This window comes from Notamacropus eugenii, chromosome 5 (genome assembly GCF_028372415.1).
Source record: "Notamacropus eugenii isolate mMacEug1 chromosome 5, mMacEug1.pri_v2, whole genome shotgun sequence".
Lineage (NCBI taxonomy): Eukaryota > Metazoa > Chordata > Mammalia > Diprotodontia > Macropodidae > Notamacropus > Notamacropus eugenii.
Window position 1 is genome coordinate 231,026,647 of NC_092876.1, and position 132,381 is coordinate 231,159,027.

The 132,381-nt window shown below is 36.3% G+C and overlaps 2 protein-coding genes and 1 pseudogene across 5 annotated transcripts in view; 1 reads left to right on the forward strand and 2 right to left on the reverse strand.

Annotated features, from left to right (window-relative positions):
• Window positions 1-5,795: 5,795 nt before the first annotated feature.
• PPIG (peptidylprolyl isomerase G) lies at window positions 5,796-81,102 on the forward strand. 4 transcript variants are annotated; one of them, XM_072612247.1, is made up of 15 exons: window positions 5,796-5,953; window positions 33,922-33,994; window positions 44,676-44,736; window positions 45,467-45,622; window positions 46,369-46,443; window positions 49,153-49,260; window positions 52,532-52,576; window positions 55,359-55,446; window positions 66,162-66,191; window positions 66,291-66,430; window positions 74,600-74,798; window positions 76,312-76,479; window positions 78,672-78,759; window positions 79,436-79,572; window positions 79,777-81,102. In XM_072612247.1, exons 4-15 carry the CDS (start codon window positions 45,562-45,564, stop codon window positions 80,879-80,881), a joined length of 2,244 nt encoding a protein of 747 aa, XP_072468348.1. In that variant the 5' UTR covers window positions 5,796-5,953; window positions 33,922-33,994; window positions 44,676-44,736; window positions 45,467-45,561; the 3' UTR covers window positions 80,882-81,102. The 4 variants fall into 4 exon arrangements, with proteins under 4 accessions (XP_072468348.1, XP_072468350.1, XP_072468351.1 ...); XM_072612249.1 differs by having other exon boundaries at window positions 5,804-5,953; window positions 33,906-33,994; XM_072612248.1 differs by lacking the exon at window positions 5,796-5,953 and adding an exon at window positions 6,313-6,477.
• LOC140505839 (kinetochore protein Spc24 pseudogene) lies at window positions 24,003-24,582 on the reverse strand (annotated as a pseudogene).
• A 22,424-nt stretch (window positions 81,103-103,526) lies between the features above and the next one.
• The window catches only part of CFAP210 (cilia and flagella associated protein 210), a 30,698-nt gene continuing 1,843 nt past the window's right edge, over window positions 103,527-132,381 (reverse strand). The window contains exons 2-9 of the mRNA XM_072612252.1: window positions 129,524-129,753; window positions 126,565-126,738; window positions 126,272-126,465; window positions 124,221-124,377; window positions 119,375-119,514; window positions 113,506-113,698; window positions 111,153-111,317; window positions 103,527-104,029 (exon numbers count right to left, since the gene is read on the reverse strand). Coding sequence (XP_072468353.1) covers window positions 103,685-104,029; window positions 111,153-111,317; window positions 113,506-113,698; window positions 119,375-119,514; window positions 124,221-124,377; window positions 126,272-126,465; window positions 126,565-126,738; window positions 129,524-129,753 — 1,598 coding nt within the window. The 3' untranslated portion in view covers window positions 103,527-103,684. The remainder of the gene's footprint in view (window positions 104,030-111,152; window positions 111,318-113,505; window positions 113,699-119,374; window positions 119,515-124,220; window positions 124,378-126,271; window positions 126,466-126,564; window positions 126,739-129,523; window positions 129,754-132,381) is intronic.

Below are 132,381 nucleotides of genomic sequence, written 5' to 3' on the forward strand. Positions count from 1 at the left end.
TAAAGAGGAGTTAGAACTAATAGGAGGAAAAAAGAAACAAAACAAAGCAAAAAAAGAAAAGGAGAGCAAATACATGCTTTCATCTGCATTCAGACTCCAACATTCTTTCTCTGGATGTGGATAGCATTTTCCATCATTAGTCTATTGGAGTTATCTTAGATCCCTGCACTGCTGAGAAGGGCTAAGTCTGTCAAGGTCAGTCATCAAACAATGTGGCTGTTACTGTGTACAATGTTCTCCTGGTTCTGCTCATTTCACTCTGCATCAGTTCATGTCTTTCCAGGTTTTTCTGAAGTCTACATGTTCATCATTTCATCACAATAGCATTCCTTTACATTCATATACCACAACTTCTTCAGCCATTCCCCTACTGATGGACATCCCCTCAATTTCCAATTCTTTGCCACCACAAAAAGAGCTGCTATAAATATTTTTGTATATATGGGTCCTTTTCTGACTTTTATGATCTCTTTGGGATACAGTCCTAGAAGTGGTATTGCTGGGTCAAAGGGTATGCACAATTTTATAGCCCTTTGGGCATAGTTCCAAATTGCTCTCCAGAATGGTTCAATCAGTTCACAACTCTACCAACAATGTATTAGTGTTCCAATTTTCCCACATCTCCAATATTTACCATTTTCCTGTTTTGTCATGTCAACCAATCTGATCAGAGTCATTTTGATTTACATTTATCTAATCAATAGTTATTGAGAGCATTTTTTCACATGACTACAGATAGTTTTAACTTCTTCCTCTGAAAACTACTTGTTCATATCCTTTTACCATTTATCAATTGAGAAAGCAACCTCTTTTTTAAAAAATTAAATTTTACTTTTACATCCCTGTTCTCTGACTCTCATTCCCTTTCTCCTCCAACACAATTAAGAAAGCAAGAAAAATGAAACACCTTCTATATACATGTATACTTAAGCAAAACAAATTCTAGCCCTATATTTGTCTTTACAATACTGCTGTTATCATATGAACTACTCTCCCGATCCATTTACTTTGTAGTGTATGGAGAGCTAGCTCTTTTGTTTTTGAGGGCCTCTATATGTAGGTAAAACAAAGGCTGTCCCTCATCCAAAGGGAAACTCTCCAAAGTTTCTATTGTAGGAAGTTGGGGATGGGAACATGAGCTCCTATAATGTCTTCCCAGAGTCTTTTCCTTTAGTAACCTGAAGTGGGGTTGGCATCTTCCATCCTCCCTCTCAAAGCTAGAAACCAGAACTGCCATAATCAGCTCAAAAGTCCCACAGAAAACAAAAGAAGGCTAGAGATCTATCCATCTTACCTACTCTGCCTTGACCCTCACCAGGGCTGGGCATTCATCTCCATCAATCAAGAGAGAGTCCCATACCAATGGGCTCTGGGACAGGGGTTACCATTAGTAACTTCTTAATTGGTCTCCTTAAGTCTATTCTAACCCCATTCAATTCATCTTACAGTAACCAAAATAATCACTCCTCTGATCAAAAAAAACATTATGACATTAAAGTAGTTGAGTTTGAATTACTGAAATAAGTTCAGTGAGCTTGACATCTAAAGTGTTCATATTCCTTCTCCAATCTCCTTTCCAGCATGTCTGGTACTATTTCTGTTCACATACCCTACACTCTATTCAAATTGGACCTACTGGCTATTTCTCAAGCTTATCTTGAACCTTTAGACCCCAAATCTTTGCATGTGCCATTGCCTTTTCCAGGAATATTATCATTTTCTCCCCTGCTGCACCTATCAAGGTCCTACAAATACTTTAAGGTCCAACTCAAATGTTATTCCCTCATAAAACCTTCGAGGATGCCCTGAACAAAATGTGATACCTCTTTCTTCTCATAACTTTGATATGTACTGTCTTTGGCTTTTGCTATATTCTGTTCTCCCCCCTCTTGACCTCCTAAGTTATTTCTTCTTGAAGGAGTCAGTTGTAATGCTATACTTGCTCCAGTCATTGGAATGACTGGTTTTTAAAGGCATTTGATGATTTTCAGATGACCCCTAGGATTGAAGACCAAGTTTCCTCAGCCTATTATTCTATGTAACTTCCCTCTAAAAGTACTTCTCTAATTACCTTTCTCACTTACTCTAAAGCTTATAGTTGAGGTGGTTGCCTCAGTCAAACAAATTGAGACCTATTAAAGACCTTAGCTTAAAAAGGCCAAGGTCTCCCACTGCATCCAGGGCCATCTCCAATCATCCTGGTCTACATATATCTTGCCACTGGATCCACATGGCCCCAGAAGAGAGAGTGAGGCTGGTGACTTTATTTTTCCCCCAAAATTTATTAATTTGTTTTCAATTTTCAACATTCACTTCCATAAGTTTTAAATTTTCTCCCCCTCCCCAAGACTGCATGCAATCTTATATGGGCTCTACATATACATTCCCATTAAACACATTTTCACATTAATAATGTTGCATAGAAGAATTATAGCAAATGGGAGAAATCATGAGAAAAACAAAACAAAACAGAACAAAAGAGAAAACAGTCTGCTTTTTTCTGTGTTCTGATTCTATAGTTCTTTCTCTGCATGTGGATGGTATTTTGCATCATGAGTCCTTTGAAAGTGGTTCTTACATTGCTGTGAAGGGCTAAATCTATTATAAACAATCCTTGAACACTGTGACTCTTACTGTGTATAATGCCCTCCTGGTTCTGCTCATTCCACTCAGCAGCAGTTCATATAGATCTTTCCAGGTTTTTCTGAAACCCTCCTGTTTGTCATTTCTTATAGCACAATAGTATTCCATTACATTCATATACTACAACTTGTTCTGCCATTCCCCAATTGATGGGCATCCCCTAAATTTCCAGTTTTTGGCCACCACAAAAAGAGCCGCTATAGATATTTTTGTACATATGTGTCCTTTTCTCATTTTTATGATCTCTTTGGGATACAATCCAAATGATATTGCTGGGTCAAAGGGTATCCACATTTTTATAGCCCTTTGAGCATAGTTCCAAACTGCTCTCCAGAATGGTTGGCTCAGCTCACAGCTCCACCAACAATGAATCAGTGTTCCAATTCTCCCACATCTTCTCCAACATTTATCATTTTCTTGTTTTGTCATGTTAGAGGCCGGTGACTTTGAACAATCCTCCCTCACTTAAATCCAATTTACTTGCATGTCATGGCATCATCTCCATGATGTCAAGGTCCTTTTCCAGCATGAAGGATAAACAACAATACTTGAGGTATTAAGGCATGTCACCACTCACTTTAAGTGGAGAGAAGTGACTTGAGTAAATCAACCAACCCCATCCTTAAAAGTATCAGGTAAGACACTAGGTACAGGGTGTAGAAAGATAAAAACTCAACAAACCTTGCTCCCAAGATATTCATTCATTCTGTCTGAGGAGAAAATATTTAATCTTGAAAAAGTTGGTACTTGGGCTGAGCTTTGAAGGACACTGGATTAAGAAATTGAGATAGGGAGAGATTACATTCCATGAACTGGGTACAGCAAATGCAAAGGTATGGAGCTAAGAGACAATGTCACAACTTCTATTTCTTTCATGGTGAGTGTCCTTTAAAGTGCAGTGAAGAGGACTTATTTAGTAACTAACAGTACACAACTCCTAATTTCATACCATTTCCACATAAAACTGCAGTTTGAAAGGTCAAAGAATATCAAAATACCAGAAAACACAAATTCAGAAATACTGACTTGGGGATATATTTAGTCATTAGTTATATATATGTTCACAGAAGAGCAAAATGTTTTTTAAAATTATGTTTTATAACACACATAAAATAACCTTATAGCTTGCAAATCTGTATTTCATTTGTTGTTTGCATATGGTCTCCCCATTATAAAGTGAGTCACTTGAGGGCAAGGACTGTGTTTTGCCTTTCTTCGTATTAAATAATATGCATTTATTAAGCACCTATCATGTGCCAGGTTCCCTGCTAAGTGCTAGGAATACAAAAAGAGGCAAAGGATAGTCCTGGCCCTCAAGGAGCTTACTATCCTGTGGGAGACACAAAATGCTTATACAAAGCAAGCAGCTTATAGGATAGATAGGAAATAATTAACAAATGGAAAGAACTAGAATTAAGAGAGGTTATAGAAGGCTTCCAGTAGAAGGTAGTTTTGTTTTTTTTTCTGGTGGGGGGGCTTAAAGGTAGCCATTTTGGGGGAGAGGAGAAAAAAAGTTGCATGATAATTTTGGCTGTTGTCTTTTGTTCTTGAAGAGGACCAAAATGACATCACTATAGTAAAGTCAAGTTTCAGTGTGTCCGACTGTGTCTGATCAGACCAATATGAGCTGGAAATGCTCTAACACAGGTCAGGCACAAATAGTCCATGTGAACATTTAGGGTAGATATTCTAAATTTGCACATCCTTCGTTTCCTTTGAGCTGTTTCAATTCTACTTTGCTCAAAGAACTCAAAACCTTCTCTGATATGGACATGCCATGCTGAGCAGTCCTGTGCCATTGTCTCCCATGTCACACAATCAGTTCCAAAGTTCCTGAGAGAGACTTTCAAAGTGTCCTTGTATCGCTTCTTCTGAGTACCATGTGATCGCCTGCCTCATGGGAGTTCTCCATAAAATAGTCTTTTTTGGCAAGTGCATGTTTTGCATCCAAACAAGTGTTGCTCTCTCTGAAGCATAGTTTGAATACTTGGCAGTTCAGCTCGAGAAAGGATGTCAGTGTCTGGTACCTTATCCTGCCAGGTGATCCTCAGAATCTTCCTAAGACAGTTCAAATGGAAGTAATTCAGTTTCCTGGCATGTTGCTGTCAGACTATCCGGGTTTCACAGGCATACAACAATGAAGTCAGCACAACGGCTCTGCAGACCTTCAGTTTGGTAGTCAGTCTAATACCTCTTCTCTCCCAACTTTTCCTTGGAGCCTCCCAAACACGGAGCTAGCTCTGGCAATGCCTGCATCAACCTCATCTCAGTGTGTACATCCCTAGAAAGTACGCTGCCAAGGTAAGTGAACTTATCCACAGCACTCCAAACTTCTCCATTTGCTGTCACCGATGGTTCCACGTATGCATGGTGTGGTGGTGGCTGAGGGAGCACCTGCATTTTCTTGATGTTATTAAGCCAAAATTAGCCCAGGCAGCAGAGAATCGATCCACACTATCATTGGCAAACAGAAAGTCCCACACCAGCACTCCCTCCGCTGTGGTCGTGGCTGGTAGCCTTTCATTGAAGACCTTACCATCGGTGGGGGAGCTGACCTTGACCCCGGGTTCATCCCCATGGAAGGCGTTTGTCATCATGGCTGGAAACACCATGCTGCAAGGCTGGGAGCAGGCGCGCAGCCCCGCTTCACTGAGCGCTGCGTGGTAACTTTACCAGACAGCCAAAAGGAATCGCTAATTGTACAGAACAGATGAACATTTCATGTACAATCTTCTTTTTCCCCTCTTCTACCACGTTACAGAAATGCTTGTTTTATTTAAGTTCACAGTACACTACATTTTTATAAAGGGACCGAGCTGGGGATCGAGGATCGAAGAAAACCAGTCTTTCTTGAGACAATTAACGTCAGTAAACTTAAAAGCAGACCGCGGTCAGGAATGTCACTCAGTCCAGACTCCCTTCATTTAACAAATGAGGAAGCTGAGTCTCCGTTCAAGGGCCGCAGGAAGTTAAGGCCATAGGAACCATCGCCTCTTCACTGCGCGCCCGCCGCTCCCTCCGCCGCAGCAGCCCGGGACTCTCCGCCAAGCAGATCGCAGGTTTCCCGACCCAGCCGGGGGTGGGCTGGAGAGGGTGGGAGGGGGGCTGGGGGAGGGGGAGGCGGCCAGGCCCGGAGGTTACCTCAACTTGCCGCTGACGCACTTCCGGCGCGACGGCTCTCCTCCACGCCGCGAAGGGGCTTACAGGGGAGGCGGTTAGGAAGTTTGGGCGCCTTTTCTGGCGGCGGTAGATTTGAAGCTCCGCCCCGGGAGCTGCCGCGCGGGGACCCGAGAGCCGCGCACCGGAGCAGGTAGGCCGCCCCAGGCTCCGGGTGCTGCGGCGGTAGAGCCTGTGGCTGCGGCTCCGGGAGACGAGGGGAGGGAGAGGCCAGGGCCCCGGGGGCGGAGCAGTGCCGGGCCCAGCCCCCAGTTAACCGTCTTGTTCCCCCTCCCCCCGCGGGGCTCTCTGCGCTCGCCCGGACTGACGGACCCCCGGTGGGACGGTGCGGGCGTCGTCTGCCCGACCCTCGGGAGCGGAGCGAGGGGGAGGAGGAAGGCGGGGCCGCGCGTTGCGGAGGCTGTTTGGAGCCGAAGCGCGGGGCCGGCGGCCCTCCCCCCGCACGCTCTTCGCTCGCCCCCTCGCCCGCCTCCCGCCCTGACGCATTTTGCCGCACAGGCTGTAACATGGCGGCGGCCGAGTGAGCGGCGGAGAGCCCTGCTGCTTCCGAGCGCTTCCGAGCGGCGGCCGGCGCGGCGCGCGGGAGGCGGAGGCCTCCGGCCGGGGCAGGGGCCGGGGCCGCGGCGTCCTGGGGGAGCGCTCGCTCGCAGGGCTGAGGTTTGTTTCCTTTGGTTGGGGGCTGATTTAAAGCTCTCTCCCCGCCCGATCTGCCCTTCTCTGGGCTCGTACCCCCTTCTCCCCTCCCTCCGCCCGAGGCGGCAGCTGCCACATGTGCCCGCTGAGTTGTGTGCTTGCTTTCTTTTCTCTTTTTTTAAAGGCTCGTCCTGATCTTTCCAAACTGTTGAGAGGTTCCCCCGGCTCGGAGGCGTGCGTCCTGCAGGCCCCGAGAGCACGGACTCCTTCGCACCCCCGCGGTGCCCGGCCCTGGCTCCTGACGCCGGGCCCATCCTTGCCTTGGAGCGAGCGTGTTCATTCCTCCCTTGTCTCGCTTGTCCCTGCAGAGCTAGGTCAGCTTCTTGGGGAGGCGCTTTTGGAAGCCGGGTATTTTGTGCAGTCATTTTCATCGGTTTCCAGAACTGTCCCAAGTGAAATACCAACTCCCTGGCTGAGTTAAAAACTCAGAATGATTAAAAAATTTACGTAGTGTGTTGGAAATTTCAAAGGTGGTGCTTGGTTTATCACCACAACTTGACACCTCGAGTTAAAAAACAGGGGGGAAATAACCAAACCGAAGTAAAAGAAGGGGCCCAATGAACTGCATGTTCTCCTTAGGTACTGATTTTTTTCAACTTCAGAGAACAGTAAAGTGTCCAGAGTCCAGAACCTCGAGGCTTGGATTATTCTGAATAGTTAAATTTTCCAGCTTACTACGCTAGATAAAAAAAAAAAGTTTTGGGTTGAAGTCCGGAACCTATTGAAGTAATTTAACTTTTGCTTGTTGTGAGTGATACAGGTATCTCAGGGTATGATGAGTTATGTTGGCTGGTTGTCCTGACACGAAATGGCCCTGGACTGCTGTGCTTTTAAAATTTTTGCCCCTTTTTTATTTACCTGACTCCCTCTTAAACTCAGCTCAAGTCTGATTTTCTGCAGGAGTCCTTTATCAATCCCTGTAGAAGGCATTAAAAGAATTTTGCAGTTTTTCAAAAGTAATCCATTCTCATCTCTTGTTCAGTGCTTTCTCTCACATGCACTGTATGTCTGTATCCATGTGTATGCATGTGTGAATATACGTGCATGCATAAACATGTATGTGCATTTCTGTACAGCTATAAAAATTTATTTTTTAAGTTTAAGGAAAGTTTTACTAATGCAGTAGTATTTCAGCAGAGTTAATTGTAATGCACATAAGAGACAGACACAGGTTATAGAAAAACAAAGAGATTATATACAGTTAAAATAACTATATGTCTCTCTACCCCCAAAACGTATGCTTCTCAAGAGTACTGTTTTTGCTTTTCTCAGTATTCTCAGCGATCCTTACAGCATGCCTAGCACATAGTAGTCATTTAATAAATATTTGTTGACCAGCTAATTTACGGTTTTCATCCCTTGGCACTTCTCACTGCTGTTAGTGTTCAGGCATGTAGCAGTCACCTCTCTCCTTATTTCCTTTTTGGAGTCTGTTGTTGGCTAAGGAACTATGTCACCATATGTGTATTAAGAACCATTTTATTCTGAATGAGCAAGTCACTTAACCCCAATTGCCTCATCCTGGGTCATCTCCAGTCATCCTGATGAATATCTGGTCACTGGATTCAGATGGCTCTGGAGGAGAAGTGAGGCTGGTGACCTTGCACAGCTCTCCCTCACTCAAAACAAAGTCAAGTGCGAGTCATGTCATCATTTCTCTGATGGCATGGTCTTCTTCAGCAACGAAGGACGAACACACATTCTGAATGAAGGTTATATGGAATCTCTCTTAAAATCAAAATACTTGTACTTTGTCACATCTATTTTGTGTCCCTAGAAGTTATTTTTATTTTCTAATTCTTAGCAGTATTCTTTTTCAGTGGTAGGATCTTTGGATAGCCAAGTTTCTGATAGGATAGATATTACTGTGATTTGGAGATGTAGATGCTCAGCTGTAATTTCATTTCCTCTTGTGACTATAATGATAGATCAAGGGAATTGCTCTAGACATATGAATTTCATCAGGGTATCTTATAACATTTCCTATGATATCCTTGTGGACAGGAGAGAGAATTAGTTGGATAGTAGTACAGTTTGGTGGGTGCATAACTGGTTGAATGACCATACCCAAAGACTAGATGAAATAATGTCCATAAGTAATCTGCTGGCCATAGGACTTGACCTGTGTCTCTCTTTCAGGGTTTTTTATCACTGAGTTAGATAATAATATAGAGGCATGAAGCATGGAGGCAAAGCTGATCTAAAATTCTGGATGGCAGAATTTAGATCTAGTACTACATAGATTTAGGTCTGTTAGTACACAGTATTTAAATTTTTAAGAGTTAAATATATAAAGGGTGGGGCTGGGCTGTGCAACATTTTATGTGAGAAAACTTGGGTTTTTAGTCGATGGTAAGTTGAATATGAATCTACAACTAATCTGCCTGCCAAAGTGTCTGATACTTATATAGGCAGTATTAATTGCTATATGCTATACAGAAAAAAAGCATATAATAATAATCCACTGCTTTCTGAGTTGGTAACTTCATTTTGGGTGCAGGATTTTAAGTGAGACATTGAGAAGCTATTGTGTAAATCAAAATGAACTGATTATAAACCACACCTATGATGAATGACTAAAGGAACAAGATGAAATATGCTTGTTTGTGCCATCCTTAAGAAACTCTAATTCGACCTTGTCATCCCCTCAGTCGCCCTGTTATCTGTTCTTTTCCTTGCTGGACTCTTTGAAAAGTCTATTCTCCCTCTCTTCACTTAATCTCTCTCTTTATTTCTCTCTCTCAATTCTTAATCCCCTGCAATCAGAATTCCTATCCCTGACTCCCTCCAATTGAAAATGCTGTCTTCAAAGTTATAAATGATTGGTGAACTGTTTGTTCTGACAGCCCTTTTTCAGCCCTCATTCTCCTTGACTGCAGTTTTTGATACTGTTTAGTAGCCCATACTCCTGAGCACTTATTCCTCCATTAGTTTCTGTGACACTGGCCTCTCCTAGTTGTCTGACAGTGGTCAGTTTTCATCTACCCACTGCCATGTTAGTATGGGTGTCCCCTAGTGGTCTGCAACTGAGTCTCCTTTCTGTAATCTTTTAACCATCAGATCCACTCCTGTGGTTTAAAGTTATCTTTTCAGTGCAGTAACACCCAAATCCATACTATCCAAACTTAAAACTTTCTCCTGAATTCCAGTAACACATTGTCATCTGCCTGCTGAATTTAGATGTCCCTTGAAAATATTAGATGTTACATGTCTAAAGCAGAACTCACCTTTTCCTCTAAACTTCCCTTTTTTATGTTGAGGCTACCACTATCTGATTGCTTAGGTTTGTTAGCTCAGTCATCCTTGATTTTTCCCTCAGTCTCAATCACTTCCTTCAATCAGTTACCTAACTGTTCTACTTGTGAGTCAGGCCTTGATTAACGTCCATCTGAACTGCTGTAACAGTCTCAGTTGTTCTCTGTATTTCTAGTTTCTCTCCTCTCCAATTCTTCTTCCATATAGCTATCAAAATAACTTTTAAAAAATCACAAGTCTGATCGTTCCTCTGCTCAAACATCTGTGGCTCTCCGTTGCCTGTAAGATAAAACTCTGTAACTTGGTGTTCAAGGTTCTTTACAATTTAACTCTCATTTTTCTAATTTTATTTCACGGTATTACCCTTTATTAACCTGTGTATTCCAACCAAATTGGGCAGCCAGTTGTTCACATAACAGTATTCTATATCTTCTCTCTGAATTTTCACGTAAGCTATTCAGAGGTCCCAAAACTATTTCTAATCCTTCCTTATCCCCTCCTCTGTACACCTAAGAATCCTTGTTTCCTTGAAATTAAATTCAGGTGCCACCTCCTAATTCAAGACTTTCCTGGGCTTATGCCTCCCGTGGGTGTTAATAAATGTTCTCTCCTTTCTTTGGTCTGTACTTACTTGTGAACCTGTAGAATCCCTAGTCTCTTATAGAAGTAAGCTCCTTGAGGGGAATCACTTGGAATGTATGACCAGTGCTTAGGTTCATTGCACAAGTAGGCATTTAGTACGTATTTATTAAACTTATTGAAATGAGCAAGGGAAGATGTACACAAGAGTTTTGAAATATGTAGTTGTCTTTTTTTCTTCCTCTCTGGCTGTAGAGAACAGAACTGCAACTCCTGGGTGGAATTGACAGGGAGGAGAGGCAAGTTTTAACACAGCATAAGGAGGACCTTCCTAAACGATTGAGATTGTAGATAAATGGAATGAACTACCACATGAGGTATTGAGTTGTCCATCTTGGTAGTGTTCAAGCAGAGATTTAACTTAAGATTTTATAGGAGTGGATTCACGTATCAGTACACAATTGCTCTAAATGTCTGAGTTTCCTTTCAATTAGAGCTATCCATAAGTAGAAAATTGGCTTCCTTGGGAGGTAATGGTTTTCCTTTCATTGGAAGTCTTCACGTAGAAGTTGAACAGCTACTTTATAAGGATGTTCATAGTGAGAATTTTGGATATAGGTTGAACTGGATGACTGCTGAGGTGCCTTTTCACTCTAAAATTCTTTTTTTTTTTTTTTTTTTTTTTTTTCCCTTTTTTTTTTTTTTTATTTTTTTATTTTTTTAATGTTTAACAATCACTGCCATACAATTGCGATTTTATCCCTCCCCACCCACCCCCCACTACCTCCCTCCCTCCCCACGACTGCATACAATTCTGTATAGATTCTACATATACTTTCCTATTGAGTATATTTTCACTATAGTCATGCTATGTAGTCAGACTAAGATAAATGAAAGAATCCATATAACAAATCAGAACATGATACACAAACAGATACACATACACAAACATGATCTGCTACATTATGTGAGTGACTTCCATATTTCTCTCTCTGAGTGTGGAAGGCATTTTGCCTTGAGGTCCACCATTGGGATTTTTTTTTTTTTCAGAAGTTCTTGTGTTATTACAAAAATCTAAGTCTACCAGAAAAAGCTCTCACACACTGTGGTTGTTGCTGTGCATAGAGTTCTCCTGGTTCTGCTCCTTTCACTCAGCATCAGGTCATATAAGTCCTTCCAGGCCTCTCTGAAGTCTTCTTGTTCATCATTTCTTATGGCACAATAGTACTCCATTACATTCATATACCATAATTTATTCAGCCATTCCCCAATTGATGGACATCCCCTTGACTTCCAGTTTTTGGCAACTACATAGTCACTCTAAAATTCTAAGAACCTTTGTTATTTAAAATTTTACTTTTAGTGAGAAGTAGCATGGAGAACCATAAATACTTGAGTGCAAGGCTCATCTCTAAAACATGTGCTTGTCTTATATGACTTAAGACAAGCTTCAATCTCTTAGTATTCTAGGAAACTATTAGACTAGAAGTTTTAGAAAAGGTGCCAAACTGTATTGGTTGAAGTAATGTCCTCACTTGGGAGTTGACCTGAAACCAGAGATTCAGTCCCTGAATTCCTTTACTTTCTGACAAATCAATATTCGATTTCATCTCTAAGGGTAATTTGGGAGGAGGGAGAGAAGAGATGGCAGAACTTATCACTGAAGTGTAAGCTTTCACAGGTTCCCTATTCCCTTTGGTTACCATGACAACATCTGTAATTTACTCTCAGCACTAATTCCTTGCTTTGAAGAACGCACGTCACACACACATACCTTATTTAAAAAAAAAACAAAAACTTCCTTTTTGGCATATTTCCACAATTATTCACATACTCATGTCTCTGTGATCTCAGAGATGTGGGCTGTCCATCCTGTGAAATTCTTGTTCATGCCCTCTCGTAAATTTGCCATGGAGAATACACCTAGTATACTTTTCCTATCATCTAGAGTAGTGGATGTTGTTCAGTTGTGTCTAACAATTCATGACTCCATTTGGGTTGGTTTTTTGGGGTTTTTTGGTTTTTTGTTTGGCAAAGATAGAGGAGGGGTTTGCATTTTCCTTTAGCTCATTTTACAGATGAGGAAACTGAGGCAAATAAGGTTAAGTGATTTGCCCAGAGTCAAACAGGTAGGAAATACCTTGAACTCAGGAAGATGAAGGCCCTAAACTCTATCCACTTTGCCACCTAGCTGCCAGAGTAGTGAGGTCAAACTCAAATAGAAATGGATCCCTGCAGGCTGCATTTTGACTTAGGCAACCATAAATTAATATCTGTTTTGCATTTTATTTTTAATTATTTTGTTAAATATTTCCCAATTATATTTCACTCTTGTTCGCACTTACTTTGCAGGTGGAGTTTGACACCTTTGATCTAGAGGATGCTAATTGAACTGTCCTTTGGTCATCTATTGAGCTAGCCACATGACCAACATATCTTTTTTGATCCTATATTTCTTCAGTGACAATCCTTTCTAATGCTTCCTTTCTAATTCCTTGTTGTAATAGTTAGAACGCACTCAAACCCATTGAATATCTTTGCTTTTTGGGTCAGATGTTGATATATTCCGTGACTAACAAACTGTACAATATCTATGGAAGAACGTTGGTTTGAAAAAGAAAAAAACAGGCCTTTGTTGCCAGAGAAGCTTGGGGTCATTAAGATAACTTTATCATTTTCAAAAAAGAACCCATCTTCATCTGTTGTTCAATTCTGGACCCAACTTAAACATTTGCATTATCTGTTGAAGGTATATAGAATAATAGGTATATAGGGGAATGTAAAAAAATATATATATAATAATAGGTGAGCAACTGTATTTGGATGTAACAGGCATTCTTCATTTTTTTTCCTGTGTGGGTAGTTAAACTAATACCTATAGTATCCAAGTAAAATTTCCTGATCATTGTTGCCTTTGTAGACAATAGTCTAAATGATTTTTAAGAATTTCTTACAAAATAACATTTTTTTTAACTCAAGTTACTGTGATTTCTTTCTATGCCTCTTATTCTTGTATTCTGTTAGTAAACTTAACTCCTAGTAGGCCCTATTATTTTCTTATTACCTTTAATATTGGTACTGGGATTTGTTCTTTAATAGTATAATATAGAGTTAAAGCTGGAAGGGACTTAAAAAGTCATATAGTCCAACTCCTTCCTTTTACAGGTACAGAAACAGGCATAGAGAAAGGATAAATTACTTGCTCAGAGTTAAACAGAAAGTGGTAGAGGTAGACTTTGAACCCAGATCTTCTGACTCCAGCACTGCATATTTCTGTTGTATCACACATTGCCTCGTAGAAATGTAAGCCTAATATGTCTTGAAATTATTTTGTGCCACTCATATTTCATTGAAAATGACTGTAGGTTTAGCTTTGTAGACATTTTCATGGGAACAAACAGAAATAGTTGAGCTAAATTTCAGTTTTACTTATGACTCAAATAATGGGCTTATCTCTGTTTATTTTGTTTTGTTTTTGTCTATACCTGTGATTTCATAGATTAGGGAAGTCATAGAATTATGGATGTAGACATGAATAAACCTATATCAAATGGCTTACCTTCACAGTGAAGAGGGGAGGGAAGGAAGAGAGAGAATTTGGTACTCGGAATTTGAAAAGAGAATTTAAAATTGTTTTTACATGTAACTGGGAAAAAATAAATTATTAATTTTTTAAAAGACAGAATTATAGATGCAGAACTAGAAGGGACCTCAAAGACCATCTAGTCCAGGTTTTTCAAAGTATCGTGTACTACGTCTGGTCCCCTTCTCAGAATGTTTTAAATGCAAAAATGAAAAACATAAAAATTATTTAAAAATTAATTACATTAAAATATTTTTATCAAAATATTTTTTAAAAATTCTTGAACTCATGACCTAGTCCAACACCCTCATTTTTTGACTTTTATTCTGAACTTTAGTCACTGCATAAAATTAACATTTCCATGATACCTTGTAGAAAAGAGAGTATTGATGAAGTTGAGAATCACTGTTATATAGAGAGCTTGCTTTTTAAAGGTATGTAATAAATTGAGAATTTGACTTTTAAAGCTGTCCTGCTCATTTGTGACTTATTCTTTTTGGGAGGAGTCAGAGGATAGTATCCCTAACTGCCTTCTCTCTCCTACCTCCCCACTTTCTAAATTGAGGGGAGGGGCATTTAACAAAATTGCATGGTCATACAAAACAAATTTCCCACATTGGGTATGCCAAAAATGTATATCTCATTTTTTATCTTCAATGCGTCACCTTTCTCTCCAGATGTGGTAGTATCTTTGGTATTCTAGTGACTCTTCTTAATACTTTTAAAGTATTGTTTGTCTTTACAATGTTGTTAATGTATAAATTGTTTTTCAGATTCTGTAAACCTCACTACATCAGTTCAGATAAATTTTCCTAGGCTTCTCTAAAACTGTTCCTTTTATAATTGCTAAATTTAGGGCACAATAATATTGCATTCATATAGTGTAATTTATTAAGCTATTTCTCAAATGATGGGCATTTCCTCAATTTCCAATTCTTTACTTCTACAAAAAGAACTTGCAGTAAATATTTGCATATGGGTCATTTCCTGTTTCTTTAATTTCTTTGATATTTTAAACCTAGTAGTGGCTTCTCTTCATCAAAAGGAATGGTGATGTTTTGAGCTTAATTTCAAATTGCTTTATTTTAAGAAAAATTATGGTTTATTATTTACTTTATTTCTATGTGCTAATCATGCTTGAAATTAAGATGAAATCAGTCATCAATTGAAAAATTTATTAATAGATTCAGTCATATGTCATGTATATGTGTGTGTGTATGTGTCTAGAAAGAGACACATGAGATAAAAGGCCATGAATAGTTTAGTGTGAAAGTAGATGGATAGATGAATAGCCTCCAGAGGTTCCTACAGCTCTTAAAAACCAAATTAAACAGGATTATGACTTTTCCCAGATATTGTGTGTTAAAAATAGGCATTATTATAGATATATTTTATCTTTATATCCTAGATTTGGTGAACATAATTGTTTACTCGCCATACCTGTCATGACAACTCTCTTAAATGTTCTTTTTAGAGGAAATAGTTCCAGTTTGAACATATTTCTCTTGTAACTTATTGCATGTATTTAACAATTAATGTGTGACTTGATTTTGATTTACTACATAGTAGATACTGTTCTGTGCTTAATATGTAATAGGACTAGGCGATTATTTTGAGCAGCTTCTATTCCAAGCTGTTGTAACAAATTTTATAAAAATTATACCAAAGTTCATCATGCTGACATTCAAATTCTTAGAAACTTGGGATGCCTCAGTACCATAATGGCTTCATTGCAGAAGGCCTGAGTATTTTAGGACACAGCTATTGAACTCCTACATTAGTTGCTCAGTCCTGTTGTTTCTATCCTCTTAATTTCTGTCATATACACCTTCTGCCACTCCTGATCCTGGTCCTTATCATCTCATACCTGCACTATTAAAATAGCCCTTTGGTTGGGCTCCCTGTTTCAAGGTTCTCCTCACTCCAGTCAGTCCTCCATTCAGCTCTTAGGTTGATTTTCTTAAATCAAAGTTTCAGCCATGTCACTTATTCTACCTGTGGCCCTCCTCTCCCTTTATATAAATTCATGTGGCTCCCTATTTGCTCCAGGCTCAAATAAAATCCTGTTAAAACCCTTCTTTACCTGACTTCTTCCAACCTTTTACTTCCCTCTGTAACATCATCTTTAGTTCTTCATTCTCTCTTACCCCAGATATTCAGTTGCTAGACCTTGTCTTTTGTATTTCCATAAGACTGTTACTGCATATGTGTCTGCTTCATTCATACAACTACCACCTTTGTTTAGGCTCTTATCATCTTTTTCCTGGACTATTGTAATAGCTTTCTAATGAATCTTCCTGCCTTAAGTTTCTCTTTGCTTTAATCCATTTTCCACACAGCTACCAAAGTGATTTTCTAAAGGTGCTGGTTTGACCCTTTCATCCCCCTACTCAGTAAATCCCAGTAACCCACAAACAACTGAGAATTAAATATAAACTCTTTGGAATTTAAGGATGTGTGTAACTTAGCCCCAACCTACCTTTCCAGTTTTTTCCCCTCAATTACATGAAAAAAAGCAGTTTTTAGTATTCATTTAAATTGTTTTGAGTTCCAATTCTTTCCCTCCTTTCCTTTCCTCTCCCATCACAAAGAAGGCAAACAATTTGACATAGATTATACAGTCATATAAAACATGTTTCCTTATTAGTCATATTGTTAAAGAAATATAGGATCCCCCTGCACTCCCCCAAAAAACCAGAAAAATAAAGTAAAAAATGTGTGATTGGATCTGTATTCAACTCCATCAGTTCTTTCTTTGGAGATGAATAGCATTTTTTGTAAGCCCTTCAGAATTTTCTTGGATCATTGTATTGCTGAGAATACCTAAGACATTCATAGTTCTTCATTGTACAGTATTACTGTTACTGTGTAGAATATTCTTCTGGTTCTGCTCACTTTACTTTATATCAGAAAACGTAAGTCTTTCCAGGTTTTTGAGAACATCCAGCTCATCATTTCTGATAGCACAAAAGTTAGTATTTCACCACAATCATACCACAATTTGTTCAGGCATTCATTTCCAATTCTTTGCTGCTACAAAAAAAAAGAGCTGCTATGAAAATTTTGTGAAAATAAGTCCTTTTCTCTTTTTTTAAAAAAAATTCTTTTGAGATACAAACCTAGTAATGGTATTGCTAGATCAGATCTTTGCACAGTTTTATAGCCCTTTGGGCAATTTCAAGTTGCTCTCCAGAATGGTTGAATCATTTTATATAATTCCAGTTTTCCCATATCCCCTCCAGCATTTGTTATTTTCCCTGTCGTATTAGCCAATCTAATAGATGTGAGGTGGTAGCTCAGAGTTGTTTTAATTTGGATTTCTCTAATCAAGTGTTTTTGAGCACGTTTTCATGACTATGGATAGCTTTGATTTCTTCATTTGAAGACTGCCTGTTCATTATTAATTGGGAATGCCTTGTATTCTTGGAAATTTGACTTAGTTCTCTATATATTTGAGAAAAGAGGCCTTTTTTGGAGAAACTTGGTGTAAAAATTTTTCCACGGTTATAATTACTAACTATATTAACCTCTATCCTGTTTTCCCTGTTTATCCTCTTTTTTTGCTTCTGACCACTGCCTGCCCCAGTCTGTCTTCTCTTCTGTCAGTCTCCCCTTTTCTTATCCCTTTCATCTCCTACTTCCCTATAGTTTAAGATAGATTTTTATATCCAACTGAGTGTGCATATTATTCCGTTAGAAACACTTGATACTAATAAAGTATCAAGGAAAATTTATCGCAGCAGAGTTCAGGGGAATTGAACACTTGGGCCAAAGCGGGCCCCCACCCTCTTTTCAGGAGGAGGCAGCCCTAAGTACAGAAGAGAGATTAGCTATGTATTGTTAATTCAAGAGGTGGATTGGTCCAGCCTCCATTAGGTCACCATCTTCTCTACATGCCCTTTATGTAACCCCCTTTAGTATATTCCCCCCTCCCAAACATGCTCTAACATAGGACCCATGATCAGAAAATGGAGGAATAATTTTATGCAGGGTGTGTCTGCTTATATATATGAGGTTTATTAAGCAAGTGCAGTGAAGGAAAGCTTTCTTCAGGTAACTCTAGGTGATTTTTCTTGGCTTGTTCCAGTTAGCTGTAGATTTGGTTCCTTTATCAAAAACTTTGTAATTTTCTGAAGGCCACTGTCTTTTGATTGGTTGAGTCCACCTGCAGTCTTCTGGCCTTGTTATTATCTAACTTACTCTCAGTGACTTCAATTAACAATTACATTGTTGAAGCTTAACTTTTACTCTCTCTCACACCTTTGAGCCAGTTTCAATGAGAATAAGATTCAAGCTCTTTTCACCATCACCCTTTTCCCACCCCATCTTTCCCTCCACTGTAAAAACTCTTTCACACCTCTTTTAGAATTTACCCCATTCTACTTTTCCCTTCCTCCTTTTTCCAGTGGATCTCTCTCACCCCTTGATTTTATTTTCTTTAGCTATCATCCCATCATATATAACTCAGATCCATGCTCTCTGTCTATGTCTAACTGCCCTAAAAATGATAAAAGTTCTTAGGAGTTACAAGTATCATGTAGGAATGTAAACTTTTTAACCTTATTGAATCTCTTTCCTCTTTGCATTTTTATGCTTTTCTTCAGTCTTGTATTTGAAAGTCAGATTTTCTGTTTAGCTCCGGTCTTTTCATCAGGAATGTTTGAAAGTCCTCTATTTCATTAAATATTCATTTTTCCCTGTGAAGGAGTATATTCAGTTTTGCTGTATAGGTCAGAATATCATATTCCAAACCCTCCAATCTTTTAACGTAGAAGCTGCTGACTTATCCTGATTGTGGCTATATAGGGCTATATATATTTCTTTCTGGCTACTTGGAATATTGTTTTCCTTGACTTAGGAGCTCTGCAATTTAACTATAATATTCCTGGGAGTACTCCTTTTGGAATCTTTTTTTTTCCACTTTCTATTTTACTCTCTAGTTCTAGGATAGGCAGTTTTCATTGATCATTTCTTGAAATGGGATGTCTAGACTTATTTTTATTTTTAAAAAATTTATTCTTTATTTCTTTTTAATATTCTTTTCTTTTTGAATTCTCCCTCTCTTTCCTACCCCTTCTACACCCACTGAGGCAGCAAGCAACATGATATCAGTTATACATGTGAAATCATGCAAAATATATTTCTCTATATAAATATTCTCTCATATTTGCTGTATTACAAAAAAAAAGCAAATAAGAAAATTATACTTCAAGTTGTATTTAGAATTCATCAGTTCTCTCTCTGGCAGAAGACAACATTTTTTCATCATGAGTTCTTTGGAATTGTCTTGGATCATTGCATTGGTGAGAGTAGCCAAATCTTTCACAAATGTTCATCTTTACAACATTGCTGTTACTATGCACAATGGTCTCCTGGTTCTTCTCACTTCACTTTGCATCAGTTCATATAGGTCTTGCCATGGTTTTTTTTGAAACGATGCCCCTCATTATTTCTTGTAGCACAATAGTACTTCATCACCAATCATATGCTTTAACTTGTTAAACCTTTACCCAATTGAAGAGCATCCCTTCAATTTCCAGTTCTTTGCCAACCCACCCAGAAAACTATTATAAATATTTTTGTGCATATACATCTTTTTCCTTTTCCTTTGATATCTTTTGAGTATAGACCCAGTAGTGGTATTGCTGGATCACAGGGTATGTACAATTTGATAGCCTTTTGTGTATAAATAGTTCCAAATTGTTCTCCAGAATGTTGAGACCAGTACACAACTCCACCAGTAGTCCATCAGCATACCTATTTTCTCTCATTCCCTCCCATAGGAGGAGAGTAATTTCTGAGAGGTGTGAGGTGGTACCTCAGAGTTGTTTTAATGTGCATTTATCTAATCAATACGGATTCCATGTAGGAATGTAAACAGTTCAACTTTAGTAAGTCCCTTATGATTCTTCTTTACATGCTTCTCTTGATTTTTGTGTTTGAAAGTCAGATTTTCTATTCAGCTCTGGTCTTTTTATCAAAAATGCTTGAAAGTCCTCTATTTCATTGTATATATATTTCACTAAATGACCATTTTTTTCCCCTGAAATATTATACTCAGTTTTGCTGGGTAGGTGATTCTTGGTTTTAATCCTAGTTCTTTTGACTTCTGGAAAATCATATTCCAAGCCCTTCGATGGCTCAGTGTAGAAGCTGCTAGATCTTGTGTTATCCTGATTGTATTTCCACAATACTCAAATTCTTTTTTTCTGGCTGCTTTTCTCCTTGACCTGGGAGCTCTGGAATCTGGCTATAATATTCCTAGGAGTTTTTCTTTTCAGATCTCTTTCAGGAGGTGATTGGTGAATTCTTTCAGTGTTTATTTTGTTCTCTGGTTCTAGAATATCAGGGTAGTTTTCCTTGATAATTTAATGAAAAATGATGTCTAGGCTCTTTTTTTCATCTTGGCTTTCAGGTAGTCCCATAATTTTTAAATTGTCACTCCTGGATCTATTTTCCAGGTCAGTTGTTTTTCCAATGAGATATTTCATGTTGACTTCTATTTTTTCATTCTTTTGGTTTTGTTTTGTAATTTCTTGGTTTCTCATAAAGTCATTAGCTTCCATCTGCTCCATTCTAATTTTTAAAGAACTATTTTCTTCAATAAGCTTTTGAACCTTCTTTTTCATTTGGCTAATTCTACTTTTTAAAGCATTTTTCTCCTCATTGACTTTTTGGGCCTCTTTTGCCATTTAGGTTAGTCTGTTTTTAAAGGTGTTATTTTCTTTAGCATTTTTTTGGGTCTCCTTTAGAAAGTTGTTAACTCACTTTTCATGATTTTCTTGCATTGCTCTCATTTCTCTTCCCAATTTTTCCTCCACCTTTCTTACTTGATTTTCAAAATCTTTTTTGAGCTCTTCTACGCCCTGAGACCATTGCAAATTTATTTTGGAGGTTTTGGATGAAGAAGCCTTGACTTTGATGTCTTCCCATGATGGTAAACATTGTTCTTCCTCCTCTGAAAGGGTCGGAGAGAATACCTACCTATTCACCAAGAAAGTAACCTTCTATAGTCTTATTTTTTTTCCCCCTTTTTTGGGCATTTTCTCAGCCAGTTACTTGACTTTTGAGTCATTTATCAAATGGAGGGTATACTCTTAAGGACCTGTTAAGTTCTCAGTTCCTCCAGGGTGGAACAGTCAGGGGAGAGGAGTTACTCCTGTCCTGTCCTGCGCTCTGGTCTGGGAGAATCCATGAGCTTTTCTGCCCAGGATCTGCGAGTAGAATTCCCTCTCCACAAATTCTTCCAGCTCCACCAGGCCAGTGCTCCTCCTCACCCCACGGCTGCCACTCAGGGTTGAGATTAGGCCTAGGACTCCAAAAGGGAAAGCTGCTGCAGTGATGTCTTCCACCCAGGGGCCAGGGCTAGGGCAGGACCATGCTCCCTTTTCACCCAGGTGAAAGAGTTTTCTCACTGACCTTTGAAGCTGTCTTTGGCATTTGTGGGTTGAGAAATTTGGGAACTGCAGCTGCTGTCTGGGATTCCACGCCCTGAAGCCTGCTGCAGTCCTGTCTCCGCTGTGCTGTGTGGCCAAGGCTGGGTTGCACTCCACTCCAAGCCCAGTGTGATAGACCTTTTCTGGCTTTTCCTTCCAGGCTGTCTTGGTCCTCAAATCTCTTTGACTCTGTTATTTTGTGGCTTCTGCTGCGCTAGATTTGTTCAGTCATTTTTTTACAGGTATTTTATGAGCTTTGGGGGTACAGCTAGAGCAGGTCTGTCCTTCTGCTATCTTGGCTATGCCGCCCCCCCCCCCCCCCCCCGACTTTTTTCTTGATCATAGCTTTCAGGTACTCCAATAATTCTTTCTTTTAAATTATTTTATTTGTTTTTACTGTTCTGCAATCACTTCCATATATCTTAGATTTTTTTTCTCCTCCTTCCCCCCTCCCTCCGTACTCCCTTCACAAGATGATGTACAATCTTATATAGGTTCTACACATACGTTCCTATTAAATACATTTTCACCTTAGTCATGTTGCATAGAAAAATTAAAATGAATGGGAGAAACCATAAAACAAAACAGTAATACAAAAGAAAATGGTCTGCTTCATTCTGTGATCCAGTTCCTTAATTCTTTCTCTGGATGTGGTAGTTTTGCCTCAAAAGTCCATTGGGAATTTTTTAGGTCCTTACATTGCTATGAAGGACTAAGTCTACCAGAAAAATTCCTCACACATTGTGGTTGTTGCTGTGTGCAAAGTTCTCCTGGTTCTGCTCCTTTCACTCAGCATCAGTTCATATAAGTCCTTCCAGGCCTCTCTGAAGTCTTCCTGTTCATCATTTCTTATAGCACAATAGTATTCCATTACATTCATATACCACAACTTGTTCAGCCATTCCCCAATTGATGGGCATCCCCTTGATTTCCAGTTTTTGGCCACCACAAAGAGAGCTGCTATAAATATTTTTGTACATGTGGGACCCTTTGCCATTTTTATGATCTCTTTGGGGTACAGTCCTAGAAGCAACATTGCTGGGTCCAAGGGTATGCACATTTTTGTAGCCCTTTGGGCATAGTTCCAAATTGCTGTCCAGAATGGTTGGATCAGTTCACAGCTCCACCAACAATGAATTAGTGTTCCAGCTCTCCCACATCTCTCCAACATTTATTGTCTTCCTGTTTTGTCATGTTAGCCAATTTGATAGGTTTGATGTTGTACCTCAGAGTTGGTTTGATTTGCATCTCTCTAGTCAATAGTGATTTAGAGCATTTTTTCATGTGACCATAGATAGCTTTAATTTCTTCCTCGAAAACTTACTGTTTATATCCTTTGGCCATTTATCAATCAGGGAATGAATTGTATTCTTGAAAGTTTGACTCAGTTCTCTATATATTTTAGAAATGAGGCCTTTGTCACTGACCCTAGTCACACAAATTCTTTCCCAGTTTTCTGCTTCCTTCCTTCCTAATCTTGGTTGCTTGAGTTTGTTTGTGTAAAACCTTTTCAAATTAATGTAATCAAAATTATCCATTTTGTACTTCATAATGTTCTGTGTCTTTTGTTTGGCCCAAAAGTTTTCCATTCTCCACAAATCTGACAAATGCACTATTCCTTACTCCCTTAATTTTTTTATAGTATCAGTCTTTATACCTATATTATGTGTCCCTTTGTAGTACAACAGTTCTTAAATTATTTCCTCAATCTCCTTTCCAGGTCTGTTGTTTTTCCGGTGAGATATTTCACATTTTATATTTTTTAAATTCTTTTGATTTTATTTTATCATTTCTTGTTGTATCATAGAGTCATTACCTTCCAGTATCTTGATTCGAAATTTTAAGGAATAATTTTCTTCAGTGAAGTTTTTAACCTCCTTATACATTTGGCCATTTCTGCTTTTTAAGGAGTTCTTTTCTTCAGTGAATTTTTTGGCCTGTTCTGTTTTTTAAGATGTTATTTTCTTCAGTATTTTTTTGTGCCTCCTTTATCAAGTTGTTGAGTCTTTTTCATGATATTCTTATATCTATCACTCTCATTTCTTTTCCTAATTTTCCCTCTACCTGTCTTATTCTATTTTTAAAATTCTTTGTGAGTTCTTCCAGTTCTTTTTGGGCCTGAGTCCAATTCATATTTTTCTTTGAGGCGTTTTTGCATTGCTATCTTCCTCTGACTTTGTGTTTTCATCTTCCCTCTCACCATAGTGTGATCTATGATCAAATTCTTTTATTCTGTATTCATTTTCCCAGCTTATTTCTTCACTTTTAATTTCATGTAATGCTAATAAGAGTTAAAGATCTTCCCCACCCATTAATGGGCCTGCCCACTAAAGGAAGCTTGATTAGGGGAGTTTTTTGTTTTTTGTTGGAAGGCCCATACGTTTTGTTAATTTCTTTTTTTTTCTCAGACAAAGAAAAAGCAAAAATAGATTTAATTACAAGAGATAAGCAGGGAAATTACATTTTGCTGACAGGTACCAAAGACAGTGAAGTAATATCAATATTAAATACATATGCACCAAAAGGTATAGCATCCACATAGATGAACTTCCCTAAGATTACACGCCCTAATGGAGCACCCCTCTAGTCCACACCTCTTGCCCCTCAAACACACACCAGTGAGGTCAGTGGATTGGTCACCATTTGATGTCCACCATGTTCCAGAGATCGTCACTGATAAACTTCCTAGAGTGCTGGGTATTGTCAAAATGAATAGGCTGGGCAACATTGGGACCATGATGAATGTCTTTAATCACAATTGGTCCACATTCACAATCCCACTCAATTTTACTGACTAGATAAAGTTGAGACACATATACAGCTGAAGGGATTGCAACTGTTGAATCTTCATCCACTTCTCCTTCTGTCCTTGTGAGGTCTTGCTCCATTTTTTTTGAGTTCTTTCAGCTCTTTCATCAACAGATAGAGATCAGTCTTTAGACTTGCATCGTTCTAGCTGGTCTTCTGAAGCTCAGATTCAAATTTCTGTAACTTGATTTCAACACGTTGTGCTATTTCTTTCTCATCAATTAATTTCTGGACCACATCTTCCTCCATAGCATGAATCTCTGAGAGGAGCCGGTGAGTGCTCTTCTTCATGTCCAGCAGCCTCTCCTGCCGCCTCAGGAGCCACCATACCCTCGCTCTGGCTCAGTTGGAGTTGAGCAGGCCGAGCAGTCCCTGACTCACCTCCTCCATGCCCCGAAGTACTGCCATGGCTCCAACCCCAAGCCCACCCAAACTCAAATGGTCATCTTTTTGTTAATTTCTAATGAGGCACTGGTTCTCAGGGGTTATGATGCCCTCTGACTCTGAAAAGTGTATATATTCTCTGAGATGAGGTTGTACCTTGAAGTTTAGTTTTTGAAAAAAAGGTTTGTGTGCCAGATGAGATTCTGGGAAGCCACTATGGAGCCGCTCCCCCCCCCCCCCCCCGCTTCTCTCTTTGGTAACTGTGTGTATGGTCAGACAGTTGAATCTGTCTGTTGATCTGTGATGTATATATTGCTTATGATCAGACAGTTGGAAGCCCCGTTGATTATTTCTTTGTATTTTCTCTGAAGTTCAGGGTGCTGACTTTTCCCCCTGAACTAAGTGTTATAAGTGGTAACTAACTAAGTATATGTGCTTGATTAAAGTAGATTGTTGACCCCTCAGAAGTTGCTTTCTTTTTAGAAAAGCAAATCTAAGAACCTGTACAGCAGCCCCTCCTATGTATGCTGGGGTCCTTGCTGATACAATGTTAAAGTTGGGGTGTCTGCTCCTGGGGTAGAGGGGGTGCTGTCCCAAACTTAAGATTTTTCCATGCTGCTGTTTTCAGGAAAGCTAGTTCTGGGTGGTCTATAAGTTTTCAGTTTTTCCAAGGTAGTTTGATCTAAGGACAGTATGGTCACAGCTTTCCTGACCTGTACTCCTTCAGTTGCACACTCAAGTGTGCTAGTGCTCTTCCACCTCCTACTCGCCCTAGTAATGTGATGTGGAACCATGCATGGGTAATGCAGCAGTATCCTGCACCCAGGGCCAGCATAGGGTCCCCTGTAATCTTCTGACCAGTGGGCCAGCTCCATTACTTTCTGTGCTCTGAGAGCTCAGGAAGCTACTAGCTGATAGTTGACCCAAAGGTCAGCTACTGGAGTGTGGCCAGTGCTGGACTGTGCTCCACTGCCACCCCACAGAGATCCTATAGATCCTCTAAGTTGTCTTGGACTAGAAAATTTTCACCCTGTCTTTTTGTTGATCCTGTCACTCCATATTTCATTTTGAGGTGTTATTTTTAATTTTTTGGAGGGCAATTTGGGAGAGCCCAGGCACGACCCTGCCTTTACTTTGCCATCTGGGCTCTGCCCTCCTTTCCAGTCTTCTTACATGTTATTTCCCTATGTGTACTCTGTGGTCCAGTCATATTGGCCTACTTGCTATTCCTCAGAAACACTAATCCTTGTCCCATCTCTCTTTGCCTTTGATCTGATATCTTTAATGCCTGGAATTTACCCTCTTCAATTTTGCTTCTTAGAATCTCGTTTTCTTTAAGGCTCAACTCGTTCTCCCTTCCATATGAAGGCTTTCCAGATTTCCCTTAGCTCCTATTGCTTTCCTCCTCAAAATTGCTCTTTATTTTGTATATACCTTAATGTTAATTCTTAACACTGTTATAGACTTGTTATTGATTTGCAGAATTGTAGAGGGAATTTTCCATATTGGAATTTACCATTCCACAATGAAATCACAGTTCCAGAACTCATTTTCCCCCTACCCCCCACTTCCCACCACCACCCACAAAATTTTTTTTTTCTGTGTTTAAAGTTACACTTAAATTCATATTGGTTGATTGAGATTACAGGTAATAGCAAATGGCTAAGAACTGGGAGATCTTTACAAATGATTAGTTATTTTAAATGTTTTAGAGTCAGAATGACAGAGTAGATCAAGGCCTGGTCTTGAAGTATAGCTATGTTACCATGGGCAAGTCACTTAATGACTTAATGAGATTTAGGTTGTCCAATAATTATTCATGAAAGGGTTGCATGAATTCAATGGAAAGACCAATAATGAGTCTTTTAAATATTACAGACCTGTTATTGATTTGCACTGGTAGAGGGAATATTCTAAATTAGTATTTACCATTTAGCAAAAAAAAATTAAAATTCCAGAACCCATACCTATTCTTCCCCCCAAAAAGATGTTTTAATATGTTTTACATTTGATTTTTATCTTTGGTTATAGGGGAGATTTAACTAGATAGATTTTTGAAAGGTTCTCTTCTCAATGTGAAATTCTACATATTTGTTTAAATAGCATCAGCTCCCAAGAGGACTGCTGTTTCAGCTTAAATAGTCTTGCCATAACGTAAGCATTTTTCTTTTTGTACAAATGGAGTCCAATTCATGAACTTCCAGTTAGAATTTGTAGTTTTTTAAAAATCAAAACATTGCAATTTGATTGTTTTAAAAATAGGTTTCTTTCTTTCATATCACCTAGGTTTTCCTTGCTCCTTCCCAGAGAAGAGTCATCTCATTACAGTCATTTTTAAAAAGAAAAGGGAGGAATGGAAAAAAAATTAACAAAACAAATCAATGTCAAAAATAGTCTAATGTTATATTTAATGTCCACAACCCCTGCTTGTCTCTGAAAAGGGAACAAGAAGAAATCTTCCCTGTTTGGGGCTGTGCTTATTCTTTATAATCTGACCACATTTATTTTTGATTGTTTAATGCTAGTGGTTCTTAACATTTAAATTTATGTAGTCATTTGTATATATTGTTTTCCTAACTCTGCTTTTTACACTTTACATCAGTTCACATAAATGTTTCTATGCTTTTCCATAGTCATCATCTTTGTCATTTCTTACGGTACCGTATATTCTATGACAATTTTTTTTAGGCATTCCTTAATCATTCAGTATATCACTTGTTTCTGGTTCTTTGCAGCCAAGTGCTACTATAAGTGTTTTTATGTATATGTTATCATTGAACTCCTAGCAGTAGAATCTCTGGGCCAAGTGTATGGGCATTTTTATCACTTTGTTTGCACAATTCCAAATTGCTTTCCCAAACAAATGTATTAATTCACAAGTGCACTGATAATGCCTTAGTGTAATACCTGTCTTTCTGTACTTTCTCCAAGAATGCATTAGTGTAGTATCTATCTTTCTATTCCATCATTGAACTATATTCCCTTCTTTTGTCATCTTTGCCAAATTGCTGGGTGTGAAGCAAAATGTCAGGGTTGTTTTGAGCTTATTTTTACTTAAATTTATTGCCATTGACTACCTTTTTATTTTTTTTGAACCCTTAAGCTTCAACCCCTACAGTTAGCAGTCTATATCTTTTTGTATAAATATGGAAATATTTTTATATACAAAACTGTTTTATCAGATGTAAATGTGTCACAGAAACTTGTTAGCCTTAGCACAATTTAAAATTTATTTTAAAATAAATCATTTCTGTTGAACTTACATAAGTCATTTCATGAAAAATGCATAAAACTGAATTTGTCGTATTACTTTTATTTCCTTTCAGCATTACTAACCACAGTTTTCCTCTTAAGTCTTTAAAAAATTTGCAAGTGTGTTAAATGTTCAAGTATCTTTGTCCAGTTTTTAGCTTTTGTATTAGTTTAAAAAGGAATGAGAAGTAGCATTATAGTGATATAGTGCATAGGGGGCCTTCCTGGGAGCTAAGAAAACTTCATTCATGTCCTTCTGACACATACTGACTGACCTAGGGAAGCAAGTCACTTAATCTTTCAATGCTCTAGGCAGTCCTCTCAGCCAGGGATTCTTTTTGGTGTCATAAACCCTTTTTCAGAATGATGTTTTTAAAGACATGAAATGAAATACATAGGATAGTAAAGGAAACCAATTGTTTTGAAATATAATTATCAAAATTATATTTTTTTAAGATTTATAGGTTAAGGTTAAGAACCTTTTTTAAAAGCTTCATGGATTCCAGGTTAAGAACCCCTACTCTAAACTAAGGTATCAGTCTGCCCTGATAGACGGGTTTTTCCTCACCAGTTAAATTCCTTATGCCAGTGCAATAACAGGTCCAGTCCTTATCCCTGTTCCTAGAAAAGCAGTATGGGGGAATCCCATTATCATGTTTGTGACATCAAGTAAAACCTAAAACCTTGAATACTGCTGAAATTCACAGCTGTGTTTCTAATATCTTAAATAATTTCAGTGTCTGTTATCATCAGACAGTAGTCTTAAACAGCCATATGTACATGGTGTTTTTATAGCACTTTCAGGCTGTCTTCAGCTTTTGTTAAATTAAGGTATTTTATTTAAATCACTAGTCAGAAACATAAAATTAAGCGTTTTTTAACTATTAAAAGTATGTGCATGATGTATAATCTGTATCAGCTTGCATACTGTCTGTGGGGGAGGGAGAGAATTTGGAACTCAAAATTTTAAAAAAAGAATGGGAGAAAATTTTACATGTAGGTGTGAAAAAATAAAATAATATTGAAAGTAAAAAACATTAAGTGGGGGATCAGAAGAAGGGAGAGAATTTGGGACACAAAATGTGAAAAATAAATGATAGTTTTTTTTTAAAAGAATGTGCATGAATTTAAACAATTATGAGGTACCATTTCACACCCCATCAAAATTTTTTAAATGAATATTTAAAAGTGTCTTCACATGTAACTGGAAAAAATAAAACTGTTTCTTAAAAAATATGTGCATGCTTGATATGCATGTATGTACATGTCTACACATGTATGTATACATTGTCTACTTCACAGAAAGATTTTATTTTAGGTGATGCTATTTACATTTTAAAACTATAATTTTTTTTTTATTTTGTAAATGTGTTAGAAAATTACAACTAAAGACACTGACATAAACAAGGACTAATTTAACTTGTTAAAATGATTATTGTTTTGATAGAAACAGGTATGTGTGTATCCTGGCTAATTTTAAAAAATAATTTTAAGCATTTAAAAAATTAATCTGTCCTTCCCACTCCTTTTCCCCATTGACAAGTTAAAGAATCAACAACAAATCCCTCAATATGTATTGATATAGTCTGGTAAAGCACATTTCCATGTTAGTTAGCCATGTCCAAAAATGGTTGTCTCCTGCTGTTGATTTTATCACTTCTCTGTCTGGACTAGAATGTCAAAGTTTTAGCTTCATCCTTTTGAACACTAAGTTTTTCAAAGTTGTCTTTTTTTTTTTATAATGGTGTGTTATCACAGTATAATTTTTTTACCTAGTTCTGCTCACTTCACTCTTCATCAGTTTATAAAATCTTTGTAGTTTCTTGAGAAATTTTCAATTTCATCATTTCCTATGGCACAAAAATATTCTTTTACATTCATTGCTACAGAACCTTTAGTTATTCTGCACTGGGAGGACTCCCTCTTATTTTCCAGTTTTTGGTTTTGGTTACTACAATAAGAGCTGCTATAAATAATTTTGTATCTGTAGATCCTTTTCCTCTTTTCTTGGATTGCTTTGAGATTATAACTGGGTCAAGGGGTATGTATGCATGTTTTAGTATCTCTGGGCATAGTCACAAATTGCTTTTCAGAATGGCTGGACCAATTCACAGCTCTATTAACAGTCCACTGGTTTTTGACAACTGCTCCAACGTTTGTAATTTTCCTTTTTCTCATCTTTGTCAGTTTGATTGTTGTGAGACAGAACTTCAAAGTTACTTTCATGTGCATTTCTCTTATTATTAGTGATTCAGAATGCTTTTTCTTTAAAAAAAATTTTTTTCCCCAATTACATGTAAAAACAATTTTTACATGGTTTTTTTTAACATTTTGAGCTCCAAATTATTTTCTTTCCTCTCATTAACAAAGCGAGCAGTTTGATATAGATTATGTATAATAATATATATTATATCATATATATAATAATATATAACGTGCAGTCATATAAAACCAGAGCATATTTTCACATGATTATTGATAACTTGGATTTTTTTCTTTGAAAACTTCCTGTAACTGTCCTTTGAAAATTTATCTATTCATATAGGAATAGTTCTTGATCTTAGAAATTTGAATCTGTTTCTTACATGTCTTAGTAATGAAACCTTGATCAGAGACACTAGTAAGGATTTTTTTCCCAGTCACTTTTTTCCGTTCTAATTTTTACTATATTAGATTTTTTTTTTGGTGAAAAAACTTTAATTTGAACTAATCAAAATTGTCTGTTTTTGTCTTACATGATCCTCTATCACTTATTTGTTAGTCATAAACTCTTTTCCCTGAACTCTAGATCTAAAAGGTAATTCCTCCCTTGTGCCTTTAATTTATTTGTAATATGATTTTTTTTATAACAAAGTTATATATCCATTTGGAGTTTATCTTATTATGTGATATGAAGTGTTGGTCTAGTTGGCAGCTACTAGTATAGAGAGCATAGAGTTCTGGGCCCAAAGTCAAGATGACCTGAGTTCAGATCCAGCCTCGGATATGTGCAAGCTGTGTCATCTTGGGAAAGTCATGTAATATCTGTTTGGCTTAATCTCCACTTTAAATTTCTCCCATTGTAAAATAGGGCTAATACTAGCACCTGCCTCTCGGTTGTTGTGGGGATCAAATAAGAAAATATTTATAAAATGCTTAGTAAGTACCTGACTCATAGTAGATGGTATATAAATGTTCATTCCTTTTCCTCTCCTTTAACTGCCCTTTAGTCTAAAGCAGAGGTTCCCAAAGTGGGCATTATGGGCCCCTGGGGGGTGCTGAATGATCCAAGGAGGTGGTAGATAGGAATCTCCATGTATAGTTGGGGGCATTGAATACAAATAAGAGTATGATGGAAGCATAAGGACAGAAGAGAAAATAAAATTTTCATGTGTTTCATCTGTTGTATGACAGTTAAAAGTCATAGTGACTACATTATTTTCCAAATAAACACACAAAATGCAAGTTATAACTGATCAGTGGTCAAACTCATCAACAGTTCTTAACAAGGAAGTGTTGACAGGTAAGCCTGTCACACATAGTTGGGAAGTGCAGCATACATTGGGAGGAATGTGTGTATAAAGACTTGTTTATGATATGATATATTATTAGATGACACAATATTGCATCATCAAAATTTCAATGGAGAAAAAACCCTACAAATTTACAATACATTGTTAAATTTAATGTGTCATTTTAAAATAAGATATTTTATATTTTTTTGAAATGATGCAAATTTTTTAAAAAGTTAAAAGGCTTAAAGAAAATAGATTTCCAGAGGGCTAAGAGATTTATTATTTTTTTTTTTGAAGACAACAGTAGGCTGAATAAGTTTAGGAACCTCTGGTCTAAAGGTTATTTCTAATGTTTTGCATGACTGCACATGTATAATCTATACCAAATTGCTTGCTTTCTCATTGACAGGGGAATGGGAGGGAAGGAATTCGCAACTCAAAATTTTTAAAAATGTTCATTGGTTTTATGTGCAATTGGGAGGAATATAAAATATTAAATTTAAAGGCTTGAGTTCAAAATCAGCCTCAGATACTTATTAGCTACATAACCTTAGGTAAATTACTTAATCCTTTGTTTCCTTTTCCTCAACTTTAAAATGAGAATGATAATAGCACCTATCTGCTAGGGTTGTTGTAAGTACCAGATGGATTTATATTTTAATAAGTACATATATCACTTCTTGGTAAATGCTTATTCTTTTTTTTTTTATTTTTTTTATTTTTTAATGTTTAACAATCACTGCCATAATTGAGATTTTATCCCCCACCACCTACCCCCACTACCCCCCTCCCTCCCCACGACTGCATACAATTCTGTATAGATTCTACATATACTTTCCTATTGAGTATATTTTCACTATAGTCATGCTATGTAGTCAGATTAAAATAAATGAAAGAAATCGTATAACAAATCAGAACATGATACACAAACACATACACATACATAAACATGATCTGCTACATTTTGTGAGTGACTTCCATATTTCTTTCTCTGAGTGTAAATGCTTATTCTTTTCAGCTTTCTCTTACCGTTTATGTCTAAATCATATACCCATTTGGACCTTGTCTTGGTATATAGTGGGAGATACATACCTAGGTTCATACCTAGTTTTCTGCCAGATTGCTTTCCAATTTTCCAATGGTTTTTGCTGAAGAGTGAATTCTTGCCCCTAAACCATGGGATCTTCTCATTTATCAAGTAGTAGGTGCTGTGCTCCTTTGTTTCACTATATTTTGTACCTACTCTGTCCCATTGATGAGCTTCTATTTCTTACCCAGTAGACCAGATTATATTGATCAGTTTTGTTAGTATACTTTGAGATCTGTTAAATGCTAAGCCCCTTTACATTAATTCCCTTGATATTTTTGAACTTACATGTCTCCATATGATTTTTTTGCTAGATATATAAAATGATCCTTTGATATTTTAATGGCACTTAATAAGAAAATTAATTCAGATAGTATTGTTATTTTTATTGTATTGGCTCAGCCTGTCCAGGAACAACTAATATTTTTTAAATTATTTAGATCTCTTTATTTGTGTAAAAAACATTTTGTAATTGTGTTCCTGTAGTACATATGTGTCTTCACAGGTAGACTCTGAAGTATTCTGTATTCTCTGTAGCTATTTTAAATTCTTTCTATCCTTGCTGGATTTTGTTAGTCATTTCTAATAGTGGTAACTTGGTTTTCTTTTTAAAGATCAAGTTAGCCAATGGCTTATCTGTTTAATCCTCCCCCCCTCACCCCCCCCTCCCAAATCTCCTAGGTTTATTAATTTACTAGAAGTTTTTGATTCAATTTTGATACTCTCTTATTTGATTTTTCAGGATTTTCATTTTGATAATTAATTAGAGGGGGTTAATTTTTTTGTTTTTTTACTTGTGTGCCCCATATATGTTGATCTCTCCTTATTGATGAAAGTATTTAGAAATATCATTTTTTTCCCTAAGTACTGCTTTGCATCCTAAAAATTATGTTGTATACTGTCTCATTGTTGTCATTATCGTAAATGAATTATCAAATTTTTCTATGATTTGTTCTTTATTTAAGATTTAAGTTACTTAATTTCAGGTTAAATTTTAATATTTGGCTAAATTCCCTTTTATTGAATATAATTTTTATTACATTATGGTCTGTAGAAGATGTATTTGATATTTCTGCTATTTGCATTTGTGAAATTTTAATGCTCTAGTATGTGGTCAGTTTCTGTGAAGGTACCTTTCTGTAGTATTCCCATTCATTATTCTCCAGAGGCCTGGAGACCTCTAATTTTTCTAAAATTCTCTTCAGGTCCTTCACTTCTTTCTTGTTTACTTTGTTGTTTAAATTAAGGTCCCTTACTTAGTTTTACTATTTCTCTTTGTAACTTACTTAACATTTTCTTTGAGAATTTAGATGATATGCCAATTGGTACATAAGTTTAATATTGACGTTAATTCATTGTCTAAAGTACCTTTCAGCAAAATGTAACTTCCCTATTTATTTCTTAGTTCTATTTGGCTCTTGCTTTGTCTGAGAGCATGATTGTTAATCCTGTCTTGTTTATTTCAGCTAAAGCATAATAGATTTTTCTTTAGCTCTTTATTTAAACTCTAATAGCATCTTTCTGTTTCAGATGTGTTTCTGGTAAACAACATTATCGGATTCTAGTTTCTGATGCGTTCTGCTAGGATCTTCTATTTTATAAGGTGAGTTAATCCCTTTCACATTCACAGTTCTGAATGCTAATCATGTATTTCCTTGTAAACAATGAATTAATGTCAATAATTAAACATATGCACCAAATGGCATAGCGCTGAGATATCTATTGCCTCCTTTCCTCAGTATATTCTCAGGGCATTTTACTCATGTTCTTACTTCACTTGCTAATTTCAACCCAGTAGTTAGCCATTTCAACTCTTCACACTGTTGTTCCCTGCTCCTGAATCTCTTGCCAAAAATTAGCCCTGAATTACTTCCACCATCTGCTTACCATGCTCCTACTTAGAAGCCACAGAACAATACACATCCAACTTGGTAGTATAGCACTCCACAAAACATAAATGCATTTTATGAAAACTTTGATGGAAATGCATGTGGAAGATTCTATCTTCATTCCAAACCTTTTGCTGAACTTAATTAACTCTAACCTGTTTGTAGCCAAAAACAGTCAGTCATCAAGGAGAACATAAGTACCCTAGATGTTGGCTAAATTTGGTTTCTGGAAATTTTAATTTTTGGATTTCTTTCAGGAGGTGACTGGTACATCTTTTTCTATATCAGCTTTGCCCTTTGCTTCTAAGTGATTTGGACAGTTTTCTATGAAGATTTTTTGAAATAGAATGTCTAGGCCTTTTTTTTTCTTTTTCTTTTGGTAATGGTGTTTAAGGAATCCAGTGATCACTGGTTTTTTTTTCCTTCTTGATCTGTCAGTTCTTTTTATGAGGTACATTTTCCTTTTTTTTTTTTTTTCAGTCTTTTGACTCTTAATATTTCTTGTTGTCTCATGGAATCATTAACTTCTTTTTGGTCCATTCTAATTTCCAGTGAGTTTGATGCTTGGGCAAGATTTAATTCCCTTTCTGGTTCTTTCTTCCTTAGCTTTCATTTCTTTTCCAGTTGTTTCCTCTAGCACTCTCATTTATAAAAAACAAAACAAAACTTTGAAGACTATTTTTAAACTCTTGCTTGGTTTTTCACAGGAGTTCTAGTTTAATTTTTGCCTACACTGTGTTTTTCTTTTGGAGTTTTGTTTGTTCATTTTTCTAGCCTACTGCTTTCTGACTTTGAACTTGATATTATGGCCAGACCTTCTTCTGTAGGGAAGGACCTTGGTGGTCCTGTTGCTGTATTCTTGGGGTGTTGAGGGTTGTGTGGTTTCTCCATTTCAGGGACAGCCTAGGCTGGAGATCTGCAGTGTTCCTAAATGGTCTGATCACTACCCCGCTAAGCTTAACTCTGCAATTCCTGGCCTGGGTTTGGAGTAGATTACTGCTGGACTCAGACACTATTAGACACCTGGAAAATTGCCAGTTTAGAGGAGCAGAACTGAATGTTTTCTTCTGATCTGCTGTTCTTGTTCTGATTATTCTTCTATAGGCATTACATTCAGCTAGAAATGGTCACATATCCAAAAAGAGGTAAAAAACAAAAAGGAAAAGGAGCTATATGTACCAAAATTTGTAGCAGCTTTTCTCTGATGCAAAGAATTGGAAATTTGAGGGGATGCCCATGTATTGGGAAATGACTGAACAAATTGTGGTATGTGATTGTGATGGAATATTATTATGTGCTATAAGAAATGATGGGCAGGATGCTCCAGAAAAACCTGGACTTACAGAAGCTGATGCAAAGTGATATGTACTGTGTACAAAGTAACATGAAATATTGCAAGGTGATCAGCTGTGAACGACTTAGCTGTTCCCAGTAATACAACAATCCAAGACACCTCTGAAGGACTTATGATGAAAAATGCTATCCATCACTAGAGAATGAACTGATGGTGTCTGAATACAGATGAAAGCATACTTTTTAACTTTATTTTTCTGAGGGTTTTTTTGTCTGTGTTTTCTTTCACAACATGACTCATGGAAATAATGTTTTGCATAACTATACATGTATAGTCTATATCAAATTTCATGCCTTCCCAATGCGGGGGGAGGTAGGGAGAGAATTTAGAACTCAAAGTTTTAAAAACACATGTTAAATTGTTTTTGCATAGAGTTAGGGGAAAATAAATACCAAACACAATTTTTAAAAGAGACTTTATATTTGATCCTGAAGATGACAGGAAGCCATTGAAATTTATTGAGGAGGAGTGTGAAATGGTCAAATCTGTGCTTTAGGAAGATCACTTTAACAGTTAAGTTGGAGGATGGACTGGAGTGGGAGAGAGTTGTGACAGATAGCCCAACTGGGTAGTCCACGCTTGAGGTGATGTGAGCCTGCATCAGAATCGTGGCAGTGGCAGAGGAGAGAAAGGAGCATATATGAGAGATATTATGAAGGTAAAATTGACAAGCCTTGACAGTGGATTGAATTGACAAGGTTGAGAGACACTGTGGAGTGAAGGATATATGGAGCCTGAGTGATGATGAAAACGACTGATGCCATCAACAGTAATAAAGTTTACCAGAGGGAAGGATTTGGGAGGGAAAGATAATGAATTCAGTTTTGGACTTACTGAGTTTAAATGTAGAGGATATCCTGATGTTCAGTATGCAGATATGAGACTGGAGAGAAGCAGAGAGGTGGGGATAAGGAGATTTTGAGAATCATCAGAGTAGAAGTGCTGATTAAGTCCATTGGAGCTGATGAGATAACCAAATGAAATAGTATGTATTAAGAAGGTAGATGGTGGGGATAATTCAGTTAGGATTTGGTAAGATGTGATCAGTGATAGAACAAGGGAGTCACTCAGGTTTTGAAAATAGAGAATAATGTAGAATTGATCAAGGAGCTAAGATAAGGAAAAGGAGGGATAAGAAAGGTAAGGTTGATGGCCTAGATTTCTGGCTGAAGGTATTAGAGGGGACAGTGAGAATGAAGAATGGATTTAGAGAATAATAAAACATAAGAAGGAATAAGAAAGAATAAGAAGGAATGATAGGTGATTATGTTTGGGTAAAAGGTATTTCATTATGCTTCATTATTAAAGTAGAGGATTTGTTGAGGTTAGTGAAATCATACCTGTATGTATATAGCTGAGATGGAATGGTGGAGATCATGGGAATTTTATAGATTGATGAACTGGGAGACCAGGGTATTTGAAAACAACTGTTAAAAAAAGGATGACTGAAAGGCACAGAAAATATGAAATATCAAAACACTTGATTATGAACTAAAAAAACCCTATATGATTCTGTATTAAAAATATTAAAATATATAAATATAAAAATATTAAAAAATATACCTAAAGGCTCTCCAAAAAGGTGACAGCTCTGCTTATATCATAATCATTCAGTATTCCTTCAAATTCCACGTTCTACTAGCCTCTGAGCTTATAGCCCTATAGTCTCTAGCCATGTCCTATGTTTCTTAGTTTAAACTGTTTGAAAAAATTACTACTTCCACTTATTTCCATCTCATCAACCTTTTGCAGCCTGGTTTTTTACCTTAATCACTCAACTGAAGCTAGAAGATAAGTTGAAGATAAAATTGAAAAGGTAGACTTATTGTAGAAGATTAGGGCCAGCTTTTTTCTTGTAGTCATTTGGAAACCATATTTGCCTTGTGGCTGTGAAAAGTCTTGTTGCCTATATCTTGTATCATGTTATAGAAAATACTTTGACAGTATTGCTTTGGGAAAAAAATGATATAGTAACTAGATCTGGATGAGGGAGGGAGAGAGAAGATGGAGAAAAATCAGGTTAATCCCCACCTCCCACCCCAACATAACTAGAAGTTATAACTAGATATTTTCCCCTTTGCTTTCTCTCTGAAGACCATATAAATCCAATTCCATTTCTGCAATTTTTAAGCCAAACTCTGCTCAGTTCTTTTTGAAACATATACATAAGCAAATAGAAATGAAAGTTGAGGAAAGAAAACAAAAATACCTCTTAGAGGGAGGAAACCTGTTGTTAATAAACACTATTTCATGTTCTAACATGTTTACAAAGCATAGAAACAAAAGTATGTAAAATTTTTATTGAAGTATTTTTTGTTCTGAAAATAATTTTGAGTAAAGAGACTAAAATTGCACATTAGGTGTGCTTTGATTTCTAGATTTTATAGGTAAAATTATTTGTAAGAACTGAAATAACTTATTTTTGGGATCCTAGAACCAGGAATTCTCTGGCCACAAACTGTTTATTGTGTGAATTGGGTTCCCTCAGAATTTATTCTGGCTATATTCACTTTGTTCCCTGTATATGTTTACTGGGAGGTTGGGGGTGTTTTGCATATGTGTAGTTTTAATAGAAACTAGATTTATATGTAGTTTGAATATGATCTTAACAAGTTTGAAGGACTATACAGTGTTATATTGTCTGCAAACTTTGTTCAAAATTCAAACATGCTGTACAAGTTATCTGGAAATGCTTTATATCTGGAGATTTAGATGGACTTTTTGTCTTTTTAAATTTTCATTTTTCTTCTTTTTTTTTTTTTTTTTTTTTTTACAACACATTGATTTTTACGGCACATTCATATATCCTTCCATTTGCCCCCTAACCAATGGGCTTTTAAAAAACTTTTTTTTTTTTAAATTTAATTTAATTTAATTTTTTTATTTTTATTTTTTAATGTTTAACAATCACTGCCGTACAATTGAGATTTTATCCCCCCCCACCTACCCCTCACTACCCCCCTCCCTCCCCACGACTGCATACAATTCTGTATAGATTCTACATATACTTTCCTATTGAGTATATTTTCACTATAGTCATGCTATGTAGTCAGACTAAAATAAATGAAAGAAATCGTATAACAAATCAGAACATGATACACAAACACATACACATACACACACATGATCTGCTACATTTTGTGAGTGACTTCCATATTTCTTTCTCTGAGTGTGGAAGGCATTTTGCCTTGAGAACCACCTTTGGGATTTTTTTTTTTTTAATAAGAAGTTTTTGCGTTATTACAAAAATCCAAGTCTACCAGAAAAAACTCTCACACACTGTGGTCGTTGCTGTGCACAAAGTTCTCCTGGTTCTGCTCCTTTCACTCAGCATCAGGTCATATAAGTCCTTCCAGGCTTCCCTGAAGTCTTCTTGTTCATCATTTCTTATGGCCCAATAGTACTCCATTACATTCATATACCATAATTTATTCAGCCATTCCCCAATTGATGGACATCCCCTTGACTTCCAGTTTTTGGCAACTACATAGAGTGCTGCTATAAATATTTTTGTACATGTGGGACCCTTTCCCATTTTTATGATCTCTTGGGGATATAGTCCTAGTAGCGATATTGCTGGGTCAAAGGGTATGCACATTTTTGTAGCCCTTTGGGCATAGTTCCAAATTGCTCTCCAGAATGGTTGGATGCGCTCGCAGCTCCACCAACAATGAATTAGTGTTCCAACTCTCCCACATCCTCTCCAGCATTTATCATTTTCTTGCTCTGTCATGTTTGCCAATCTTATAGGTGTGATGTGATACCTCAGAGTTGTTTTGATTTGCATCTCTCTAATCAATAGTGATTTAGAGCATTTTTTCATATGATTATAGATAGCTTTAATTTCTTCCTCTGAAAATTGCCTGTTCATATCCTTTGACCATTTATCAATTGGGGAATGACTTGTATGATTATACATTTGGGTCAGTTCTCTATATATTCTAGAAATGAGGCCTTTATCCCCGAGCTTAGCTGTAAAAATTCTTTCCCAATTTACTACATCCCTCCGGATTTTGGTTGCATTGGGTTTGGTTGTGCAAAAACTTCTCAGTTTAATGTAATCAAAGTTATCCATTTTGCATTTCATAATGCTTTCTATCTCTCCTTTAGTAAAGAATTCTTCCCTTCTCCATAGATCTGATAAATACACTATTCCTTGCTTCTCCAGTTTATTCATGGTATCAATCTTTATACCTAAATCATGTACCCATTTGGACTTTATTCTTGTGTACGGTGTCAGGTATGGGTCTATGCCTAATTTCCGCCACACTGTTATCCAGTTTTCCCAGCAATTTTTGTCAAACAATGAGTTCTTATCCCAGAAGCTGGGGTAAAAAACTTTTTTGACATAAAAAATGTTCAGTGTCTGAATGTATGTAATTCTGTTTATCTTGGCCTTCTGTGACTACATTTGACTATGGAATAAGGTAGACCCAATACATTTTAACATCTTTCAAAACATTAGTTATTTGTAGGAGTCATAGTCCTACTCTTCATTCTACATTTTTTCTCTTCCCAACCTCCTAATGCCTTTTAAAAGATTGTTGATACACAGAACGGCTAGAGGGGACCAACTCACCGTGAATTCTGCACCCAGAGGCCACAGAACATTGGAGCAAGGGAGATTTCTGTTCTGGAGAGACCTGCAGACCTCTCCCAAAAGGTCCTTCGCGCTGCGGACTGGGCGCCGGGACTGGGAGCTGAGTACAGCCCTGCCGCGGCCGGCACCGAGAGGAAAAGATCCGAGCGGGCTTCAGGGACGGGATCTCCAGCGGCCACGTGGGTCCCTCCACCCACAGAGGGACCTGCAAACCTCTCGCAAAAGGTCCATCGCGCTGCAGATGAGGAGCCCAGCCCAGACCTGCGGCGGCCGCGGCTCCGATCCGAGCAGGCCTCAGGGACGGGATCTCCAGCGGCGGCACAAGCCCCCCCCACCCCCCAGGTGACGAGGGTCAGTGAGAGAGTCTCTTTGGCGGGTCGAGAGGGGAGTGGGGTGCCCCCATGGCTCGGCCCCCCCCCCCCCCCAGATAGAAGCTGAGAGGCGGCTGCAGACAGGGGCTCCCCAAGCTGGCGGGAGCCTGGATCCATTGTGGAAGGTCTGTGCATAAACCCCCTGAGGGAACAGAGCCTGAGAGGCGGCCCTGCCCCGACCTGACCATCTGAACTTAATTCTCACACTGAATAGCAGCCCTGCCCCCGCCAAAAGCCCTAAGGCGGGAAGCAGCATTTGAATCTCAGTCCCCAAAGCTGGCTGGGAGGACCAGGAGGCAAGGTGAGTGTGAGGAGAATATTCAGAGGTCAAGCCACTGGCTGGGGAGAATGCCCAGAAAAGGGAAAAGAAATAAAACTATTGAAGGGTACTTTCTCGGAGAAAAGACACTTCCTCCCTTCCTTTCTGACAAGGAAGAACAATTCTTACCATCAGGCAAAGACACAGAAATCAAGGATTCTGTGTCCCAGCCCACCCAATGGGCTCAGGCCATGGAAGAGCTCAAAAAGAATTTTGAAAATCAAATTAGAGAGGTGGAGGAAAAACTGGGAAGAGAAATGAGAGGGATGAAAGAGAAGCATGAAAAGCAGATCAGCTCCCTGCTAAAGGAGGACCAAAAAAATCTTGAAGAAATTAACACCTTGAAAACTAGCCTAACTCAATTGGCAAAAGAGGTTCAAAAGACCAATGAGGAGAAGAATGCTTTCCAAAGCAGAATTAACCACATGGAAAAGGAGATTCAAAAGCTCACTGAAGAAAATAGATCTTTCAAAACTGGAATGGCACAGATGGACGCTAAGGACTTTATGAGAAAGACAGATATCACAGAACATAGCGTGAAGATTCAAAAAATGGAAGATAATGTGAAATATCTTATTGGAAAAACAACTGACCTGGAAATAGAATCAGGAGAGACAATGTAAAAATTCTGGGACTACCTGAAAACTATGATCAAAAGAAGAGCCTAGACATCATCTTCCATGAAATTATCAAGGAAAACTGCCCTGAGATTCTAGAACCAGAGGGCAAAATAAATATTCAAGGAATCCACAGATCACCTCCTGAAAGAGATCCAAAAAGAGAAACTCCTAGGAGCATTGTGGCCAAATTCCAGAATTCCCAGGTGAAAGAGAAAATATTGCAAGCAGCTAGAAAGAAACAATTCAAGTATTGTGGAAATACAATCAGGATAACACAAGATCTAGCACCCTCTACGTTAAGGGATCGAAGGGAATGGAATAGGATATTCCAGAAGTCAAAGGAACTAGGACTGAAGCCAAGAATCACCTACCCAGCAAAACTGAGTATAATACTTCAGGAGAAAAAATGGTCTTTCAATGAAATAGAGGATTTTCAAATTTTCTTGATGAAAAGACCAGAGCTGAAAAGAAAATTTGACTTTCTAACACAAGAATGAAGAGAACCATGAAAAGGTGAACAGGAAAGAGAAGTCATAAGGGACTTACTAAAGTTGAACTGTTTACATTCCTACATGGAAAGACAATATTTGTAACTCTTGAAACATTTCAGTATCTGGGTACTGGGTGGGAGTACACACACACACACATGCACACACGCACACATACATAGAGACAGAGTGTACAGAGTGAATTGAAGAGGATGGGATCATATCTTAAAAAAAAAAATGAAATCAAGCAGTGAGAGAGAAATACTGGGAGGAGAAAGGGAGAAGTTGAATGGGGCAAATTTTCTCTCATAAAAGAGGCAAGCAAAAGACTTATTAGTGGAGGGATAAAGAGGGGAGGCAAGAGAAAAACATGAGGTCTACTCTCATCACATTCCACCAAAGGAAAGAATAAAATGCACACTCATTTTGATAGGAAAACCTATCTCATAATACAGGAGAGTGGGGGGCAGGGGCACAAGCAGGGTGGGGGGGAGGATGGAGGGGAGGGCATGGGAAGGAGAATGCAATCCGAGGTCGACACTCATGGGGAGGGAAAGGATCATAAGAGAATAGAAGTAATGGGGGGACAGGATAGGATGGAGGGAAATATAGTTAGTCCTATACAGTACAACTAGTATGGAAATCATTTGCAAAACTACACAGATTTGGCCTATATTGAATTGCTTGTCTTCCAAGGGGAAGGGGTGGAGAGGGAGGGAGCTAAAGATGTTGGAACTCAAAGTGTTAGGATCAAATGTAATGTTCTTACCACTGGGAAATAAGAAATACAGGTTAAGGGGTCAAGAAAGCTATCTGGCCCTACAGGACAAAAGAGAAGACGGAGACAAGGGCAGGGAGGGAGGATAGAGGGGAGAGCAGATTGGTCACAGGGGCAATTAGAATGCTTGGGTTTGGGGGCGGGAGGGGATAAAAGGGGAGAAAATTTGTAACCCAAAATTTTGTGAAAATGTTAAAAGTTAAATAAAAAATAAAAAAAAAAAAGATTGTTGATAGTCTGGGGCAACAGCTTTCTATGGAAATCTGAGATTTTTCATAGTAACAAAGAGACAGGAAGCACTTTTAGTTACTTTCTTAACTACCAGTTTACATTTTATATATTTGCAGAGAAAAAACAAAAAAAACCTTTAAGTATTTTACATATTGCCTCTTGTTAGAGACATGCTTGACACTAATGAGGTATCAAGGAAAATTTATTACAGCAGAGTTCAGAAGAATTGAACACTTTGGCCAAAGCAAATTCCTAACCTCTTTTCAGGAGGAGGGAACACTGAATACAGAAATGAGATGAGCTGTGTACCCTTAGTTCAAGACAGATCCTCCCATCAGGAGGTGAATTGATCCGTTCTCCATTAGGTCACCACCTACTCTACATGCTCGTTACGTATCCTCTCCATAGTGTAATTCCCCCTCCCAAACATGCTCCAACATAGGGCCCATGATCAGAAAATGGAGGGGTAATTTTATGTGGAGTGTGTCTAATGATATGCATGAGGTTCATTAAGCAAGCACAGTAAAGAAAAAGTCTTCTCCAGGTAACTCTAGGTCATTTTCTTGGCTAGTTCCAGCTAGCTGTAGATTTGGTTCCTTTATCAAGAACTTTGTAATTTTCTGAAGGCCACTGTCTGTCTCCTGGTTGGTTAAGTCCACCTGAAGTCTGCTCTCTTTCTTATTATCTGACTTATTCTCAATGACTTCATCAACTAATAATTTGTGTGGAAACTTTACTTTTTGTTTCTCTCACAGTCTCTACCTTAAACAATTAGTTATATCATTTTTTGGCTTCACTAGCAACGAGTGTCTATAGTATAGAAACATCTACTTGGTACTATGAAAGTGAAAAAGTAAAAATCAGTCACTTAGAAAAAGCATGATAGATTCTATTAAAATATTTCACGTTATATAGATATCCAAATATGTTTTGTGTGTATTTTATTAAGAAGACATTAATATTTCTCAGATCTCTAATGTCATAGATGGATGTGATTGTTGCTTTTTCCAGTGCATATGGGCATTAATAATTACTGTGCCTGAAAAATTTACCATCTTTTGGTTCACCTGGTGATTCAGTCACAGCATACTAGGCTATTCGCCATATATCAAACACAGTCTTAACCCATACACAAAACATTTTTAGCTTGATAAGGTCTATTGGAACTTGCTTTCTGCTAGTATACTCTCTGAAAGCTAAGTGTAACCTCTATCCTACAGTGAGGGATCAGAGTAAGATTATACCAAATGACATTTTTGTCAGATTTTCTGCTAACTGAACTGTGAATTTATTGTTTCTTGGAATTTGTGTTTACTTCAATAAAGCAGTATTATGGGCTTCCCAGCTATGACATGGAAATAGCTTATTAGAACATAATGTTATTGGTGCCCATATTTTCATTTTTTGAATGTCAGAATTTAAAAACACAAAACACTAGCAATGCATGTTCGGTAGACTTCATCTTTCTTCAGTAATTTGGCACTCTTATTATGGATAGATTATTTTTTTTGTATGTGTATATATATATATACCTGTGTGTGTGTGTGTGTGTGTATGTATATATATATATATATATATATACACATATATATATAAACTATCAAGTAATCCTACCTTTCTTACTTTTTTTCTAGGTAAAAGTAGAATTGGATTATTTGGTCATTTGTCTTTGATTTCTGTCTTCTCAGTTTAAAGGTAAATCTAGTTGTTTTGTTACCTCTTTTATTAACTTCAAAGTTTTTATATAATACCTTGCTGGTTAGGTTTACAATTTAGTCTTCTATTTGCAAAATTGGAATCAACATGAATCACTATGTTAAAGGCTCTTAATTGAATTGATGATTAAACTACACATGCATCTTCAAGGATCTGTCATTGCATTCACCTGAATGCTCCTTTCACCAGTGCATAAAATGTGGCATGGCTCTTCACTTTGCATCCAACCTAGTAATGAGTTTTGCTGAATTTAACTAGGCTAGTCCCTGGGAAACCAAAAGAATATATTGTCCGTATTGTAGTCAAAAACATTCTAATTTGATAACTATCAAATCCTTTCTGCTCCATTTGTATAGCCTGTAGAACCTAGAATTATTTCTGTAATATGGTGAGGTATAGGAATAATACTATAATGGAAATTGTATATCTCTGTATGTAATATTTTCTTAATAACTTCATTCACTTCAACACACATATTAAGAATATATTATGTTTGAAACATTATCTAGAATCTAGGGGTAAAATGACCACATTTCAACAAATCAACTAGAATCTGTAATACATAAGAGAAAAAATGTATTATTTCCCCCTGTTTTAAGATCACAGATCTGTTGAAGCCCTGAATGTAAACTAATTAACTCATTTGATGCATTAAATGATTTAAAGTAAATATTGCCTCAAAATTTCTGTGTGTTCTGTTTGTCTCCAGATTTTTTCTGCAGAAGTTGCCGAGGAATTGTTGCTGGTTAAATATAGGTTTATTTAAACCCGTATTTTGAATGTAGTTTAGAAGTATTTGAAACCATGGGAATAAAGGTCCAACGTCCTCGATGTTTTTTTGACATAGCCATAAACAATCTACCTGGTAAGAAAATGACTTCACATTTAAAAATAATTTTTTTATCTTTTTAAAGTAGTATATATTTAAGTAAATCTATATTAAATGAGAAGCGGTATGGAATAAGTTGATAAAGAACTGGCTGTGTGACTCAGTCAGTCCTAGGCAACTCTTTAAGATTTTAAGTTGCAGAGAAAGTGCTGACCTGCTTTGGTAGAAGGAGTTTGTTAATCTGGGAGCTCCCTGTACCAGTAAAATCACAGGGTCAATCCCTAACTTACCTATTTGAATAATGTACAAAGCGATTTAAAAATATGTTGTTATTTTCAGTCACCCCATATGGGGTTTTCTTTTTTTTTTTCTTTTCACACAATTTTGGGTTACAAATTTTCTCCCCTTTTTCCCCCTCCCCCCCAGACCCAAGTTTTCTAATTGCCCCTGTGACCAATCTGCTCTCTCCTCTATCCTCCCTCCCTGCCCTTGTCTCCGTCTTCTCTTTTGTCCTGTAGGGCCGGATAGCTTTCTTGACCCCCATATGGGGTTTTCTTGACAGAGAAACTAGAGTGGTTTGCTATTTCCTTTTCCAACTCATTTTATAGAAGAGGAAACTGAGACAAACAAGGTTAACTAACTTGCATTGGGTCATATAGCTAGTAAGTCTCTTAGGCCAGATTTGAACTCAGGAAGATGAATCTTTTTGACTTCAGACCCAGCACTCTATCCATTGCACTACCTAGCTGCCCCTATTTTAAACTATATATTCTCTTTTTCAGCTGGAAGAGTTGTCTTTGAATTATTTTCTGATGTGTGTCCCAAAACATGTGAGAATTTCCGGTGTCTTTGTACAGGTTTGTAGATGTTTTCGTGTGCTTTATGAAGTTAGATTTTATAGTGACTATTTTTTATGTTTGGAGATTTCTTCTTATTCCACTATGTCAAATTCATAGCATGGCAATTCATCTTTCAGGAAATGTGTTTGAAATATAGTTCAAGAGGCAGAAGCCCCAAGAAGTTAAGTGATTTGACAAAGGTCACATATTCTAAAATCCATATTGATTGTCTGTTCAGTTAGTCCCAGTGGTCCATGATATAATGACAAAAATGAAGCAATTCCTGCTATCAAGGAGCTTAAATTCTTTCTGAAGAGACAAAATAGATACATATAAGTATATATATACATGGTAATATTGGTTAGGAGGTATTCGTGACTAGGGGGATGAGGAGGAATCAGGAAAAGTTTCATGTAGAAGGTTTGGGTTGAACTGAGTGATAAATGTATGATTTCTAAATCTAGGGGTTTTTTGAGTAGGAGAATGACAATTAAATCTTTGCTTCAGGAAAATCACTTTGATAGCCAACCAAAGGCTGAATTAAAATGGAGATAAGTTTCAGTCAGCCTCCAGTTAGGAGACTATTGCGTTGATTCCAGGGGAGAAAAAGTGATGAGGGCCCAAACTGTTGGTTACATGAGCAGAGAGAAGACAGATTTGATAAATGTTGTGGAGATAGAATCAACAAGCTTGGGCACTTTATTGGATATGGGGGTAGGAGGGCAGTGAGAGGTGGACAATGAGAACTGGAAGAGGTACCAGTGTGGTACCCATAGCAGCCACTATGAATATGCATGCTTATTTCCAGGGTAAATTCATAAAACATAATAAACTCTCTTCCTCAAAGGCAAAGCCAAAATATTTATTTGGGACATCATTAGAATACTAGGAAGGTAAGATTTAACAGAGTACTTATCACTAATCCAGGGAGCACTAACATCTTAAACCTTCTTTCTGTCAGGCCTCCCCACAAAAACAAGTTACCCTAGACAAATTGCTCTCTGCGTCTACTCACAGCTTACTTCTATCTCTCTGTGTTCCTTGGACCAGCTGCTCCCACTCACAGCTTACTTTCATCTCTCCACTCTGCCTTCTCTCTCTCTCACTCCCTCTTCCTCTCTCTCTCTCCCTCCTTCCCCCCTCCCTCCCTCCTCCTTGGGCAAGCTCCTCCCAGTCTGAGCTCCATGAACCACAGGTTCCATGTGTTAGTCCTGTTCTGTTAACATTACAGATGTGAAGCTGAATGAATGGTGAAAGAATTGTGGTACCCTTGAAAGAAATAAGGAGATTCAGAGGAGGTGGTTGTGAGAGGAAAGATAGGTTCTGTTTTAGACATGATGAGTTTGAGATGCCTATTGAAGTCCAATAGGAGATTGGTTGTATGGATTAAAAAATAGGAATCTTCTGTATAGAGATGATAATTAAACCTATGAGAGCTGATGATATCACTAAGACACTAGGACAAAGCCTTGAGTTATTCCTGATGTATGGGATGTGTCTAATGATACAGAAAAGGAGACTGAGAAGTAACATACAGGAAGAGAATTGAGAGGGAGTAAGAATTATTTTAAAAAAATCATGTTTATACCTAATTCAGATCATTCATATTATTACTTAAGTCTATTTCTTGTTTTATCGTGAGGGAAGATGTATAAAATTGATCATTTACTTCCGCAAGTTACTTGTGGATTTAAAAGTAATTATGATGTCTTTGGAAATAGTTAAGACTATTTTCATCAGTTGAAGAACTCAATGTTAGACTACTTGAATAGTGGATCAGTGTTGGAAATTGATTAAAAATATGGGCACATATTCCTTTGGAATAGTTACATATTCAGATTTCATTGAAGAGAAACACACTGGAATGGACTTTGATACTAACAGTTTAGGGGGAGGGATTAAAATAATCCATGGAAACTTTAAAAATTACTCATTAAAGATAGTGGTAGATTTTTAAAAAATGAGTAGAAAACATTTTTAAAGAACTTCAGTGAATTAACATGTAAATTACTCTAAATCCACTTTTTTCCTTTACATTTGTAGATACTATTGTAGGATTTTTAGTTTTGTTGATGTTGGTAGTTTGGAAGTTTAGGTGGATTTTTCTAGGTGGTGACAGTAATGAGAGTTGAAAGGAAGACAAAGTAGTGTTATCCAAACAGTCCTAGATTGAAATTCACAAAACATGAATCTTCCATTATTACCTTAGACAAATCACTTCATCTTTCTGGGGCTCAGTTTCCTTATCTGTAAAAAAGCAAATTGAGAATTGGGGATTTTTAAAGTTTCATCAGGGATTAAGCTCTGTTTTTAATAAAACTGTTCTACGCTCCTCTCTTCCTATATTTCCTTTTATAGCACATATGTTAAATAATGTCAGAGATTTTCATTACAGAATAACTGTTAAATGGAAAGGAACAAAGAAGAAAAACATTTGTTTTATAAAATTATTCATTGTAAAGAATTCAAGTTGAAAAACAGCAGATTCAGAAAAGAACTTTGTGATTGCATTTGCTGTAATGAGATTTTTACCTCTATTTTTCCTTTATTTTATAAAGCTTTATGAAAATCTGAGAACACCCAATCAAAAGTGAAAGCTCAGTTTAATCATAGTTTTGATTATTGTTTGATTATTAGAAACTTTTTCCAGAAGAGTGAGAAGTAAGACAGGTGATGTTGATTCTTACTATTCTCTGTTCCTAATAAACCTTTTCCTCCCTCATCTAGGTGAAAAGGGTACAGGAAAATCTACTCAGAAGCCATTACATTATAAAAGTTGTCTTTTTCACAGAGTTGTAAAGGATTTTATGGTTCAAGGTGGTGATTTCAGTGAAGGTAAGTGAATCAGATGAAAATTTATTAGTTACACCCACAAATATATTTGTTAAAGTAAAAGCATATTTCCTTCCTCTGTTTCATGTATTTTTAAAAATTATATTTCCATACGTGGCATACTAGTAACTATATGAGTAATTGGTCACATAGGAGAATAATTTGTATTCAGTAATCTGTTTTTCGAAACTAGTAGCCATTTTTGTTAAAACCTTTAGTGATCTCCTGATGCATATGAGAACTACATGATTAGCCCTTCATTTCTGAAACATGATTTACGTAATTTAGAGGTGAGGAAAGAGTACATTCCAGACATGGAGGACATCAAGTGAAAACACACAAGGAGATAGGAGAAAGGAATACTGTGTATGAGAAATAATAAGGAGGCAAGCATAGCTGGGGCTTTAGTGTGTAAAGGGAAGTAATGTATAAATAAGGCTGAAAAGGTAGATTAGAACAAAATTGTGAAGACAAACAGCGGTTTATATTTGGTGCCAACTATAATGGAGATCCTTTGGAATTTGAGTAGGGGATAGAGTAAAACCTGTCTTTTAGGAAATTTACTTTGGCAGCTATGTGGAGGATAGATTAGAGACTTTGATACTTGAGTCAGGGAGATGAATTAGCAAGTCATTGCAAAAATTCAGGTTAGAGGAGAGAGGCCCTATGGTGGTAGCTGTGACAGTGGAGAGAAGAGTGACAGATGAGCATGATTTTGAACAAGTAAATCAATCATATTTCAGCCCTGGCTGCATAGGTAGGGTTGCAGAGAGTGAGATGTGTTGAGTTTGAGATGCCCATGAAGCATCCATTTCTCATGTCTAATAGGCTGTTGAGGATGAGAGAATGAAAGTCAAGAGGAGAGACTGGGACATATATATCTGGGGGTCATTTGTAAACTGATGAGGTCACCAAGGAACAAAAGAGGACCTTGATCAGAGACTAGGGCTACAGCCACATGGCATTGTGGTGTGGATGATCCAGCCAAGAACACTGAGAATTGCAGTCGGATAGGTAAGAGGAAAACAAAGGGAGAGAAGTGTTATAGAAACCCAGAGGAAGTAAGAATATCTCGTAAGGCAGGGTATCATATGTTTATAAAGAAGAATGAGGATTGAGAAAAGGTCATCAGATTTAGCTTTAGCTATTAAGGGAGCTTTGGCAGATTTATAGAGCCATTTCAGGTGAGTAATGAAGTTGGATATCAAATTACAAAAGGTTAAAAAATGAGATAGTAGAGAGGAGATGGGGGCAACAAGCATAGACATTTTCCTAGGAATTTGGCTTAGAAAAAGAAGATGATACGTTAAAAGAATGGTATAGTCTGGTGACAAGGGACACAGATATGCCTGTAGCTAGCAGGGAAGGAGACAGTCTATAGAGAGAGAAAGAAAACTGGAAAGAAGGGCAATCTGCTGGAGAGATGAGATCAAGCAAGGATATCTCTTCAGAAGTTGTTGATAAGGGACATCTCTTTATCCAGGACTAAAATAAAAGAGAGGAGGATAGTGTTCTGAGATGTAGACAGATATGAAAAAAGGAACTTACAGTCAATTATATTTATTTTCCCAGCAGCGTATAAGACGTAGGGCTTTAGCTATGAGGGTATTGGAGGAGTTAGTGTGAGAGGTATAAGCAAAGAGAAGGTTTGGAACAACTTCTTTAGGAATAGGATGGAGAATTAACTAAAAGAGGAGTAAAAGAATTGTTTTGGTGCATTGAAGGCCCAGTTGAGATTAGACTACCAATTTTCTACTAGACCTAGTCAGAACCATGGTTTTCTCCAATTCCATTTAGTAGCAGTGGGATAAGTAAGCAAAGGAGATGGATGATGGCTAGTATATTTCAGGGTTGGAGATTTACAAGGGACCAAGAGATTTAAAAGTGGAATATAGTGTACAGAATAACTGGTTAATCTAAAAAATTAAGATCGGAAAAAGTGGTAAGTATAAACAGAATAAGGGTGGTGCCATGGGAATAAACTGAAAAGTGGAAGGGTTAGAGGTTTCAGCAAAGATGAAGAATACATTTAGGAATAGTATGGCATAGGAAGAGATAGAATAATAGGAAGTTATGATGTAATAAAATATTTCAGTACTTTTGATTATAGAACTGAAACAGTTATGAATGATACAAAATCAAAGATGTGATCAAGTATATTATCATTTCTTAGTATATCTAAGGAGTAGTGGTCATGAGAGTTGAGTAAATTCAAGAGTAGGCTATTTAGTGAGATTGAGGGAGTATCAGGAAATGAAGTCCTTTAGGATAAAGGCCAGTAGAGTGTAGAAGAAAATGGTGAGTCACTCCCTGAACCCATTGTAAAAGGTGGGGGAAATGGCCTGGAGCTAGTAGGTATTTGTCATAAATTTGATTGGAGTGAACTTCAAATGAGAAGTTGTTGGGTTATGGTAACAGAGGAGAGAGTTTGAAGGTGGAAATGGGAAGAAAGTGATATTACAACTTCCCCCTTTGGGATAAAGTTTTCCAAGTTATCTGTTGGAGCTTGAGAGGAATAAGTCTAAAATGAAGTGAATTTTGTTGTTTGTGGAAGAGGAATTTCAGACAGTACATTGGAAAGGGTCAGGTGAATGAAAGTGGGGCAGTAATCATGATGTAGGTAAGGATAAGAGTCACTGGATGTTGAAATACTTCATTTTTTTTTTTTTTAACTCTGGAAATCATTGTCACCAAGGAGATGGTGTGAGAGAGAGTGGCATTTGGTATCTTCTCATTTGATTAATAGTGAATATATACCTCTAGTAGTAGATCAGTTCACTTGTTGAACAGAAACTTCGAATTTAGTATTGTTAGCTAGTAATCTTTATAGACTATTTCAGAACTGCATAATTCTTAATACCTTTTTCCTCTTTTGCTATTACTGACTGAAGAAATGGAATAGTGCTGCACAAGACTGAGAGACATTTTAAAATTTTTATCTGTTACATGGATTAGCCAAAGACCCGGTGACAAAACCATTGATAGTGAGCCTCTGCATTTAGGTAGACTGGTCCTTGGGTCCATGCTCAAGATCAGTGTATTGTGGTAGACTGCCACAGCTTGCAGTCCACTCATATAGCCTTTTAGCATCACTTCTGTGCCTTAATGAGGATGCAAAGTAGGGTTTTTGTAGAACCTATTTACTTTCGTCAGTATTAATTTTTTTTTACATTTTACTAAACTGAAACTACTCTGTGAGTTGCTTGTGATCTTTTAAGTCTTAAAATTTATGTTCATGTATGAACTCTTTATGTGTTGTATTTTCTGTTCCTAGGAAATGGACGAGGTGGAGAATCCATTTATGGAGGATTTTTTGAAGGTAAGTAATTCTCCTTTGATAGGAAATCATTCACATTTATCAAAAGGGCACTGTGTATAAAGCTTGCTTTTCAGGATGCTTGGGGACATACAAAGAATAGGACATAGTCACTTTCAGTCCAGTATGTGCTATTAGTCTGATAGTTTGGTCATTGGGAAGAATGCACAGAAAATCAAGTTCAAGATCTCTGGGGTCACCAATATGTAAATTATTTAAAGAGACTCTAACCCTAAATACTTGTAGTCTTTAGATCACTTGTTTCCTCCGTATTCTAATTCCAGCAGTATACCCATGAACTTTAAAATTTTGCATTAAAGATTATTGGTTAACTTGATCTTAGAGATATGTGCAATAGCCTCTATTTTTTATTTTGCATTTCAAATTTTCTCTCTCTCCCTTTAGTCTCTTCCCCAGCCACTGAGAAGGGAAGCAATGTGAAACCCACTATACGTGTGAAATCATGTTAAACATTTCAATATTAGCCATGTTTTATGTATTTTTGTTTCTTTTGAATTGAGCAGTGACTTTATAAAAGCCCCTTTTATTCATCTACAATTGAACTAGTTTCCTCCCTAATTTTTGTTTTGAAAAAGGTTTTAAAAACCTTGCTTTGTGAAATTTTGTGTTGACCAAAGCTGTGGTCTTGAAACTCAGATTGCATATATGTTTTAAATCAAAAAGGTGTGTTAAAATGTTTATATAGGCCGCTAATATAATATTCTGTCAGTGTACTATACTGTCAAAAGAGAGAAGCTATGCATCTTCTGGAAAAGAAAATCTTTAACAGATCATTGGATAGCCATGTAACCTTGAACCAGAGGCTAGATTGATTGTTTGAGCCCCATTTTCTATATATTATAATTTTATTAATATGAAAGTGTTTTTCCCCTTTGTCATTTGTTAATTGTGAATTTGAGCTATATTTTAAATTTTCCTTGTTACTGAGCAGACAGATAAGTAGTTACCATTCATTAAACTATATAAACTTCTTGATACCTCATTAACACTGTGCATGGCATATGATAGGCACTTTGATAAATTTTTCTTGATTGATGTGTGTCATAGGTGAGAAAATAACTATTCCATCAGGAGTAATTATTTAGAAGTTCAGATAAAGAAAAGTTGAGTTATAGCAGAGTCATCTAGTATTACTACCTAATTGTAAAGTTTTGATATGTAAAGTCCCATCAGAAGAGTAGAGGCATTTAGCATTCTTTTGGTTTGTTGCTATTTTTTCTGTCAAAGAGTTCCTTCAAAAATTGTGTAGGGGTGAGAGGCAGTCCCACTGAGAACTTTTTGTTTCTCCTTTATTTACTACTATATGAGGGTCTAGTTGGGCAAATATTTTCATCTTTTTAAAAATCCAGACCTATAATTGAAGCTCCATTAACCAGTGCAAATGAGCAGCTGCTCTGCAGTTTAGTCTTGGAGAGTTGCTTGAGGGAGTGAGACTTGAAATGTCTTGCCTAGGGTCATAGAGCTAATATGTGTCAGAAACAGAGCTTGAGCCCAGGTTTTCTCACTCTGTGATTAGCTTTCTATATTCTACGTCAGAAATTCTTTACCGGAGGCCCAGGAGCTTTCCAGAAAATATTTTGATAAATATTTTTATCATAATTGATTTCCTTTGTAATTCTATGTGTTTCATGCATTTACATTCTTTTGAGAAGGGAGTCCATAGACTTCATGAAAATGCCAGAAGAGCCTGTGACACAAAAAAGGTTAAGAACCCCCACATATGGTTATTCTGCCTCTCTTCTTTATTGCATATTTCCTTGTGTATATTAAGGAAAAACTTTTTAATTATCTTCATTCGTATGGGCCTCTATTATCCATTAGGGCTAGGGTAGAACTTGATTCAACAGTAATGCATTCTTTAGCTGCCAATCAACACACACATTTATTAAATGCCTTCTTTGTGCTATTCACTGTGCTAGAACTCAGGAATATAAAGGAGTGGACCAACCCCCTACCCAAAAGGACCTTATCTTCTTTTGGGTGGGAGATGAAAAGTACATAAGTATTAGAATAAACATGAAGAGAATAAATACAAATTGGAAGTGATTACAAGATAGTTTCAAAAGTAAGAGCACCAGGAGTTAGAGAGATCAGTAAAGAGTTCTGTTAGAGAAGATGATGTCTGACCTGTGTTTTGAAGGAAAAAAGATTCTTTGAGATGGAGGTGAGGAGAATACCTTCTAGACAGGGAGGACAGTTGAAAATTTCAGTAGGCATTTTGCAGTATGGGTCCAAAGCTCGGGATAGAAATACTAGGAAAGGGGGAGTAACAGAGCTGTGTCAGTGGAGTGAAGGCCCAATTGAGGTTGGACAATATGAATTTATAATATGAGGAACTCTACACCTCTAGGCAGCTTCCTCCTGCTCTGGTCAGCAGCAGATGAAAAGGGGTGGAAGAAGTAGATGGTAGGATAACCCAGGATTGGGCTTGCACAGGTGGACAGCAGGTAGGAGAACAGCACAGTGTAGATAGAATTGAACTGACTATAAGAACAGAATCATGATGGGAAAGGGAAGACAGAGCAAGATGATATGCAGCTATTTTTGTTATTCTCTATTGATGGAAAAAATTTTGTAAATTTTGAAGTTTCTGAGTTTCCAAATTTACATTTCCTAAAATGTGCCTTTATTAGCATAAAGAAATTGTCAGAAAGTAGAAGTGAAAATTAATGTTGTGTGTTTATATGTGTGTGTGTGTGTGTGTGTGTGTGTGTGTGTGTGCGTGCACATGTTTAACCTCGGATTGAAAACTTTGCTTCTTTAGATGAGAGTTTTGCTGTTAAACACAACAAAGAATTTCTGTTGTCAATGGCCAATAGAGGAAAGGATACTAATGGTTCACAGTTTTTCATGTAAGTATTAATCATCTGTATAATAATAGCCAGCTCATCCTGATTACTTGCTTCATTGCTTACAATAGTCACTAGAGAATAGAGAGAGATTAAGACTCGATGGTAGGAAAGAATTATCAAGTGAACCATATTTGTGCAAATTTTTTCATTTCTCTCTGTGCTGAAAAATTGTCATCACAGTGTCCTGTGTTTTTTTGTTTGCACATTATTTATGTATATATTTCAATATCAACTAGGAGATTCTACATTTCCATCTTTGAGAAGCAAATCTGGAGGGTCACTACTATCTTTTAAGAGGAGATTAGAGGTTAGGATGGTTTTTAATGGCCATAGTAGCTGAATCAGGGGTAGTTCATTAGCGTGTTTGCTAATTAAGTCACTAAATAAGTTAAGGTTAATCTTTGGAAACATTCTTTATCCATTTCAGTCTTTTATTCAAGAAAACACTTCGCAACTCTGGTTTATTAATCCTTGGTAGTCTCAGAACCTACAATTCATGTCCTACTAGTGTTAGTGTCTGAGAGCACAAAGGACCAGTTTCTTGTTTCATATCTGTAGTCCTCATCCATTGTCTTGGTTAATCTTTAAATAGTCTCCTGATTTTTCTAAGGGGGCAGGAACTATTTCTCAGTATCTCTAGTACCTAATCTACTAGCTGACAGGTAGGCATCAAAAAATGCTTGTAAAACTAAAAGCGGTGGAGGTGAATATTAGCCATTTCAAAATGAGAGATCTTGGCTTCTCTAAAATTTCTAGCTTTATACATAACTATTTTAAACCTTTATCTTCCTGCACAAAAATTCCTTCCATTCCCAACTCCGGAATATCTGTGATCTTCCTTTGCTTATCATTCCTGTTGTTTAACTATAAAAACATGTTTTTGTCAGTAGATGTTGAAATAACTTGTAGGTTCCCACCATCATTTGATTCTTTCAAAAGTAGAAAACTCCTTTTTTGTTATAATTTTTACATCAATTCGCATTTCTACTCTTTATCTTTATTATAAAATATCCCCTATTTGACATATTTTTCCTGTTTTAAAATTGTTCTGCATTAATTTAAATCCCTGTTTTAAGCTACTGCTTTTTTGTAGCCAATCTCACATCCCTAAACTATTATTGCTCTGAATCAACAATTATGTAGCTTTTATGTCTAAACTCTGGATAGGAACGTGTTGCATTTACCTTCTTAATGTTTCACTTTCTCCTCTTTACCTTTGTCCTTTTGTTCTTGATCTACAATATCTTTTGTCACTTCCTCTTTTGTACTTTTTCAGTAATCACACAAAGTTTTTTGATCTTTAATGAGATTGATAGAACAAGTGTAATGTTTTCCAATTTTTACAAATGAAGAAAATGAATCTGAGTCTATATAGTCAAAATGTTAACACTTGAGAGGTCATCCAGCCTCATTGTTTTGTAGATGAGGAAATTGAGACCCAGACACTAAATGATTTGTGTTAAATCACACACCTAGTCAACAAGAAAGATAGAACTAGAGATCCAGTTTACTAATTTCCAAGTTGGTACTCTTTTCTGCTATACCATCCCATATTCCAAGGGTTCTTGACCTCAGGGGTCCAAGAACTTGGGTTTTTATTGGAGTTTTTTAAAAGGTTTTGATAACTATTTCAATATTTTGGTTTTCTTTGTGATCCTATGCATTTACAACATTGTTCTAAGAAAAAGTCCACAGGTTTCACCAGACTGCCAAAAGAAATTTGTGACACTAAAAAGGTTAATAACTCCTGCTCTGTAGGTGGTTTTTTTTTTTAATTGCATGATACATTTTCCACTTTTTAGGACTATTAGGTGACTATTTGTCCTTTTTTCTCAATAATTCTTAGTTTCCACCTTCTTGAGCATAAAGTTTTCATCCCTTCTAACATTACCTCTCAGGTGATTTATTTTAGGTATTTGTGGGGGTTTTGACCTAATGTTGGACATTGTATGAACAAAATTCCACATCAGAAGCCTTTTTGGGGGTCCTTAGAACTTCATTTTCAGGTACTAAGATTGATAGATAGATTAATAGATAGATCAGTGGAACACTCTTCTTTGTCTTGACCCTCATCACTTTTTTTGCTAGTAAGGCCAGGATAGCGCTTTAAAATAAACCCAACAGCTTGAATAGAATAATAAGGTGATTAAGAAGGAAGAGAGCCTAAAGGAAGGGTTAAGGCATTGGAATTGCTTAACTAGGAGAAACATAATAGGAAATAAAAGAACATATCCCTTGATTTTCTTTTGTGTTAAGTGTATGAACATTTTGAAAAGATCTTTTCCTAAGTCTATGGATAATACTGTGTTCTTCTTTATTACACCAGGAGTCATAATACCAAATAAACATCTTTGACTTGTTATTTGATTATTATTACTTCATGGAGTATTTATTTTTGTTACTCTTGCTGCTATGCATGAACTGAATTCATTCAGTTTTATATCTAAAATTCTAGTATCAAAGGAGAAATATATTGTCCCACTTAGCTTCTTTAGATCTACTAATACATTTTCCTACTATTGTTCTTGTGGTTTTACTTGATACAAGCTGCCTACAACAAAGTAGTAATCTCCTTCCTCATTTCTACTCTTCATTGCACTTTTGTTTTTACTTTCTCATTCCTTTCATTGTACTTTGAAGAATATCTGAATTAACACTTAAGACAGAGGGTAGGCGGAATATATATGTCAGGAAAGGCAGAGGGATGGTTAACTTAGATGTGAAAACCATCTATTTCCCACATAGTTTAGGCCCCCAACAATCAAAAGAAGGTAAAAATATCAGAGGAGACAGGGAGAGATAGTATACAAGTCTGCATGCTATGGGTTAAAGAAAAGTCCTGCTGTATGTGAGTGATGTCAGTTCTGCCACTCACTAGCTACGTGAACAAGTCCCTTTCAGTTTTGTTACCTATAAAATGGGCATTGGATTAGATATCTCCCAGTTGTCTTCTAGCACTAAAATTTTATGACTATATGAATGTATAAGTGGTTTGTGCGGGGAGACCAAGAGTGGGCAAATAATTAAAAGACTAATACTGTTCTGTTTGAAACAAAAAGAAACATCTCCCTCAAAGAAGAACTGTTTGGGGGGAGGGGAGGAGGAGCTTTACTGGACATCTCCTGGGTACAAAGCACCGTGCTAATGCTTTAGAGGATACAAAAACAATAAAGGTGTTCCTTGATTTCAAAAGAGATTACCAAGAAAGTACTCGGCTATTCTAGAAAGTAAAATATGGTAAGTGCTCTAAAATAGTGCCAGAGACCTGTGGGAGCTCAGAGGAATGAGCTATCACATGTTAGAAAGATTAGTAAATAGTAAAGGCTTTTATGTAGAGAATTCATGTTTGAACTAGATCTTGAAGGAATTGATATTAGGATTATAAAGTTGCAGAGATAGATCAGGCATGTGTTTTAAGAACCATTATGTCATGCTGAGAAGGTTGTCCTTAATTTTGTCGTTTATGGAATATCTTAGAATGTTTCTGCAAGGACATCCTCAGTGACTTTCATTTTCAGTCTTTTCTTAAAGAAAAGCCTCTTAAAGAGGCTACCTTCTCAAACCATTGTCCTTTCAAGCTAGCTCCTCTTTTTTACTTCTGAACTTTAACAATTATATTTTTTTCATTTTCATTGATGCTCACTATCTATCCCTTGCCACTAATTTTTCCCCCATCCAGTAGATCCCTCCCTTACAGTAAATAAGTAATCAAACAAAAATAGACATGTGTATGAAAATACAGTCCTTATTCTGAAAGAGGTAATGATAATCATTTCATATCATTTGAACCCCAATAAAAGCCAAAGCCTGAACTAACCAACCAGATATTCTTTGCTTTGCTCTAAAAATGCCCTTTCCTGTGTCAGCAATTTAAAGACCAGAGGATGCTGACCAGGGGCATTCTTCCTGTTTGTAACTACTAAAAGACAAAAAAAGGGTTAGGCAGCTAGGTGGTGCAGTGGATAGAGCACCAGTGCAGGAGTCAGGAGGACCTGAGTTCAAATCTCACCTCAATCACTTGACACTCTCCAGCTGTGTGTACCTTGGGCAGGTCACTTAACCCCAGTCACCTCATCCTGGGTCATCTCCAGTCATCCTGATGAATATCTGGCCACTAGATTCAGATGGCTCTGGAGGAGAAGTGAGACTGGTGACCTGCACAGCCCTCCCTCACTCAAAGCAAACTCAAGTACAAGTCATGTCATTATTTCTCTGATGGCATGGTCTTCATCGGCAACAATGGATGAACACACTAAAGGACAGGATGCTTCAGTTCATGTTAGTGTCTTACGGATATATACTATACAGGGGAAGCACAGATATCCTGGGATCTTAATTTCCAATTGACACTTTTTCATTTGTCTTGTCTTATTGTATTTATGACTTAATTCAACTATGAAACTTCCTTTTTCGTGGTATGGTTTAGCACATATGGAGACTATAAATTTGAGGGACATAGGCATCCTGAATTGAGATTGTTCTAAAATGTATTTAAGTCTGGTCATTCTTTCATCAGTCAGAATAGTTCTTCTGGCTCCATGATCATGTATCTGCTAGCTTTAAGGGAATAAAACAATATGAATTTATGTATCACCTAGCCTGTTTGCCTCTTTTAACCAAACTTTCATGTCGACAGTAGGAAACATGCTTCCTTCATTCCTAAGTCTTCCAGAGTTGGGATTGGTCACTGTGTTGGTCAGTTTTGAAGTTTTTCAAGGATTATTTCCTTTACATTATTTAATTCATCCTATAAATTGTTCTCTTGGTTATACTTCCTTCAGTAGACACCACTTCTACAACCATTCCCTCTCTGAATTTTTCACCATTTGTCATTTTTTATCATGGAGGAATATTATGTCATGTTCATATACTTGTTCTGGCAATCCCCTGTCAATGCATGTGTACTGCTTTCTAGCTCTTTGCTATAATAAACTGTGCTTTTATATTTATAAGATCTTTCTCCTTTAGGTAGATAATCTAAGTTTATGAGATACATTCTGTTTTGACTCAACAGGCATTTCCCAACAACTGCAAAACAACTTTCTCTCCTCAGAGTACATTTTGCAAAAGCAGTTTAATAGCATTTAGGTGATTTGTTTAACTTCAAGTAAGAGAAGCTACTGCCTCTACTTCCTCACTTTCTAGTCATGCCTAAAACGCCTATAATCTGTATTCTCTCCCCCATGTTCTATAACCCTGTTTCCAAGGTTACCATTGGCATCATAATTTCCCTATCTAATGACCTGTTCCTAGTCCTTACTTCCTTGAACTTTGTTTATCATTTGATGCTATTAACTGCCCCTTCTTGAATACTCTTCTTTTGGAGAAGGATCTCCTGCTCTAGTCTGATTCTCTTCTTGTTTGACTTCTTAGACTCTTTTCCTAGCTCATCTTCCTCCTCCTTGGAACCCTGAAGTGTACATATCCTCAAGGCTCTGTCTTTGGTCCTCTTCTCTTATCTGTTGTATATTTCCTCTCTGGGCAATTTCATTGTATTCTCACAGATAGTAATTACCTCTATGCTGATGGACCCCAAATATATATCTCTTATCCCAACTTTTCTCCTGTGCTTCAGTTCTTTATTTCCACTTACTTGCTGTATGTTTAAATATCTTGCTAAACCTCAAACTCAGAATGTTTAGGAGAATTCTCTCAAAATAAATAGCAGTTAACTAAAGAACAATTAACTTTAATATAAGTCCACTAAATGTGAAGATTAAATTACAAAATGCTCCTTAAATACTTAAGCTGGAGGATTTCAGTATAATAAAAATGTCAGTTTACATATTTAAACTGCCAATGAGTTACTTTATGAATCTAGATAAAATGACAATTCATTTAGAGGAACAAAAAACATAGTAATCAAGGAAAATAAGGTAGGAATGAAGAAGAAATAGCACTTTCTCATTTCAAATGATAACATAAAGCCGTAGCACTCCTCAAAATCCTTTGGGATTGGTGAAAAGATAGAAAAATAGAAGTTAACAAATTAGACAAGGGAAATGAGAAATAATTCAGTAACCTACTATTTGATAAATCTGAATGTAGAAATTAGCTAAGAAAGAACTACTAAGAAAACTGGAAAGCAGTCTGTCAGGTAATACATTTGGATCAGCCAGTCAGGAAACATTAAATGCCTGCTGTGTGTCTGGCAGTTAACTAAGGACTAGAGATACAAAAAGAGGCAAAACACAGTCCCTGCCTTCAAGGACCTTAATAATCTGATGGGGAAGATAAGATGCAAACAAATATAAACAAAGCAAGGTATTTAAGAAATAATTAATAAAAAGAAAGGCTTCCTGTAGAAGGTGGGATTTTAGTTGGGACTTAAAGGAAGCCAAGGAGCTCAGTAATCAGAGCAGAAGGGGGAAAGAATTCCAGACATGAGGGACACTCAGAATGTTTGGAGCAAAGAGACAGAGTATCTTGTTCTTGCAACAGCTAAGCTAGTGTTACTGAATCAGAGAGTATGTCTTTGCTCGGGAGTAATGTATAGAAAAACTGAAGAGGTAGGAGGGACTAGGTTATGAAGGGCTTTAAAAAGCCCATCACAAAACCACATTTTGTTCAATCCTGGAGGCAGTAGGAGTCTCTGGAGTTGATTTAGTACAGTCAGTAACATATCTGATATGAATCAGACCTGCATTAATGGATGATGGATGGGAGTGGGGAGAGACTTGAGGCAGACCATCCCACCAACAGGCTGTTGAAATAATCCAGGTGTGAGGTGATGAAGGCCTACAAGATCAGGGAAAAAAAGGCTTATTTCAGAGATGTTGCAAAGGTGAAATGAACACACCTTAGTGTGTTTTTTCTCTCAATTCTGACCAGGCCCCCATGTGTTCCTCCTTTTGCTCTCACTTCATTGGCCCCATCCGCAGACTGTCCTTCATCTGTGTGCTGATCCCCTCTCTCCCTCCTTCCCTTTACCTTGTCCACAGGCAAATTGACTATACATAAAAATCACATTATGTAGAGGTCTGTGGAACAGTCCACTTATGTAAAGTGAGAACCGTCTATAAGACTAGGTGCTATTCCCTAGAACAGCAATTGTCAGAGGATATCAACAGTTCTCAACAGAACTGAAAATGATAATTACATGAAAAAATGAAATGCAAATAAAAATAACCCTGAAGTTTTGCCTAATAACAAGCAAATGTGTAAAGATAATAAAAGATAAGAGTTAATATTGTTAGAAGCGTTATGCTAAGATAGTCATGTTAATAATGCATTATTGGTGAAGGTGTGAAGTAGTACACCCATTCTGGAAAATAATTTAAAATTATGAAAATAAAATGACGAAGATACTCTTTGACCCAGATATTCCACGATGAGACTTATACTCCAAGGAGGCCATTGGTAAGAAGTCTCCTTATCTCCTTATATACCAAAAATACAAAGCAGTAAAATCAGTCATGGTAGTAAAGAATCTAAAATAAAGTATATGACCATTATTTGGGAGTTGGCTAAGCAAACAGTGTGTTAATATAATGAGATATTACCGTGCTATAAGAAACAATGAATATGAATAACAGAGAAACATGGGAAGAGTTAGATAAACTGGTGCAAAATGAAATGAGAAGAGCCAGGAAACAACGATACACAGTGACTGCAGCAATGTAAATGGAAAAAGCAACTGCAAAACAATTGAAACTGAATGTTGGCAAAAGTGTGAAGTGTGGCCCCAAAGAGGATAAAGGACAGCTCCCTGGGCCTTTGCAGAGGTGAGAATTTCACAGGTGTGGATCATTGCTTACCTAATGTTGGAGGGCTTTTGCTTTTTAAGGTGTTGATCAGTTTGCCTTTTTTTTCTCTTTTTAAACAAAGTTCTTTGTTATGACAGATGGGTCTCTGGAAGAGAAAGGGTAGAAATATAGTAGAAAATCTAAACATGTAAAAACAAAAGATATCAATAAAAAGTGTTAAATGTCAATTTGTAATAGTCTGCCCACAAAACACAAAGTGTGCTCCTCTTTCTAACTTCTTTTTTCTGTTGATAACACCATTTTCTTAGTTATTATTGCTTCTTCATTCACCCTCACTTCCCATTTCAAATAAGTAGTAGCCCAATCCTGTTGATTCCACCTCATCAAAATCTAGAATCCTTTCCTATACCTGCTTTAACACTCTTGCCTGAACTGAGTTTTAGTCGGAATCAATTCCTCCTTGATGCTTTTCTTGATTCTCAAAGCTAGAGAAGTGATTCTTCCTTAAGCTCTCAGCCCCCTCTGTTTGACCTCTAAAATGTACTTCATCATTTTCAGTCTTGTGTTATTTGTGTACATCTTGCTCTCCCCTACTTCATTGTGATCTTATCAGCAGGAACTGTTAACTACTTTTCATTTTTTTTTTCTATTCTCACTGTCTAGCTCAGTACTTAGCAGGTACTTAATATATTTGTTGAATTTATTTATGCTTAGTATTGCTAGTCTTATATTTCATAATTCCAGTCTCATAAGAGGAATTATCTTTATAGCTTTTCTTGCCCATAGGGTTCCCATAGTTTTGGAGAAGATGAATACGATTTCTATTTGGGATGTGTTGATTGAGTTTGAGGTTATGATAGGACATGCACATGAAGAACTTTTAGGGGGCATTTAAAAATCTGGAACTGGAGATAAAAGCTTGAAATTTGGAAGCCACCTGCATAGAAGCTTGAAGAAAGTGCTAAGGGAGTGAGGGGGAAAGGGTGCTGAAAACTGTACCTTGGGGAAAGCTTTACATTTAGGGTTAAAATTATGAAGAGCTAGTGAAGGAGACTGGAGGAACATTTAGAAATAGAATACAGATCATAATAGCAATGACTGTTCAGTTTTGTCTTAGCACTCTTAAGTACCTCACATGTTACCTGACACATAGTAAGTAAGATATCTTGTTTGATTGTCAGGGAAGCCAAGTGGAAGAGAGATTCAAAAAAGGCCATGCAAAACCAACTATGCTGCCCAAAACTTGAAAAGGAAAAAGGGGTCCTGAATGAGAAAAGTTTAAGAAGCCCTGCTCTAGATTGAGAGATGATAGTGAAAAGTGCAATGGAATAAACCATAAAAACAGAGGTTTTCTTTTTTTGTTGTTATTTTTTACCAGAGAAGTTTTTGAATGATGACAAAGCAATGATCTAAAAATGACTGGGCAAAAAAAATAATTTTTCCCTGGACCCATGTGAATATGGGAGACAACCAGGTTATCTGGGACATATAAGGCACATCTGCCAGGGACAGCCGTTCTTTTCAGTAAATGGGAGGAGATAAGACTGTTGGAAAAATACAAGTTGGAAACCTATTTGCATTACAATACAATTAGGGAACTAGTCAAAAGGTTTGATAGAAACAGTAAATCATTACTTTAAATATGTAGAGAGGGTACACTTGAGCTGGATAAGGAAGGTTGGAAGGTTTTATGCGTAGGGTAATGATTCTAGATAACAGGAATTAGAGACACTGAAGTATGAGAGGTAGCCTGAAGACATTGAGAGAAAAAGTGAGAGAAGAGACTAAAATGAGAAACCTGTATCTAAGTAGCAATCAGTTTCCAGGTTTTAAATTAGAAGGTGTTCTTTAGTTAACATTCCTACATGAGAAGATGATATTTGTAACTCATAAAAACTTTCTCACTGTTAGGGCAGTTAGAAGAGCTACATATATAGAGAGAGAGAGCATGAGCACACAGGTGTGAGTTTAAATATGAAGGGATAATAATCTAAAAAAGATAAAATTAAAGGGTGAGAGAGGAATGTACTGGGAGAAAGGGAAGGGGAGAGGTAGAATGGGGTAAATTATTTCACATAAAAGAGGCAAGAAAAAGCTTTTATAATGGAGGGGAAGGTGGAGGAAGGAAGGGGAAGTGAGTGAATCTTAACTCTCATTAGAATTGGCTCAAAGAGGGAATAACACACTCAGTTGAGTATAGAAATTTTTCTTATCTAGAAGGGAGGGCAGATTGGGGGAGGGGGTAGTCAGAAGCAAAACATTTTTGAAGAAGGACATTGTGAAAGGAGAGAGAATAGAATAAACGGGAGGGAGGGGTAGGACAGAGGGAAATACAGTTAGCAATTACTAGTAACTGAAAAATTTTGAAGCAAGTTAATCTGATAAAGGGCTCATTTCTCTGTTCTTTATAATGTGAGACAATAAATTATCTGTGGCCTGATGTTATAATTCCAATAGCCCTTCTTAACAAGTTTTACCTTTATGTATACAGTTGATCTTTAGTCCCTTGTCCTATAATTTGTCTTAATACACAGTTTAAATTACTCAAAACTTTCAGGTTAGAGTGAAAAATGAAGGGCAAGGGAGTAGAGATTAAATAAAACATCTTCATACTTAGAACTTTTTAAATTTCTGATTTTGCCTTTACTATAGACTAACATTTTCAGGGTTTGACAAAAAACTCAGTCCTGGAATTATTTCTCTGTCATATAGTGTTATACCTTAATAATGGTTAAACATGTTATTTGCTACATGTCAGGTACTATCAGACATATGATTAAAGTACAGTTACGTTTCCTTATTCCATATTTAGTACTAACATTAAAGCATAGTATATATCCAGGATGTCTTTTCTTGTCAGTTTTAATTCTGTTAATTAAAAATAACATTAAATTAATCTATCTGCAACTTTGTTTCCAATGCAATTGTTTTCTTTTCCTTTTTAGAGGTGCTAACTTTGTTTTTCTCTGACTTTGTTTTAATTCTTCTATCTGATGATGACCTCATAAGAACAACTAAACCTACACCTCATTTAGATGGGTAAATATTTTTCATTTATTTTTCTTCTGCTACTTACTTTTAATTTTTTTTATTGAAACCAAAAACTTAACATTTAGTCATTTTAATTTATCTGCATAGGCACCATGTTGTTTTTGGACAAGTGATCTCTGGTCAAGAGGTTGTGAGAGAGATTGAAAACCAGAAAACAGATGCATCCAGCAAACCATATGCTGAAGTACGAATACTTAGCTGTGGGGAGCTAATTCCCAAATCCAAAGGTAAGGATAAATTAAACATTTCTAAGCATATCACATGTATTTAAAATATGCAGTGACTCCAGGTCATTAGAAAAAGATCATTACCCCATGACTGCTAATATGTCTTCCATTATATTGTTCATTCATTTAATTTATATCTGTGTTCTCTAATTTTGATTTCCACCTTTCTGCTTTTGCAATATTTTGTTTTGAAAAAAGGAATCAATGAGAAATTAGAAGTTAAAATGGAGCAATTTTAGATTGATAAACTTTTAAAGGAATAAATTAATTTCTTTTCCCACTGTGGACTCAACTAACATCCAATAATGTTTGGGAAAATATGCTTATTGCCAAAGGTAGTAACTCCATTCCTTACATTTAGACTTTTGATGTCAATTTTCTGACATGTTATGCATTTAGTTTTTTTGAGGTATTTTGTTGGAAAGTTCTTTGAAAAATATCTGCTAAAAAATGGCTGTCACCACACATTTTCAACATTTAGTTCATTCAAAAGAATGAAGAAAAACCATTTCCAAGAAATGAGCATTAAGCAGTATTTTCATGTTCTAGTATAAAACTAAGTTTGTTTAGTTGAATCATGCATTAGACTATGAACAGAAGCCTCAGAATTTGTAACCTTTCAGTGTCTTTATCAACGTTGTTCAGGACCCTTGTAAAATTGTGCTCTTGACTATTTCAGATAACGAGACTTGTCATCAATTTGGAATCTTGAGTGTTTTGAGTTATACAAAAGCCAAAGTGAGATTGATATAGAAAAATCAGAATCATTGTCCTTACTTAATTTTTTCTATTTTCCAGAGGTTACAATTTATTTCTCTTTTCACCTAGCTCAAGTCTTGATCATCTTGACAAAGAAAATTTTTCATCCCCTTCTTGTCATTCTGCACGTAGGATGGTAGTCTGCAGGAACCAGTTAAATTTGATCTTGGACTTTTCAACCTCTTAACCACCATTCCTATCTCTTACCTTGTCTCCCTTATATAAAAACAGTGGATATGACTCATAAGTTTGTGTTCTGCTTAATGCCCTAGGATACAGTAAAAAGTGAAATGTTCATGAAGCTCTTTTAGCTTCTTGCAGGCAGGCATACCATATTAATTTATATAAAAAATAAAAGGTGGTAAAGAGGAGAAATGAGACTGTATGAAACTTAAATTCTAGTATCAGCTTTGCCACTTCGTAGCAGTATAAACTTTGGGATAGCATTCAACTTCTCTTGGTCTTAGTTTCCTTATCTTTAAAGGATTGAACTAGAAGATGATCTCCAAAGCCTTCCCAACTGTAAACATTTTGGTGATTCTGCAGTCTATTAATATTTTCATATTGAGGACCCTAGGCTTATGATGTTAGCTATTTAACCATCTTAAAGGATATTCTCACAACTGGGATGTTATGGTCTGTTTAAGACCTGCTTTTTTTTTTTTTTAAACATACTCTTAAACATCATTAAATTGTTTACTGTTAGCTTTTCTTTTTCTTTTGATTTTTTACTTCTAAGGTCTTTTGAGTTGGAATCTGTTCCCCAAAATTCATTAGCTGAATATGGTAGGTTTCTTTGCAGCTTTCAAAAATAGAACTTGAAAGAACAAAATAGAATTAAATATCCTTCGACATTTTCCATAAACAATTCACATGTAGATATTCTTTGGGTAATTAAAGGAAATGGTTGATAGAATTTTTGGATAGGGAAAGAGAACATGAATTAAGACAAATCCCTGTGTAATTTCATTTATATTACTATAAAGCAGCTCTCACTTAGAAGAATATTGTGGCATCCCCAGGCATTGTTTGGCTACATGTGACCAAGGCATGATAGTGTCAGGTATATTCATTCATATGCCTGTCTTCTAGAGACCAGATAAATTTTCAGAGAAGTTGGGGGAGATAGCACTCCTAATTCCTTGTCCAGACTTCCATGACAAGGATAGATTTGTTCCAGGAATGCTGTAAGACAGATTTTCCATGCCTATTCTGTTCTGACACACACCTGTTGAAACAGGCAGAAATATTTGTGGCATGAGCTTAGTTAACAGAGTGAATGGTACTTGCTACTTTTTCTTTTAGCAGCTGCCATTCAGAATATTTGCCTGAGTGGCTTTTTCCATACTTTTGGAGGGACAGGCAGTATAATGCATACAGTTTTTAAGCCCTATTTTCTTTTTGAAAATTATACCAAATTGAAAGCAACAGAATGCCTTTGTTTAATACTGTAGGGTGTTCACCATCATATTTTAAAAGCCTTGTTTGAGAGTTGTGCAGTGACACCCCACTTTAAAAAAGAAATAAATACAGAATCTTTTTTTTCTTTTTTTAACTGCCTGAAAGAAAACAAAAAGACTTCTGAAGAAAACTGACTGTCTGGGCCTACCTGTATATTATCTTGGTGAGTCCTGGGCACTCTTCTTGGGCCTTTTTTCCCCTTGCTCTATTGGAGATCTGCTTCTTGTAGTATTCCTGTATGCCAGAGAATGTAACTGTGTTGAGATCCATGGATTAGGCTCTTCTAATAGAGATAGATAGAGATAGGATACTGTGTAGAGGCTAACAAGGTCTTGTAAGGGCAGAATGGATGCATAAAGGATATAGGCACATGAGCCTTCTTATGATACATTTATCTTAACAAAGGTACTATGTGGTTTATATAGAAGTTTCTTGTGACATAATTTTTGCAGAGATTACAGAGGCTATTGCCATTGATAAGAGAGATTTTTAAAATATTTCTTCAAAATAGAAAAAAATTATTATAGCCCAAAACTGTTGCTTTTCAACAAAAAAAGAAGGGACAATTAAAGTAATAAAGTAGAAAGCTAGTGAATCTTGTATATAAGAACCAAATGAAATAAGCTAATAGAGCCTAAATTTTTATGGTCCTGGTTGCCCAGTGCAGTGTTTTTATGATATAGTCAAGAAAATAAACACAGTGAAATTGGTTGAGCAGATAGTTTTAATGAAGCTTGTTACTGAAAGTGTAGTGGGGAGGTTGAATGTAGAATGTTTGAGAGACACTATTAAAGATAAATGAAGTTAACCTTTAATAAAAGAAGAATTATTTGTAGGTCAAGTGGCATGAGATTGATGTGGTTTCTTTTCAGAGTACATTTTATTAAAGTCCCAAAGTAGTTTTCTTTGTGAATAGTGAAAGTGAGATTGGTAGAAACAAAATTCTGTATACCACAGGAGTAGAAATATCTCCCTAGAGATGTCTTCTCCCCCCCCGCCTTTCTTTTTTTGGGAACAGACCTAGAATAGTCATTATTTGATTTTTTGCAGGGAGAGGAGAGGAAGGAGAAAAGGATTCTTGACACATGATTTTATTGGTGTATGGCGTTGATCTGAAATCCACTAATACATTGACTCTCCTATAATATTTTTTGGGGTGGGTAAGGAACAAGACATGAGAAATTGCCAGTGAGAAAGTTCCCTCTACTAAAGCAGATCTACAGCTTATATACAGCTTATATCCTGTGCTAGCAAACCACATGGATCCCACAAGACTACTACGATTAATATATAATTGGGAAATCTTTAATAAAAATACAGTGAAACATAGATAATATTAACTTGTGGTTTTTTAAAAGTTAGTATATAGTTCACAAGGATCTTTACGTATGGTTTAGTGGCCCCTGTTTCCATGCGAGTTTGACACCACTGGTCTTTACAGAGTTGTCTGTGGGCAACTAACTATGATATTGCTCTGTGGTCCTGGAACCCAGTTCTGTCTTACTCTGAGTCTACTTTTCTCTCCTATGTAAAGTACTGCCTTATATTATCTGTAACCCTGATAGTCTTAGAGGATTGTTTGGTACACTAAAAGGTAAAGTGACTTGCTTATGGTCACAGAGTCAGTATTTTTCAGAGACAGGACTCCAAAGCCTCCTCTCCCCTTCTGCCCCCAAGTCCCTTAATGGGGCACCAGATTAATTGATTGTTTTTTAAATCAAGTTCAACGAAGTTAGAAACTTTTTAAATATAATGATGAAGTAAGTATAAGAAGGATGCAATAAGGAAAATTATTAAGCAAGGTTGAAGGCATGTATTAACCAGCTCTCTAGTCTTTACTTAAATATTAATTCCTACTCTGTGGGTATTATCTACTGTGAAAACTATTTTTAATTAAGGTACCTATATTAACACTTATTCACCTGTATAGATCACGTAGAAGTGGTTCCCATCTTAGTAGCTCGTGTAGAAAATTAATTTCTGTGGAGTGAGAAAGAAGCATACAAATCCCTGCTAGTTCAATGTTACAAGAACTTTAACTAGCCCATGACAGTACTTCAGTTTAATTATTTTCCCTTCTGTCTTTTCTAGACACTAACCCTTCTTCATTCCATTTAAAAAATTTCCTTTCTATCTTAAGTATTAGGACTCAAGAAGAGAGGCAGTATGGTATAACAGAAGGAATGATGATAGACTTGGAACCCCGGAAATTGAGTGTTTAAATCCTACCTCCAATACTTAGCAGAATGGCCTTAGACAAATCACCGAATCTTTCTGAATCTGTTTCTTTACCTGTACAATGGGGAAAATAATAGAACAGGGGCTCTTAACTTCTTTGCGTCATGGACTTCTCTGGTAGTGTAGGGAAGCTTGTGTATACCATCTCAGTGCCTGAAATAAAATACATAAGATTATAAAAGAAGCCAAATACAGTTGCCACAACATTTTATAGGCCTCAAATTTTAAAATCCTACTATAGGATCTGTTTCATAGAGTTTTTGAGGATCAAATGAGATAATTTATTATAAAATGCTTCATAAATTTTAAAATTGGTGTGTCATTCAGACATATTTTAGGGGTTTGTTTTGCCTGTATTTGTGAACCTGAGAATAGAGATAATGTCTAGATCATCACAGATAGATTAAGAAGTTTTCCAAATACTCAGGAGTAGGAATGTGTATTGTTTCCAGGACAGTCTCACTCCATAGAAAGTGCAAAACAGCATAATGGTGCTGTAAGTGCCAAAGACAGCCATTCTAACTCCCCCCAGTTCCAGGAATCTCTTCTTCCCCTCAGAGGTCTATATGATCTTCCAACTAAAGCAGCAGCCTCTAGTTTGGACTCCACTGAAGAAAGGAAACTGATTTGTATTTGCTAAAGAGGCAGTCTGTTAGTTTCTCGATCGCTAAAATTCTAGTGAGCCCTTTCTTTGATCCTTATTGTTCCCTAAAAGTCGTCAGGGAAATGAATGAACAGGGACAAGATGAGCTCTCCAGATAAACATGGCGGAGATGGAGCTGGGACAAACCTGAGAGATTGAGCACAGTATAGAAGCAAACATTGGATTGAGTCAGAAAAACCGTTTGCAGCCATGACTCCCCCATTTACTCCTGTGACTATGGGTACATCATTGGTCTTCTGTGATCCTTAGTTTTCTAATCTCTGAAATGAGGATAATACTAATACTGCCTTTCTCATAGCTTTGTTTTGGGAAAAAAAAAACCCTTCATAAACTGTACAGCTAGCACTACATTGTGCTGGGTGAAATGTAGCCACTCCACTAAAATGAGCTCTCTTGGAAAAGGATATACACCGAAAAATAAACCCCAATTAAATGTCACACTGAGTTTTTAGGGGAGCTATGTGGGACTGGCTTTTTAACTAATAAGTTTACGTAAAGGTACCATCTAAGCCAATGGCTTTATTTTACACATTGGAAAAATTAAACCTAGAAAAATAAAAACGTTTCACCATTATAATGCCAAACAGTGATTTAGTAACAGAACTAGGACTAGAACCTGGGTCCTCTGTTCTTCCTATCATGCCATGACTTAGACACTACCCCAGTTACATACATATGCATGGTATTTTACATATATCAGGTGACTACAGGAGGTTGTTGTATCCTCATTTAAAAGATAAGAAAATAGTCTTGAGAGAGGTTAAATAACCCTTCATTGTCATATATTTTAAAAAAGTTTTAGAAATAGCATTAGAACTCTGGTCTCTCTTGACTCCAAGTTAAGTGCTGCACCATGTCTCCCCTCCCATTTTGAAAATGGGTGCTGGTTTGACTGGGTGCTTTGCCAGCAACTTGTGTTTACTTATGTTCCTCTTCCCTTGAATTCAGTTGATTTTAGCAAAAAATATGAAATACCCTGTCCTTTTCCTTCTGCTTATCCAAATCAGACTTTCCCATCAAGAGTCATCCAGAAAGCTTTTCCAGATCCTCAGGAAATTATTGTCTTCATCTTCTAAATTCCTTTAGCACTTATAGTTTGTACCATACAATTAAACAGTTACATATTGTCTTGTACTATTCAGTGTTGTTTCATATGTCTTCGTCTTATCTTCCCACCTGGACAATAAGCTCCTGAAAGTTACAACCCAAACATAGCTACCTTAGTAGGGTAGTACCTTCACCTATATAGCCTTCATTGCTGAGCATATAATAGGTGATTTCATTGAGCCAAATATTCTAATTTAGAGACAGCTCATTCATGATTAAGAGTTAGATTTTAGCTCTGTTGTCAATTTAAGTTCTGCTAGAAATAAAAGGTCTTATTTGTTGCTTTACATCACTTCAGTTGTCCTTCAGATACCTCAAAATACTGCAAAACTCACAGATATTGATCCTGAATGGTGTTGTGGTTTTTAGATTTTTTTTTTTTGCTGATGTCTGCTAACTTACAATAATATACAGTAAAATTCCTTTACATTGCTTCCATAGTTCCTTCAGGTCCCACTTATTTTCTTTTTGAATGTCTTATTAGTGCTAGTTTTTCTTCTTTTTTCTCTCCTTTACAGTTTTAGAGGATGGCACCTAAACTGAATCCCATATATTAAATAACATCCAGAAGTACTCTTTGAGTCCTTAGTTTTCCAGACTCATAAAGATGTTGATCCTGAATAGCATTTTGTTGAGGTTTTTTGCTTAGTCTCTACTACCTTACAGTAACATACTTTACAGTAAAATTAGTTATATTTATTGACCTTCCATAATAATAGTGTATGTTAATTGTTTCTATAAATTTATTTATAGTTCAAATTACATTTATATTCATTTTCATGAGGAACTTAGTATTTTTAAAGATTTCTACAGGGACTTTGTAGGGAAAAAAAGAGACCACCGCCTTTTTTTTTTCCTAGTTTCTTAAAGTAGGTCATATGTAATCATGGGAAAAAGTATAATTTGTTGAACCAACTTGAAATCCCCTCCCAAAAAATATAATTTTTATTTTGCCGAATTTAGGTACTAATTTATGATTCTAGTTTCATGAACATGAAGCATGTTTTTTTTCCTAGATATCTTGTATTTTGGTCATGTAGATCTTATAATGCTTCATTTGCATATTTTAATCATTCTGTGCCCTTTTTTCAGATTTCCAGCTCAGTATATGTACATAAATCACATTTTCTAAAAATGTTCTTGATGGTTACTTTTTTCTTAGTCCTCCAAAATGCCTTGAAGTATTACTATATAGTGTCTTTAAAATGTAATCTAGGTTTTCAGTGAGAAATACTCATATTTACTTAGTCTTTGACAGAAGATTTTTGTTGTTATTTTTTTGTTTTTTTTTAGGAACTCCTACAGCAATAGTAATTTAACCCCTGTGGGACATTGGCAGCTTTAGAAAATAGCATATACTATTAGCAACATCTTTCATCATACTTTTTTCAGATTCTTATTGTATCTCATTTGATCACCTAGGAAATAAGCAGGGTGAGTGAGTTTATAAAGCAGAAGATTTGAGTCAGAGAACTTAATAATGGTACATGTCAATACATAATAGTAGATAGATTGATTGACACTTGTCCAAAGTTGTGGTTGCTTAAGTGAAGCATTAAAACTAGAGCTGTGTCAATACTCTTTTAGATATGTATGACTTTTTTTCAGCTTTTTCAACAAACCACTTACTGCTATCTTCTAAATAACAGTGTTTAAGCTTAGGTATTAGTCGACATCATTACTGTAATTAGATGTAACCCTGGCCTATGACTCAGGATTTAGGTTCTTCCCTGATTTGATTGCTAATTTGTTGCGTGATATAGAATAAATTAACTTTTCGTTTCTAGTAAGATTTTTCTAACAACTTATTACTACCTACAGGAATATATAAAGATAATTAGATTAAATGACCTTTTTGTGAATTTTAGTATCTGTGAATTTTTACTTATATCTCAATATAAAAATGTTTAACCAGAACATTTCATCATATTTGATTAAAGCCAAAAAGGAAGAAAAGAAAAGACATAAGTCATCATCTTCATCCAGTGATTCAGATAGTTCAAGTGATTCTCAATCCTCTGATTCTTCTTCTGATTCTGAAAGTGCTTCTGAAGAAAAATCCAAAAAACGAAAAAAGAAACACCGGAAGTCTCGAAAACATAAGAAGGAGAAGAAGAAGAAAAAGAAAAGCAAGAAAAGGTTAGTCTTTTGCTACTTAGTCAGCAGCAAGTAGTTCACATTCCCTTCAGAAATTCATTGAAATATAGGATTGATAACTTGATGACATGTTTCCCTTTTACTTTAAAATATACATGTTTGTGTTTCCATCTAAGGAAAAATATTTAATTTTCATAGTAATTTCTCTGCGTGCACAAAATTATAATTTTGACATTTCTGAGATGTTTAAAGAATTAAATTTTGAGACATTGATTTCCATTTTCTACAAATCATGTAAATCCATATCTTCTTAAAATGGCACTTAAAGAAAAGGTCTCAGATTCACAGAAAATTAGTACTGGAGGGAAACTTAGAGATGATTTCAAATTAAGGAACTGAAGCTCACCACATATAGCAAGTCCTGAACTCAGAATTATCTTTTTCACTCTTTGTCCCAAGCTCTTTCTAATACAACATGATTCTTTCTTCTCTTATGTGGTTTCTAGGTTCTTGGTTTTATAGAGTTTTACCCTTAGTGGATCCTAATACACTTGGGGAATTGGAAGAGATTTATAAGAAGTTATTAAGTGTTACTCCTGTTAATTTCTTCAGCAATGTTGTTTATTCCCTTTTTTTATTATTATTTTTTTCTATTAGCAAGCATTTTCTTATTTTTCCTGCCTTCCTCTTGATTGGGGTAGGGACACACTTGTAATGAATATGTATAATCAAGCAAAAATTCTCTAGCATTCATATCCAGAAAATGTGTGTCTCATTTTGCATCTTGAGTCTGTTGCCATTCTGTCAGGAAATTTTGTATTCTTTGTTTCATCTCTGATAGTAATGGGAATAATGACTATGCTTGTGGTTTCATTTGTATAGAGAGATCCCAGATAATAAAAATCCCTGTACTAAGTATTCAAGTCAGCACCTTCACTGCAAACTCTCCTTTTAGTTGCCTAGAGCTCTGAGTCTTTTAAGTAACTTGTCCAGCATCACACAGCCAGTATTTGTCTAAGATCTTCTTGGTTTCAAGGGTGATTTTCTTTGTTACTCCAAGTACTTAACTCTGAGGAATAGTCTTCCTTCTTAGTTTCTCTCTCTCCATTGTCCCTACCGAAATTTGGCCTAAAATATTTGCAACACTTCTAAAATGTGAGAAAGAGAACTTATTTCTGGATCTTTGCCTTTTCTCTCAAAAGATCCTGCTAGTTTAATGCTGGTGAAAGTATCCTCCACATTTATAAATTTAATTAGAAATTAACCTCTGAAATTGAAAATGTGTTGAACTTTAAAACAATCATTTTAGTACTTGAAAAATGGAGTGCAAAGGAATTGATGTCAAAGTGAGAAAATCTTATTTAAAAGAACAGTGTGTAGGGTATTTTATTTTATGGAGGAGGGATAATTTCTCATATTATGTTATAATTTTAGGATTTTTGTTAATTATGATGCCACATTGCAATGGCAGTAACAACAACTTGGGCAATGCTGTTTAGTACATCGAGCTTTTGTGTGTGTATGTATGTGTATGTGTTTCCATTTTTTAATTAAGTTCCTCCACTGAGAGTGAAGATGAAAGCCCTGAAGCACAACCACAGTCTACTGTCCGTCCAGAAGAGATTCCTCCTATTCCTGAAAACAGGTTCCTAATGAGAAAAAGTCCTCCTAAAGTAGATGAAAAAGAGAGAAAGAATAGAGAAAGGGAGAAAGAAAGAGAGTGGTAAGTAGATCTTTAAGGCATATGATATCCTCATTTTATTGTGGAAATCAGAGTATTAGAGGAAAGTATCCTGGTTTTCAGCCAGATTTTTGAGAAAAAGATTGCTAGCAAGAAACTCTGACGTTATTTGTTACATGTTATTATTATTACTACTTATTATAAAACTTCTTAAAAGCATTGACTTCTATTATTGTGCTTAGAGATAACAAGGTTTTAGGTAAGTCTTAATTTACCTTTCATAAGATTGAATCTGATTTTTTTTTATATATGAACAAAGCTGTTGTTAAATATTCTTTAAGAAATAACTTGACCACATTGTAAGTTTGTCATGTGTGTTAATTTTTAAAAACTTATTTGGGCATGTAAAGATAATACATTGATTACAAATCTTTTTTTAATGAATATTTCCTAAGCACCTCTACTAGACCATATTTTTAAATTCAGTGAATATCTGTTGAGTACTTAACATACACAAAAGGCACTATGCTAAATGTTGAATTAATACCATATGACTCAGATGATCCCATCCTTTAAGTTGCTTATAATTGTATCACTAGACTTCAGAATATGGAAAGTGTCATAAGGATGATAGAAACTAAGAGGTCTGAAGGTTTAGATGAAGAGGACATTAGGAAAGGCTTCATATTGTTTTACCTTGAATGATAGATAGGATTTCTGAAGGCAGAGGAACAAGAGTTGGGCATTGCAAGTAGAATGATGTGGCATGGGAAGGAACAGGATATGTAAGGCAGCATTGAATAATCTAGTTTCACTGGCTAACGTGGGAGAGAAATTTCTACAATGTCTCAGTCATATTTTGGAAGGCCTTGAATGTGAAGGCTAAGAAGCCTAAGTTTGATTCATTAGGCAATGGGAAGCTCTCGACCTTTTAGGAAAATGAAATTATCAAAGCTCTTTTTGAAGAAAAGGTTGATTGGGGGTAGTGGAAATACAAGATCAGCTGTAGGAAGACCAGTTATATGGAACTTAGAAATAAGAATCTAAGTTAGGGTGATGAAAGTACTGCATAAGCTACTTTTTTTCCTTATCTATGGAAAAAATATTTGGACATCATGATCTCTGAAGTTCCAGTCCTAAAATTATAAATTGTATGACTTGATGCAACTGATTTGAATTTGAGAAAAAGAAATTTCAAAAATGTTTTGACCAGCTTAAAACCAGTTTTAACTGGTAAAGAGAATAGGGGAATTGATCGAGGGGGGTGTTCTGTTTTGGATATGTTAAATTTGAGATGTTTATAGGATGTCTAAGAGAAAATACAGAAATGAGACCTGGAGACCAGAACTAGAGGTAGAGATTTGTGAGGTATGTGCATTGAGATGAGAATTGAAACCAAAGGAATAGATGAGTTCTGTGAGAAAGTATAGAAGGAAAAGAAGGCTCAGAACAGATCTTACAGGAGAATTCCTCCTTATGTGGACTTTGAGGAAGAGGAGCTTGTGAAACAGAAAAGAGACCGTGGAAAATCAGGATGCTATCGTTAGCTTAGCATGTTAGTGCATTTCAATATAGTAATTGCATTGGGTTTTTCTGTTTTTTATTTTGTTTGGTTTTTTTAAGCTTTTAAAAATAATTTTTAAAGGATATTAAATTTTGAGTTGCGAAGGACCTCTGATCATGTGATCTGGGCTCTTCATTTTACAAATAAGAAAACAGATTCTTAGAAATTATGTGATTTGCTTAAGGTCACCCAGGTGTCACATAATAGAGCATTTATTTAATATTCAGGTTGTTTGACTCCACATCCAACCTTCTTTCCATCGTACCATGCTGCTTCCTTTAGGGAGTGCCCAAATTGGCCATTTGTCAGAGATGCAGAAGGAATTCGTGCACCCCTCAATAGTTTCGTTCGGATGAGCTCCAAAGTGTCTTTCAATCCTGGTAGTTTAGAATTCTATGACTTGACATATTTGATTGGTCAGCAATATAACTCAAGATAGATGTTAAACTATATCTGCTGAATAATAAATAGTATACTGTTGGTACTTTAAACTAATAATTCTTATTCCCTCAGTAGTTAATAAAAATGAAGTTGTTAGGAAGTGGTTATTTTAAGTGTTGAAGGTTTATAGGAGCAAAATAAACTACGTTTTTATAGATCAAGGAAGCTATACTTCAGTTGAATTTACTTTTTGTAAAATAGTGCTTTTCAACTTTCTTTTTACTTATAGTAATCCGTCTAACTCCCAGTCCTCTTCATATCAAAGGCGACTTCTAGTCACCAGATCTGGAAGGAAAATTAAAGGAAGAGGACCAAGGGTAAGTGTTTCTTCTCAAAGGAATCTTCTTGGAATTTTATTCCTTCCTTAATTTTTAATTATGTAGTAAGATTCTCTTTATATTGTGTATTAAATTTGTGTTAATAGGTGTATTTTATGTGACTTGCTGAGTTGAAATGATATCTTTTTTAAAAGAATGTTTTTTTGGTAGATTGTGTTGTGTCATAGAACAAAAATGAAAACTGATGAAACATACATGTGAATTACATGCTTAATTGCTTAGTTACTTAAAATTTGAGAGCGGTTCTTTCCTAGGTTGTATGGAGGTTGCAGCTCTTCTAAGAGGCCCTTTAGCTATGTAATATTATGTATAGCCCACACTTCAGGCTCTAATATCCCAAAGTCATACACACTATATTTTTGTCTAAAGTTACCCTAGGATTCCAGTACGTACCTAGAACTCTGGAACCATTTTAGTTTATCTTTGACGTATAGAATAGAGGAGTGGAAACTAAGGCATCAGCTGTCGGATGTCTTGTTTCAAGCATACTCAAAGCAAGGTTTTTTGAACCTGTTTTAGGTACCTATATTTTGTGGGGAATATTCTAAAATTCTCTTGAGGGTAATAGTATGTGAAAAGTATTAACTTGAAAATGAGAATCCTTTTGACTGCCATTTTTAGTGTATTTGAAAATTTTTCACTTTCTTTTCTCAAGCGCTATCGAACACCTTCCAGATCCAGATCACGGGATCGTTTCAGGCGTAGCGAGACTCCTCCACATTGGAGACAAGAGATGCAGAGAGCTCAAAGAATGAGGGTGTCAAGTGGTGAAAGGTGGATCAAAGGGGATAAGTAAGATATAAAATTTCATCTATACCATATTATAAAAAAATCTTTCTTTTGTAAACAGTAATGTTAATTGTGCCTACAGTTTTTTATATACCTTAAAATGGTAAAATTGGTTCTTGCTACAGTTGTTTGATCTTATTAGCTGACTCTGAAATTATTCTTACTGATAATGCATTTCCTAAAGCCCTTAATTTTTTTCTTTTGTAGGAGTGAATTAAATGAAAATAAAAAAGAAAATCAAAAAAGTCCAGCAAGAGGAAAAGAAAGGAAATTATCTGAACACAGACATGTATCAGAAAGTCCAAATAGAAAAGGTGAAAAGGAAAAGAAAACAAAAGACCACAAATCCAATAGTAAAGATAGGGACACAAGGAGAAATTCAGAGAAAGATGACAAATATAATAAAAGCAAAGCAAAGAAAAGGGCCAAGTCTAAAAGCAGGAGTAAAAGCAAAGAGAAATCAAAAAGTAAAGAAAGAGATTCAAAGCATAACAGGCATGAAGAAAAGAGAATAAGATCAAGAAGCAAAGAAAGAGATCATGTAAAAGAAAAAGAGAAACATTCTGATTCTCGAGGCAAAGAACGAGAAAAGAGCAGGAGTAAAGAGAGGTCTAAGCGAGCAGGGTCAAAAAATAATGAACACGACCATAGCAGAAGTAAAGACAAGGATAAAAGGGCCAAGTCAAAGAGTAGAGAACGGGAGGTGACCAAAGGAAAACACAGCTCCAATGGCCGGACACGGGAGCGAAGCAGAAGCAGGGACAAAGGAAGAAGAGCCAGATCTAGAAGCAAAGACCGAGACCGTAGTAGGAGCAAGGAGTACTATAGGAACAGAGAGAGGGAATCCCGAAGAAGAGCAAGATCAAGGAGCAAAGAAAGGAAAGGAACACCAGAAAAATCTAGAAGCAAAGATAGGAGGAGGAGAAGAGAGTCGAGGAGTTCAGGGAGAGAGGAAAGTCAAAGCAGAAATAAAGAAAAAAGTAAAAACCAAGAAACAAAGAGTTCACACAAAAAAGAGAATGCTGAGAGTGAAAAAAGGCACTCAAGAAACCATGATAACAGTAGCCGAGACAGCAGTAAAGAGAAAAAAACCGACAGAGATCAGAGTCCTAACTCGAGAAAACGTAATAGTAAAGACAGAGAATTAAAGTCCTCTACATACAGAAATAAGGAAGAAGAGAAGACCAGATGCTCATTAGAAAAAGAAATCAACCAAAAATCAAAGAGTCAAGAAAGAGACCATACACGTGGTAAAGATAAAAAATCTGATCATGAGTCCAGCCCTGGAACAGATGAAGACAAAAGTGGATGAATGAGGGGCTTTGAACTTTGTATTTCCATTTTTCTCTTTAGGTTTTAGAGACTTGCTGAAGAACATCCTTTTTTGTTGTTTTCCTCTTCCTTTTTGTTTTTGGGGTTGGTTTGTTTTTTTTTTTTTTTAATGCGGACTTCATTAAGTTTGATCTTTTGATATTCTACAACCTGAATAATTTGTACTGCTAAAGTTTTAATAAACTTGAAATGAGAAAACCACTTTTGTGTAATATTGTGTGCTGTTTAATTCTTCCGTTTCTCTATCTGTGTTGTAGCTGTCAGCCAACAGCTACCATGGCTAATATACATCTTGATCTGTTAGATCAACCTGTTAGAAACAAATACAATTGTTAATTGCAATAGTAATTTTTATAAAAGTTTGCACTTCTCATGTTCTAGATATTTTTAAAAGCCATTAAATTGAAAGGAAGTCATACTGATATTTCTGATTACATTTTAGGGAGAACATTATTGATGTTCATCATAGAAGCTTACAAGAGGATTTTTTTTATTCTAAGAAAACATGCTTATCCTATGATTTCCTGAAAAATTATTTTTAAATTTTGATCTTGTAACTTGTACTTTAAATACATAGAAAAATGTATATTTACCTATTGTGTTTTACTTTGCACCTATTTCTTTGTATTTCGAGCGGTGTGTATAGTTCATTGCTTACAAATTTTTCTGTATTTTTCTTTCACTTGTCCTATAGAAATGTCAAGTTGGTTTCAGTTTTATTCTTTAGGAAGATTGTGCTTATCTGATCAGTTGACATAAGTAGAGATATTCTTGGCCTGTTGTTGCACAGCATCAAACAGAATCAATACATAGGAAATAGATTTTAAGTATTTTTTGTAAGATTGTCCCTTTTTCAGAAGTAATCAGAATCAGCATTAGTAATATTGGTTTTCCATTCATATTTATGAGCATACACATTTACATACGTAAGCCCTTATACATTAGTTTGGCCTGAAAATCCCTAGCCTTGTTATATTAAGTTTTGAAATTTATCTTAATTAGCATAGATCAGAGTTATTACTCTACATGCTTTAAAATGTACTAATTCTTTATCTAAAATCTTCTTGGAAATTTAAGTATCAAATGGTAGGAATTTGTTCTGAATAATTTTCTTATAGCAACACTGATATATTTTATTAGCACTAAATTTTTCAAAATGACTTTAAACTGTTTATCTGATTATAACTTTAGCTTAGCATTTACAAAATGTCCCACAGTTAATAAAATCACAAAACCAGATAGCAGCATTCTGATATGACCAAAAGTCATTTTTGAAGTGAAATTTTATTTGAAAATACCTTCTCTTATGGTACATGACTTTCCCCCTTGTTCTTTTAAAAAAAAAAAAAACACAGGATGACCAGACAAACACAAAAATGATTTCATTGTGGGAGTTGGGGAGGCTAGAACATGTAGGACCTCAGTTCCTAAGAGCAACTGGAGACTTTTGTAATTAGGATAGTATCAGTTATATTCATAATACAACTTCTTAGTAAATCAAATAACTATTGAATAATGCTTTTTATGCTTAGTAAAACAGTGTTTAATATACAACACTTACTGTTATCACTTTAATAAAGGGATAATGCTTTTTGCATTGTGTTGTCATTTAATGATATAGAATCAGTGGGTCACCATGTCCTTGCTGTCCCTTAGAAAGAAGATTCACAGTAGATTTTACTGGGGTGGTTCATTCTGAAAGAACTTTGGACCTAATCCCACATCAGTGATAGTTTTAGGTATTATTTGACATAAATTTAAAGAATTAATTTAAATAATGTTTGTTGTAAAATGCTTGTTTTAAAATTGTTGGATGAAAAGTGGTACTTAAAGAGGGACCTAATGTTATATTAGTGTGATCAAAAGATAGCCAATTTCAAATTTTAAAAAATACACTTTAGCATTGCTTAAAATTGGGCTTTTCTTGTAAGGATTATAGCAAATAGTCTCCATATCTCATTTAGTGTTTTTAAATGCATTTCGCTGCAACATTAAAAAAAAATTGTAGAAGTTTTGGTGTTGAGCTTTACAGGATTTCAAAAAGTATTTTATAAACTAAGTCTGTTGCATGTTCTTATATTGTTGTGTTAGCAATTTTATAAGAACAAAAAAATAATATGGGGGAAACTGGGGACTTTTTTGGCTGCCGTAGTATTATGATTAAGGTATGTTATTTCTTCAGCAGTGAAGGAATAAGGGAGAAAAGACAGTTTAATTTTGCTTTCAGAATTTTAATGTCAACAATCAGATGAAAAACTTTATGAATCTGTATGTGTTTTTGAGTCACAAAGGGGAATAATATTTTCTGTTACTGAAATCATGAATTTTATCCCTTGTGTTTTGAATGTTATGTGTTGTAATGTGTATTTTTTTATATCTATTAGTTATGACATTGAACATACTCAGTTGTGGTTTGCTGTAAGAAAATCTAGCGCAGTTTTTGCTGTTAAATTTACTTCACAATATTTGTTGTCCAAAATTAAAATTCACTTGGAAGTATATTTGATTTGATGTCCTTTTAAAAGAATAGTGTTTTTTTTTCTAGTTGAGTTACATTGTTTTGTTCCCTTTGGTTGCTTGGTTAGAGTGAATCTCTTAATACACATAATTTTGGAGGTTTTGTGATATGAATCCTTCAAACTGGAATTACTGGCCACAGAAATTGGTGGTAGTGAGTTATTAACTTATGATGTAATATCAGTTCTGTAGGGAGAAACTATTTTTGAAAAGTGTATTCTTTGAATTGTATAGTTGTCTATAAGCACCTAATTGAAGTGCTTAAGGAAATTATACAAAATTGATGTGATCAATCTGAATTTGCACATACTGACTTTGCAGTTACCCTTTTTTCCAGGAATAAACAGAATTTTTAACCACAAGGTTTTCTTTTGTATTGTTTGATAGCAATTTAATCTGGAGTAACTCAGTCATTAACTGACATTGTAAACATATATACATACATATATATGTTCATATATGTGTATGTGCGAGGAGATGGGAAAGAAATGGTACAGAACATCTTCATGCTTTAAAAATTACATTGATTATTAGAGCTCTAATATTGTCTCAATTATTAAAATGCTTTCTTTTTAGATAGTCCCTCTATTCATTGCAGACAATAGTTTTATTGTACCTAGTGACCTTTTTAAGCCCCTTCTTAAAGAAAATTGTTATGGTTGCCTTCGCTAACAGTTATCCTCTTACTACTGATTTTTAAAAGATATTCTAATTGCTAGAATCAAACACAAATAATGTGTTTTCCTTGTTATGCCCCTTCTTCACTTGGCTTACCCATTACAGTTTAGTTGGGTTGCAAATTCTTCAAGGGTTTTGCACTCTATTTGTTGTGAAGTATATTTTTCTTACAAATAATTGTGTTTTAAAAGAAGAAAAATCTTTCAGTAATGTTAAGAGTAAGAGTAGTTAACTGGATTTTTTGAGCAAATACTGTTTCCAAGCACTGTCTCCTCCCATTTGTATATATAGCTTTTTGGGCAAATGAAAGGGAAATTGGGTATGTAAGTTGGGTATTATCACTTTATGTGGGCGCACTGCTTATTGAAGGAAAAGCATAAAAGATGTTAATGCACTTCATTTTACTTAACTCGGAAGTCACTGTGATATATATTTTTTTAAACTAGAAACAAACTCAAATGTAAAGTTAGTTCAGAAGCACGGCATCATTTATTCTAGCAACTGTTAAATTGTTTTCTGCAAACAGCATTTTGCAAATTTAACCTTCAAAATCTCCATGTATTATAACTTTTATAGTTTAAACATTGTGTTAAATAAATAATGTAATAAAGTAGTAGTTTGAAAAAAAATTTTTTGTCTGAAATTGGGACGGTGCAGAGGCCGGTTTGAGAACGTGCTTTGTGTACACTTGTTTTGGAGGCATTTTAGAAGCTAGTGTAAATGCCCAATTACTCTGCATTATATTACAATGTGTGTATCAGCCTCTGAGCAAGCTGCGGAAGTTAGAGGGGACTGGCTAATTTGCATTATTGTATATTGGAAGGTTGACTTTTTTAAAACCAGTTCAGATTTTGCGACATGCAGAATGTGTCTGCAAATCTTGCATCCGTGCTTGACAATTTTATTCTTACCTTTGTAGATCTGTATAAATGTTGCTGATTTGTATGTAATATCTACTGGTAGCTATTTATAGAAAAACTCCAATTTATTTGAGAAGAATATGTGTTTTTAAAAAAATGATTTGGGAGTTAGCTAGTCACATTTTTGACAGATATGGAAGGCAAGAGAATAATGTTCTGATCTTTTAAGTGGATTTGTACATGTAACAGAGAATGCATTAACTGGTTAATTTTATTAGTCATAAAATTTTGGGTTATTTTTTTTTAAATATGGCTATTACAAACCAGGAGAAAATGTAAAATGGGAGCACTTAATATGGACTATGTAACTTGTGTATTAAAATATTTTCAGAAATATTTATTGCTTTTCATACTTTCACTGACTTCTGGTTTTGTTCCCCACTTTTTGTTTCCTGACCTTTTAGCAGTCACAATTTAAAAGGTGCTCATCTTCTACTTCTTCTCACCCAAAACTTTCCTCTTATCCACTTTTACAATTCTACAAAGCTTTAATATTTCCCACAACTTTTTTTTAATTAAGGGTTTATGTATTCAGAGTAGCAAATTAGAGTGTATCATTATGATTCCAAGTTTTCCACACAGTTCTGATCATCAATTAGGTAGGCTTCTTCAGGTAATAAGCACATAAGTGCACATCTAAAGGAAACTACTAGAGTTGGAGAAGAGATTTAACCCCTGAACTCAGCTCCAACAGCCCTTCTAAATCTTACTTTCTTCCTAAAGTAGAAATAATAATAACTTCAATTCTTAAAGGATTTCTATGAAAACAAAACAAGATGGAATATATAAAATGTTTTGTAACCTTTAAAATGCTATATAACTCAGTTATTTTTATTTCTAATTAGTCATCTCTATTGAAATTTAAACCAATATGTACCAATTAAATGAAACATCTGAAAAGTTAATCATACCCTTTGGAGGAGGAGGGCAAAGTAATCAGGGTTAAGTGACTTGCCCAGGGTCACACAGCTAGTGTCAAATGTCTGAGGCCAGATTTGAACTCGAGTCCTCCTGACTCCAGGGCTGGTACTTTTTCCTCCTCTCCTAAATTAAATATATTTATAATTTAGCCATAAGACAAATTTGTCATAGTTTCCTATATAATGTTGCACACGACTTCAAAAAGAACTGTAAATTGTTCAAAGGAAAATCAAATGTGATTCATTAAGAATAATTCAAATAATTACCAAATTAACTTATTGGACCAGAAAACCATTAGTTTTCATTACTTTAGGATTTCCTCTTTAAGATGGTGATGAAAGTTTCTTCAGCATTTTCCCAACTACAGTAGAGGGGATGTATTTCTCAATACATTTTCACTTTTAAAAACTTCCAACACCTTTAATTTTGAAGTGCTCAATCTCACTTTTAACTATTCCCTGTTCTTCATTGCATGTTTTGTTTTTAAACTAGAATTTGTTAGTACGATAGAATGCTATTTTAAGAGAGGTCAAGAACCATTTCCTTCTACATCCATGTTTTTAATACTAATAACCATGGGTTTGTAGTCGATAGGTACAGTTTCTTGAAAGTAAACAACATACAGAATTTTATGTAAATAATTTTACAAGGAAAAATCATTCATTTCATATTCCAGGCCAGAAGTCAAAGATTAGAATGATGTGTATTTGCAAAAAGTGATACTAGTAATTTGCTCTCTTCTAGCATGGCATGATGGCTAAAAGCATAGGATTGGATTTAATTCTTCGTCATATGTTGTGTTTAAAGGCAAGATATATAACACTCTGGCACCTCAATTTTCTATAAAATTGAGATAAAATAATCCATGTATTGCATACTTCAAAGTACTTTGTAAATGCAAGTTACCAGATAATATAGATATTCAAAGAGTGCAGTCTGGTGCAATTGACACTTAAATGAAAAGGGCACTGGCTCCAGAGGATCTGGGTTCAAATCCCTGTTTGACTTTGGGCAAGTCATTTAATCACTGTAGGCCTTCATTTTGTCAAGTATAAAATCAGGTGAGGTTGACGATGATAGCCGAGGTACCTTCAGCCCCAAATCTATGATCCTATTTAAAAAGGAGGATATGCCAAGAGTGGATCTGTGATCATGTGAAGTCATAGTATCCAAGATCGTCCACCAGTATGAAATGGGTTATCAAAATTTAGATGGAAATATTTTCCATTACATTTCTGACTTACCCATTGTACTACAGTGTTAACTATTGTCATTAGTATGCAGTTATTTCACTTGTAATATTCTGTCCATTCCTACAGGAATGTTACTTCAGTTGTACAATCTAAGTTAATTAAGATAATAAAATTTTTATTGCTGGAATGTACATATTGCACCAAATGTAAGATCCTTCGACTCACCATCAAAATTTTTCCTTTAAAGCAAATACTTAATCTGTATTTTGTCATTTAATAGCTGCGGGAAGGTCTTTTTGGTCTCTGAACATGATAAAGTGTGAATATCTTATTTAAACTGTAGGAGGGTATGGGATTCTTTGGTCTTAGCATTTAGTTATCAAGTCTTACTGAACTCATCCACTCTGATCGAGAGGTGTCAGTTGTCAATAGGTTATCTCAGATAAAAACATAACAGCCTTTTAGAGTTCAATTTTTAAAATTGATTATTTGGTATATATGGATGTACACGTTTTTGATAAATATTGTTTCAGGGTTTTGGTAAAACCTGACTGAGTTCACAGTATAGAATTTCTCTTCAGTATAACTTTCTGTATTTCTAGGTTAGTTCTTTGCAATTAATAGAGACAAATTTGACTTTTGAAAAGATCTAATAGTTTCTCACCCACTCATATTTGTGATGAAATTCTTTCAGAACTGATGGTTTGTGCTTGAAAAATTGAAAGTTATTTCCTATTCACTTACTAGGGTATGATCATGATAAGATGTGATTTGAGTGTTTTTAAAAGTGTCACATGGTTTGAGCGTATGAAGACAACCAAATGATATTTTAGATATTTCCTCACAGAAGTGTCTTTTTCAAAAAAAGTAAATATGTATCTTCCTAGAGAATATTTTAGCACTCTGGACCCAAAAATCTGTTTTTTCTCACTAGGTTCATATCTTTTACAATTAGCTCTCATCATTTCTTTACGTAAAGAAAAGTTTGAGCCTTAAAATCTATGTCCTTCCTTTGAACTATCAATACCCATACACTGTCCTGCACAACAAGGTAGCCAGCCTTAAAACTTGACTGCATCAAATAAAGTTCTTGTGCTCTGGTAAGAAGTGACTTTGGTAATAATTGCATGAACCAAGGTGCTTCAGAAGATAGTTCACTTCTGTTGGAGAAGAGTGACTCATGTCATGAAAATGGTGGTACTTTTCTTTTGTTGTGCCTAACTATATAGGGTACTAGAAAAATGGTAGCACCAACAGATGGGCATTCCCAAATTGTCATAACATCAGGAGCTGAGCCCTAGAGACTGAGAAGGGAATGGTATTGATGATTAATCAGACCACTGAGGATTTTAGAGCGAATAGGGACAGAAGGCTGAACATACCTTTGGCCACATACCTCTTCCCTGCCTCTCATCTTCAAAGTAGAGGGATGGTTAAGTCACTATATTGAGACCTTAACTGTAGACCTTAGTCCCTTTTCTGACTTCCTAGTCTTAGTTCTTTAAAATGGAAACTAGTGTAATTAAGCCATATTTTTTTAAAATCCTTGTGCTGTTCTTAGTAATTAAACAACTTAGATTTGTTGCATTTTTTTTTATGTTGAGAAGGGAATAAATTGCTTATCACTAACTCCAGAGTAAAACTGTAAAGGATAATTTATTATATGGATGATAGTGGCCTAGAAAAGCGTCTCCCAAGAAGAATACCTTGTAAGATAATTTTGTGACCTTCCAGTCACTTTTTCCTCAGTACAATCGGAGGATTGAACTCCCTAAGTTTTCCAGCACTGATGTGTTTTATGAATCACTAAAGATTTAGAAAAATATAGAAATTTAATCTTGCTACTGAGGTTCTAAGGGACCTCAGATTATTATGCCTTACCTGTACCAGAATGGGGATCCTCTGCAACATCTCAGTAAGTCAAGAGGGCAGTCCACTTTGGGAAAGTTCTAATTGTTGGGAAGTTTTTCTGTCCAACAAAAATTTGCTTCTACAACTTCTACCCATTGTTCTTTCATTATCTGGGGGCAAAGCAAAATTAATCCCTCTTTTATACAACAGTCCCTTTAAATATTTGAAGATGGGCCCTCCCTAGACCTTTGTCTCTTGTGGCTAAATATCCTCAGGTCCTTTAACCAACCTTCATATGGAGAAAGTTTGTGTTTTTTGTTTTTAGCCCCCTTCCAGCTGTTTGAATCTAGACATGTTCTGGCTAGCCTGTCTGACCTATTAAACTAACATCCACACTTATGACCATTGCAACTTCTAGGACTAACTTTCCAGACGTGAAAAAGACACAAAAGGTAGTTTCTGAGGCTATTAATCTGTAAGCACAAATACTCCAGCGACGACCGCACAAGGATAGAGTACAGTAAATTAAAACACTTTTATTCTAGACATGGCTTCTATCAATCTAGCATAATACTTCATTAGCTTTTTGAACAACTATTACATGGTCAGTTCATAATGAGCTCACATTGCTCTAAAATGCCCAGGACTTTAAAGCTGCATTCTGGTTGGAGACTGCTGGAACTAATTGTTCAGTTACATCATGAGCACTTAAACCTTGGGAATAGGCAAATGCTACAAATCTAGGCTACGTTCATTGTCTTCTGGATTATCTGGACATAAAGTGATAGGCAAAATGTTGATAATACAGGTTAAACTTAAAGTTACTCCTTTTTTTTTTCAGTGAGATAGTGGCTAAACTTTACCTGCATAGCTGTAATAGGGGTTTTTTTTTTTTTTAATTTTTTTATTTTTTTAATGTTTAACAATCACTGCCATACAATTGCGATTTTATCCCTCCCCACCCACCCCCCACTACCTCCCTCCCTCCCCACGACTGCATACAATTCTGTATAGATTCTACATATACTTTCCTATTGAGTATATTTTCACGTCATGCTATGTAGTCAGACTAAGATAAATGAAAGAATCCGTATAACAAATCAGAACATGATACACAGACAGATACACATACACAAACATGATCTGCTACATTATGTGAGTGACTTCCATATTTCTCTCTCTGAGTGTGGAAGGCATTTTGCCTTGAGGTCCACCATTGGGATTTTTTTTTTTTCAGGAGTTCTTGTGTTATTACAAAAATCTAAGTCTACCAGAAAAAACTCTCACACACTGTGGTTGTTGCTGTGCACAAAGTTCTCCTGGTTCTGCTCCTTTCACTCAGCATCAGGTCATATAAGTCCTTCCAGGCCTCTCTGAAGTCTTCTTGTTCATCATTTCTTATGGCACAATAGTACTCCATTACATTCATATACCATAATTTATTTAGCCATTCCCCAATTGATGGACATCCCCTTGACTTCCAGTTTTTGGCAACTACGTAGAGTGCTGCTATAAATATTTTTGTACATGTGGGACCCTTTCCTATTTTTATGATCTCTTGGGGATATAGTCCTAGTAGCGATATTGCTGGGTCAAAGGGTATGCACATTTTTGTAGCCCTTTGGGCATAGTTCCAAATTGCTCTCCAGAATGGTTGGATGCGCTCGCAGCTCCACCAACAATGAATTAGTGTTCCAATTCTCCCACATCCTCTCCAGCATTTATCATTTTCTTGTTCTGTCATGTTTGCCAATCTTATAGGTGTGATGTGGTACCTCAGAGTTGTTTTGATTTGCATCTCTCTAACCAATAGTGATTTAGAGCATTTTTTCATATGATTATAGATAGCTTTAATTTCTTCCTCTGAAAATTGCCTGTTCATATCCTTTGACCATTTATCAATTGGGAATAGGGTTTTTTTTTTGTCTATTATTTGTCCACTCTGTACTTATGTGGGTGATCTGAGCCAAGCCAAGTGCAAGTCATGTCATCATTTCTCTGATGGCATGGTCTTCAGCAGTGAAGGACGAACACAATTTTATGACCCAACTATTACCAACAGGTGATACATAGTAAACAATATACATTACCTCATTTGAGCCTTCTAACAAACCTACTAAAGATATTCTACATATCATACAAAAAGAGGAATTTGAATTCAAAAAAGGTTAAGTTCCTTGCACATGGTCACATAGTTATTAGGTATCAGAAATTGGTCTTGTTGACTAAGTTGACAGTCTGCTAGACCCAAGCTACCTGCGCAGCAAGAAGTGTTATGCCCAGAGGCAACCATGTATCATGGAAAGAACACTGGATTTTGGAGTTTACTCTGCCATTTGGTCTTTGAGTGACCTAGAACAAATCATTTATCCTCTCTAGGCTTCAGTTCCTCATGTATAAAATGAGAGGTAGGACTAAATGAACTCTTAAGATCCTTTTCTAGCCCTAAATCATCCTGTTAGAGACTTCCCTCCAGATTTTCATTGGTTGCTATTTTGGGGGTTCAGGCATTCAGTCAATTTCAAGTCAACCTAAACTGTCCTGTCCACAAAGAGATCATGAGACATATTGTGAAACATTTGGTTGGGGATTCAGGTCTGTTGAGTTCTGTTTGCCAGTGTAGTAAACAACCTTTAGGTTGATCTGGCACAATTTGTTCTTAGTAACTTCTGTGAATTTAGTGATTTTCTTCCTTTTTATGTGCTAATAAGCCATCCCTTTAGTGGCACTGTTTCATTATTTAAGTGCAGTAGATAGAAGATCTCATTGATATCTGATTCAAACTTTATCCTTTGTGACCATTTTCTATATCCTAAAAAGAATAATGTGCCAGAGCCATCTATCCAATTATATACTATCATCTGGATGGTAGGCATTTTTTCATCTATTTCATTTTCCTGGTACAGTTAATCTGAACTCTAGAATTATGAATCATGTTTAGGAGAATCTGCATTATACTTAGCTTAACACACTCAACACAGCATCATCTGCAAACAAGTATCTGGATGCCTTTGCCATCCATAGAATCCTGTTGTGATTGTTTTGGATATCCTCTACGATAGAGGCAAACACCCTTGGCACATGTACCACTTCTTCTTTTGTACTTTGCTTGATGTTGATCATGATAGGGTCATCTAATAGTTTCTTTGTTGCATTTTTCAAAGAACTCTTGTATGATTTTGACACGTGCATGGAGATACCTAATAAAGGAGAGCACCTTCTTGCTCTACTAAATCCTTTTGTTCATATCAACAAGAATATTCCTTGAATTTTTGGATCATTTGTGTGACCAAAAAGATTGTTGTAGTAAATTATCAAAGCCCACTTATTGTCACATATGTAAACTTTCCCCAAAAATAAATTTTATAGAGATGGGGAAGTAGTCGTATGGGTTGGCAGTTACATATTATCTTAATGTAACATGTTTCTGAGTGTTTGACATCTTGAGATAGGAGAATCATTCCTCAACTGCTTCACAATTGTATTCTCTCCTCTGTGAATTGTTGGTACGCTTTTTCTAGTTTAATTATTCTTCCTGTCTTTAGAACTATCTCCACTTCCTCATACACCACATAAAGCCTTTTGATGATGAACCACATGTGATGGCTGCACTGTCACAGCTTGTTAGAGTTGGGAGAGGAGGTGGTCATTGAGGTCTTTTACCATTTTAAAATGATTTCCGGAAATAACCTGTACTTACCCCTCAGAATTGAACCCTTCCTTGTAGCAAAGAAGAACAGGTAAGCAAAGGCACCTGCTAACATGACTACATCTGGTAGTGTCTCCAACATTTTGCCCTACTTCCCTGCTTCTACTGAGGAAAGGGAGGTATGTTTCATTGTCTGTTCTAGACCATTACTGGTTTTTCAATTGTTTTTAGTTCAGCTTTTTAGTTTTCATTTTCATTATTGTAGTCATTGTATATGTTGAACTTTTGGTTCTGCTTCCCTCTGCATTAATATATACAAATTTTATGTTTCTATTCCTCATCTTTGATATACTGTAGAATAATTGCATTCATATACCAGTTTATTCAACCATTTTTCAGTTATGGACGCTCACTGTTTTGGTAGCTACCACTAAAAAAGTACTTCTGTGAATATTTCAGTATGGTTTTTTTTTGTTTGTTTTATTTTGTCTTTGATCTTTGCCTTTATTTTTGTCTTTGATCTCCCCTGGGGTATAGACATAGAAGTGGAATTGATGGATCAAAAGATATGAATAGGTCACCTCTTCCATAGGCACAAGTTGATGTCTGGAACAGCTGGACCAATTCACAGTTTCATCAGTAGGGAATTACTAAACCTGTTTTCCCACAGCTTCTCCCAATAGTGTTATAAAAATCTTGAGAGGTTTTTTTTTTTGTCTTGTTTTCCTCTTCCAGATTCATTTCTAAATAATCAAAAAATGATATGGCTTTACTAGATCTCTTGCCAAGCTTTCTGTAAATGTGCTCTTCAGTTGCTTATTGATTGCATTTTTATGGGATGACTCGTTCATCTTCTGTGCTCCTCCAAACCAGTTTGTATTTTATATCAGTGTTACCCTTGTCTGCCTCAGCTTTCCTTTGGCAAGGAAATCGTGTTCATTCGTAAGTCAGTGTCTAAGCTCTTTGTCCTTTTATTGTCATGAACAGTTACTGTTGCTTAAACACCCTTAGAAAATAATGGTAGATTGTGTTCATTTCTGTTCTCTTACCAGTTCCCATTTTTCAGCACAAGGCTTGTTTAAATAAGTCAGGTTGGAATTATCTTAATTCACACTGCATCTTCTTGCTTTTATTATTATAGCTTTTAAATTGATAGTGATTTTTACCTTCAGTATTAAAACTGATATTTTATTGGTAGAAGAGATATTGAAGAAGAGGCATTAACACCTGCACCCTAAGGACCATAGGCCTTTCCATATGATTTGCAACTGCAACCTTTTGTGTGTTGTCTACACTATTAGAACATGAACTCCTTGAGAGCAAGGGACTGCTACTTTTTGTATCATGAGTGCTTTGCACCTAAGCACTTAAGGAATGTTTTATTCATTCATGGACATGTTAACAAATTGATAGTCTGACTATACAGATGACTGGTAAAGAAATGACTCATATCATTGACCAGTAATTTTCCATCAAGATATAATCAGCTTTGGATTTTATTTCATAATTTGGTACCTGCCACATTTAGAACCTCCTGACTCTTAACTTTGAAGAAAGTAGTCATGTTCTATAAGCATGGACCTTCTGTGGAGTCTACAAGTCTTTGTAAACCTCTTTAATTTCTTACTCCTGGGCCATATCTCCCAAAATAGTTTCTACCATCAACGGACAGGCATGTATGTGCCCTGACGCTGCACTATGTCAAATCAACAAGCATTTTTAAACATCTGCCATGTGCTGGGCACAGTGCTGAGCACAGGGGATGCAAAAATAGTTCTTGCTCTCAAGTTTAATGAGAGATACAGCATTCAAACAATTATGTACAGGATATATAAAAGACAGATGCAGAATCAATTGAATATAATGAAGGCATTTAAATTGAGAAAGACTAGGAATTAGGAAAGGCTTCCTGCAGAAGGTAAAACTAAAGCAAAGACTTGGAGGAAGCCAGAGAAGTTCTGAGGATGAAATGTAAAATGAAATTATTCTTGCTCTGAAGGAATTTACATTCTGTGGGAGACAAGGGAGGGAGAGATCGGAGACAATGTGCACTTATCATATACTTAGGTTTTTATGTGTATAAATACAGAATAGATATAAGGTCATACTGAGTGGAAATTATCAGCTGGGATTAAGAGAAGTCCTCATGTAGAAAGTGGCTCTTGAGCAGAGTTTTAAGGGAAGTGAGCTAAGAAGCAGAAATGAAGAGTAAGAGAATTCTAGGTATAGGGGTCAGCCACTGCAAAGGCAGAGAAACGACATAAGAGTATCTTGTGTGAGAAACAGCAAGAAGGCCAGTGAGACATACCATATAGTATGAGTAGGCAATAATATATAGACAGCTTTTACTATCAGTTTGATTATGAAAAGAAGAGGTGTAAAGGATAGGGATAGAAGGTAGGGTTTAATCCTTATTTTCACTGTTGCATTGAAATCACTAGGTATTAAGGCACGTTAATTTGATTTTGAGGTTTTCATTCTGTGTTTATAGAATTTCTCTGCTTCCAGATATTAGCAGCTAAGTTTCAGTTTTATCTTCATAATCGTCATTTTACATTATGCAATATAAAATTACTGCAATGGAAAATGACTAAGTATTACATGAAATACTGCCTCTTGTTGACTTGAGATGAATTAGGGTAAGAACAGCTCCTCTAAGGAGGAGGGCTTGTGAATCATTTGTAGTGGTTGCCAGATTCCCCCTACATGATTCAGTTCCTTCAGTGCTATGTCCATTCACCGATCGCTGGGCAAAGATCTCACATTTTAGAGTATTAAAAATTAGTGTTTCTGTAGTCTACATGTGCTAAGGATCTCCAGCCCCATTTCCTCCCACACCCCCGCTTCAATGTTTTGTCACTAATGTTGTAAAGTACAGTGAGGCAGATACTTCATGTATTATTATCCCTGATTTACAGGCAAGGAAACTGAGCCTCAGAGAAGTTGTGACTTTTTAAAGGTCACGCAGCTACCAAGGCTCAGAGGTGAGATTTAAACATCAATACCTAGCATTCTTCCACCACATCCTAATGCTTCTGCTGCCATGTTCTTGAGAGCCACATCATAGCAACAACATTAATAACTAGCATTTACATAACAGTTTAAGGTTTGCAAAGCACTTTAGTGATATTATCTCATTTGCTCTTCACAACAACCCTGGGGGATAGATGCTATTGTCCCTATTTTATAGATAATGAAACTTAGCCAGGGTCACACATCCATTAAGTACATGAGGCTGGATTCAAACTCAAAACTTGACTCTGAGGCCAGTGCTCCATCTACTGCATCATCTAGGCTATTTTTACCTTTATTGAGAAAGACTTGGAACTAGGAAAGGCTTCTTGCAGAAGGTAAGACCTTTCAAGCTCATGCTTGAATTTACCTCTATATATTCATGATAACACTGGTGACCTTAAATACGTTTGAATGTTTAATTCTGTCAACTGAGTCTTGCCCCTGACCTAGCATTCTGTGCTGTATTTGTGTTTGAGATATTTATGTAAAGCAGTTTCCTCTCTCCCCCCAATAAAAAAATTACCTTTTATATCTTTTATTCTGAAGTAGTTCATATGCACAGTAGTTCAGAAAAAGAATTATATGTGATACTTAAAATCTCTTTAAGTAAAGTTTTTTTCCTTTTTAAGTATATAATAAATTCAATATATACCTTTTTAAAACATTATTTTATTTTTCCCTAATTTCTTGTAAAGAGAACTTAACATTTTTTAAAATCTTGAGTTCCAAATTTTCTCCCTCTACTATCCCCTTATTGAGAAGGCAAGCAGTGTGGTACGTTATACATATGCAGTTATACGTATTTTGCATAAAAACATTTCCATATCAGTCATGCGAGAAAACAAAGTTTAAAAAGTATGTTGTAATCTGTATTCAGACTCCAGCAGTTCTTTCTAGGAGATGGATAGGATTTTTCATCATAAACCTTTCAGAATTGTCATGGATCATAGTATTGCTCAGAATAACGGGATCATTCACGGTTGATTATTGTACAGTGTTGCTGTTACTATGGAGAGGACAATGACAAACCTTTCAAAGCTGTCCTGCAAGTGTGTGATTCCATATGGCCTAAGTTCTCTTAGGTGCATTTTTAAAATGCTTTTATGGCCCCATTTTTATTTTTATTTTTGGCAGACCTCTCCACAGTTCCTCTCCAAATCCTTGCCTCACCAAAAAAAAAAGGGGGGGAGAGAAAAAAACTTTCTAATAAATTGAGTAATTATTAGAAATAAGTTCCCAAATTGAGCATGTCTGAAAGTATATATATTCTTCAAATTAAGTCCTTCATCTCTCTAAAGAGTTAAGTAACCTCTCTCGTCTTCAGTTCTCTAGAATTGTTGGTTATTGCATTTATCAGGCTTAATTGTTCCAAGTTGTTCATCTTTGTAATATTATACAAATTTTTTCTAGTTCTAGTTCTGTTGACTCAATATAAGTTCGTATGGATTTACTCAAGTGTCTCTGAAAAAAAATATTCCATTACATTAAAGTACATTTATTTATCCATTCCTCAGTCATAACACCCCTTAGTTTCTGGTGTTTTGCATAAAAAGCTGCTATATATATATATTTTTTTTTCACACAGGTCCTTTTCCTCCTATTTTTTAACTCTTTGAGGCATAGACCTAGTAATAGCAATATTACTGTGCTAATTGCACAGTTCAGTGACTTTTTTGGCTTTAATACTAAATTGGTTTCTAGAAAACAATGGACCAATTCACTGCACCCTCAATAGAACTTTAGTATGCCTGTTTGCCTACAGCCAATTACTGACTTTACTTTTTTGCAACCTTTGACAATGTAATGGACCCCTTTTGTTTTCAGTGTTAGCCTTCTTAAATTGATTCACAAATCTCCAGGCAGATATATTTTTTTACTGATCCTCATTAAATGCACTCCATTCCTAGTCAAAAACTTGATGCTGCTGTATCTTGGAGAGGCAGCACATTTTTAGTGGTAAAAGCACTTGATTTCATGTGGCTTCATGTCTCACCTTGAATTTACTCACATAAAAATGAGGGTAACAATGCTTGTACTAACTACAGCATAGGGTTATTGTGAGATTAAAGTATGCACATCAGTCTTTCTCTTCTGGAGTCCTTACCCTCAGTTGCCTAATGCCTCAAAATATCGTAGAATGCTTTCTGAGTTTTGGAAAGATAATTTTTCCCCAAATGAATCATCAAAATACCCAAATGGGGAAGAATTGTACCCCAGAAAGCAACCTAGAAGGTATTCTTTGGGGTTGTGAAGGCCTTAAGGCCCAAGTGGTTGTCAGATTTACCCAGTCTTTAGGTCTTTGTCATATGCAAGGACAGCAACATGCATCTGCACTGTCAAGGCAACAGAGTACTGCCTTGCCACCCTCTTTCAGGGAATTTGTCTGCCATAATCTCCCTTTGTTACCTGGAACCAGTAATGGCTGTCCTCCTGGTGGCATCATTTCATGGAACACAAGAAGCTACTGCTTCTTCCTGAAGTTCAGATCCACTATCAGTGGGAGAAGCCTCAAGCATTGTTAGTTCCATAGACTCTGTGCACCTGTCCATCTTTCTCTTCTTCAATGTATGACTGCATATTTGGGTTCCTTTCTGCCTCTTCAATATGTGTTTTCCTGTTGAATCACTCCTTCCATTTTCCCATGGAATATTTCATTCTCCCTGACTAATCTGAGAATCTCGATACCCCTGCAACTCTTTCACCTTTTCTTCCTGTAGGCCACCCAACCTTCATCTTGTACATACAGAGCTGATGTGGCAGAAACATAGCACAACCTGCAGATTGCAAAGCTGTTCGCTTCAAAGTCCAAATGCTGAAATTTGCATCCTCAGTTCTCTATGGCTAAGACTTGTTTAATATATTTTTTAATTCCTTCCAGTTTTGAACTTCCTCCTCATGTGTATTTCATCTCTGATTTCTGCCAGTACCTTAATGCAGATTTTAATTGCCATCAGCTTCTTTCTCAGAGGATCCTTTTGGGGGGGGGGGGGGGTTAAGGATCATTTTTCTTCTTTCTCTCACCAGATTCTTCCCAATAGTCAGACGCTGCTGGTTTACATATTGCCTCGAATTATTTTCTTAAGCTAAAATGTGTTGTTGAGTCATTTCAGTTGTGTCACCTTTTCATGACCCCATTTGTGATTTTCTTGGCAAAGATACTGGAGTAGTTTGCTGTCTCCTTCTCCAGCCCATTTTACATAAGAGAAAACTGAGGCTTGCCCAGAGTCACGCAGGTAGTAAGTGTTTGAGACCAGATTTGAACTCAGGAAGATGAGTCTTCCTGACTTCACACCTGGCACGCTATCCACTGTGACACCTAGCTGCCCCACGCTAAAATAGGATGTTTATTTTGAGTAAATCCCATGTGCCTACCTTAATTTAATAACACATCTTTGTACTTCTTGCACAGCAATGGGGCCCTTAATTTTGCAAAAGGTTGTCCATACATTTCATTTTTTGAGCTAACTTGATTTATCTGAAAAATAACTTTTTGGGAACAGTCTTACATCTTTTCAAGCAAATCTCCTTTATAAAATTCATAAAGATGGTGATTTGATATTTGAGAAAAGAAATATTTCAGTAATATAAGCTCTTTTTAAAAAAATATAATTTTAGGACTTCTCAGGTGATAGTTGAGTGAGAAAATATAATAGAGCTATTGGTCCTCATCATTCTCCTCAAAAGAATAGCAAAAAGGATTCCCAAAACAAAAATATGTTTGTAATATTTTCTTTTAGTTTTCAACATTCACTTCCATAAGATTTTGAGTTCCAAATTTTCTTCCCCCTCACTCCACCCCAAGATGGCACGTAATTTGATATAGGCTCTACATATACGTTCATGTTGAAACTATTTTCATAATGTTGTAAAGAAAAATTAGAATCAGTGCGAGAAACCACAAGAGAGAATAAACAAAAAAGAGCAAATAATATGCTTCAACATGCATTCAGACTCCATAGTTCTTTTTCTAGATGCACTTTCCATCATGAGTCCTTTGGAGTTGTCTTGCATCCTTGTGTTGCTGAGAAGAGCCAAGTCTATCAAAGTTAGTCACCACACATTGTGGCTGTTACCGTATACTATGTTCTCCTGGTTCTGCTCACTTCACTCAGCGTCAGTTCCTTCAAGTTTTTCCAGGTTTTTCTGAGGTCTGCCTGCTCATCATTTTTTATAGCACAATAGTATTCCATTATATTCATACACCAAAATTTGTTTAACCATTCCCCAGCTGATGGGCATCCCCTCAGTTTTCAATTGTTTGCCACCACAAAGAGTCAAAAGCAAAAATTTCTAGACATAAAGAAGAAAAGTAAAATCAACAAAGAAGATAAGAAAAAATCCAAATTTTAAAAAGGTTGTCTAAGAGAAGAAGAAAGAGGGAGATTAGTATGATACCAGAAACATGAGAGACACATTTAACAGCTACCCACAAATAAAGGATAACTTGAATTAAGTGGTTTAAAAATCTCAGGAGAAACTGAATGTTAAATACAGCTAAAAACAAACCTCAGTAATAAATGCAACCAAAAAAAATCTCTGGAGGATATATAATGAAAAAAACTTATCAAAATAAAAAACTAAACTAATAATGGAATTAGATTTAGGCTTGATGTTAGGAAAAACATCCCAATAATTCAAGTGATTCCCAAAGTGGATTGGGTTTTCTTATTGAGAAGTGGATTCTCCTTCATGGATTGTGAACTTTTTCCAACCTAGGATTCTGTGATCTCGGATATTCAGAACCTATAAAGAACTAATAGAAATACAAGAACTACACCCAGTTCCCAGTAGGTAATTGATAAAAATATATGAACAACTTACAAAAGATCACAGATCTGTAATCTAATTAGGACAATTTCAAAGTAATGCCTTTCACATCCATTAAATTGACAAAGGTAAAAAGTGATTTAGAAAACTGTTGGTGGCTTCAGGGAAACAAATGTAGTTATGCCAATGATGAAATTATAATTGGTGTGCATTTTCAGTGCATGATAACTTGGTGTACAGATAAGTTAGAGAATTGATTGAACGCTTTGACCTTATGATCTCATCACTGGAAATAAACTTTAAGGATAAAATTTAAAGGAATGAAACACCCATCTATAAAACTATGCCTATTTAATGAGTATTCATTAAGCACTTGCCCTCTGCTAAGCACTGAAAGACAAAAGGCAAACATCCTTGTCCCTGGGAACTTTGTCTAATCAGGGAAGACCTGTACATATATATATGCATGTACAAAAAAAATAAACGAGATAGTTCTAGGAGAATGGTACTTGGGGATGGAAAGATCAGTAAGGAATTCATGTAGAAAGTGGCACTTGAGCTGTGTTAAAGTAGGAATTTCGAGAAGCAGATGTGAGAAACAGCCACCACCAAGACACAAAGGTTATAATTACATTATTTTGTAATACAGAAATGCTGGAAATTACATGTCTTCTGGTTTTGGAATGGCTGAGCAAATTGTAGCATATCAATGTAGTAGAATAAAGTGATTATGTTTAGAAACATAAACATGTAAAGGTGTGCAGAATGTAAAGAAAACCAAAATACAACATGCTGTGTAAATTTATTAAGTTTATTTTTGTAATATTTCTAATGTTTTTCTGGAAGTAGTTTTCTTTAAGTTTTGATTTTTGTTTTTATTTGCAGTGTTAGTACTTTCTCACTTGAGGGGAGCACACACACAGTCAGCCAGTGATAAAGACAGAGATGGGGCGGTGGAGGGGGTGGTGAGAGACAAAGAGAAGTGTGGCAGGGGAAGGGGTGAAGAGAAGGGGATGGATCTCAAGGGAAGGGGAGAAAAGGGAAAGAAGAAGGCAAAGAGAATATGGAGGTAGAATATTGTATATGCTTTCCAACTCCTGTCATGTGAGTTGGTGTGAATATAGACAAGCACAAAATAAAAATCAAAGCCAAAATGCCATTTGCACACACAACCATGCAACTGTTATTGTTTCAAAAAGAGATATGTACGTTCACGTTAACGAGGCATTAACAAAATCATCTTGTTGATGTGATTCCTTAAGAAAAACTTTTCTGTGAAATGGCTTTGTTTGTGGTTTTTTTCGAATCAGACCTTGGATTCCATTGGTTTAGAGAATTCCTGTGGAAAAAACCCCCTCCACCAATATAGACTGATACCTGCTTTGCAATTTACAGGACTAGTTAGTTGCCTGCTAGTTTAACCTGCGAGGTTAAATGACATCTTATTTACATAGTTATAGTCAATTTGTACGTGTGTGTATATTGTATGTGTCTATATATGTATATATACTATACATAATTACATAAGTACATATATATACAGATAAATATACACACATATATACTTGGGGAGTGTATGTACATATATACACACAAAAACAGACATAATTTTGCTTCTACTTCATTATGCATCACTTCATGTCTCTCCACATCTCTTTCAATTCTTCATGTTCATAAGCTATGGTAGTAATATTCCATCAAATGTATGTTTGTTTAGTTATTCCTTAATTGTAGACCATCTAGTTTATTTCTAGTTTTTGCTATAACAAAGTGTTACTAGGAATATTTTTGCTTTTAAAGGTAGGGCTTTTTTGTCAACTTCCATGAGCTGTAATCCCAATAGTGAGAATATTGGTTCTGAGGGCATGTGTATTATTATATTATTGACCATTCCACATTGTTTACCTAAAAGACTGTCTATTTTTAACTCTTTAACATCATTATGATAATTTGTTTTACCATTGCTGTGCTAGCATTGAATATCGTCTTATATTATCTTTGCTCATTTGATGGCTATCAGTGGAATGTTTAATTTGCATTTGTCTGGTATTAAATATTTTGAAATTTTTTCATGGCTGAGAGTTTTCAATTCAATTCAAAAGGCACTAGGAAACAGAAACTAAACAAAAAATGAAAGATAATCCCTGCCCTTGAGGAAAGACCATTTGAAGAAACCATTTGAAGGTTCTTAATTACAGAATCAGAAAAGGGTTCCCACAGGAGGAATCACCTGAATTGGGTCTTTGAAGTAACACACTGGTGAGATCACCTTAGGCATGTAGGACAACCTAGGCGGAGGGGAGGGAAAGAGGAGGAGACATGAGATGAGGGGAGGGGAGACAGAAACACCGAGGCAAGAGCTGAAACACTTTCTTAAAGGGATTTTCAAAAAATTGTCCATTCATTTCTTTGGCTCACTTATCTACTGGGAGAATGAATGTCTTTTGCTTTTGTAAATTTGCATCCATTTCAGAAGTCAGAACTATTAGAAGTTTTTAAACATAAGGTTTTTTTTCTTCCACTATCTTCTTTCCTTTTTATTCTGGGTATATTGCTTTTCATTGTGTAAAGGTTTTGCTTTTGTTTTTAAGTTTTACATAATCAAGTTAATTTTATTTCACTTAAGTCATAGCTGATTAATTCATCCTCTTGTCACTGTTGTAAATAGAATGATCTAATATCGCAATAATTTTTGAGATTTTAAAATTCTATATAGTCTTTAAATTTTATTGATATATTTTGTTTTCACATCAGTTTCTTCATTGAAAAGGTTACTCCTCCTCCTTCCTTTACCCATAGAAGCCATTCTTTACAACAAAGGATAAAAAAAGTAAAGTGAGGGAGGAAAAGCTCATCAACCAATCACTGACAATCCTCGTTTAATTCTGTATCTAGGCCTAACAAAGATTGAGTTTCCCTAACAATACTTCCAGCTCTTGTCATGATGTATGGGATTTAAAATATATATATATAAAGACCTTTCAGAGGATTCCAAACAAGTTATTACACTGATTCCTAGTCTACTTGAACTAAAAGAATCTGACTCAGAGTAATGAAATCAGAGGCTTCATATTTCAAGGCATAACTTGAACAATCCACTATCACACACAACAGTTTCAATGAATAGTCATTTTATTTATAGAAGTACTTAATATAAGAAGTATTAATAGGCTTTTAACTCAGTGACATACGCAGTGAAAATACCTCTTCTGTTAACTGCATTAAAATTTGGGGACAAAGTCCTCTTTAAATGAAAAAATAAAATTTGTTTTCTACCATGTAAAACCTAGTCTTCCTTTAGTCTTCTCGACACCATCCCTTCCTGCTGGCCTCCTAGAGGCGTAACTAGGGAGCTGGGTTCCATAGAAATCCCGTGACTGATAGCTGGGCCTGATTCCACCCCTCTCTCCAAAAGGTCGTCCTCGGCCACCTCCAGGACCAAGCTTTACAGCTCTTAACAAAGGGTAAATATTCTTTGTTAGCTTTGATTCAGATTCAATGACTTCTCTTGCATATTGCTTAAATTCCTTCTCCTTTTCAAGCTCAAGAGCCTCAGTCTTTCTGTCATATTCCAAATCATTTTCCAATTGTTGCTTTAAATTAACCTTCTTTTCAGCCTATTTGAAAAAAAAGAGAGAAATTACACATTGGCTAACACAATCAGAATACTAGTTCAGTTGTTAAATTTGTTTTATAAAAGAGTTGAGCCTGACTGTACACCATGTCTGTTATGGGTTTAAGCTGTGAGTCAAAAATTTTCTAAAGACATGTACCAACTGAAATTGTAGCTATGATCTTAAGGCTTTCAAAATCTGTTATTATCTAAGTGAAGGAAGTCACACAGATATGTCTGTTGAGTCCTCTACAAGTTTATTTCAACTAGTTCCTCACTGTGTACATACACTTCATCGTATATGTGTGTGTGTGTATATGTATGTACATACACATGCATATGGAATATCCTTATTGTTCCCTGTTAACACTCTACCACACTGCTCACAGAGGCTATTCTAAACCTCTTCTCTCTTCAGTTTCCCTATATTCCCTTCCTTTGCCCCTGAACAGAGCAGTTAGCCTTACCTATTTTATTGAATAAATTGAGGTCACCTGACAAGAGCACCTCCCTGCTAATCAACCCACTGCATTGGCCCCCATTCTCTTCTCTTCTTCAGGCCATGGACAAGGCTGATACCTCCATTAATGCCCTTGATTCCATCTCTTTCCATCGTTCAAGTTCTCCCTCTATATTTCTAAACCTAGCCATGTCTATTTTGTTGCCTACAACTCCATCTCCTCCATCCTTAACCTTTACTTACCTCTGTCATCCTTCTGAACTATTTTCCTAAATTACTTCTCACTCTCACATGCAATCTCTTAGGGGGAAAAGTCATCCATTGGTTCAATTGCTTTACCTCTTACTCCTCAATTCCTTTCAATGGCTTCTACATACTACTTTAATAAAACTATCTTCTTTACCAATGTTCTTTAACTGCTAAATTTTACAGCTTTTTTGTTTTTTTTTACAGTTCTCATCCTTCCCGATCTCTCTGTAGTTCTGTGTCTCCTGGGTATTATCTCCTCTCTTGGCTTCTATCTATGACACTGTTCTCTCCTGGTTCTTCTCCCACACGAACCATTCCTCATTTTCCTTGGAAAATCATCTATCTGTCCTTCTGCCTTCTAAATGTATCACTCATGGTTAGGTCCTAAGGTTTCTTGAATCCTTCTGTTCTGCTGATCTCACCAGGTCCTATGGGTTAATTATTGCCTCTACATAGATAGCTCCCAAATATACATACATAGACACACACACACACACAATCCTAATATTTTTCCTGAACTGAGGTCCCACATATGTAACTGCATGTGGGGTAATCTATCTCAAACATTTCAAACTTAACAAGTCCCAAACTAATTTAGCTTCTGTCTAAACCCTATCTTCCTCCAAACTTCTTTATTTCTGTTGAGAATGCCACCATCAAATCCAATCACACAGGCTATTTCTTTCTCATCCCCTTGGCGAATCAGTTGCAAAATCTTACCCAGTCCTTACACAACAGCTCTGACACCCATTCCATTGCTTCCACTCACCCTGCCATCAGCCTTGATAAGAACCTTATCACTGCTTGTGTGGACTACTCAACTGGTTTCCTAATTGATTTCCCTCTCCAATCCAGCTGCATAGCTGCAATACTAATCTTCTGATCTGATCGTGTCACTCTCCTGCTAAAAGGTGTTTTATTTTTTGGGTTACATTTTAAGTTCCAAACTGTCTCCCCACCCCGAACTACAGAAGGCCACCATTTGACACAGATACACACACTATAAATAAACTAAAATCATACTATGCATACTTCTATTTATCAGTTCCTTCTCAGGAGGTAGATAGCATCTTCTTTCATAGGTCCTTTGTAGTTGATCTGAATATTCATAATATGCAGAATAGCTTAGTCATTCACAGTTATTCTTCGAACAATACTAGGAATCCAATGTTCCCTTGGTTGTGTTCTTTCATTCTTTATTATTCCATGCAAGTCTGCAGACTTCTCAGTCTGTCTTTAAAGCCCCCCAAGTCTGGCTGCACACTCTCTGGGAAGTCCCCTCCAACTCCAAATCACATGACCCTATCTCTCAAGACTTATTTCGCTTGACTTCTTTTTACACATCTCACTTTGAGGCTGGACTGGTCAGCTGGGTGTGCTACAACCTTGGCATTCAATCCCCTAAGTCCAAACCTGCTGCCAGACTGTCCCTGGGTGCTCCCTTCAGCCTCTTGGAATCTTTAGCTTGCTCCCTTTCTGGCTTAGCTCAAGTGCTGATTTCTACAAGAAACTGTTGGTCAGCCTTCCCACATTTTATGCTCCTTGCACCCTGCTAGTGCCCTTTGAGATTATTTTCAATTTATTGTATCCACCGGTAGAGTGGAAGCTCCTTGAGAACAGCATGCTTTTCCTTTTTGTTTATAATCTATGAAGTAGGTGCTAGAGAAACAACTGTAGAACTGACTTGTCCAACTATTTTAGGAACTCTTCCATATACTGCCCTAGTATAATACTATGCACAGTTGGTTGGTTCAGTGGCTATTGCCCTTCATTTTCGAAGAGGATCAAAATGACATCACCATGATAAAGTGAAGTTACAGTGTGTCCCATTGTGGCTGATCAGGACAATACAAGCTTGGAATGCTCTACCACAGATTGGTCACAGATAGTCTGTGTGAACATTTGGGGTAGATATCCCAAATTTGCGCATCCTGTATTTACTTTGTGCTGTCTCAATTCTGCTTTGCTCAAAGAGCACAGCATCCTTTCTGATGTGGGCACGCCATGCTGAGCAGTCCTGTGCCAGTGTCTCCCATGTTGCACAGTCAAATTCAAAGTTTTTGAGAGAGACCTTGAGAGTGTCCTTGTATCATTTCTTCTGACCACCATGTGATCGCCTGCCCCATGTGAGTTCTCCATAAAATAGTCTTTTTGGCAAGCATACATTTTGCATTTGAACAACATGGCCAACCCATCAGAGTTGTGCTCTCTGAAGCATAATTTGAATGGTTGGCAGTTCAGCTCAAGCAAGGATTTCAGTGTCTGGTACCTTATCCTGCCAGGTGATCCTCAGAATCTTCCTAAGACAGTTCAAATGGAAGCAATTCAGTTTCCTAGCATGGCGCTGGTAGACTGTCCAGGTTTCACAGGCATATAACAAGGAAGTCAGCACAACGGCTCCACAGACCTTCAGTTTGGTAGTCAGTCTAATACCTCTTCTCTCCCAACTTTTCTTCAGAGCCTCCCAAACATGGAGCTAGCTCTGGCAATGCATGCATCAACCTCATTGTCAACATGTACATCCCTGGAAAGTACACTACCAAGGTAAGTAAACTTATCCACAGCATTCAAAACTTCTCCATTTGTTGTAATCAATGGTTCCATGTATGAATGGTGTGGTGGTGGCTGAAGGAGCACCTGTGTTTTCTTGGTGTTAATTATAGGTCAAAATTAGCACAGGCAGTAGAGAAGTGATCTATACTTTATTGCATCTCAGCTTCAGAGGCTGCACTGAGTGCACAATCATCTGCAAACAGAAAATCATGCACCAATATTCCCTCCACTTTGGCCTTGGCTTGTAGCCTTTTCAAATTGAAGAACTTACTATAAGTATGATAGTTGACCTTGATGCTGTTTTCATCCTCACTGAAAGCATTTGACAACATGGCTAAAAACATCATGCTAAAAAGCATGGGAGCAAGCACATAACCCTGTTTCACTCCATTGGTGACTGGGAAGGCACAAGAGCATTGTCTATACAGAATCTGGACAAACATGCCCTCATGAAATTGACGTACAATACTGATGAACTTCTCTGGGCAACCAAATTTTGACATAATTTTCCATAAGTCCTCATGACTAACAGTGTCAAAAGCCTTGGTCAGATCTACAAATGTTATGTACAGACCTCTGTTCTGCTCCTAGCATTTCTCCTGGAGTCATCAGGCAGCAAACACCATATCAACTGTACCTCAGCCCTTTCTGAAGCCACACTGGCTCTCACGTATATGACCATCTTCCAAGTGAAGGGTCAGCCTATTAAGGAGGACTCTAGCAAGAATTTTACCAGCAATAACTAAGAGAGAGATCCCCCTGTGATTGTCACAGGACAATCTATTCCCTTTACCCTTATAGCGATGGACAATGGAGGCAACCTTGAACTCCTAGGGGATAACCTCCTCTTGCCATATAATGTGGAAAATTTCAGTCAGTTTTTGCATGAGCAATAGTTCCCCTACCTTGTAAATCTCAGCTGGAATAGAATCAGCACCAGGTGCTTTGCCACATGAAAGCCTAATGGCCCTCAAAATCTCTTCTTCAGTTACAAGTTCAGCTAAGAAGTTGACCTAAGGTAAATGGTTGATGGCCTCCACATTGATTGATGATGGTCTGTTGAGAACACTATGGAAGTATTCAGCCCATCTCTCTAGGATCATGTCCTTATCACTAATCAATGTAGCTCCATTAGCACTGAGTAGTTGTGATACACCATAGCTTTTTGGTCCATAAATAGCTTTCAGGGAATCATAAAAGTGCTTTGGATTGTTAGTATCAGCATAAAACTAAATTTCATCTGCCTTCTTACTGAGCCAGGAATCCTGCATCTCTCTAAGGTTTGCTTGTCCTTTGCTTTTGATGGAATTAAATATTGCCTTCTTAGAAGTGGATGAACTATCTTGCTGGTAAATCCTGTGGAGTTCTCGTCTTTCATATAGCAGCTTCTGAATTTCCCCATTATTTTCATCAAACCAATCTTGGTGTTTGTGAGTGTTCTGACCCAGATGAGCATATGCAGTGCTGTACACCAAATCCCTGAAAGCTGCCCACTCCTTTTCTGCTCCACTGTTGCCAACTGTATGTTGGCTCAACTTTCCCTCCAAGTTAGCAACAAACTGTTCATGCTCAGAGAAGAGCTCTAATTCATTGACATTAATTTTTCTGGTAGTCATTTTGCCTTGAGGGTGGAACATTTGATGAATGTAAATATTTAGCTTGGAAAGGATAAGTCTATGATCAGTCCAGCACTCTGAACCACACATTGCCTTTGTCACTCACATTTTATCTGTCTCTTCTCCTTACAATCACATAGTCTATTAGATGCCAATGTTTGCTGCAAGGGTGCATCCATGAAGTTTTATTGCATTTAGGTAAACAGAAAACAGTGTTAGTGATGAGAAGAAGGTCATGCGATGCACAAGTCTTCAGCAGTAAATGACCACTGCTGTTGCTGTTTCCAACTCCATCCTTCCCTAGGACTCCCTGCCACCCTGCCAAGTCTGGTAGTTTGAGCCTACTCTAGTATTAAAATTACCCAGAATCATAAGCTTGTCCTCTTTTGGCACACTGATGATAAGGGTCTCTAGGTCTTCATAAAATTTTTCTTTTACCTTATCAGGGTTTGTCAAGATGGAAACATAGGCACTGATGATAGTGGCATGGCATTTTCTTGCACATGGCAATTGCATTGTCATAAACCTGTCATTCACTTCTTTTGGCAGGCATGCCAGCTTGCTGACTAGATTAGTTTTGATTGCAAAACCTACACCAGCTTCACGGCATTCCCCTTCATGTGACAACTCCAGAAAAATATGTATCCAGCTCCAACTTCAGTAAGCTGGCCCTCATTTGCCAGCCTTGGATGGGCTGCTATTTGGATGCGATACCTGTTGAGTTCTCTTGCAACAAGCACAGTTCATCTTTCAGTTCTACTGGTTTTGTGTTGTCTATACGTGTGCGCACGTTATGTGTGCGCACGTTCCCTGTGCCAATGGTGAGCAGAATCATCTTTGCAGATGTTTTTGTACATTTTTTTGTGTTTCGACCACATAGTGGGATTTCCCACTTGCTGTTGTAATCAGACGAGGGGTGGGTAAGCAGACAATTTTTAGGGCACCTTTTCTAGCCCCCTTCCTCACACCAGGAGATGAGCAGTGTGATCTTTAAAAGGCTACTCAGACACTCGGTGTGCTGCTGAGTCCCACTGCTGCTTCCAGTGAGAAATGATCCTATGGTCTGGGCCACCTTTGTGCAGGGTTGTGACTACACCTCCCAGTGTATCTGCACCTGCTGCTTCATCACTTGCCTGTTGCGACAGGACTTTGAGCCATAATAGTACAATGGTATGGGTGATGTCTTTTGATTCCTGTGTAAATTAGATTTAAGCGAGGCAGAGTTGCACAGCCTCACTCTCTCCTCCAGTGTCATCATAATCCAGTGGCAGGACACAGTCAAGATGGCTGGAGATGGCTCAGGATGCAGTGGAGACCTTGGTGTCTTTGGTGTCTAACCAAGCTCTAAGAGCTCCACATCACCTGCTTTATCTGCCTTCATGGCCATTGGAACAAATTATTCTCATCCACCCATTCCACCAGGGGAAGTCTTCATATGCTTGGGGTAGACACCTCCCTAATTCACCAATGAGTTTGAGACTCCTTGGTTACCCTCAACCTGGTTTGGCCCAGCTGCCAAAACGGTTTACCAGGGTGTGGCCACTGCATATGCTGCAGATTCTTGGAGCCAACAGGACACCAAAGTTGGAAAGAAAAGGGCTCAGCAGCCATCATACTAAAGGTACTGGCCCTCCTATGCACAGTAGTACTCTGTATACAAAAAAGCTCCATAATATTTGCTGGAGGAATACCCAATATGGAAGATATTTTCATATATACATATGTGTGTATCCATATATATAAATATATGGATACACACATATGTACAAGAAGTACAGATTTCCCTGTTATGCATAGCTAAATTTCTCTGTTACCAAAATTTGCTTCAAAAAAGGAACTTGTGAAGTTCCTCCCCAATTTTCATGTCTATGTTAAGGAATATACAAGCAAAGGACAAATCAAAGGTTAGAAATCTCATGGCCACTCTGTATTTTATATGTTTTCTGTAGTTTTGTGCTGAAGAAAAGGTTACAGTTACAAAAAAAAGTAAGAGAAACATGAGATTTTTCAGCTTATAAAATTAACAATGCATGGGAATTTCAATTTAATTAAAATAATTATAAAATCAAAACTGTTGTTGTAAGTCATTTAGCTTAAAAATCTCAGAACCTCCAGATCTTTCCCAGCAAATATGATAATGTATTGTCAGTGTATGTGGAAAGACAAAGAAAAATATGCTATCCATGCTACTCGCTGGATAGTGTGCATTTTTTATAAGAAAAAACATTTAGGGATATTTGCATAATTACTATCTGCTGAATGATGAATGTTTGCGTCATCTTCTTTTCCTCATCCGCTTTTCGCTGTTTTTCCTTTTCGTACTTCCAAAATAATTTATCTGCCTTAATGAGAGCTTTCAAGGTTTCTTCAGATTCTTTTTTTTCTTGATTTTTATGCTCCATTTTACTTTTGACCTAGATGTGTACAGGAAGAAAAACAAATATATTTTTTAATCAAGTAGAGGAAAAAAAAAAAGAAATTTATGTCCAGTCACCTGAAAAATGAACCTGCTTATTTTCAAAAGAAATACAAGTTTCTTTCAAAAGAAATACAATAACTATATGAATAATGTTCTCAATAACTAATTGTCAGTGAGTGATTAATTTATGTAATATTGCAAATTAACATAATTCTGAGGTTTTACCTCACAGCCATCAAATCAGCAAAGACAACAAAAGACAATGTAAATGTTGGAGAGGCTATGGTAAGACAGGTACCCTTAGTAGTTACGGGGTCGAACAATAATTCTAAAAACTAATTTGGAATTATACTAAAAAAGCCACTAGACTTTGATCTTGCAATATCATTGATAGACATATAAACTCCCAAAAGGTCAAAGACAGAGGGAGAAGTTCCATATATGTTAAAGTATTTAAGAGGGCTACTTTTTGTTGTAGCAAAGAACTGGATAAATTGGGAAAATGGATGAATGTATTGGAATATTATAGCAGCATAAGAAATGATGACTGCAGAATTCAGAAAAATTGGGGAACTGATAAGGAGCTGAGTAAACAAAATCAGGAGAACAATCGACATGATGACTGCAACAATATAAAGGAAACAAAAGACTCAAAGATTTTAGAACTCTGAATAATGCAGTAATTAATAATGATTTGAATGATTAGTTCATGATAGTGAAGTATACTTCCTGCCTCTCAGAGAGATGGTGGACTAGAAATTAGAGATGTGGAGTGAAATATACATTTTCAGACATGGCCAATATCTTGATTTATTTGACTTGACTGAAACCAAGGTTTATTCCTTACAACCAAGGGTTCTAATGTGTGTGTATTGTGGTAGGAGAGAAGGGCAGAAGCCATTGGGAAGGTTGCAATGTTTTTTGTTTTTTACCACATCAATAAAAATGTTTTTTAAATGAACCTGCCCAAATTGGGAGATGATAAAGAAGCCCATCATCTGAGGGGTGATTCCCATATGGGTCAGTTAGTTTTGTTATAGTGTGTCTGGTCTGGTCTCCCAATGCCATGCAAAATTCAAATACATTCCAGTAACGAAAAAGAAATCTTTAGGATATCTGATATTTATATAGTGCATTGTAGTTTACAAAGCAGCTTTATATACATTGTCATTTAATTGTTAATTCTTAACAACTCAGCAATATAAATCAGATGAAGAAACCTGGGACCAGAGGTATTAGGAGACTTGTCCAAGGTCACAAAGCCAGGCAGTTGTGGAGGGGCACAAGCCTAATTCCAAATCCACTGCTCTGTCCACTTTATCACAGCCACCTTTGAGATGGACTATGAGCACAATCTTTGTATAAGTACATGTACATATAAATAATTATTATGAAAATTAGACATTTATGTTCATCTTTCTACTCCAAATTGAAAAAAATTATTTCAACCTACAGTTTTTCTAAAGAATTTAAATGAAATGTTTACTTGGACAATGATACTTTCTTATATTTTGTTAATTCTAAAGTATTAAATTAGTTTAATAGCTATGAATAAGCTGACATTTTAAATTGGACTATGATTTGGAGAGCCAGAATCTAAAGCACTGGCCCTAAAATGCCCAGAATAAGGAGTTTCCCTACGGACCGCCCAAGATACATGGTTTACCGTCTGGTTCAGGAGGCAGGAGCCCCAATTGATGGGTTTGTTTTTAGGGTTGATAAGACTAAAGAGTTCTGGCAGCCCCCTTTTTTCTTTCTGAGAGATAAAACAACAGACCCAAGCAGTTACAAAAGTTACTTATTCAATGTCAGACTAGTACGAGGAAGCTAGATCTCCCTCCTCCTCCCAGTTACCCTAACAAGCTCACTGGGGCATAAGGTAATGAAAACAACCCTGAATGAAGAGTCAAAAGATCTGATTTTTAGGCTACTCACATCATTTATGTGGGCCTCAGTTTTCTCTATTGGTAGTAGTCGATGATCACTAAGATTCATTCCAGCCCTGATGTGCTGTGATGGATTCCACAGTTCTCTAAGTTATTAATGTTACATTATCTCTGAAGTACAAAAATAGTGGGGGGGGGGGGGGGGCGGTTTAAGTTTAGCTTTATAGGAAAATTATTTTACCCATTCCTAACTCTGAACACTTCACTTTTCATAAAAGAATACTTTGAATACTTCACCACTGCTTCTCTATATTCTTTAATCTCTTCCATCCTTGCTTTCCTTCTTTCTTCTTTTTCTTTTTCAGCCTGTTCCTTTTCAGCCTCAGCTTCTGCAATATCTCTGGCAATAATGTCATCTTCATTGTGAAGTTTCTTTCTATTAAATTCACTGAGGTAGTTAAAAATTCTTTCTTTGCGTTCTTCCATCAGCCTACAAGAAAATTGCCATAGCTTGTCAAGAAGAGATAAAGAGGGACTGAACAAGGACATGTAATTTAATTAAGCAATCTGGAACATTTTCTAATTTCTTGTTCTTTCCTTTACATTACTTAGTCCATGAAAAACCTCATTAAGTACTCTACAAATCTGGGGTTTTTTTTGCACTTTCCAAGATCCTTAGTGCATCACAATTTCCTGAATTTTTCATCATGCTATCAGCTTAATATGGTCTCCCAACGAATATGGACCATGTGAATATATTTACAAATAGAATAAATATCACCATAGATATATTTCTTTAAAGCAGACTATTGTCGAATATATAGGAAAACCAATGGAAACCTGGAAGTGGGGAGACCCTTTAGTGTGTACCCATAAATTCACAGTTGTGAATATGATGAACCATATTAGGCTACAACATATAATCTTGGCTAAAATGATGGGGTTAGACTGAATGACCATTATAAATTATAAATCATCATTATGTATCATTATTCCTTCCCATTTTAAATCTGTAAGTAAATGACCCTGTGATCTGAGACTTTGACTACAAAAACATCACAGAAAAACATTCAGATGAAATGAGATAATCTTTGTAAAGTACTTAACACAGTGCCTGGCACATCCTAAGTACTTGAATGTTTGTTGCCTTCCCCTTTCACAGAAGTGTTTCCTTTTAGAGAACCATGAAAGTTTTGAAAGAACGAAAGTCTTTTTTGAAGAAAGTTTGTGTTTGACATTGAACCATACTTATAATTAATGTGGATAAGCTTACCTTACAGATTGAGCAAAACCAAAAACACAAATATAATGTGATTCATGCACTAAATATTTTCTGAGAACCTGTGTACAAGGTAGCGTACTAGATATGAATGACATAAAGATGAATAAAACATAGTCCCTGCCTTCAAGATACCTGCAGTCTAATCCGGGAAATGAGGTACATAAACAAATAACATTCTAAAGTAGAACGCAAAACTATGATGTATCCAAATTGGGATTTGGGGGCTTATCTGCTTTTCTTACACCACTGAGCAGTAAATTCTCTTTAAATGGCTGACTTCTGTAATAAGTCTATGGCCATACCAGAAAAATGAAACAGTCTATTCACAAAATTTCTTGTTGATGGTCTAATTGTTTTTCAGTTGTACCGTTGTGTCCAGCTCTTCATGATGCCATGGACTTGTCCATGGGTTTTCATGGAAAAGATAACGGAGTGGTTTGCCATTTCCTTTTCCAGGGTGTCCCCATTTTACAGATGAGGAACTGAGGCAAAGAGGAATTAAGTAACTTGCCCAGGGTCATATAGCTAGAAAGTATGAGTCCAGATTTAAACTCAGATCTTTGTGACTCCATTAATTGACTGTACCATCCAGCTGCCCTGAAGGCCTAATAAGTGGGATTAAATTTGGTGTGAGGGGTGAGGTAGAGTCATCTCATCTTTGGTCTCAAATGAATGGGAACATAGCTGCTGATGGTCTCTAGTTTGGTGGCATGTTCCTCTAGGCTTGGGGATGTTGGAGTGGGGAGTGGGATATCTGGCTTTGGTCTTCTGTTGATCCCACTGGTATAAGCATATGACCTTCAAAGCAGCATGAAGGTAGGATCTTTGATTCTCCTTTTATATAAAAAGAGGTCTCACTCCCTCATATCTTATGATGTTTTTATCAGTCTTCCCTAAGTCTAGGATCTATACCATATGGGGTGCTCTAAAGCACAAAGGTCAAACTGAAATTTTGCTTCATTCTTTGTTTTCATAGGCCTTGGACCTAGGTGTATAAAAATACATTATTATCTATCCATGAGTGTAGGAGAGAAAAAGAGATTTGGGGATTCATAGTTTTGTCAACACAAAGCATAGATGGAATCTGTAGAACCCCAGGGATTCAAGGCTGATGATGAACAAGAAATCATTAAGTGAAGAAAAAAGGCCAAAACTCTGAACAGGGAGAGGGACTGGACTGTTGGTTTCACTTGTATAGGGAACTCCAAGTGAGTAAGCTGTCTCTACTAATGCAGGTGGCATCTTCTTTGCAACTTACTACTTGACTTGGCCACAGGCAAACAGTCAGTGTGGGTGAAAGAAGTAACCGCTACTTCTGGCTTCAAGGCTGGCTTTCTATTTACTACTCTGAGAAAATCAAATTGATTCGGATTCCATTCTGTAATTGATTCTATTTTGTATAACTTCCTAAAGTCACAAATTCAACTTTCTTATAATGACCACCTTCCTCTGTGAGTTAAGTTTAAAAGTTCAACTGTCCCATAAACCACAAATGGCAAGGGGTTAAGAACTGATACCATATTTCATGTCTAAGATATAAGAAACCAATTCAGAATATAAAAATAAGAGCCATTCTCTAACTGATAAACCAAAGTATATGAACAAGCAGTTTTTAAAGAAAGAAATATAAGTTATCAAAAACACCATATGAAAATGCTACAAATCACAAGTAGAGAAATGAACATTAAAGCAACTTCAACCTCACACTCAGTGGGTTGGCAAAACTGACCAAAAAAAGAGAGGACAATTATTTAAAAAGGCAGTGGGAAAACAAGCACTGTAGGTAGAACTATGAACTGATTCAGCCATTCTGAAAAGCAATTTGGAACTATACCCAAAAAGCTACTTAACATTGTGCCTTTAACCCAATAATACTACTACTAGATCTCCACTCCAAAGAGATCAAAGAAAGAACTGGACCCATATAGACAAACATTTAAAGTAGTTATTTTTGTAGTGGTGAAGAACTAGAAACTAAGGGGATACCAATCAGTTGGGGAATGACTGAATAAAATATGGCAAATGAATATAACGGAATACTATTGAGCCCTAAGAAATGATGACAGAAATGGTGGCTTTAGAGGAAGCTGGGAAGATTCATATGAAATGATGAAGAGATAAGTGAGCAAAAACAGAACAATTTATACAATAACAATGCTGTAAAGATAAAAAATTCTGAAAGACTCAAGAACTCTGATCGAGGACCGGTGATGAATCATGCTTCTCACATTCTGACAGAGAAGTGGTAGATTCAAGATAACACATAAGACATGCACTTTTGGAAATGGCCAGTGCAGCTATCTGCTTGATTATGCATAACTATCGCAAAGGTTTTGTTTTCCTTTTTTTCCAAGGGGGAGAAATAGAAGAGATAAAATACTTAAAATTTTAATTAAAAAAATACAACATATGAGGTAGTTTCAGGAACCAAGGTTTTTTAGCCAACAAAAGAGAAGACTTAAGAGGAAAGGTTCATGTCTTTTATACATTCAATTCAATTCAACAAATATTTACTGAGTACCTACCAATTGCAAGCCACTATGCTAGGTGTTGAGAGACCCAAAAATTATTAAGACATAATCTCCAAGTTTGTCTCCAAAGAAGACATGGAAAAATGTACTTCTCTCCCTTCACTAGAGAGGTGAAAAATCATGAGTATGGAAAACTTTGTTTATATTGTTAGACTCAGTTGATGGGTTGATTAGTTTTTCTGAACTCCTTCTTTATCTTTTTTGCTTTATATTTTTTGTTACAAGAGATAGTAAATTTACTGAACAGAGGAGTTAGAAAAGATTTATTTAGAAGTGAATGTAATATAAAAACAAATGACATCAACAATTTTTTTAAAAAGACATGATCCCCAGCACAAACAAAACCAATCTAGCTAAAATCAGAAGAGAGGTAAGCAAATGAGAAAAAAAAAACTGCAGCAAGTTTCTCTAAAAAAAAAGACTCATTTCTAAGATATAAAGGGAACTTATTCAAGGTTATAAGAATAAGAGTCATTCCTCAATTAATAAATGGTCACAGGATATGAGGAGGCAGTTTTTAAGGGAAAAAAAATCCAGGCTATCGTATGAAAAAATGCTGCAAATCACTAATATAGAAATGCAAATTAAAATTCTAGGGTCCCACCTCACATACATAAGGTTAGAAAAGTTAACCAAAGAAAGACAAATGCTGGAGGGGATTTGGGAAGTCAGGGATATTGAATCCCTATTAGAACTGTGAACTCGTCCCGCCATTCTGAAACTATGTCCAAAAAGCTACACAAGTAGGCATACCCTTTGACCCAACAATACCACTACTCAGTCTCTACTCCAAAGAAATTAAAGAAAAGGAAAAGGAGCAATACAGACAAAACATATTTATTCTTTTTATTTTGGCAAATGCTATATTGGCAAAGAATTGGAAACTGAGGAGAGGTCTGTCAGTTAACAAGTGGCTGAACAAGTTATAGTATATGTGATGGAATTCTATTGTGTTGTAAAAAGTGATAAAATGGGATACTTTCAGAGAACCATGGGAAGACTTGTATGAAATGATGTAGAGTGAAGTGAACAGAACCAGGAGAACAATTCATACAAGAACAGCAATATTGCCAAGACAAAAAACTTTGAAAGACTTAGGTACTCTGATCAACACAATGGCCAACCAATTCCAAGATAAAACATGCTACCCATCACCTGACTGAGGTAACAGACTCAGAGAATGGACTGAGCCATTTTTTTGGACATGGGCAATACTGGAATTTGTTTTATTTGACTATGCTTCAGTAACAGAGATTTTGTTTTTCTTGCTTTTCAAACTGGGAACAAGGGGAAAGGGAAGAGTGAGAATACAGATCTGAAAATAAAATTTAATTGAAAAAGAAAAGATTAAATAATAATTGCTGGTTGCCTAAAAGAGAAAATTTTTTGAAGTTTAAAAAATCATTATTTTATTAATTAGTATTAAAAAGTATTAAAAAATCATTTATTAAAAGGCATGATTCCTACCTTCAGGGAACTTCCCATCTAGTTAAAGAAGCTGACATTTTATGCAAATATATAAAATAGAAATAAAGTGAAGGTACATAAAGAAATAAAAACAGAGTACTCTGAGAGTTCAAAGGCAGGAGAAATTGTTTTTGGCTAGAAGGGAAGAAAGATTAGAATTATTTTTTCTAACTAGGAGCAAAAAATGAAAAAAGTTATATGGAGGAAAAGTTGGCTCAGAGTGAAAATAACTTGTTTTTTTGTTAATTTTTTCCCCACTTAACAGTATTTTATTTTTTCCAATTACATGTAAAGATATTTTTCAACACTAACTTTTATAAGGTTTTGCATTCCAGATTTTTTTTCTCCCTCCCTCTCATCCCTCCCCACTCCATCAAGATGGCAAGCAATCTGATATAGGCTATACATGTACAATCATATTAAACATAGTGAAAATAACTTTCTATCAGGCAGAGCTGTTCAACAACAGAATCAGCTAAAGAATGGGAAATTTCTCAATGGAAGTGTTTCAGCAGAGACTGGATAACAAGTTATCAAGAATTTCTATGAGTGATTCCTTAACTGAACAAGTAGGTAAACTAGATAACCTTCAAGGTCCCTTTCCAACTCAAAGATCCATGATAATCTGAACTATCAAAAATATGCTATGCCCTCCACTTCTCATCTCCCACTTCCATAGCCTGCTTATAAATATAAGCAGAAGAACCACATTATAATCAAGCTCATTTCTCCAAAATACTATTTGGCGTGGATACAACCAAAGTATTTTCATCATAGGATCGTCCAGTTACATACTCTAGGTCTTATATGTCATGATCATATATTCACAATCATTAGCAAAGCAGCTATTTCAGATACCATGCTAAGTATCTAAAGTGCTGCCTACTTGTGTGTTTCCGCATCTTTTTCTCTTCTAATATTTGCCAGACCCTTTTTGGCTATTACAAATTTTCTAATTTTTTCATCTTCCTCCTCTTGTTGTTGTTCTTCTATTGCTCTGATTATATTTCTATTTTCCATGGTTTCCTTGAAAAAAAGAAAGAAAATTAAATATTTCAGTTTTTCTAAGATGAAAAAAACTGTTTCTATTAGTATATATTAATTTCATAGCCACAGAATACTATGAGAAAGCTAGCAACAGTGAAACCCCTTTTAGTCAGCCATCTTGCAAAGAGGATCATTAATCTAGCGCTAGCTGGAACCTGAGAGGCGACCTAGTGCAAGCCCCTCATTTCAGAGATGAAAAAACGGAGGCAAAAATGTTGTGAACAAAATTGCAAGAAGGACTTAAGTGGCTGAAACAATGAAATTCCATTTCCCAACCAGTTAACATGGTTCCAAATTCATGCCCTCTTAATTATAGTTCAGAAGCATCATCCATTCAAATGTTATCTATTAAGCACCTGCATCAACATGGCACGATGCTGTGGTAAAAACAAAAAATACTCCCCAGTCCTGATCATCACAGACCCTACAGTCTCCATAAAGAAGCATGTACATTGTTGGTGGAGCTGTGAGCGCATCCAACCATTCTGGAGAGCAATTTGGAACTATGCCCAAAGGGCTACAAAAATGTGCATACCCTTTGACCCAGCAATATTGCTACTAGGACTATATCCCCAAGAGATCATAAAAATGGGAAAGGGTCCCACATGTACAAAAATATTTATAGCAGCACTCTATGTAGTTGCCAAAAACTGGAAGTCAAGGGGATGTCCATCAATTGGGGAATGGCTGAATAAATTATGGTATATGAATGTAATGGAGTACTATTGTGCCATAAGAAATGATGAACAAGAAGACTTCAGAGAGGCCTGGAAGGACTTATATGACCTGATGCTGAGTGAAAGGAGCAGAACCAGGAGAACTTTATGCACAGCAACAACCACAGTGTGTGAGAGTTTTTTCTGGTAGACTTAGATTTTTGTAATAACACAAGAACTTCTGAAAAAAAAAAAAAAATCCCAATGGTGGACCTCAAGGCAAAAAGCCTTCCACACTCAGAGAGAGAAATATGGAAGTCACTCACATAATGTAGCAGATCATGTTTGTGTATGTGTATCTGTTTGTGTATCATGTTCTGATTTGTTATACGGATTCTTTCATTTATCTTAGTCTGACTACATAGCATGACGATAGTGAAAATATACTCAATAGGAAAGTATATGTAGAATCTATACAGAATTGTATGCAGTCGTGGGGAGGGAGGGAGGTAGTGGGGGGTGGGTGGGGAGGGATAAAATCGCAATTGTATGGCAGTGATTGTTAAACATTAAAAAAAATAAAAAAATTAATAAAAAAAAAAAGTAAGTAAAAAAAAAAAAAAGAAGCATGTACAAAGTGTAAAGTTAATTAGTAAGAAGAGTTCAATACTAAAATCACTGAAGAGACATCACAAGGCAACACAAATATTATAATTAAGTCTAAGGAGTTTAGAACAACACATCACTTGAGCTGAAAGAGTTGGAGGAAAATTGCATGATGGAACTTAATGATGGAAGTTATTCAAGTTAAGCCTTGAAGGACAGGTTGGCCTTCTTCTGGATACTAAAAAGAGGATATTTTGGATGAGGGTATGTGTATAGCAGGAGACAAGGAAAAAAAAACACATCCTGTATGATCCAGAATCCCATTTTAAGTGGAGGTAAAAAGGAAGTGAAACTCATAGACTTAGTTACCTGAAAAATTAACCTGATTAACTTAAAAAGCAGTCTCCACATACCCAATCTTTTGCCACATCTTGTTATTTCTGTGTTCCCTTCTCTCTACTCACACAGCCGCCACCCTTGTGCAAAGCTTGTATCATCTTGTGCATAGAGTATTATTGCAATAGCCTGCTGGTTGGTCTCTCCCCACTCCAGTTCATCTTCCTAAACTGCTAAAGCAATCTTTCTAAAATGTGGGTCTGCCTATGTCAGAACCCTACTCAAAAAACCCTAGTGATTCTCTATTGCCTCCAGGATAAAACATTAAAAAAATCTGTTTGGCTTTTAAGGACTTTTAAACTTGGCCCTTTTCTACCTTTCTACCTCTCTTATGTTATTTCCCCCATACACTCTATAAACCAGTAACACTGGCCTTGTTGGTCCTCACAGAGTATTCCATCTTCTGATCAGCCCCCATGCCCAGAATGCTCCCCCTTTTCTCATCTCCAGGTTTCCTTCAAGTCTTAGCTCAAATCCTTCTTATTATTATTGTTCATCCATCATTCTGGAAGAGGACCAATGACATCAGGGAGGTGATGTTGACTTGCAGGTGAATTGGATTTAAGTGAGGCAGGGCTGTGCAAAGTCATCAGCCTCACTCTCTCCTACAGGGTCATCTGGGTCCAGTGGCAAGATATAGGTCAGGACGACTGCAGATGACTCCCAGCTCAAATCCTACCTTCTATAAAAGACCTGTCATGATACTCCCAATGTCTTCCGACAATCCCTCCCTTTTGCGCCTCATGTATGTATGTACACAATTGTTTGCATGTTGTCTCTTCCATTAGAATATGAACTCCTTAAAGATTTTTGACCTTTTTATCCCCAGTGGTTAGCAAAACTTCTGGTTCAAAGTAAGCACTTAATAAATAGTTGTCCAGAGAAAGAACTATGGAATTCAATTGCAGAACGTAGCAGATCATTTGTGTGTGTGTGTGTGTGTGTGTGTGTGTGTGTGTGTGTATTATGTTTTGGTTTGTTATATGATTTCTCCCATTCATTTTAGTTCATCTACACAGCATGACTATAGTGAAAATGTATTTAATAGGAATGTATGTGTAGATCCTATATAGAATTGCATGCTGTCTCAGGGAGGGAGGGGGGTAGGTAGGGGGGAAAATCTAAGTTATATGGTAGTGATTGTAGAACACTAAAAATAAATAAAATATAAAAAACAAAAAAATAAATAAATACTTGTTGACAATCACTGAAGCCGGTCATCAGTGGTAGTGATGGAACTTAATGAAAATGATATAAAACACAGTGCTAGGAAAATAATTGATAGAATTTGATAACTGACTGGACACAAAAGTGGGAAAAGAAAAAGAATCAACAGTGATTTGAAGTTTGGAACCCCGTGGATTATAAACTAGATAGTGCAGAAAGAAGGAAGTCATCAGGGGAACCAGATTCTTTACATGTAAAGATTAGATATTGTAGCTTCTCATTTTCTAGCATTTTTTCCTTTCATTTCCTGTGGACTGGAGACTGGACTCTTAGCCATGCCAGGAACTTCTCTCACAAATGGTCACTCATTCTTTTTTTTTTTTTTTTTTTAGGGACTTGCTTGGAATAAGTGGATAACCTATTTACAGGTCAAATCACATTATTATGAACTAACCTACTGAGGCTAAGATCCCTTTTCCCAAACATGTGTAGTCTTCTATTTTTAAAAAACACAAAATAAACTTAACTCCATGAGAGCTGAGGTCTCTTCCTTTTGTAAGTTCTCCTTTAATGCCAGGACTACAATATTTACTTCTCTATTTCCGCCCCACTGACCTTAAGATCTTCTCCCAGTTCCTACTTCCTAATTCTCTTGTGGTATAGTTACTCCTCTGAGTATCTCTATCATCTCTTCAAATCCCTAAAGTTATCATCAACAAATTTTACTACCTAAAATAATCTAAAAATTGACAGAAAACATACTGATTCACATTTTAAAATTTTATCTTAAGATTTTAGCTTTATCTATCAGGAGGCAACCAGATTAAGAACTATGAAGGGAAGCAAAAATAATTCTCTACCAAAGCAAACATCACAAAGTTTATATACAAAAGCTAATATTTTTTATCTTTAAGAGAAAAATCTTCAAGACTTGCTTATTTACTCTTATTTTACACAGAATTCTAATAAGCTGATTGCTAAGAATTAGAAGGAGGTAAAAAATTGCCACAGGTAGATACACTGAAAGTGGAAAGCAGTGAACAACTGACAGTGAAGGAATAGAAAAATTTTAAGACCCTAAACCAAAGAGTACAGCAATTTGGGGCCATGCAATATATGGGAAAGCAACCTTATGCAACTCAAAATAAATTGTGAGGATAATTTTTACCAAGCAGTATAACTGATCTGCATAATAATGACCCTGAGTTATCAAATAAAAGTTAAAAGATTTTCAGTGTGTACTTTATGTCAACAAAGATGTACATTTGAGACTCCAATCCAAATTTTTTTAAGTTTTAATTCTTAAAAAAGGGCAAAATCCTCAGTCACCCAGAAAATTCAAATAGCTTAGATGATTCAGTCCCTGAGTGCTCTCAATAACTAAGTTTTTAATATACTTTTTGCTCTATAAAGAATCACAAACTAGACGTTAGAGAACATTTAGTTAAACTGTTATAGATAAGAAAATGGAAGCTACTGTTGGTAAATTCATGCAAGGTCACTTACTAATAAGAAGTTGGGATATGAACCTAGAACTTTCGCAGTCAAGTCTAATGCCCTTTATACATTTACATGTTTGATGTGATGCACATGATTAGATAAGAAACAAAGTTGATTCCCAAACGCCATTTTGTGGAAACACCAGAAAGCATTCTGATTGCTAATTTTGAGACTACAGAGTCTTATGCTAACTATACCCAAGGTTTAGGCTTAGGAACATATATAGTCTTTTTTTTTGGCCTTTTTGGGTTCCCAACATTACTAGTTATCCTCTCCTTCCCAGTTCTGGCTTACAGGACATAAGCTGGTCAGTTAAATTTATTTTTACACTTCTAAATAATCAAGGAATTTTCTGCTTACAAGATGAATTCTCTTGCATTCAAGCATCTTTTCTTCCTTCTTTTCCTGTTGCTTTATCAATTCTAATTCATGTAACTTCGCCTGTTTTTCTATTTCTTTGGCATCTTTTTCTTCTTCTCTTTTCCTTTGTTCTTCCACTTCTTCTCGCTCTTTCATTCTAAAGTATAAAAATAGTGTAAAGAATAAAATGAAAACTGGTTACTACACATTTATGGGGATTATAGTCTACTCTGAATCAAAATTAAGAGGAAAATATGTTTTTTCTCTTTGGAAAATAGCAAACTTGAAACAACTTTCCAATTTAAAGCACTAGCTGAAAATACTTATTTTTTTGCAAGTAAAATAGGGGGCAAATCCCCTCAGAATTATCCCAAGATGAAAGCAGCTCTCTCCATATATTACTTTTAATGCCAAACCAAAAGGAATCACTTCAGCTCCTATTCCTTCCAACTTCTTCGACAAATACCTGAGTGGCAAGATGATTAATTGGTAGCATTTATAATGGGCAAGTCATTTAAACTCCCTTTCAATTTCATTTTTTTTCCAACTCTCTTCATTCTCTTCCTTCTCACTACTAAACTCTTAAGAATAATGCTGTATACATTCGCAATTTCCACTTTGCCATCAACTTATTACTCAACTCCTTTCATGTGGTTTCAATCCTGTTGTTCCAATGAAATGACTGTCACTGATGACCCCCTTATCACTAAATCCAAAGTTGGTATTGTTAAATCCAGTGTAGCATCTGACTCTGTGGACTACCTCATAACTCTTGATATAATCTCCCTGAACTTTCATGAGTACTCTTTGGTTCTCCTACTTTCTACTTCTCTGACCACTCCTGTGTCTTTTGCTGGCTACTCATCTTCTTCCTGCCCTTTAAAAGTATGTATACTGAGGTTTTACCCTGGGCCTTCTTTCTCATTCTCTCTCTATCTCTCTCAGGTATTTCATCCCCTTCCAAGACTGGCTAATTATATTTATTTTTAAAATTTTTAAAATTAGAAATGCAAATGTACCACATATTCTTATTGCACAAATTCTTATTGCTAATAAGAATATTTTAAAAACAATTCTGTGGCACTGTAATATCCTGTGGAGAGAATCTGTATGTCACATATATAATGAATTATATTTTCCAAAATTTAAATACCGCTAGGAAGTATGCTGGTATGTATATTGGTGTCAATTAATTAAATCAGATTGCTTATCTCTTAATACCTAGCTCTACTGAGAGAATGGATATTTTTATTAATAGGAGGATAGGTCATTTTGGAGTAGAGAACACTTTTGTGATATAGGGCAATCCTAGGTAAAGAACCATGATACAAAGCTTGGTGCAATTTTAGGAACACTGGGTACTTCAGGGTATGGAAGGAGGTAGAATAGGTACAGTAAAGGAGGGCAAAGGCAGCCAAAGACAAGCTTCATCTGTTTTATAATTTTGTGTAAGGTGGACCCTGTGTCCAAGAAAAAAAAGGAAGAAACATTCTTCTTCATCCTCCTTCTCCTTATACCGACCAAAGTGGTTATGGGGACCTAAAACTCAAGCTATTACTAGAAATTAGGCATAGTAGTATACAGTTTTGATCCCAGCTACTGGGATGGCTGAGGCTGATAAATCTTTTGAGCAAGGGAGTTTTGAGCTACTTTGGGCTATGCTAATCAGCACATTGAGTTTCACATCAATATACTGATTCACCAAGAGTGGAAGGGCTACTAGGTTGCCTGAGGAGATGCAAACCTTTTCATGTCGGAAATGGAGCAAATCAAAACTCCCATGCCAAATGAGAGTGGGATGGGGCTATATACTTCTAGCCTGGGTGGGATGGGAAATCTTAAATATAAAATAAAAATAAATTATGGATAAAAGACTCCTACTCCACAAAAACTTTAACATCATATATTAACATAATCCTGTTTGCATTAGGTTTATCAAAAACAAAACAAATAACAAAGGATTGTTAGGACAAAAACCAAAAAACAATAACAAAGGATTGAAAAATATCAGAAGAGAAAGAGTGTATTAAAAACAGCCTGATCTCACATACTGTTTAAGATGATCATTTGCAAGTGCCATTCTGTCACTTCGACGTTTGTCTGCTTTTTCTTGTTCCTCTTGCAAAGCTTTTTCAAAATTTTGCTTCAGTTGTTCCTCCCACTTTGCATCTGTTTTTACTTTGCTCTTCTGGAACTGAATCTGAGCGTCTCGCTCTTTTAGAACTTTACTAAGAAGAAGTGCACTCTATACAAAAAAATGTGCAACATGTCATGTAAATAATGCCCCAATACGTACAAGTATTATATTAAATAGATATGAAAAGCAAGGAATCAGAGATAGTACATGGAAAGTCTTCACTCTATCTGTCTGGTAATATTGATAGATTTTTGCACTTTCAATGGCCTTTTTTCTTTCTTCGGCTCTATATGATGCTTCTTCCACGTCAATTCTTTGTTTTTCATTTTCTTCATTTTGTGCACGCAACTCTTTAGCTTTAAGTTTCTGTTTTCGCATCCCCTATGAGAAATAAAACCAGTACTCATTTTCCAGAATTTCAGCAAAAAAGGAAACTGTAAAAATAATACAACACAATATGGAGTTTCCAATATAGATTTCTATTGTATTTTTATGTAATTTACACACTAACACACCTAAGGTAATCTGAGGTAATTCTTTCAGTCATTAAAACATTTTTGACGTAAAAAATTTTAATGACTTGAGAATGTGATAGCAATTTAATTAGTAGAGAAACAAATTCAAATGCATTGTTAAAGTGAGCAAACATCATCACATTATCAATTAGTGGTCATAACCCCAAAACTGTACTGTCTTTTACTAAATCTTTAAGTCTTTCTCAACAAGTTTTTTAATTCTTATAGAGAACCAAGTATTTTTTACCCCTGTCATTGAATGTAGCTATATGACTTACTGGCATCTTTTTGGATCTATTCACAAACCCACTTAGAAGGTTCAGCTTCTAAAAACAGTGACAACATTACATCCCAGCTCTAGCTCTAGTTCTTATTCACCCTCCATTCCTTCCACAGTGACATTATGGTAGATACTACCACACCCTGTGCTCCTGACACTCGCCCCCTCCCTTTGGCCTCTCTTTGGTCTCAAAAGCCTAATCACTAACATCCACACAAGAACACACAGATCTCTCCCTTACCTGAATTCTCTCTTCTCCACTCTCCCTGCCCACTAAGAATAATGGGCCATAACATCCCATATCTTAAATTTGTTAAAAAGCTATCATACTGAAAACAGCATGTTTCAAAAAAATAGGAAGATGGCTCTAGCAAGAAGACATACAACTCAGTATATCTAGTCAAATATGAACTACACAAGAAACAAAAGTAAAAACATTTTCCTGCTTTTATATGAAATCATGTAATTGTGGTGTACTGAAAAACATACTGGAGTTGAGCAGGGTCAAGTGATAATAAAACTAGTCAGCAACTCTATGAATATTAATATTTCAACTGGGCTCATAATTAAGTTCTGATCATTAATCTTAATGCTGTTGTCTATATAAGTGTGTGTGTATGGAGTCTCACTGTTCTATTCAAAGCCTACCCTATAACCAGGGCATCAGTAATTAGATATACCTTAGATAAGACTCAAGATAAAAATTAACTAGACTTCAGCTCAATAGACTAAATGCAATGGCCTTTGCTTACCCTTCCTTTTCCTTCACCTCTCTGCAGAATCTAACACTGGACCCTACCATCCTCTTTAAAACACTCAGGATACTGATCTCCAGGCTGCCACTGACTCAGTGACTGTTCCCTGTACCTCTCTCACCAGCTCTCATTTGATCTCCTTAATGGTGGCATTCCCCAAGATCCTCTTTCAGTTCTTATCTCATCTCCCTGAATTCATTCTATCCCTGAATGATCTCATCAATTCCCAAATACTCAACTATCACTTCTATGTGTGTAATTCTCAAATCTTTATCTTTAGTCTAGTTCTCTCCCCTGACTTCCATAAGATGGACCTTCTCCTTGCCAAGGTCAACTCCTCTATGTGCCTTAAATATCAAACCCTCCCAGTTTCTCTGGCAGATTGCCCCCTCAATTTTATCTTCACCTTCAAAAACCTCATTCTATCTTCTGGCTCCTTCTCTACTGTCTTGAAAACAGCCCAAGTTTCTCTTATCTTTTAAAAAACAAAGTAGGTCCTACCTAGGTTACTGTCCAAATTTTCTCCACCTTTTCACAAAGTGTTACATAAAGCTGTCTACACTAAATTGACTCCCCTTACCTCACTGACTCCTCGACTCTTCACAGTCTAGCTTCTGACCTCATCACTAAACTAAATCTGCTCTCCACATATCAATGATTTCTTAATTAACACATCTGATGATCTTTTCTCAGTCCTCATCCTACTGGATCTCTTTGCTGTATCTGGCACTGAACTGATCACCCTTCCTCCTTGATACTCCCTCCTCTCTGGGTTTTTATGACACTCCTCTCTCCTAGTTCTCCTCATACTTATCTGACCAATCCTTGGTCTTCTTTGCTGATTCATCATCCATATCATGCCCCCTAACTGTGGATGTTCTCTAAGCTCATTCCTGGATCTATTTTCTCATCTCTCAATGTTGTCATCATTTCTCATGGGTTTAATTAACATATCTGTGTAGATGACTCCCAGATTTATATGTACAGCCCCATTCAGAAAACTTACTATCTTACTTACTAGAAATTACTCACTATCATCTGCAAATAAAAACCTGACATCCTTAGCCTAGCATGAAAAGTCCTTCATGATTTGTTCCTTCCTTTACAACGTTATTCCACACTAATCTTCTTCACAGGAGTCAAATCATACTATATCTTATTATTTTAGCATTCCCCATGGTTTCCCATCTTTACTCACAAAGAATGTCTATATCCATTAACTCCTATCATTCATCACGTCCTTTTCAAATGCTATTTCCTTGACACATTTTCTGACATCCAGAGAAAAGTGTTCTAGTAATCCCCCCTCCCCATTCCTGTTAACCATTATAGCATTTTAATCTCTGGAACTAAATTTTCACATTATAATGTATAGTTATTTGCATACATGAGTTATGTCTTTTACTAGACTATAAGATGTATGAGGGCAAAGGCTGTATCTTTGGCGGGGGTGAGGGGGTTGTATCTCTCAGAGCAACTGACTTGAATTGGCTTATACATAAGAGGTACTCAATTCTTTAAATGAATAACATGAATTTCAACAAATTTGTATAATTTTTCTCACAAACAACAATAAATATTCAATGATTATATGTTCTATGTAGTTTATTACTTACAGCATAAGTATTGGTCCAATGTTTCACCATTTCTTGAGAATTTAAATGCATATCTTTCTTTGCTTTCTTTTCAGCACGAAGCTGTGCTGCTTTCCTACTCAACTTGTCAAGGCTATCTTGAATTCTCTGCCATTCATCATTTGGAATTATAGTAATTTGACGAAGATCTACTCCACTTGGTAAAAGAGTGCCACATGGAATTTGGCTGTCAGTCCAGGAATCAGTTTCCACTAATGAGGTTCCAAAAAAAAAAAAAATTAAAGGTAAAATATTTTCTCTAGATGCATTACTTTTTTTCTCCAAAAGAATCTATCTTACCGTGTTATCTAGAAAGGCTTTAAGCTAATTTTGTTGCTATTATCTTAGTTCTTGCTGCTGCTGTTCATTCGTGTCTGACTCTTCTTGACCTCATTTTTGGGAACTATTGAAATAACTTGCTATTTTCTTTTCCAGCTCATTTTACAGATGAGGAAGTGAAGCAAACAGGGTTTACTGCTTTGCCCAGGGTCATATAGCTAGTAAGTGTCTGAGGCTGGATTTGAACTCATTAAAATGAATCTTCCTGATTGTTGCCCAGCACTCTATCCACTTCACCACCTAGCTGCCCTTTAGTTCTCATTATCAGTCTCAAATTTAGATACATTTTAAAGAAGTTCATGGAGTTTACACAAAGTTATTTATTGCAATCAGAAGTTTGGTATATGCCATAGCTCTGACTCCTCTTCTGACATAAATTAGGGCTGAGAAGTCTCAGTTATGGGTAGTGAACTGGCAACTCTCAGAATGAAAGGATGACAATCTGGGCACAGGGAGGGGATATGAATTACTCAAGTCATTTCAACATTAAGCATATGCTATCAGCAAGGTATTTACCAGAAGAGAGAATTATATATAGAAGAGCTACTCCCATTCATCAAGATAATCTGCCTAGACTCATTCCATAATGGTTAGCAATGCTTAACCCCTCCCCCCTTTACTTTCCCAGTACCATGATACTGAATCACCAGCTGCTTTAAAAAAAAAACAACCCGTGCCCAGAACCCCAAATGCCTCCTCTCTTATCCCTATCTACCTCAACCTTATCTTTCTAATGTCCCATTTGAGAGTTGCCTATCCCTTCCACTGTGCACTCTGTAATCCTTAGGTTGTAATTAACAAACTTTCCTTCATCTTAGACCTGTTCCTCTCATGTTACATCTTTTGGCACTCAGAGAACCCTGGCCTTACTCAGATGACAGTGCATCCCTGGTCATCTTTTCTAGTACTAGTTATACATTCCCTACCCCACTGCCCTAATTCATTGGTCCCAGAAGGGAAATCAGAATGTTCCTTACTCCTCATAGCCATTTTCAGACTTTCCTATTACCACCATCACTTTGAGGTTCACTCTTAACAAATTTATCACCCAATCTAGTGTGCTAGCTACTAGCTCCTCCCCTTCTGAGATTACCTTCTATCTACTCTGAATATATCTTATATGTTCCTAATTATTTAAATGTTGTCTCCCTCATTAGAATGTAAGCTCCTTTAGAGTGTGGACTGGCTTTTGCCTTCTTTGTATCCCTAGTATAGCGTCTGGCATATAGTGAGCACTTAATAAATGCTTGTTGACTGATTAGCTGAAAGGAACTAAGCACTGCTTTCCATTTCGTAGGTGGTCTACATTGTTCAAATGCAAACTGGCCTTGGCTGCTGGAAGACTAAAAACTTGGACCTCACTGCTGCTTAACAAAATTAGCAACCAATGATGAAGCACTATAAAGTGACGGTTGGAATATATCCAAATAGAGGGAACTGAGAAGACCTGCAAAGGTTAGTGATTTGACCAGGGTCATGGTAATGGAGCCTAAATCTGAACCCAAGTCCTCTAGCTCCCAATCCAAGGGTTACTTTTGCCTCAGTTATCACCTTAGCAATATGGTCTCACATATACTAATTAGACAGAAAACAAAGGAATCAAACCTCACAGGGTCATTTCAATTCCAGTAAAGGATTTTTATAGTATACTTGGACAATAGTCCAAACAACTATTTCAGATAACTGAAATACCTTATATTTCAGTGGCACTTTTCACTTTTTTGAAACAGTCATATATGACCCCCAAAGTAACTAGGAATAATATGTCCTCACAATATTTTTTTTCTAGACTGAGACATGTTGAATGTGGCCAATGTGAGAATGTTTGGGTTGTGCTTTTTTTTTCCAATTTTTACGAGTTTTTTTTTTTAATTTTTTTTAATTTTAAGTTTTCAACATTCATTTCTACAAAATTTTGAGTTTCAAATTTTCTCCCCATCTTTCCCCTCCCCCCACCCCCAAACACTGAGCATTCTACCACCAGTCTGCCCTTCCTTCTAACATCCCTCTCTTCCCTTATCCCCATCTTCTCTTTTGTCCTATAGGGCAAGATAAATTTCTATACCTCATTACCTGTATTTCTTATTTCCCAGTTGTATGCAAGAACAATTCTCAACATTTGTTCCTAAAACTTTGAGTTCCAACTCCTCTCCGTTCCTCCCTCCCCACCCATGCCCATTGGGAAGGCAAGCAATTCAATATAGGCTATATATGTGTGGTTTTGCAAATGACTTCCATAATAGTCATGTTCACAATAGTTTTATATGAAAACTGTGAACTGTTAAATAGTTTTTAGTTGTATATTGAATTTAACATAATAATAACAAAACTACAGTGTATATCTGTGTCCCGTTCACAACTGATTTTTGGTCTCTTTGGTATATATTTTTGTTTCACTTTTTCATTGATACTGTTTTCTTTCTTTACTCCTTTTGCCTTACTCTCATTATCTACCTGTCCTTTGTAACCAACAAGTATTGTCAAGCAGATCAGAATCATGC

Coding starts and splice junctions, on each gene's coding strand:
- PPIG (XM_072612247.1), top strand. CDS start 45,562: ATGGGAATAAAGGTCCAACGTCCTCGATGTTTTTTTGACATAGCCATA. Junction 55,447..66,161: donor AATGGTTCACAGTTTTTCAT/GTAAGTATTAAT, acceptor TGACCTCATAAG/AACAACTAAACCTACACCTC. Junction 79,573..79,776: donor AGGTGGATCAAAGGGGATAA/GTAAGATATAAA, acceptor TTTCTTTTGTAG/GAGTGAATTAAATGAAAATA.